Source organism: Marmota flaviventris, chromosome 14, assembly GCF_047511675.1.
Source record: "Marmota flaviventris isolate mMarFla1 chromosome 14, mMarFla1.hap1, whole genome shotgun sequence".
NCBI classification, from domain to species: domain Eukaryota; kingdom Metazoa; phylum Chordata; class Mammalia; order Rodentia; family Sciuridae; genus Marmota; species Marmota flaviventris.
In genome coordinates this window covers 6,661,614-6,802,875 of record NC_092511.1, presented here as the reverse complement: position 1 = coordinate 6,802,875, position 141,262 = coordinate 6,661,614, and the positions used below count along the sequence as shown (strand labels likewise).

The following is a 141,262-nucleotide window of genomic DNA, read 5'->3' as shown; positions in this document are numbered from 1 at the left end:
AGCACAAAGCTTGCACGTCGCTCAGTCAAAGGCATAGAATGCCGGGCTGCTGGGGGAGACGGGGTGGGGAACCCTGGCAGGTGTCCTCACCCCTGCTCAGGTCCTCCTTGGGCTGGGGGCTCCCTCAGCTCAGGGCTGGGCACCACCCAGCTGCCTGAGCCCGTGGAAGGAGCTGAAAGGCCCCAGTGGCAGGTGAAAGGTTTCTCCCAAGAATCGCCCAGCCCTCGGCAGCCTGCCCCAGACATCTCCTGAAGAAGGCCTGGAAGCAAGAGTGCCCGAGGCCTTGGCCTGGCCCCTCCAGGACACTGCTGCCACTACTCCCCTCCACTGTGGTCCCTCCCTGTGACTTCACACCTCCCGTGTAGCCCCAGCCTGAATTCCCACTCCTACCATTACTTGCGCCTTTTCACAAGCTGGTTTTCCAGATGAGAAGCCAGGCTCAGAGAGGCCTCCAAAATCAGATTTAAGGGAAATGCAAAAAGGAAACTGACCTTCCACGGAGCAAGTGTGTTCCCTCCTTTGGGGCAATCTTGGGAAAGCCCCCCTCTCTGAGTCTCAGGGTTTCTCCTCTGGAGGACTTGACCTTCTCTAAAGCCTCGTCTAGTGCTAAGACTCAGCTTTTGCAACTCCTCACCTTCCAAGAATCGAGAAGCCTAGATTTCCTTCCTCTCCCAAGTCTGTGTCAGTTCCTCCTTGGGACCCGTCCCTGCAGAGGATGTGGGCATGGGGCATGGGGCCTATCCTGAGTGCCCACATTTGGTCCTGAGTGCCCACACAAGCCTGGTCTCCAGGCTTCTCCTTGGGTTGGTCACCTGCCCTGGCACTCGTGGGCCATAACAGAGCCTCTTGGGTTCTTCCTATCACCAGGTTTCTTTCTTTCTTTTTTTTTTTTTTTTTTTTTGGTAGAGATGGGGATTGAACCCAGGGCCTTGTGCATGTGAAGCAAGTACTCTGCCAACTGAGCTGTATCCCCAGCCCTCACCAGGTTTCTTGAAACTTGAGCTTTTTGCTAAGATCCCTGCCAGACGGTTGCATGGTGCACTTTCAATACTAAGGGAACAATTCCATCTATGTGTTCGACTCTTACAGATTTCTCCTCTCTTTCATAAAAAGGAACTTTGTCAGGAAGTTATTTCCTAAAAGTTGAAGGTAAAAATTAAGCTCCTGACATTTTACCTTACAGCTATCTCATGGGAATCAATAATAAAGCATATGACAAAGTACCAGCCCTGGGTGGGGATTGCAGTCCCTGGCAGGGACTTCTACATCTGGGCAGCTGACCATATCTTGACTTAAGGTTCTCAGGACACTCTGTGGCGCGTCCCTTTTTTCTAGGTAAGAAAACACCCAGAGCAATTCAGACACTACGGAAATCACAGAGAACAAGTGGCAAAGGTGAGGCTTGAAGAGTGGGCTTCTACGTGGAGAAAATGACCAGAAATTTCTGGCTCTCCCCATTTTTGAGGCTGCATGAGGCAGCTGCAGTAGGCTGTGACCCCAGCGTCCACATCAGTGGCCAACTCTCAGAGGACCCTGCCTTCAGGTTTGCCCTTATATGTCCCCTGTCCCCGTATCTGTCAGTCACACCCAGAGCAGGTCCTCTCCAGAATCACAGGACCGGGGAGTGAGCAAGACAAACAGAGCTTTTCTTTCCTGTTGCTGCCCATTCACGTTGTGCTATAGTTTTCGAGTGTAAGTGTGTTTTAGAATCTTTATTAGTTAAGTGGTGAAATCACATGACTGTTCTGCTGTTCTGCCCGCGGCGCATGCCCCTTTTCTGGGTGCGTTTAATAGACCAAAGGACAGTGAGAACCACGCCCCTCTCCCGGGTCAGGCACTTCTCCTGCATTACTCAAGAGCTCGGCTAGAGTGTTCGCCAAATCTCCCAGCAAACGGGGAGGCGCTGGAGCTCATCAGGCCTCTTTCAAGGCCAAGGCCATGGTCACCTCACTCTGTCACTCTGCCCCCATGAGAGAACCATCCTAGATACAGGCCTCGCTGTGACTACTCCCCTGCCAGGGCTCCCTTGCCTGGGACTTAATTAAACACAGGCTGCAGCTTCCAGGGGAGATGAAAAGGACCAGCAATCCCAAGCTTTTCTATATACAGGGCTCTTCCCCTTGAAGGTGCTATCTATCTATTTATCACCTATTAATTGTTTTTTTAAAGAAAGTAATTGATGCTCTCAGCACAGTTCAGAGCCAGGTGCAGACCATCTCTCCTTTCCCTTAGGAAGAAAGAAGCCTAGGGATGTAGGGTGGGAGGGCTTCTTGGAGAGATGGGTGTTTGAACCTGAACTAGAATGCAGAGACCAGCGATTCATTTTCCTTTCAAACCGCGTTATCTGTGCCTTTCCCTCAGGTATTCCTTCTAGTGACAACTGAAATCTGCCTAAGGACAACCGTCCAGGAGAATTCGAATGTCACAGAGCCCTCCTCAGAATGCAAGGAATCCTGGGCTCAGGGCTGGCCTCTGTCCTCTCCCTGCAGCTGGGGTGACCATATGTATCTCAGCATGTGAGTCCAGGAGGTAACTCATGAGAGTCCCTAACCAGGGCCCGACACACAGAGCCACTTCTTTGCTGGCCGATGACTGCAATCTGTAATTACTGTGCTGCATTGATTATTGGTAGGGAGAAGACATGTTATAATTTTTAAAAATTATATAAATTATCTTCTAGACTTTTTTTAAACTTTCTATGACTATATCTGCCTTTGTTTCTGCTTGTATAGAAATTAAATTTTTGCCTTTTCCTGCAAAATTATCTTTTATAGCCTGCTGGATTATGATAATAATACTTTGTACTTTTGCAGGGCCTTTTATCCGGGAATCTCAAAGCACTTCATAAACTTTAATTAATTCTTGCAACAAGCCCCGTGAGGTAGGTAAGTATTATTATCCCCATTTTACAGATAAGGAGAGCGAGACATTGAGAAGTTAAGTAATTTGCCGAAGGCCCCAAAGCAGTTAGTAGCTAAGTCTGAACAAGACCGCAAAACGCCTGTCTCAGGCCTCCCCCAGCCCCCGGGCAGGATTGATGAGGAGCCCTCGATCAATTGCAGCGCCCGTGTTAAGTACCTGTGGTAGGGCTTACAGGCGTTATGGGGTGTTACTTACGCTGACTGCTGGCGCTCGCCCCTGGGTGCTGGACTGTCTTCAGGCAAGCCGAGCAAGGCCTGCAAGCCCACTTCTCAGATCCAAGCTCCTGCAACACAGAGATCTCCTTTTCTCCTCACATTTGGATACAACCATGCCTGTGCTGTGGCCGAGCACGGTGCCAATGGCTTTTGGGCCTGTGCCAACTCCTGGAAATGAATTCATATTGCAACCCCCAAGAGACTATCGTTACCTGCATTTGACGGATGGGGAGAGCTGAGGCTCAGGAGGTGAAGTGGCACATCCAAGGTCACTCAGCAGAGCCAGGATGCCAAACAAGTTCTGGCTCAAAGATGAGGACTCCTGCCACCCAACCAGCTGATACCTGGGCCCCACTGGGTGGCAGGAAGGGTTACTGATCCCATGTTGGCATTCCCAAAGGGCATTGCTAGGAGAGAAAAGAGCTTTCCTGTTCCTGTGAGCCCGGCTGGGCCAGCAGCCTCTGTGGCTGGATGCATTACTCCTGAGTCCTCTCCAAGGAGGTCTGTGGTGTGCAAGTTTCCGAGAGGGCCTCATTTCTCCAGAGACCCAAGCCACCCAGCACACAGCTCTCCTGTCCGCCACAGCACCTGTCCCTGCTCAGTGGCTCTCGCTGGAACCCACTTTCCCTTGGGCCTGAGGCGCTGGCATGGCCCCATTGCTGCACCTTCTCCTCCCGGCGTAGCTGTGAAGTCAGAGAGCCCAGGTCTGAAATCTGGTCTGGGCTTGTGGTTAATCCTGGGCAAGCCCCAGCCTCTCCCTGCCTCAGTTTCCTCATGAGGAGAAGGAACAGTCATAGGATCAAATGACCCCACAGCGCAGAGCAGCCCTTCAAGGCCCGCATCTGTCAGAGGCTGCTCTCCCTCCCCAGGCAGCCGCCAGCCCCTCGGCCCAGCACCGGCCATCTTCCCTTGGTTGCCTCTGCCAGAATCCTGGCTCAGACCCTCTGAGACACCGCCGAACCTCGTTCAGGTCATTACAACACCCAAGTGGGCCATGACAGCTATTCACCATCCCATGTGGCAGCTCTTGGGACTGGGTCACCCTCTGTGGTATGTCACACTGTCTCTTTCAAATCCAGTGACTCAGATCTCTCCTCGTTAAAGCAGAGGGTTGGACTTAACGTGTGAAAGGCCTCGGAGCCGCAGAGCCCAGGGCTCCCAGGATTCTACCCTGCACCTGACAATGTGGCTCTACTAGCCCAGCCTTGGGGACAGAAGCGTTTCCTCCCCTGTCCTGCTGGGTGAGGGACAGGTACTTGCAGCCAGTCGCATGGCCTGAATGATTGGCTTCTCTCAGGCATGACAAATTTGAGAGATTTGGGGTTGGATTCTCTCCTTAAAGAGAAATAATGGTTACACAACATGGAAGTGTCCCCCAAGTTCCATAGCCCAGCCTGTCACCCCGGGCTTCTCCTCCCTCCTCCATCCAGACTCGAGTTTTCATTCATGGTGATAACGCCTCCCCAGGACACTTGAGGTCCAGGCCACTTGGCACTGAAGTTCCCCTCAAGGGAGAAGGCACGAGTGACCGGTCACCACTTCTGTCCCTGGTGTGGCTGTGGGTTCCTCAGCCCTAGGAACCATGAGCTGGGGGCAAGCCAGGCACACCTCTGGTCTTCTGCTCCTCACAGTCTCACCTGGCATGCCCCAGCTGCTTGCTTAGGCCTTGGCCACCTCCACCCAAGTCTGGCCCTGGGTGTCTGTCCTCCCTGTTCCCTGGGCTGGCTGCCTTGCCTTGCACCTTTCTTATTCGTGCGGTGGCAGAATCACATATATTTTTGCTACATACATGTGCCTAGACGGCCATGAGGACCTCCATATTTGGGTCAGGTAATCCTTCCACTGGAGGGAATTAGACTTCTTCACTGCCATGACTATCAGAAACTGCCACTGCATAAAGACAAGGGCTCTGGGTGTGTGGCCTGGTGTCCAGCATGGAATCCAAGTCCCATCATAAAACTGCGCTAATCACCAGTGCTGTCTGACGACCTGTCGGCCTCTCTCCTCTGGGGCCTGGTGGCTCCTCCTCCACCTGGCTTAGGGGCTCAGGGCCCAGGGCAGGGAGTGCAGATTGGTGATCATGTGTGAGGCCCTGGATTCCGTCCCAAGCACTGGGGGAAAGAAAAATAGGTAGAAGTGCAGACCCCAAAGAAGCAAAGCGTCCTCCTCTCATTTTTAAAAGTCACATTTATTATTCATGATCTTAAGAGTTGGAACTTGCTTATTACAGAAAATTTGGAAAATATAGAGAAATATGCTGTGAAAAATTTAGATCATCTGAAATGCCACCATCTGGGGCAATCTTAGGGATAAGTAGCATTTGCTGAGCTCTTGGGGGTGACAGGGAACACCCTCTCTGCAGCCTGGGGCCATGCAGGAGGTCAGGGCCAGTGCTTCTAACCTAAACTCCACCCCAGGAGGGAGGGCAGCAGCAGTCCCCCCAAAGCTGTTCACGTTCATGCCTTCCCTTCCAATATCCCATTCTCTATCCCCGACTTCTTTTTTCAGCAAACTTGGCCCAAACTGCACTATGTAGTGCTCTGCTTTCCTCCTTAGTCCTGACGTGTTCTTTGAAGACCATGTACAGTTCCAGGCTGTGGTGGTCCCGTGATTCACAGAATCATCCTCTCACAGTTGGATTCCTGAGGAGGCCATGGAGGGCTCTGTCTCTTCTGAAAAGCTGACCCCGTGCAGGCCACGCATACCGAGGGTTTCTGCCAGGGCTCAGTTTGTCAGGCAGGGTGGTGGGTGTGTCTGCCCGTAGTAAGGTGTTTAGCCCCAGGGGTCAGGATGCCCATGTTTCTTTTTGTCAAAGAGATCCCCATTATTAAAAATGCCAGGCGGCTCAATGGTTATGAGTTTGCTTTCTACGATGGAAGTAGAAAGTGGTGCTGGTGGAGGGACTGAATGTGATCCACACCACTGAGCTGCACACTTTAAACAGGTAGGTTTACGCTATGTGTGCGCATGCACTGTCAAACTGGGATGTCACGGCAGCAGGCCCAGGTCTTCTCTCCCTGATTCAGATGCACCTGCTGACCACACCTGCACACACTGTCCACTCTGCCATTCATCACATGCAGAGGGGATGCAACGAGGGGGAAGGGCTGCTCCTCCTTGCGGAGAGGGCTCCTTCTGGTGGGACGTGTGGGGTTTTCCCAGGTCCCATGGTCATTCCAGCAATGCAGTAAATGGGGAGGGTACCTCCATGAACCCCAGGGCTGATACTGATTGAAGGGAGATGTGTCCATCTCACCACCCTCAGAGGACAGACAGAGCTGGGTGTGGTCCCAGTAGTCTGACTACTGACTCACTGTCCTGTGGAGCATCCGAACACCCCACTTCTGGAACTAGGAAGGGTGGACTGTATTCCCAGGTTTGGTTTGGGAGCCAGTCATCTGAAAGCGGGTGTATTTTACTATGAAAACACTGCTACCAAAGGGAACTAGTTGCCCCATAGCCCACAAACCCACTCATGGATTTGAAAGAGGACACTGTGAAATAAACAAACACAACGGTCCTAGAACACCGATGACACCTGGTTTTTCCTACCCTCTGGGTACCCATGAGTCCATAACAGCAGGGGCATCCAGACGTCCCCAGATCTCATCCCACTTGCTCCTACCGGTGCTCCCACCCCTGAGAACAGCTGTGCCATCTCTGTCCAGGGGGCTCTGTCCACTGAGGTCATTCCTGCTGAAGTCGTCCCAAGGACTGTCTAGGACTCAGGGCCTACGGAGCTGGACAGCCACCTCTCCTTACCCTTTAGTGTAGATTTTTATTGTGACCCCCCAGGTGCTTGCTCTGCAGACTGAGGTCGAGGGAAGTATGTCTGTTCTACCACCTAGAATCAGGCCTGGATTCCCAGCGGGCCGTTCCACTGGGACTGTAAGATGTCCCTGAGCTTCAGGCCTGTCATCTTGACTGTGCCAAAGGAGAAAGAAGACCAGCCGTGAACACATTTCACAGGCTGGAAGGCTCTGGGTGGACGTGAACGGCAGGGAGCGTGGGAAGCGGAGCCTTGCGGCTTTGGGCACAACTTCTTCCAGGACCTTATTGTTGTTCTCTGTGACAAAAGTAATACTAGGTTGAGGAACGCCTAAACCCACTGCCACCTCAGAATAACCCCCTCCCCATCCAGACCTAGTGGTGAACTCCAGGAAATGTCAGATAAATGAGGATAACACACGCTTCTCCTGAAAAATGTTAAGTGCAGAAATATGGAGAGTGAAAGTAAACATTCATCTCTCTTCTATGAACTTATGATACAGAAATGGTATTGAGTTCACACATATTTATGATTATTATTAAATTATAGAAAGTAGGATACAGAAGTGATATTAGAACACTTTTTTTTTTCATGAAAATGACGGACAGTTTTTTAAAATATCAAAACATACAGCTCTAGAGTGAGGGCTTCACCATCATGTGGGGGCTACTAGAGATGGGAAAGCTCTAAAACCAGAGTCATGTGACATTGCTCGTCACCTTCTCCCAGAAGCCCCTGGTATCCCAAACACCAGGAATGCTGCTCTGGGACAGTCCTTCTGCAGCAACCCCCTGCACTCACCTCTCTGGGACCTGACACTATGTTTCTACACCACCGCTGTGACACCGCTGGACCCAGCACCTGAATTTGAACAGAAGTAGTTCTTCTTTAAAACAGAAGTTAGGCTCACCTTAGGGACTTTGAGAACAGTGCCTGGACACCATCTCCAAATAAGTTTCTGTTGGGATGGTCTGTGTTGGGGCCTGGGCACCAGCATATTTTAAAAAGTGCCTCAAGTGATTCTAATGTTTAACTAGGACTGTCCATTTTGGGGCAGCAAACTTGCCTGGGCTGTTCAAACAAACGACATTTTCATATTATCTCTTTTATTAAAATAAAACACGGGAATTAAATGAGAAATTGTGGGACACAAGAGCAACAGCATATGTCTGGGTCAGAGCCTCTGTGTTGGCTTCCCTTTGCTGTGACACTGTGACAAAATACCTCAGATAAGTCAACTTAAAAGAAGGAAAGATTTATTTTGTCCCATGGTTTCAGAAGTCTCAGCCCATGGTTGTTAGTAGATCCTATGGTTTTGGGTCTGTGATAAGGCAGAACATCATAGTAGAAGCACATGGTGGAACAAAGCTATCATCTCATGACAGCCAAGCAATAGAGACAGGAAGGTCCCAACATCCCTCAGGACACACCCACAATGACCTAACTTCCTCCCGCTAGGCCCCACCCCCTAAAGTCTCCTCCTCTTACCAACAGTGTCAAGTCTGTGACTCTGAGAATATGAGGGACACCCAGATCCAAACCACAGCACCAACTCAATGAGTGTTAGCCCTTATTGATGCCAAGAGTGATATTTAAAATAGTTAATAAATGTGTAACACAAAAGTGAATGCTAATATAAATCATGAACGTTAGTTAATAAGAACGCACAGCATTGGTATTTCAATTCAGGTTTGTCAATCGTAACAGAGGTACTACCCTGATGCAGGGTGGAAATAGTAGGGGAAACCAGGGTGGGGATGGTGTACGTGAACTTCTCTGATCAATTTTCCTGAAAACCTAAAACTTCTCCAAAAAATAAAGTCTATCATCAGTTAAAAAAATAATAATAACCAGTGATATTACACAGACACCAGCCAATGGGGTGGATGCTGGTCCCACAGGTGCCCTGAGAAGCAGGGGGAAGATTTTTAGTCACTGAGTCGGGGAGGGAGGGAAGGAGGGAGGAAGGGTCCCCTGGGGCAGAGCATGTCACTGTCACAGGGCTCAGGAATGCGGGATTCTTTCAATATTTAAGTAACCAGCAGGGGCTTCACACTTAAGTTTATCAGCTCTGCCGGCTTCGGCTATTATTTTAAAATGTCTTTGTGTGTGTTGAAGGCAAAAACTAAGGAAGCAAAGGAGCAAAGCCCCTTTAAGACGGGAATTGTCATCCCATTTTACACCTAAAGAAACAGGCTCTGTCCGAGCTGAGATTTGTCCAAGGTTACACACTATTTCAATGGAGAAGCTGGGGTTCAAACCCAAGCCCATCTGCCCCCAAACCAAAGCCCTTTCCATAGAAGAGCCCCCTGGCCAGCATCGCTGGAGCTGGAACCTGTCCTGGCTTCCTGGTGAAGGTGGGTCCTGAGGTGGCATCTGCAAAGCGCCGAAAGCACAGCTCTGCTTGGGAGCTAGGAGCCGAGCTCCTGCTCACCTCCGCCGCGCCCCTCCCTGGGCACCTCCCTTTATCTCCCTTTGCTTCATCTTTGGATCTGGAGAAAGTCAGGCTGTCGGATCCCAGGAGCTCAGTCAATCATTTGACCCACCTTCCAATCGGATGGATGGGGCTCGCTGAGTATGCAGGGCCAGGGCTGGGTCCCAGCGTCCCACTCCCAACACACCGCCCTGCCGGCCCCACTGGACGGTGGAGTGCACACGTGCAGGCGGCTGTGGCCAGGGTGGGGTCAGGACATGGCAACCTCCACTTCCTGGGGGCACGTGTGCATTCAGCCGCACGGAGCCGTCTGCACCTGCGGGTCAGTGGGCCACAAGGCGGCTCTGTGTGAGCGGTGCTCAGTGATGTCAATGGGAGGTGTCCTGGGTGACTTCACAGAGGCATGATAGTGTCACACGTACCTCCCATTTGCCTCAAATCTGTGGCTCAGCAACTTCCCAGACACATGGTGCAGGTCAGTGTGCGCTTCACAAAAGCTAATGGGCAGGTGAAGAGTTGATTTAGTATAATGAGGGGTTTGGTTTTTATGAGCAAAAAGAATTGCCTTTGTCCAGCCGCATGAAAAAGTGGTTTTAAAGTTGAAATTATGTCATTGGGTGGCTCTCAGACACTGGCAATGAATGGCACCTCACTGGGGAGTCACAGGGGCGCTTTCTTCCAACCGGAGGGCGAAGCCGAGGAGGCTCAGCCTGTGGCCTGGGGAGACGTTCCCACTTGCTCCTGAAGTGCTGAGTTAACAGGCTTTCCAAGGAATTTCCGGTCCCAGAATCTTGCCCTGAGAACACAGTTCTTGAAAGGCCAGGTTGAAAGGGGACTATAATCCTGGTGAGCTCGGGTCGTCCTCCAAATGCAAGTGCTGTTGGGTGTGTTGCTCTTTGTACATCTGATGTCACCGTGTGCAGTTATGGCCAAAGCTGCAGTCTCCAATATGGGGTCAAGCAGCCAGGCACGGTTATGTAGGTTTAAACTGGCTAAAATGAAATACAATTAAAAGTTCTATTTCTAAGTCATTCTAGACACATTCTGAATGCTCAAGAGCTACATGAGTTTGTTGGCTGCCATCTTGGACAATGATGCATAATCTGGGTGCTAGCCTAGAGTGGGTGCTGCAGGCAGGAGTAGGTGAAAGATTATGAAATATAAACCCAAGGAGCCAACCAGACTGCTTGACCTTTGTGAGCATGTAACTAAGGCTCTAAGTGATGGTGGATTGAATGGAATTGTGCAGTTGGTGGGCACCTTCATCTCTCTCCAAGGACCACGAGAACTTGAGGAATAGACAGAAGCCACAGGCGCTAACACTTTCTCTAGATGAAGTCAGGACCAGCAGGAGAGGAATTCATTGACCTTACCTCCACATCAAGGTGGTTCTCCCAGCACAAGTTCTGATGTAGACCTCAGTGGTGAGAAGATGGAGACACAAAGGAATTACAGGTACTCACTTATTTTACACTTTGCATGTGTTTGGTTCTGGGATTCCAACAACTAGACCATAAATCAAATCACATTCTCCCAGAAAAATGTTCCTATTGTTTATTTATTTTTTAAAGAGACAGAATCTCATCATGTTGCCCAGGCTGGTTCTGAACTCCTGGGCTCCAGCAATCTGCCCGTCTCAGCCTCCTGAGTAGCGGGAGTCCCATGTGCCATTACACCTGGCTCCTGTTCATTCTTGAAGAGTTGAACTGACCTGATTAGGTAAAGGGAGATCTATTCCCAGGAGCTGGGGATCTGCAGGAAACCTAAGGGAGGCAGTTCTGCCCTGACAGGGCTGAGGGGTCCCGTGAGCCAGAGGTGGCCTCCTGCCCTTCCAGTGCTCCGTTTTCTCTGCTTTGGCCCGTGCTGCTGTCATTCTTTTTGTGCACACAGGTTGTGTTTTCCTTAGTAGTGACATCAGTGCCTGGCTTTGACCCCAGTCTCCTGACCTCACTGCTCCAAGCCCAGAGCACCTCGGTGAGGGCATCTGACCGGGCAGGTTCTGGTCAAGGATCTACCCCTCAGCCAATCACCTGAGTCAAAGGGCAGATACATCCCAAGGTTGTGGAAGGCACAGGTGCTCAGAAGAGTAGGAGGAGGAGGAGAAAATAGCTGTTGGCCCCCTCCTCAGCAGTACTGGCCGGAAAAGAGAAAATAGAGAAGCTGCAGAGCTCTGTGATCATTGACAACAATCAGTTGTGATTGCAGCTGGGCGTGGTGGCCTTTCCTGTAAACCCAGCTACTCAGGAGCTAAGGAGGGAGGATCACAAGTTCAAGGCCAGCCTCAGCAAGTTAGCTGGACCCTAAGCAACTTAGCAAGAGCTAGTCTCAAAAAAAAAAAAAAAAGAAAGAAAGAAAGAAAAAGAAAAAGAAGATATAGTAGCTCAGTGGTTAGCTCCCCTGGGTTCAATTTCCAGTACCCAAAATGTGACTGGAAAGTCAAGATGTGAACCTAAACTTACAGTGTCCCTAGGGTCAAGCACAGGGCCTGCTACACTAAGTGTTTGATGAGTATTTGTACAATGAAGAAATGAGTGAAGAGACCCACTGAGACTCACAGAGTACAGAAATTGTATATCAGACATTTGATCAAAAGGAAAAAGCCACTCTTTGTACCTAAAATAGACATCAAGTTTCCATTGTCATCTTCTATTTTCTGGCAATAGCGGGGATTCAACTTGGGGGTGCTCTACTTCTAAGCTACACCTCTAGCCCTTTTTATTTTGAGACAGCGTCTTCCTAAGTGGCTCAGACTGCCTCGGCCCCTGAGTAGCTGGGAGTACAGGCCTGAACCACCACACCCAGCTCCAATATCACTCTTCAACAGACTTTTACTAAAAGCCTCCCCTGGGCCCACATGGCGATGAAGGAGATAGACACCCAGGCTGCTTCCTGAAGCTGATATTGGGGAAAGCAAAGATGAAAGTTAAACAAGTAACCGCATTAAGTGTGTGCAAACATCCGAAAGTTGATGACAGAAATCGGAACTACCTTCCTCACTCTTGACAAGCTTCACTGCAGCAATACCAGCACCCCAAGTCTCCACGAAGTAGCAGAGGAGGTTGAAATGTAACAACTCTGCCCCTGTGCACGACTCAAAGCACCAAAACAAAATGTGGAGAGAAGAAAAGACAGTATTGCAGGAGGTGCGAAACAGCATTGCTTAAGATGTGGCTGAAGATACAGATGCGGTTCCTCCCTTCCAACAGCATTTTAAACGCTTTAAATGAGAAGATTCTAGAGCAGAGGTGCTCTTCTGCTCTCCCAGCTGCTTGGGAGGCTCAGGCAGCCTAGGCAACAAAGTAAGAGCCTTTTTAAAAAACAAGGCTTAAGTTAATTTGCTTGTTGATTAATAGATAATATAGAACAGCATAAAAGGGGTAAAAATTTCATCTATTCATGTATGAAGTTGTAGTGTTCTGTTAGAGTTAATGAAAAAATTCTGGAAATAGTATTGATGGTTACAGTATACTGTAAGATACTTAATGCCACTGAATTCTACACTTAAAAATAATTAAAATTGGGGCTGGGGTGTGGCTCAGTGGTAGATTGCTCACCTATCACGTGTGAGGCCCTGGGTTCAATCCTCAGCACCACATAAAAAAATAAGTAAATAAAATAAAGGTATTGTATCCAACTACAACTAAAAAACAGAATATATTTTTAAAAATTATTAAAATGGTAAATTTTATATTTTTATATGTATATTTTTATCAAAATTAAAGAGTCAAAAAACTCATACTGGATATGTAGCTTCGTATCTTTTTTTCATTTTATAATATATCACAATTCTTTATATCCTTAGAAACATTCATAGGTACCTGGGTTTTTGAGACAAGATCTTTATGTTGCCTCCGTTGTCCGGGATGGCCTCCAACTCACAATTTCTGTGTTCCAAATAGCTGGAGTTATAGGTATGTGCTGCTGTGCCCCATAAATATAATCTTAAAGGCTAAATAATATTTCTCCTTATGCCTATAACTTAATTTTATTCTCATCTCATACATGTTGGGTATTTGGAGCATGTTCTAACTGTTGATGATTAAATAACGTTTTGCGAATACCTTGGTATCTAAGACGTATGCCTTCTAGAGTGTATCTTTAGAACTGAGTCCTAAAAGAAGTAGTCTCACTAGATTGTCAGCTTTTTCATTGCTATGACTGAAGGACTTGATATGAACAATTTTAGGGGGAAAAGTTTATTTGGGGCTCACAGTCTCAGAGGTCTCAGTCCATAGACAGCAGCCTCCATTCTTTGGAGCCTGAAATGAGGCAGGATATCATGGCGGAAGAGTGTGGTGAGGGAAGCAGCTTCAGATATGGCTACCACGAAGCAGAGAGAGCCTCCACTCACCAAATATGAAATATAAACCCCAAAGCCAGGCCCCCAGTGCCCACCTCCTCCAGCCACACCTTACCACCTTGAGTTAGCACCCAGTTAATCCCCACCAGGGGATTCATGCACTGATTGGGTTAAAGGTTCCCACAACCCAATCACTTCACCTCTAAAGCCTTCTTGTACTGTATCACCTGAGCTTCTGGGGTGAAGAAGCTCCAAGCATCCAAACCTTAACAGAGGGCTTAACATTCTTAGATCTTTCAGTAAGTGAGAATCAGTGTCTACCTTTCCTGACATGTATGTGACAGAGCCATTGTCACAGCCCCATGGCCTTGGCAAGAACATTTCTCCCTTCCCAGAGCTCAGTGTCTGGCCAACGGGCTCCACACAGCTCTGAGAGTGCCACTGTTTTTATTGGAAGCACAGTAAAGGGATCAGAGCCATCCACTCACAGTCACCTCAAAGCACATTGTCAGCAGGTCTCCCAGTCCTGCAGAGGTGGGTGTGCAGCACAGGTCTATGGGTTAGGCAGGTATGTTCTAGAAGGAGACATAAGAGGTCAGGTGCAGATGAAATAGTGAGGACCTATAGATGAAAGAGGCAAGTGTCACCTGGAGGGAGGGGACCAGGAGACTTGTCTGCTGCACCAGGACACCAGGACACTCTGGGAGTGACAGAGTAATAGCATCAATCATTATACCAAGAATGACTGTAACAGGCAAGTCTGTATCTGTGCCTTCTCAGTGTCACCTGGGACCCCTCTTCTACCCTAAGTCATCCCCAAGAGTGTAAAGAATGGGTTGTGAACTACCTGAAGCAAAGAACTCACCTCACCAGAGACTGTGGGTACATGGCCTCTGTGTATCTACCCAGAGTTTGAGGTCTATGTGGGTATAGGGAAGAGAAAACATAATCATGCAAGAACTGTGTGACCTCACGGTGACAAGGTGACAAGGCAGCATGCTCACCCAAACACTAATTTTCCACCCTGTCAAAGAAGCAGAGATCAGACAAGACTAGATATGGCCAAGAGCAGCAGAGCCCAGGGAGGCCAGGGGCAGAGAGGGCTGTAGGAACGTGGTGTTGGGCTCCATTCATTTGAGATGAGATGAATTGCATTTGGCGAAGATCTAAGCATAAGGTGTTCCAGGAGAGAGCATTGGCACCTTGTGGATGCAGAAACAGGCAGGGAAGGAAGGCCAGAGCAGACAGTCACTGAGTCCCTCCCACTTCAAGGGCTGACCTAGGAACTTTATGGTCTAGCTAATAGTCCATAACCCACAACCCCACAAAGTCCTACATCCAGCAACGCTGCAAAATAGCAGATCTCACCCCAGAGAGGTGAAAAGACTTACCCAGGGCACCACGGCCAGCTGCAGTGAGAACTAAGTTTGAGAGCTTCCCGGGAGCCAGCACCGGCCAGTGTGGTGGCTTAGACAGGGCGGAACAGAGCTGCCTGTCCACGCTCCAGGCTACAGGGACACACACTGCCTGTGGATCATCTAAAACTGATACTAAAACTGAGTCAAACTTGCTCTGCTTGTTATTATCTCCAAGATCACCAATCCTAAACATGTCACTTTCCCCTGAAAACATGCCTTTGTCCTAATCAACTGCTGTGGTCATGATGGAGTTTTAGTAACCTGCATCTGGACTTCACACTTTTATTACTTCTCTGTCATAAAAATACTCTGCACCTTAATTAATTCGGAGGACTCTCAGTTCCACAGTTGGCCCTGATTCACAGACTTGGCTCCATCACATCCCAAGAGGACGGTGCTTCCGGTTTCCAATCCTTTACAGGCTGCCCGGCTTGTCCCAGGTCACTGGGACTGTTCTGGTTTTAGTGTTGGCAACTCTCAAACCTTTGAGCCCAGCTTAGGAACAACCCATGACTTCAGCTGTCATGACGTTTGAAATGAACACGGAGATTACAGGAGCTATGAAAACAAACAGTTTGAGTAATTTCAATTCTGTCATTACTTGAGGAGTTTGGGTGCTGAAAATCTAAACATGGGAAAGTGTTAATTGCAAGTTAATTTGCTACATGCCAGCAAAATGTATACATTTTTAGTTTATACATGAAAGTTTAACTTAATTTTAATTATATCTTTGAAATTAGTTTCTTCTTTTAAATTATTTTTGTTTTAAAAATAAACAACAAATCAAGAAAATAATGATTAAGGCTGCTTTTCTCATAAGTTATCACAGAAAACAAGTCTGGTGTATCAAGGAGTAGGCATTAAAAATCAACTGTTTAGGGGCTGGGGATATAGCTCAGTTGGTAGAGTGTTTGCCTCTCATGTACAAAGCCCTGGGTTCAATCCCCAGCACCCCATAAATAAATAAATAAATAAAACCCACTGTTTAGGTGTCAATCTGTGGGTATAACACTGGCACTGTGCATAAACTATCTCATGTGATCCCTAAGGCCATCCTGGTCACATCCATTATTTTCCCCATTTAGAGATGAAGGAAACTGAGCTTTGGGGAATTCATTGACTTCCCAGCAAGGGACTGGGACACACCAGGTCCCACCCTCCTGATTACTCTGTGGGTACATATTTAAACCCAGATTTACCCAGCCCCCAAGCCTGGCTCTTCCAGAGAGGACTTCTTACTGGGTCTGACAGTCCAGGTTAAGGATTTGTTTTATAAGAACAGTGTAGCTGCTTCTTTCGGTTGCTTGGCTGAACAATGAGTTACCAGCAAACTTAGTGGGGTAAACTGCATGTGTTCTAGGCATGGATCCTGAGCGTTAGGAACAGTGGGGCAGGTCTGTCTGTCTTTGCTCCAGGATGTCTGGGGCCTCAGCTGAGAAGATTCGGTGCCCAGCAGCAGGTGACTCCGTAGTTTGGGCAGGAGTTACCTGGGGGTGTCCTCACTCACCTGTCAGGTAGCTGGTGCTGGTTCTCAGATGGGACCTCAGCTCTGCTGTGAGCAGGACACCGCACGTAGCTCTGCAGGAAGACTGACATCTTACGAGGTGTCCTGGCTTTCCAAGTCCAGGGTCCCAGCTAGCAAGGGAGAAGCTGCTTCGCTTTTGGTGACATGGCCTCAGATGACCTTTGCCACATGCTATAAGTTTCCAGAGAATCATGAGCCTGTGCAGACCGGAGGGACACTTCACTTCCTGACAGGCTGACCAGGTGAGCTGCTGCGCCATCTTTGTCAGACCCAGTCTGTTCGTCATGTCTGTCTCCTTATCCAGCTGGTCCTGCCTCTCAGTCTCAGCTGTCCCCTGGGCCCTTCCTGGATCTTGCAGCCTGCTTCAGGGCCTGGCCTAGCAGGGCCTGTCAGGCAGTTCCAACCCCAGCAGATTTCAGGGTGCGGTCCCTGGAGAGGCAACAGATAAGAGGAGACCTTTGATATGCAGGCTGTAGCTGAATTTTGAAGAGATTACAGATAACTGTAAGGTCCTTGCTTAGCATCTGGATGGCCATCTTAAGTGACAGGCACCATTTTAAAGAAAAAGTCTCACTTTCCCAACCTAAGGGCAGTTCTGAGAAAGGCTCACCACTCCCTCATACCACCCCAACCCCTAACCACCTACATTAGGACCCTCGGGGCTCTGATTCCAGAGAGCCTGCCCCATAAAAGTCCCAGAATCCAAGCCTGTGTTGCCTCTCTCCGCTATAGACAGATGGCCTCTCTTTGTCAGCTTTGACCAATAAAGTCTCGTGTGTATCTCTGCCTGGTCTCCGTCTGTCACTTCTCAATTACCCAGCTCTGTCCTCTCGCTTTCCCTCTGGTAACTGCAGTAGCCACCACCTGGACTGTCAGGGGAAGCACTTATTTCAGGCCCTCACATTTTCAAAGTACAGCCATCTCCCTGACGCACTTCAGAGACAGAGCCACAATCCCGTGTCACCCCCAGACAGCCTTTCCCTCCTTCAGGAAAGCCTGGGCTCTTCTGCTCCCACCTCCAGAGCCCTGTGCTCCGGCCCAGGGAAAGCAGCCAGGATGGAGAGGCCACCGGCCCCACCGGAGAGAGCAGGAGGGACCTACAGGACGCATTTACTGCAGAAATGCTGGCCCAGTGGGGGAGGCCATGCAGAGGAGTCGGGTCGTTGCTGTGGAAGGGAGAGAAGATCTGAGGTGGGAGTGAGCAGTCACCCTGACTAGAGGCCCAGGAGAGGGTCTTCCGTGACACACTGAGGACCCTTCTTCAATGTCTGAGCTGAGAAGAGAGTGAGGGAAGGTCCAAGTTCCTTTCTCCCTTTCCTTTTCTTTGATATTAGGGATTGAACCCAGGGGCACTCTACCACATTGGTTTTTTTGTTTGTTTGTTTTTTGGTTTTTGTTTGTTTTGAGACAGGGTCTAAGTTGCTTAGGGACTTGCTAAATTGCTGAGGCTGGCCTCATACTTGCAATCCTCCTTCCTCAGCCTCCTGAGTTGCTGGGATCACAGGTGTGCAGCAGCACCACGTGGTGGCACCTGCTCCCAGCTTTGCTCTTTAACACAATGCCCTCCAGGACCGAGCTCTTTGGCTCTCGGCTTCATAAACTCCACGAATGGCATGGAACTTCTATAGAGGGCCCTGCAGCAACATGACCCTGCCCTTCAGACCATCCTGGGAATGCTGAGGAGGCTCAGGTCAGCCAAGGCAGCCTCCTGCATCATTCCCTTCTTTCTTCTAGACGCCAGCCCTTTAATTTTGTTCAGACGGGGCACGAGTTTCCTCAGGCTACTGGAACAAAGAACCACCAATGGCAGCCAAACAACAGAAGTTTGTTCTCTCCCAGTTCTGGAGGCCCCAGGTCCAAAAGTCAGATGTCAGCAGAGTGGCTTCCTTCTGGGTGAGAGGGAGACTCAGGTCTTCTGGCTTCTGCTGGGCTGCTGGCCATGTGGAGCCTGGAGACTTGTCGCCTGTCACACCTCCTCTTCTCACAGCGCCTGTGTCTCCCTGTTTATGAGGACACCACTCACAGGGGGTTTGGACCCACCCTGACAATCTCATTTTGATTTGATGATCTCTGCAAGAATCCTATCTCCAATGAAGGTCACATTCTGAGGTGCTGGGTAAGGACGTCAATGCAGGGGGGCAGTATGTAACTTGGTCATAAAAGAGAGTGTCTTCACGGGAGGCCTGGGCCCATGTCCAGTGCTGGGCTGGGGGATCCCCATCAGTTTGAATCGACCTCCTAGGGACAGGGAAGGTAAGGGGATTGGTCCATTTCTTCTCATGAGCAGGAAGGGAAGTGTCCTGGCACACATGGCTTGCTAGGTAAAAGGACAGGTAGAAAGAAATGCCCTTTCTTCTCTTCCGTAAGCCTTCGTTTTACCTACAGACGATGCCTGGAGGTGGGACAGCCACCTTGGAGCCATGAGCGGAGCTGGGCCCACACCAGGCATGGCTGTGCAGGAAGATGAGAGGAAAGCAGGTCTTCGGTATTGTTCTCAGCCCCTGAATGCCGGGAACTGGAGCCTCCCTTTCCAAGACTTCTAGTTCTAAGAGAGGATGGATTTTCCTTGTGGCTTAAGCCGACATGAACTATCCCGCAGTGCTGATTGGAACTGTAATCAGGCACGTCCTGGAGGTGGGTAGAAAGAAGGCTTGACAGGCCTCTCCTGCAGGTTCTCAGACCCTTCCCCACCCGCTGCAGCCCTGCTGTTTCTTGGGTACAGGAGATGGGGACTGAGTCTGGGAACCCACTCGAGTAGGCTTCTGCCAAGGGGCTCAGGCTGGGAAGCCGGGCAGGAGCTTGGAGGATGGGAGGAGGGGCCTGTGGCCACTTCCTCCCACGCCCCCCACCCTCTCAGGTGCTTCCCCTGGGTGGTCTCAGCTGCCTCCCGTCAGTAGCTCTCCCTGTGGGCCCAGTTCTCACTGGACAGCCTACAAGTGGCCGCAGCGCCCCAGGGGCCTTGCTCTGTGTGTCCTCCCTCCCGGGGCAGGAGCGGCCTCTGCAGTCTCCTGGTTCATCCTCTCTGCTGAGCTGGCTGCTCGGGCCCGGAGTGAACCGGGCTTGAGATGCCAAGGGAGACCGGTTTTGTACCTGTACGTGCTGGCTAATCTGCCTTCTAAAATCGCCCTGGCCCCTCTGTGGGCACCGATTTGGCCAGGTTGGCGCCATCATGGAGGAGGCCCCCAGGGTGGGACTCCGCTGGAGGACACCACCTCTGCTGTGCTCACAGCCTCAGTCCTCTCCCTGAGGAAACCTGGGCACATGGGTGGGCACCCCTCCGGGTGCGCACAGGTCTCCTTCTTACCCTGGGTGGATGGGGCCACCCTCAATTCACCCCAGCCAACAAGCCTGTCCAAGGCAGGGGCCTTCTGAGCGGCTCCTAAAGCCTTTGCCCTTGGCCCCACGGTGGTGGACTGTGTGACCGTGTCCTGGTGGGTGAATGTATCAGAGGGCAGGCCTGAGGGTGGGCCTCCCCCAGACCATGGCTCCTCAAGGATGGGGACTTCTCGAGTTCATCTCCTTTTCTTAGGCGTTAGCCGTGCCCTGCCACAGAATAAGCTTCACACACAGGAATGGAGGTGGTGGTCAGAGCACCCCTCAGGGCCCGCATGATTCAGTTCCTTAGCAGCCCCTGCCAAAGGCCCCACCAATAGTCTTGAATCAGGCGTGGCAGGGAGGTGGCGCTCATCCTGTCCCTGGGCAGAGCACACACCTCCCAAAGGCCTGGGTTGTGCCACAGAAGGAAGAACTCCGCCAGCTCTGGGACTTCCCAGAGGTGGGGCCCCATGAGGGTGGGGCTCTGGCAGAAATGGGGCAAAGGTGCTGTGACTTGTTGGATCAGAGGGAGTCACCAGGTGCTTGGGAGAAAACAAAAGCAAAGAGGCAGGGTTGTTTATTTATTTTTGTTTTTTTAGCACGGGGCAGAAGGTTAGCCACCTCTTGGCTCTTGCCAGATCCCTGCTGGTCCCCTGGAACGCGGCCCCGGTAGCAGCCATGGAGGACATCCCTTGCACACAGGAGCCCCCTCAACACACACACTAAATGCATAAAGCGACACCTGAGCAAAGGCTGAATGTTCGGAACTTTCTGTCCCTCCGACTGCGCAGCAAGTCCTGTGAGCCCGCGGCTCCTGCTCAGCAATCCGACTTTCAGGGCAGTTCCTGTCCCAGCCCAGCACGATCAGGTGACTTTTGTGTGCCAGGTACTGGGCTAGAAACCAGACATATGAAAAAATAAACCATGCTCCTGATTCCAAGTGGGAGAGGAGAGGGGAGGGAGGAGGGAGGAGGACGAGGACACCCATCCCTGGTGACCATGCTGGGATGGCAGGAGTAGGGCCTTCACAACAGTGTAGGAGACAAGGCTAGGGGGCGAGACGGTGGATCCTGAAGGGTACTGCTGGCAGGTGGGACATTCAGATGATTCTGTGGACGGAGGGCCAGTGGGGAGTTTTAAATTAACAGCACAGTGGTCAGCTCTGGAGCCTGCTGCCTCTCTGTTGGCTGGGCATTAGGTGGCTTTTCTGAATGCTGACATGGCCTACACACATCACCACAGTGACTTCCAACAACTGACAAGGCAAGGCTGTGGGAAGCACCATGCGCTGGCAAAATGATCCTCAGGGCAGAGAGCTGCCCCAGGGCCCTGCCAGGCTCCAAGAGACCCTGGCCCAATTCCTGCCATTTGCTGCTGGCCCAGCCCCTTCCGAGTGAGCCATACAAGGGAGGGGGCAAGGTGGGGCCATGATGCAATGACACTCTGTATAAAGCAAACATCCACGACTTCCCTGCACGCACGGGATCTGCTTCCAACAGATACCTCTGGAGGAGTGCCACTTCTCCAGTGATGATGCCACCGTTGCTCAGAGTGAGGAGGGCCTCCCTGGAAGCTGCCTTCCTGTCTTGGGCACATCATTTGGATTATTGGCAAAGTGTCCTGGGTTATGGCACCCTAGCCAGGCCAGATATCATGAACATTACTTCATAGTCAATGCTTCCATGCTTCTCGGAGAAATCTGGTGAGGCAATGTGATCACGGATGTGTAAGCAGGACACAAACTCACCTTCCAGAAAGCTCCCTGTGTCAAATATTTCAATACTGCGTAAATGGATACATATACACATGCTGAGTATTCTCTTATGTTATTTCCAGTAAGGGTGACTCCCTAAAATTGTATTCACTATCTACCTTTATGAGTCCTTTCATGTAAATAACAACTAAGAAACAAATAGCACCTCCACCAGACAAGGCCTCATTTTTGGTGGTTAATGGATTTATACAGAGCTCGATTTGTAGAAGTGAGAGATTCTTAGAACAGCAGAATCTTCTGAGAGCCTATGTTTTTATTTAGCTCAACTACCCCCATTCACAGAAAGGGAGCCTGCAATCCCAGGAGGGTGGTGAGGTCTTGGGCTCTGTCATCAGCCAGGTGCTGAGTGTCCTTAAGAAATCCAGAAACAGTCCCCGGAGAGTGTTTATTGTAAATACTTTAAAATTTACATATATCCAATGTGGTTCTTGATGCTTTCATTCATTTCCTTTTCTGCTTCCCTTGCACCAAGTACAAAGATTTCACGTCCGTATAAGGGGAGATCTAGGCATTTGGCTTCACCCATTTTACAAGGACCTGTTGCTTCCCCCCCACACCCCCAGTGCTGGGGATGAAACTCAAAGCCTCACACATTAGATAAATGTTCTTCCTCTGTGCTATAGCCCCAGCCCTTGTTTTTCTTTTGAGAATAGGAAGGAAGAGGGTGAAACCCACTGGATGTACATTGAAAGACAAGAAAGTCGTGCATTTTGACTAAGGCCAGGTTTAGTTACCGCTGATTGATCTACTCAAATCCATGACTCAGTGCTGCTGCCTCTGGATCTGCAGGGCCTCTCCAAGCCACAGCCTGCTTGCAGCTGGTGGGGCCTGCACCCAGGAAGCCCTTGGGCTCCTTCCCTTGCTTTTGTTCCCCACTTGGGTCAGACCGGAAATCAGCAAAGCCTTGCCTCCCCAGGGGACACTGCAGCATGCCAGCAGGAGTTCCAAGGTCTGAGTGGCTTGGCACCAGAGGCCAGGGGTGTGGGTAATAAGCCGGGGTGGCTGATGTGTGTAGTGGACAGACAGGCCACCTGGTTCCCTGACTGAGAGCCTCTATGGTCCAATCAGTGCTTCCAAATCTAAAGTAGACTCTCCATCTTGCCATCCAGCCCTTCCTTCCATGCCAGGCTGCCGAAGGGATTCCACATTAGAGATGCCCAGTGCCCTCCTCTGGGAGGAGTCCACATACAGAGTTGGAATGATTGGCTAAAGGGAGTGCAGACAGGAATCCCTGCACTGCAGGAGACCTTCCCAGTGCCAAGAAAACTGTGTCCCTAGAACAAATGTTTCTTCACAGAGAGGGAGACACGCACTTCCTCATCAAGAACCAATCATGTCCCCTGCAGACTATGATTTGCAGGGCTCTCGGATGAGTTCTGGTGGTTAATCCCATCACTCAGGGAAGAATTCAGCTTGCCAAGGGCATAGACAATTCCTCTCTCACACCCTCAGATCCACGGGACTTGGGACCCGGTGTTTGCTTAAGGACTATGTAAAATTAAGTTTGATGAGGGTGCCCAAGAGAAAAGAGTGTAGTGCCCATCTTATCTTTTACAAAGCCTCCTGCTTCCTGCTGTTTTCCCTGTTCTTATTTCCAGGGGAGCTGTCTGCTCCCGGGAAGGAGTGGATCATTCATTCCTTCATTCATTAAACAAGTATTGACTGACTATGCCCCAGGCTGGTCCCTGGGTACCAAGGAGGCTTTTAAAAACCTTATAAAATTTTTCTTCTGTAAAGACCCTTGGGCTATCTGAGGCCCAGAGAAGGGAGATGACTTGTTGAAGACCACACAGCAAGTTGGATGCAGAGCTGGGCTGGAGCCCTGAGCTCCTCCAGGGTCCTCCTGCAGAAAAATCCTGAAAAAACTGACCTGGCCACATTTTCACTTCTATATCTCCTTACCCACGCCCTAGGGAGGGACTTATCCTGTTGGCTGGATTTTTGTCTTCAAGGGAATGAATGGTAAAAAAGAGAGAAAATAATTGCTCCAAATGCCATCAAGATCAGTCTCTGCCTGGGGAGACAGATGAGAGTGGTTAGGGATGTGAGGCAGCTTCCAGGCATGTTTTGGGACTCTCAATTTGCTGCGTGGCAGAAGTGGCTTCTGCCTATGCGTAAGACTGCTTAGACATTTTCGATATTGGGACTTTTTCAAAGCAGGCCCGCTGGAGGTGCCCCTAAAAGATTCTAGTTATTTATGAGGTCCATTGAATAGGGTGAGGCATTGGACCACTTGGTGGCTCAGGACCCCCCAAACCTCCTGCTTTACCCCTAACTTCCTTCTTTTGCTTAAGAAGTAGAGCATGCACCTTTGCATGCCACTGCTGCATGCCATCTGGTAGGACATCTCCATGTTCTATCGGCAGGGTGACCCGCCAGCACCTGGGTACCGCTAACAATCTGGTACCCTCGGCACGCCCCTCATGGCTCCTCACCGGTGAGAAGGGGAACTGCACCAGAATCACCGCTAGGTCCCTGCCACAGGCGTGTAAGTGCCGCGCAGCTGAGGCCGGCAACCCCAGGGCTGGGTCTACGAGGCCCGTGAGCCGGCCGGCGCACTCGATCTTAGATCGAGCCCGAAATTCCCTTTCTGCCTTAGCGCACGAGACATTAAACGAAAGTGGAAAAACTGTTTTGCATGCGCAGATGCTGAAATTCAGGGACGATCAACCTCTCAATTCAGCGGCGCCTAGGCGCCCAGGCGGCCGCAGGGCACAAGCCTGCGCGTGGTGCGCGTGCGCGTGCCGGCTCCGTGCCCAGGCCGGAAGGGCCTGCGGCGTGGCGCGCGTGCGCGAGCCTGCCGCAGGGCCAGGCGGGGCGCGAGGCCGGGCGGGGCGCGGGCGGGCGGAGCGCGAGGCTGCGGGCGCGGGAGGGCGAGCACGCGCGGGGCGGGCGGCACTCGGAGTCGCTGACGTTTAGCCCTCCGCGCCCCCCGCCCCCGGCGCCCGGGCCCGGGTTGGCGGTCGCCTAGCCCCCGCCCCTCCCCCGAGGCCTCCCGGCCGGAACCGATCGCGGCTGGTTTGAGCTGGTGCGTCTCCATGACGACGCGCGCAGTATAAGTAACGGCGCGGCGCGCAGTCGGCTTTGTCAGTCCCTGCAGCCGCCGCGGCCGGCCGCCCTCAGCCAGCAGCTCGGCGCCACCTCGGGCCGGCGTCTCGGGCGGGCGGGAGCGAGGCGGCTGACGGGCGCGGCGGGGGCGGCCGAGCGCTCCTCCGGCTCCGGCTCCGGCTCCGGCTCCGGCGCGGCACAGCTCGGGCGGCGGCATCTCCATGGGACCGGCCCGCGGCGCCCGGGCGCTCTGAGGTGAGCAGGCGGCGGGAGGGAGGCGCGGCCACGTGTCCGGCGGCCCGCGCCGTCTGCCGGGGACACGTGGTGGCGGAGCCGGCTGCGGGCCGTGACCTTGGCTAGACCCGTCCCGGCCCCAAGTGTCCGCGCGCTGCCGGCCCGAGGGGTCCCTGCGGCCCCCACGGGCCCCGAGCCGCGCCGGCCGGAAGCTCCGGGGGGCCCTGGGCCCCCGGCGCTGTGGGCCGCCCGCGGCAGGTGCAGGGCTCGCGGGCCCGGCTGCCCTGCGGGTTCCTCCTCTTCCTCCTCCTCTCTTCAGAGCTTTTATTTCTGCTGAGTGTACAGAGCAGGTGACACTGTCGTGGACCGCGGGAGCTGCCCGGGCGTAACCGATAACTACCCGGCCGGCCATGACTGCGGATGGCTAATTTAAGGACTCTTTGAATGACTTGGTATTTAAGGAGCCTGGCTCGGGCGGATCGGTTTCCAGAAAAGGCTGATTGTGTCGTTAGATTCCTAAATAATTTAAAGTGGGGAGCAGAGCCTTGCAGGACTGTCTGGGGAAGACGTAAGAATGTGTTGGCCTCCTTTATTCAAATCTAAAAAAGTTTGTCTGCTATTAGTACGTCTCTTCCAGCATTACTCCAATGCCAGTCGGGTCATCATTTAAAATGACTTAGCTATGCAGATGCCAAAAGGTGTTATTAAGTAAAAATTTTCGGATAAATTATTCAAGTAAATCTTTAAAAGATACAAGAAAGCAGAATACTACTGTTGTACTTCAAAGAAATAAGGCTTTCCAAGTTTAAGCTTGAGCCTTGCTTCAGAAGTTATTGCTTGAGCCCATTTAGTCAATTGAAAACGTTATATATACAGGCAAAATGAGTTTGCTGGCATTAGTCTCTTGCTTTCCCCCTAGGGGTTATTTAGGCAACTTAGGAGGCTGACAGTGCCAAGAAGTTCCTGTTAAATTGAGGTTTTAAAACAAGTTCCACCATGCATGGGTTTGGATTTATGGCAGGCCCGTCCCCCTGGGTCTCTCATAGTGTTCCATGCTAGAGCAAACTGTGGCCCCGAACCATTGCCTGGCCTCTGCCTATAGGCTGCTGGCACTGAAGAGGGTTGCACAGTGGAGAAAAGAAAGCCCTACCTGGCAGAAAATTTTAAAGATTCAGTAATTTAAAGAAAACTCATTTGCTAACATCACATTCTGTGATGCCCAAGGACAGTGGCTTTTATTACTAACCTGATGTTATTGCTTTTTTGTAAATTAATAGTTAGCCAGAAACTACTCCCAAATGGTTATCATTCATAGCTAAGCGAACATTAGAGGGTCTATGAAGACAGTTGGAGTTTCTAGAATTGCTATTTTGGTAGCCGTCACTGGTTCAAGACTATTGTTTGGGTTTTGTTTTGTTTTGTTTTGTCTTTTTACATAATTGCAACTATATCTTATACTGATTTGAAATATTAAAAAAGATTTTTTTCAGCAATGTGGCATGAAAATTCATTCATGAAATTCTTGTAAAATTTATGAGTACTTTTAAGTTGAGCACTCTGGATATTCCTGGTTACTGAAATTATTGTACATCGACTTGGTTAAGCTGGGTGAGGTGGCACATTCTTTAATCCCAGTGACTCATGATGGCTAGGTCAGGAGGGTCTCCAAGTTTGAGCCCAGTGTGATAGTTTAGCCAGACCCTGTCTCAAAATGAAAATAACTCTGCTGGAGATGCAGATCAGTGGTAAAGCACCACCGGGTTCAATGCCTAGTACCAATACCAAAGAAAAACTTTGTGGAGGTAGGAAATGGCAGGATTTTTTGGACTGCATATAGTTGCTATAATGTTCTTTTAAGTTTCTAAAGAGTTTAAACAGCTCTGAAATAAGAAAACTGACATAAAGCTTGTATCTGTATCAGTAATCTAAGTACAGACAAGCCTCTGAAACCTGCGTTCTACAATTGTTTTTTGGCACAAATGTTTGAAATGCTTCTTCTGAGATGTGCCATTATTATATGTGGAATTTTAGTGTGCTGCTTTAAAAAACTTAGTTTTGAATCTGGTGGTTTTCAGATACTGCAGAGGTTTATGGGATCGTGTCACACCTAGGAAAAAGAGAGGTTCACACATCATTGAGTGGTCTACTTAGACTGGGTGCTTGATTCTGTGTCTCATATGCTGTCATAATGCCTGGTCCATCAACTTGATGAGATTCTAAGGTAGACAGAAATTCTCATGTGTTTCTGTTTCAGAATATTTCCACTGCTGGACCGAGGACACGGGGTTTGGAATTCCTGGAGAATTACCTTTGAGAGAAGCTGGAAATAATTTCTTTAAATTTCATCTCTTAGTTTCCATGTAAGTATTCAACTTGTAATTTTGTTACAGATTCATCTTAAGATTGTATTGCTGTGGCTTCTGAGTTAATTTTTTCACCCTGTTTGCAGCTTGTTGCATTTCTGAGGCATATCCAGGAGCCATGAACAACTTTAGTAATGAAGAGTTTGACTGCCACTTCCTCGATGAAGGCTTTACTGCCAAGGACATTTTGGACCAAAAAATTAATGAAGTGTCTTCTTCTGTAAGTATGGAAGCCCCCCCCCCCCCCCCCCAATGGCAGCAGCTGAGAGTGCTGGGCCAGCGGGGAACTTGGGTCTTGGAAAGGAAATGAGGTGCCGTATACGTGACTTGTTGGGGATTCAGAATTTTAATTAACTATAGATTGTGACTCAGATTTTTAATTAACTATAGATTGTGACAATGGTGGTAGCCTGTCAGTGACTATACGAGTAGAATTCATCCAACGTATGGAAAGAAGGGAGGCTGCATGTTAATTAGAATATTGCAAGGCGGCTAATGAGTTCCTGTATCCACTTCATTTCAGGACGATAAGGATGCCTTTTATGTCGCAGACCTTGGAGACATTCTAAAGAAACATCTAAGGTGGTTAAAAGCTCTTCCTCGTGTTACCCCCTTTTATGCAGTCAAATGCAATGATAGCAGAGCCATAGTGAAGACCTTAGCTGCCATTGGGACAGGATTTGACTGTGCTAGCAAGGTAAGCAAAGGTAGCAGGGTTCCCAGATATTTCTATAAAATGATCCTGCAGGCCAGAGTTTTTCTTGGGCATTAAATGCTAACGAAGGGTGCTCACAGGACACCTTTGCATGCTTTTGTTTATTGTACTTATTAGCTGTGTATGTATAGCATGACACCAGTCTTCTGTTTCAGACTGAAATACAGTTGGTGCAGAGTCTCGGAGTGCCTCCGGAGAGGATTATCTATGCAAATCCTTGTAAACAGGTGTCTCAAATTAAATATGCTGCCAGTATTGGAGTCCAAATGATGACTTTTGACAGTGAAGTTGAGTTGATGAAGGTTGCCAGAGCACATCCAAAGGCAAAGTGAGTTACCCTCCATTGAGGCATTTGAGAAGGGTAGGCATTATAGGTTCTTGTCATGCAAACTTAAATTTCCAATTATTCTGTTTTTATGCTGGAGTAAAAAATAGGTTGAATTCTTAGGTGATGAGTATAACTATGTTAGATACAACCAACCACGAAGTAACAGCTGATATTTAGGGCGGGTTTTGTGTAATTTGACCATAGCTCTTAGTGATCTGTCATGAGATTTGATATGCTTTCCTTGTTCTAGGTTGGTTTTGCGGATTGCTACTGATGATTCCAAAGCAGTCTGTCGTCTCAGTGTTAAATTCGGTGCCACACTCAAAACCAGCAGACTTCTTTTGGAAAGAGCTAAAGAATTAAATATTGATGTCATTGGTGTCAGGTAAGATCTTGGTGTCAGCAGCTGAAATGTTTAAGTAGTGTCAGTTTTACAGGCTTTTACCTACTGTTTGGAGAAATAGAAAGAGCGTCTCGTGTCCTTTTATTCACAGCTTTCACGTGGGGAGTGGCTGCACTGATCCTGAGACCTTCGTGCAGGCCATCTCTGACGCCCGCTGTGTCTTTGACATGGGAGTGAGTACAGAGTCTTAGTGAAGTTGGGCAGGTGTGTCAGCAGATCTGGTTGTGTGACCTCTTGAATCTTCTTGGCTCTAGGCTGAGGCTGGTTTCAGCATGTGTCTGCTGGATATTGGTGGTGGCTTCCCTGGATCTGAGGATGTGAAGCTTAAGTTTGAGGAGGTAATTTCTGACAGATTACACAGTAGTTGTTTTTTAGCAAGTGCCTTCTTAAAATTATTCAAAGCCTAAATTAAAAAAAAAATTTTTTAGTTGTAGATGGACACAATATCTTTATTTTTATGTGGTGCTGAGGATTGAACCCAGCACCTCACACATGGGAGGTGGGCACTCTGCCACTGAGCCGCAACCCCAGCCCTCAAAGCCTAAATATTTTAACTAGTACCAAAGGGGCTAAACAAGCATGAAAATCAATATCTTTAGTGTTAATATTTTGAGTGACTTGTGTTATTTAAAATTGTACTAAATACCATTTTCTAAACTAAGCTTTCCCAGAATTTTTGGGTTGTTATTGATTACTACATTAACAAATGCTGTGGTGGCGTATGCCTGGAAGCTCAGTGATTTAGGAGGCTGGGGCAGGAAGATTACAAGTTTGAGGCCAGTCTCTGCAATTTAGCAAGACCCTGTCTCAAAAAACTGAGGATGTAGCTCAGTGGTAATGTCCCTGGGTTCATTCCCCAATACTGGGGCCGGGGTTGGGGGGATGCTACTGTGGCTGGTCAGAATGGCACATGTCTGTAGTCTAAATGACTTAGGAATCTGCAGGAGAATTACAAATTCAAGGCCAGCTTGGAAAACTTAAAAACTTAAGTTTTTTTCAAGTAAAAGAAGACGGGAGGTAGACCTCAGGAGTAGAGTGCCCTGGGTCCAGTCGCCATTATGGCAGAAGAGGAGCAGAAGTGCAGCTGTGCAGATAGTGGCAGAGAAGGCGAGCAAGCAACCTAGGTGTGCCTTGCTAGACTTGGCACAATCTAAATATTTATAGTCCTTTAGGAAGCCAAGCTGTAATGTGACGCTTGAGTTGCTAAAGTAAATATGCATTGTTATTTGTAGAGGTGAGTGAAGGCAGAATGGAAAGGTTTTGACCTTGTGGCATGCATACTATTTGATAAAGTCATATCCATAACTTTTTGGTGGGGCCATCTAACTCAGGTTGTGCCTACTCAGCTAGTGTCATACCACTGAGCTATATCTGTAGTCTTTTTGTTTTTGTTTTTAAATATTTGTTTTTTAGTTGTAGTTGGATACAATACATACCTTTATTTTATTTATTTATATATGGTGCTGAGGATCGAACCCAGGGCCTCGCACCTGCTAGGCGAGCACTTTACCACTGAGCCACAACCCACATCCCCCATCCCTAGTCTTTTTGAGACTGGGCCTTACTGTGTTGCCAGGCTGTCCTTGAACTTGGTGATCTTCCTGCTTTAGCCTCCCAGGTTACTGGAGTTACAGGTATGCGTCACTGCTTGGCCCCTAACATCTTAAAAGGGCAGAGATGGTACTCAGAGGGGAATCACCCAAGTGAAATAACAGGGATACACAGACTGGTTTCCAGGGAGATTTTTTTTTTTTTAATTTTTTGCTTCTGCTGGTGCCTGCTCTTGTCATGTCCTGTTACTGTTACTCACAAGGCGCTGTGATCTTTCTCCTCCATGTGAACTCTTCATAATAAATGGCTGCTCTGTGTCACTCTTTTAGATCACCAGTGTGATCAATCCAGCACTGGACAAATACTTTCCATCAGACTCTGGAGTGAGAATCATAGCTGAACCAGGAAGATATTATGTTGCTTCAGCTTTCACGCTTGCAGTTAATATCATTGCCAAAAAACTTGTATTAAAGGAACAGACAGGCTCTGATGGTATGTATGATGGTCAGGGTGAATTGTTGCACATAAAACTGAAAATTGGAAGAAAAAGTAGTAATTAAGGCTAATCTGTTTTTCTAGATGAAGATGAGGCAAGTGAACAGACCTTTATGTATTATGTGAATGACGGAGTATACGGATCATTTAATTGCATCCTTTATGATCATGCACATGTAAAGCCCCTGCTGCAGAAGGTAATTTGTGAACATGCTGTCTAAAGCAATGAGGATATTTGATAAACGAGTATAATTAAGCAATAATTTTTTTATCACATAGAGACCTAAACCAGATGAGAAGTATTATTCATCCAGCATATGGGGACCGACCTGTGATGGCCTTGATCGGATTGTCGAGCGCTGTGACCTTCCCGAAATGCATGTGGGTGATTGGATGCTTTTTGAAAACATGGGTGCATACACTGTTGCTGCTGCTTCTACTTTCAATGGATTCCAGAGGCCAACTATCTATTATGTGATGTCCGGACCAACATGGTGAGTAGAAATCATGCATGTTTATGGTTTTAACAAGAGTAGGTACCTGGGCTGAGCATGTGTCTTGGTGGTAAGAGTTTTGCCTAGCATGCACAAGGCATCTTGGTGCAGTGCTTAGCAGAAGCCCCCCCAAAAGAAAATCTCTTCAGTATCACTGTGTATTCAGGTTTTCAGATAATTTTGAAGAAATGCTTTTTTTTTTTTGTGGTGCTGGGGATTGAACCCACCAGGGCCTTGTGCATATGAGGTAAGCACTCTACTGGCTGAGCTATAACCCTAGCCCAGAAATGCTTGTTTTAAAAATACACTGCCCTGGCACAGTGGCTCATGCCCCTCAGGGGGTAAGGCAGGAGGATCACAAATTTGAGGCCAGCCTTTCGCAACTTAGTGAGACCCTGTCTCAAAATTCAAAGAGCTGATAATGTAACTCAGTGGTAGTGTGTCCCTGAGTTCAATTTCCAGTACAGGAGGTGGGGGTAGAGGGGAGGCCTGTGGATGTAGTTCAGCGGTAGAGTGCTTCCCTGGCATGTGCAGCGCCCTGGGTTTAATTCCCAGTACTTCAACAAATAACCAAGAATAAACATTGAATTACTTCCTGAGAGTGTAAGAGACCAAGGACGTGCTGTCATGGATGAGTTACTCTCATGGTGCCTGCCCAGGTAGAAGTGACTGGGGTTTTGAATGTGCTCCTTCTTTGTCTCTCAGGCAGTGCATGCAGCAAATCCAGAACCATGGCTTCCCACCCGAAGTGGAGGAGCAGGACGTTGGCACTCTGCCCGTGTCTTGTGCTCAGGAAAGCAGCATGAAACGTCACCCGGCAGCGTGCGCCTCCACTAGTATCAACGTGTAGATGCCGCTCTGTAGCTGTTCACTACAGATTTAGCTTAAGTTAAGGGATCTGGGGGGACCATTTAACTTAATTACTGCTAGTTTTGAAATGTCTTTGTAAGAGTAGGGTTGGCACAGATGCAGCAATACGGACGACTAGAAGATGGGGTCACACTTATCTGTGTTCCTATGGAAACTATTTGAATATTTGTTTTATATGGATTTTTATTCACTTTTCAAACAAGCTACTAAAGAGTGCCCCCTCAGCTGCCCAGCAAGCATTTGTAGCTTGTACAGTGGCAGAATATGGGCCAAAAGCTTAATGTTGTGACCTGTTTTGAAAATAAAGTATCTTGAAATAATTAGGTCTTGGGATTTGTGCACTGTGTCCATTCCAGGTGGTTAGAGGATCCTGTATTGCAGATTCTCATGATGGATCTAATCTGTACTAGGTAGAGGGAAATGGATGGATGGTCCAAGACCACACCCTTTGGACCCTGCACATCTGTCCACCCTGAGTGTTTGTAGCTGGCTGTGGATGGACTTGGGTGCCCAGAGCCTTTTGAGGGATACAATATGCCTGCCTGCCCTATCGTAGCCAATGCCCAAGGGAGGGACATGAGGCCCTTCGAACCTTGCCTACAGAAACTACAGGTGTTCCCCTTTCCACCTTGATTTCACACTTATACATGTGACAGGGCCTAGCACTTGGCAGTCAACTTACCATATTAAATTCAACAACAGTAATTATTTCACATGTAGATCTTTACCTTCTTGTCTGACCTTGACCACTGGCCATTCATGTTGTTTGTGTTCCCAACACCCCTGCTCCTGCAGAAAGGATGGCAGGCTCATATTTAACCCCCACCGTGGAAGTTAAGTGTTGCCCTTGTAAGGACCATTGTTGAGGGACAGGATAACTGCAGCTTCTGTTCTAGGGTATGACTTGTTAACTACCCTGTGGAAGCCCTCCAGCTGGTGCAGTGTTCACCCAGGTAAGGGGAGGGAGAGGACTTACTCCTTTTCAAGAGCTACCTTCCCCAAAGTCCTGCTCAGCTTGGTTTGTCACCAGCTCTCGTCTCCCTTCCTGGACCCAGGGTATAATGGTTTTAGTCCACCAAGATGGAAAGTTTCTTGGCCAGTGGAGAAGATAGATTGTGACTGGAGTTGGGGATGGCAGAAGAAATATCTTAGTCTAAAGTTGGGAGTTCCATTTTAAAAAATTTAGACCTATAGATCACTGTGGCAGTACTGAGCTTGTGTTTAAGAAAAGGGAGAGATGATTATTTAAAAAAAAAAAGTAATAGCATACTAAATTCCACACAGCCAGATAAAATGTCCACCACTGGCAGGGACAGTGAGGGCATAGGAGCCCCAGATGAACCTGCCCCTCATACTACAGCCTCTTCCGCTGGCCCCGTGTGTCTCAGACCCCTGTTCCTTGAACATGGGAATAGGCAAGTGAGCTTGGCAAGCGGGAATAGAGGCTGTGAGCAGCCATCCCATGGCCTAGCTGTGTAAACACCACGCACTGTTTCCACCAGGCCCTAAATTTGTTATCTAACCTAAATGTTAACCGTTGAAGATGGTATTGTCTGCTCTTGTACAGATATTGGGCATCGTAGACCTGAGGTTTGAAGCAAGTGTAGCTCCACCAAGGCCACTAGTGACCATTTCTTCCTGGGGGTGCTGGAGTCAGCCCCCATGGGAGGAGAGCTAGGGAAATGGAGCCCCTGTATCCAAACCATAAACTGCCGTAGGATCACTTGGAGCTTCTTAAAAAGGGGGGTTGATGTTGAGTGTGTTGGTGCACACCTATAATCCCAGCAATTTTAGGAGGCTGAGGCAGAAAGATTGCAAATTCAAGACTTGCCTCAGCCATTTGTAAGACCCTGTGTTAAGATAAAAGGACTGGGGATGTAGCTCAGTGGGAAAGTGTTCCCTGGGTTCAATCCCCAGTAGCAGAAAGAAAGTGGCATTATCAGGCCTCAGACTCTTTGGGGGAACTGGGTAATCATTTGGGAAAAATATCCCCAACTCATGCCAAAATTATTTTCATCTTTTTTTTTTTGTACTGGGGGTTGAATCCAGAGGTGCTCTACCACGAGCTATATCCCCCGCCATTTATGTGTGTTTGTGAGAGACAAGGGTCTTAGGATCCTTCTGTCGCCGCCTCCCAGTTTTCTGGGATTATAGGTGTTTCATGGCCTTGCCCATAATAAATTATTGATAGAGGAAAGTTTCAAATGTAACAAACTAGAACTGCTGGGAACATTTGAAGTCAAAAGGTAAGAGAAGGGGAAAATGACAACATGATGGAAAGGGCTGATTTTTATAATAAAAACTCCCAATAAATGCATAAAGGAAGAGTCCAATGGAAAGTGGACAGGGCAGGAGCATGGTGCTCCAAAAAAGACAACTTTCTGAACATGAAAAACATGCTCATATATGAACATTTAATATATGAGTATGAAGTGCATGTTTTTTTCACCTGTCAGACTGGCAAAACTCGAGTTCTCAGCACACAGTGTGGACAGGCACGCTGACACGCTGCATCTAGAAAATTCTGAGGGAATGTTTCAGTACTAGTAATTCACGTTATCCTTGGCTTGGCACTCTAAGAATTTCTATGGCTCTTACAAGACACCTCATCGTGGCGTTGTAACTGTGTTTGAAAACCCCAGCGACACAAGAGGGTGCCGAAATTACCAGTGGACTGGGACACAGTGCTGCTGAGGAGCTGGACAGGTCTGCAGGTGCTGACTTGGAGCAGCCACCAAGCTAGACTAATTGTGACAGCAGAGTGAGGAACATTCACATACTACTGTCCCATGTAAAAAGCAAAACCAAAGATCAAAACCCACTAAACTGTGTGTATTGCTTCTTGGCAGAATTGAAAGCCTAGGGAGGAGAGAGGGTCTAACTCCAAACTGTCCTTTTGACAGGATGATATACTACTGATGTCACAGAGGCTGCAAATTGGCTTCATAGGTGAAGGAGGGGCTCGACACTAGCTCAGTCACACAGACCGCAAGGTGACATTCAAACCGTGTCCATGACTCCAGCTTCCCGCCAGCCTTTTCCCCACCCCCATGTGCTGCTAAACAGCTGGAGGTGGTGTTAGGGTGGCAGCCTGGCTCTGGACTGGGTGGGGCTGACCACTCAGTAGTTAGGTGCTCCTCTTACCCCACGTGGTAACCTCCACAATGGTGACCACCTCCTCAGAGATTCCACCCTTACCAGGTCCCCTGAAGTTATTCTTGATGGCTGACTGGCCGCCCCTCCACTGGGGTTTTTCTGACCCTCGCGGTATACCTTTAATTGGCAAGGGCCTCCTCCCAGGCTGGGTCTGGGGGTTTCTTGCATCATCTCTGGGCCCAGCTGGAGAACAGCCCCCTAAAGTGAGTCAGTCCTTTCCAAACCCAGCTCTGCCGACCACCAGGTAGCCTCAGTGCCGGGGAGAGGGGTGGAGGACGAGTGAGGAGCTCTGTCCTCTCGGCCTCATCCAGCTTTGTACATTTGGCTTCAAGAGAGGGTGCCCTCTCTTACAGATGGATGGTACCCAGAGGGGCCAAGGGACCCTTGTGGGTAAGCTAGTGAGTTAAGGGAAGGACCTGAGAACAAGCAGGTCCCTGTGTCCCTGAAGAACCGTCCTCATGACCAGATTGCTCTTTGTGGAGGCATCCCCCCGCTGGGGGCAGCGAGCAGGGCAGCCAGAGCGCCTGTAGCCCTGCAGCTCCACTGAGGTTGACCCTCGGAGCCATTTCTGTTCTGGACTGAGCCAGGCACTGGGCAGATCTAGTGGAACCTGGTCCCCCCCACCACTAGCTAGCCACAGGGCCTGTCCCTCCCCTGTCTCCTCCTTCCCTACCTCGTGCCAGAGCCCACTCTTATAAGGAAGGAGCGGTACAGTCCAGAATTTAGTGCACTGAATAAAACATCTGAGGAATTCTGTTAGAGTAGGAATATTTTATCTGCCCTCACCGTTGGCCTTAGGCAGGGGAGGGCTGATGACCAGATGTGCTTGGCCTCTGGCCAAAGGGGTACTGAAGGCCAGGCCCTGCCAAGTTGCTTCTTTTCTGCCTGAGAGAAGGCATAGGGAGCCAGGACCAAGCCGAGGGTAGGAGAGTGACTACACCAGGAGGCTGGTACGCCTTGCCCTGGGGTGGCCTGTGGCATGGTCAGACCCCACCAGCTTCTGACCTGCACAGGTCTGTGAAGCTCAGCTCTGTGCCTTGACAAGTTGGGTGGCTAGTTTTAGCAAATCAACATATAATATGTTGTATGGGACACACATAAATTGAAAAAAATTATTTGCTGTTTTGTCTAAAATTCACGTCTGACTGGGTACTTGTATTCCAGTCAACAAGGACTCTGAGTCCGCGGCACCAAGAGCTAGCTCTAGCTTGTTTCCAGTACCAAAAAAAAAAAAAAAAAAAGGGAGCCCAGCTGTGTGGCCCACTGCAAGTCAGGTGCTCCTGTGGTCCTCAGGACCCTCATCTGTCAAATGGGACAGGGGACAGAAAGGTTCTAACTGTGGTGAGCCTAGTGGCTCGGAGATCTGGGGAGACCTTTAGGAAGTGGCTCCCCTGAGCCCATCCCAATCATGGCCACCAGAGGGCAGCAGCTCCTCGTGTTTAAGGTGTGTTCAAGTCAGCCACCAGCATACATTGAGGAGGCCCTACTGTGTGCAGAGTCCTACCATGACAGGAGGTCTCGTGTGGCCTGAGGGCTGTGGAACTGCAGTATGGTTCTGACTTAGAGCTCCAAACTCAGCCCTGCCACATACCAAGGACTTTGAGAAAGGGGCTCTAAGCCACCTTGTCCCCTGACCAAGCCCCTTTCCCTACCCATCCCCACCCCCACCAAATGCTGTAAGACTAGCTGGCAGGTCCTCTCTAGCCTGTGTGATTTTGTTCCTCTGTTTGTCCCTGCAGAGGGTAATGTCCTTAGCCATGCTTCCTGGGATGTCCCCAGACCCTCCCCTGTGTGCATGTAGCACCCGATGGCCTGGCCTGGCCTCCCCTACTACCCTGGGTGCATGTTCATGGTCTGCACCCACAGATGTGATTTGCCTGCCTCCACACCACCCAGCAGCTTTGAGGATGGGGTCCCAGACCATGTGTCTTGGAGCATCTGTCCCTGGTACCTGTCATTGAGAGAGGCTGCCCATTAAGGCTGCCCGTGTTGTCCCCTCCCCGTTTTGTGTGGTCTCCAATTGGCTCTTCCCACTCCATGCCTGCTGCTGGCCCGGGGCCCCATGCCTGCCTCACAGGGCCTGGTGGAGCCAGGCCAATCACCCACTTGCTAGCCCTCAGTCCTGAGCCCCAGAGCCCCGGGACTGGGTCCTGCCCCTGGGGTCCTCACCTCCCCCAGGTGCTCAAGCCCCTCCCTCTGATAGCCAGTATATAAGGTCATGCTCAGCGTCCCAGCTGTCAAGACACAGCTCACAGGCAAGGACAGAGGCCTTGTCCATGCTCATTCACTGCCAAGTGAGGACTTGCACCTGGGTCTCCGCGCGGGGTGGGGTGGGGGTGTCTGGCCAAGGCAGCTGTCAACAGGATGGTGCATGAGCCAGGGTGGGGGAAGACAGGTATGTCGCACCCTTGAGCAGCCTCCTGGGTCACAAGCAGATCTCGTTTCCAGGGAAGGGCCACAGGGGTCTGGGGCAGATGTGTGGTGAGTGCGCTAGAGCCGCGCCTGAGGCTCTGTCACGTCCACTCTCATGAAGCCTCACTCAGGCATGTGCAAGGCTTCCGCCTGCGGAGAGGGGCTCACAGCCCTCCCAAGGGAATGGGACCAACTCGAGGTGCCTGCACAGAAGGGGGTCCCAGGGACAAGGAGGAGAGAGGCCTGAGGAGGACGAGGTGCCAGCCCCTCACCAGGAAGGGATGGTAGGAGGTTGTCTGTGGAAAGCCACCTGGCAGAGCCTCCACCCTGACAAGAGCCCATGGAGGGTTCCTGCCGGGGAGTCACTATGGATGACAGTTTGGGGTTCATTGTGGGTTATTTCCCCCTCTAAATGAGCTGGGCTCCCCCCCTTTTTTTTTTGGTACTGGAAACTTTACCACTTTTTGTTCATTGTAGATGGACACAATACCTTTTATTTATTTGTAGGTGGTGCTGAGGATTGAACCCAAGGCCTCACACATGCTAGGCAAGTGCTCTACCACTGAGCCACAGCCCCCAGCCCCCAAACTACCACTTTTGATCATGGGCACTTTACCACTGAGCTACGTCTCCAGCCCCTTTTTTTATTTGAGACAGGGTCTCTCTAAGTTGCTTAAGGCCTCACTAAGTTACTGAGACTGGCCCCAAACTTGGGATCCTCCTGCCTCAGCCTCCTGAGTCACTGGGTTTATAGGCATGCACCACCAGGCCTGCTGAATTGGGCTTCTTGGTTTATGGCCACCATGTGGCAATTTCCCCTTTCCCAGGCTGCAGTAGACTCCCTGAGAAGCCATGTTGACTTCAATGAGCTCCTGCTGGGGTAGGGTCCACTGAGACCCCCAGATCCATGTCTTCCACATTTGGACAGAAGAAGCTTTGATGGTCAATTTCATTTGCTGACTTGACTGTTACAGGTGCCAGACCTCTGGTCTAGCTTTATACTGGGTGTGTCAGTGAGGGCGTTTCTGGGTAAGATTAACATGGAAATCTGTAACTGAACAAAGCAGAGTGCCCTCCCTGATGGGGGTGGGCCTCATCCAATCCATTGAAGCCCTGGAGAGAACAAGAAGCTGAGCAAGAGAACTTGACCTTGGTCCAATAATCTTGAGCTTGGACACTGATCTCCTGTCTTCAGACTTGCACCTGGAACTACACCATCAACTCCCCTGGGCTCCAGCCTGCTGACTGCAGATCTTGGGACCCTTCAGCTTCCATAATTGTATCACTCTATCCGATACCTTATGATCCCTCCATCCATCCATCCAACCACCTCTCCCGGTCCACACAGCGTTCTTTCCTGTTTACATCCACCAGACTGTTCCCATGGTAACTAGTCCTCCCCACAACAAGCACTTCTGATTTGACCTTTGCCAGTCCTAGTAATGTTTTGTAAAATTTTAGCCCCTCACTCAACAGGCCTGGCAGAGTGGCCAAAGGCATCATCCTGCTCTTTGTAGCAAGCCAAATCTACACCAGGTCCCCTGCCTGTGCCCTCTGCACCCTACCTGGTTACCAATAAGGCTCAGCACCTTGAGCAAAGGGGAAATTGTACCAAGAAATAGTCTCACAGACCAGGGACTCAGAAGGCAGCTGGCAGATGGCCCTGCCCTTCCTGTTAAGAGGTGTTAAAATGACTGAAGTCAACAGGCTGCTCACTGGAGGCTGCTGAGAGGAAGCTCCACGCAGGCGCTCGCACACATGACCTTGAGCTGTCCTGTACAAAGGGAGCCACTGAGGCACAGGGGAATGGTGGCCAGTGGGCACATGTGACACTGCAGATGTCCTTCTTTGCAACAGAACCTCAATTCTGTCTCTCTAACGAGCTCCTGCCTTTTGGCGGAGCTGGGTGGCCCCTCAGCCAAGGGCTCATCCTGACTGGCCTCAGCCAGCTGTGGCCATGTCACAGCTGTCTGGCCTGGCACTGGTCTGGGTGTGGACAGGGACAATGGTCTCAGCCAGTGAGATGTGCAGCTGCAGGGAGATTCTGGAATGTCTCCTCCCTCTCAGAGGAAGGACAGGGGGCCTCTGGATGCTCCAGGCCACAGCAGTCGTGGGGACCTCGAAGAGTCAAAAAGCTGGCTCTGAGGCTGGAGGTCGGGGAGGGGAGCCACCAGGACCTTCTTGAATCTGCTAAGCCTGTGATGTGGCCTTGGACTTCTGGGCACAAGAGACAATCGTGGCATGGCTGAGGCACCTTCATGAAGGTGGATTTTCTGCGGCAGGGACCTAACAGAGGAGGTGGGAGGAGAAACCAGGTCTGCCCACTTGGTGACCATGCCGATGCCCCTGGGCCATGCGTCACCTCTGGACTCAGCTTTCCTGCCACCTTACCGATTAAGCCGGGGGTTGGGGCGTGCAGAAGCTCGTCGGCCAGACCTGCCAAGAACGATCACCTTTCATTTCCACGAATCTCGCTTGGCATTAGGCGGATGTTGGAGAACAGGCTGCACAAAGTTTACAGACGTGGTGACGGCCAGAGGGCTAGGAGGGGGCCAAGTTCACCACCAACAGCAGGACTCCTGGGACCCGCCTTTCCTGCAGAGTGGGGATGGCACCCAGGGAGTGCTCCCCCAGCAAACACGAAACTCGGAGAACTCCACTGATTTGATCATTTTAATACCGGAAATGCCAGACCAATCAACAGGGAGGACAGATCACACAGATGCCTGCATTCACATGAGTGGCAGGTCCCCATAGCCCTGGGCGCGTGCATTTCCTTTTGGAGAGGGCAGATGGAGATGCATAAATACCACGAAACAACCAGGCGTGGAGGGGTCACAGGCCACGAGGGGACCATGCTTCAAAGGCAATCGGAGGCATTAAATACGGGGCCTACACGGTACATGTCACTTCACCATACACATAATTTATATATTAAAGAAAGGAGACCACAATATATATACGTGCAAGCGGCTTTGGTCAGAGAAAATGAACAAGGGACGTGGAGCCATGCACGGGAAGGGCTTGCCTGTCTGCTCTCCATTGGTCTTTGTCCCCACCTATCCCACAAAGTCACCTGGGATCATGATAAGTCAGCTGGCCTCAGCACGGTCCTGGGAAGTCCTGCCTATCCGGGGTGTCAGCCTCTGGGCTCTCTGCAGGAAGGCATGAGGCGCCCAGAGCTGAGAACACTTGAACCCTCCGTGGAATCACATCCCTGGGAGTTGCCTGGGAAGGGCCCGGCTGGGCGGGAGGGGAGGGATGTCGCACTGGTCAGGCAGAGGAGGGAGGTGCAGCCGGCTGGCCGGGCAGGTGTGGCGCGTTGCCTGGCTCCGGTCGGGACGTCAGGACTGGCTGTGGAGGCATCCACTTTTGCAAGCAAAGCTGAAAACGGCAAGACAAGCCTGTGTTTCTCTGCAACTGTCCAGTGACCGTCCCTAGAACTGACTAGCACTGCTGGGGTCACACTGCAGCAACCGCACGATGGAAGGGTCGCTCTTGGCACCTTTGATGAATTCTTCCAGGGACAGTTTGCCTGTGGGACAGAGACAGGAGAAACTGGATCAGCCTCGTCCCTGCACTTCCAAAGGGGCTGGAGTAACACTTGGGTCAGGGAGACCTCCCATGACCAAAGTCTTGAGACTTCTGGAGACTGGACAAGGCCCCGTCTCCACTCACTGCTAGGGCATTTCTGGGAAAAAATGAAAAGCCAAAACCTTTTGCTCTCACTGCTCCTTGCAAAGCATCTGGTGACCACAAGTTCACACCCGGAGGGCAGCGAGCCTGGTAGATGGGGGTGGCTCACTGATTCCAAATCACCCCACGCTTCACTTATTAAAAAATACGGGCCTTGGCCAGGCAGGACATGACCTTTGTCCCCAACCCATAGATAATCAAGGGCCATGAAGGCCATGTTGGCTGGGTGCTCCTGAGGCAGCCCTGAGAATCCACTGCTGGGGGTGGGCTCCGCCTGTCAGCCACGCTGCCCACCGGCAGCCCCACGGTCCCATGACCATCCCCAATGAGCCTGCCTGCACCATGCCCTCTCCTGTTCTGCTACTCCACCAGCAAGGTCTGTCCATTCAGATTTGGCCACTGGGGGAAGGAGATAGGGCTCTGGAGGACAGCGGAAGGACCCCAGCTTGCATGGTCTCTGTGCTTAGGGGTCTGTGGTTGTGCAGAGGGACCATGAACACACTCCGTCAGGCAGCGGCACAGGTGACAGCTGTTAGCAGCCCAGGCCAAGCACATGGTGGAAGTGCCCTGGGGCTCTTGGCTCTGTGCCAGTGGCCTGCCCAGACCGTTTCATGTTTCAGGGTCTCCTCTTCAATTTGGGATGATGGCAAACCATCCCAAGGACTCACAAGAGGGTGCATTTGAGAGGCCAGCCCAGCACTGGGCCTGGGGGACTCAGGGGCCACTGTTATGCAGCCAGTGACAGGGACCTTCCTCCTACCCATTGCTGAGCAGACACTCTGGCTTCTCCCAGGCATGATTTTCATGACCGGTGGCATGCGGCAGGTGCATCTCCTCAGCCACATGTGAAAACCTCGGGCGGTGGGGACAACCAGCCTCTCCCTGTACCCAGGCCTCCCAGCCAGGGGGTGAGGAATGACTGGGTCAGCCCAGCTTGGCCTCAGAGGGAGGGCCCTGAGCCTACCCAGAAGCCTCGGAGGGCCTGCAGAGATGCTGGGGTATCCCTGAAGGTTCCAGTCCTCCTCCTGCAGAGAGCAGGGTGGGTTAGGGTTGGGGGTGGGGTCGTGAGCACAATTTGTCCCCCAAGTGCAGCCCAAACAAGTCAGCAGGAGACAGTGATGACCCCAGCCCGGGGGTAAGCCATCAGCCCAGGCCGGAGGTCCTGAGAGCTATCAGCTTCTGGGTGGCTGGGGAAGTGGGGCAAATTGTGGGTACCGCCTGTTCCTGAGCAGACGGCTATGAAGCCCAAGGGATGGGGGCAGTGTCCTGAGGGCCCTTGCTGCAACCCAGCCTCTCTGGTATCCCCTCCGTCCTCAAACTCCAGGGACCAAGGGGCTGGCTGCTGGGCTCACGGGGGTGGGGGGGGGGAGGCACTCTGTCAGCGGGGTGGCGGGTGGTACCCACCTTCCAAGTTCACAGACAAGCTGGGAGGGACACTCGCTGTGACTCAGGAACCACGGCCATGATTTGTGAAGTGGCCAACCCCACACTCAGAGCTTTCTACATTATTCCACAGAAGCCTGGCAACCACGTGAGACTGGGTCATCATCCCCATTTTACAGAGGAGTAAACCAAGTCTCAGGAAAGCCAAGCCTCAGCACAGGTCTGTAGGAATGTGAACTCTGCCTCTTGTGCCATGGAGTGGAGAACACAGTTCAGATCAGCCCAGAGGCAATGCTAGCGTCTTATTTTATGTGTAAATGTGTTTTGAAAGCTGTTCCCTTGCTGTCTGGAATCTGTTTGCTGCCCATAGTTACACAGAAGCTTCTTCTCCCCGCTGGGCTCAGTGCCTAACTCACCTGCTCAGCGCACTTAAGACTCTACAAAGCACTTTCTGGTGCATTAACTTATTTTTAATCTCAGCACAACCCAGGGTGCATTTTCTTTTCTTAATGTAGCTTCTTTGTGTTCCAAGAGCAAATCAGACCTGGCTCTGGGGCCCTGCTTGGCAAAGCCGGCACACGGGCAGAACAGACCTGTCTCACGGCTGGCTCATCCTTGCTGCAGTCCTTCTAGAACCTCAGAGCTGATGCAGAGGAGAAAATGGGTGCACCCTTGCGGTCAGTGTGGCCACTCTCCCTCCTCCTGAGACTGGCCTTCCTGCAGCAGTAGGACCCCTGAGTCCCAAGTGCAGTGGCGTAGGTAGACAAGGCCACCATGTGCACCCTGACAGAGCTCCCCGAGGGCCCCCAGGGTGACGGCAAGCCAGGCTGGCCAGCTTCCAGGATGCCTGCCGTCCTTTCCCAAGCACACCCGTGGGAACAAGTAAGACTGTGGCTCAGAGGGGCCAGAAACGGGCCCAGAGTCATAAAATCAAAGGAGGGAGCCAGCACAAGATGGGCATCCTGACCGAGTCCTGTGTCCCTCAGCACAGCTGTGCCAGGTGGGCAGGAGGCTGGGATGGGCTGCAGGAGGCTGAGAGGCACAGAGGGGAGGGAAGTGTCAACACCCTGTGACCCCATAACGTCACGTGAACACAGGTCCCCGCCTGCCTACCGTCATTGTTGGTGTCCATCTGCCGGAAGATCTTGTCCGTCCGCTTCTCCGGAGTGGACTCATCTTCCGGCATCTTCATCACAGAGGACACCATCTTATAGATGGCCTGGAGGAAGCACACAGGGGATGCTCAGGGGACATTTCTGGGCATTTGGGGCAAGATGACAGCTTCCCACAGCCCCCAGCCAGCCAGGGGCAGAGAGAGTGGGTGCTCCCCGGCAGCTAGACCTTCTCTAATGAGAAGGTCCCTGCTGCTCGGTTCACCTTGGACAGATCTCACGGACAGGATGTGGAGAAATGAGCCAGGCCCGTTTCAGCGAAGTTCAAGAGCACACAGAATACCTCACTGTGACGGGGGAAGGAGGGGAGGCATCTCGGGTGGAGGGTCAGGGTTGGGACAGTGCCAGGAAGGTGCTTGTGGGACCTACTGGGGGCTGGGAATGCTGAGTGGGGTGGCGGTCACATGTCTGCAGGATCTGAATCTGTGACTCAACCAAGTGCAGACAGAAAATATTGATAAGAAAATTGCACCCGTGCAGATCTGCTGTCCTTGTTCCCTGAGCAATCCAGTGTGACTTACACTGTATTAGGAATGGTAAGTCACCTAGGCACGGAGGAACCGTGTAGGTCACACGCAGATTCTACACCATTTTATCTACTATTGTGCCATTTTGGTATCTGTGGGTGTCCTGGAACTAACCCCCCACAGACACCAAGGGATGAATGTAATTCTGAGCTCTGTTACCTCTTTAAGAAATCACCTCTCTGAATCTTAGAACTTGTGAAATGTCAAAAATGACCTACTCCATAGGGTTCTGAAGGTGAAAACTGATCCCAGTGTGCGCTGGGGCCCGGTGCTTACAGCAGGAGATTAATAAACTGGGCTTTTCCCACTGCTCTTTGTAAGGACCTGTCCAGTCCGTGACAGCTGATCACTTTCAATGGGCCCCAGATAGTGACCTGCCAGAATGACGGGTCGTGTGGCGAACACAGAGCAGGCGGTCCCCAGCCCTGGGCGCCCCGCGGCCGGTACCTGCACGATCTCCAGCATCTCGCTGCGGCTGATGTAGCCGTTGCCGTCCAGGTCGTACATGCTGAAGGCCCACTTGAGCTTCTGCTCCAGCTTGCCCCGCGAGGTGACGCTCAGCGCGATGATGAACTCCCGGAAGTCGATGGTGCCGTCGCCGTTGGTGTCGAAGGTGCGGAAGACGTGCTCCGCAAACTTGGAGGCATCGCCGTAGGGGAAGAAGTTGGCGTAGATCTTCTTGAACTCGTCCACGGTCAGGTGGCCGGTGGGGCAGTCCTTGAGGAAGCCCTTGTACCACTCCTGCAGCTCGTGGTCCGTGAACTCCGTGTTCTCGCGCAGGTCCTGCAGCACCTCGGGCCGCAGCTTGCTGTTCTGCTTGCCCATGGCGGCCGGCGGCGACGACACCTGCAGGACACAGGGGGGCTACGGTCACCGGGGCCCCAGACTGGCTCCCCGCATCCCACCCAGCTGGCTGAGAACGTCCCCTCTGCATCCATGCCATGGGCCGGAGGGACCCAAGCAGGACCTTCATTCTGCAAGCACCAGGTCCCAGCACACCCCAGATCACAAGGTGCTCTACGGTCCTGAGCCCCGTGGAGAATGCAGAGCACTCCAGTGAGGTCCGGGATGGACCCCACTCACAGGCCGAGACAGAGGGCAGCCTTGGGAATGTGGAAAGGTGAGGGAAAACCAATGGAATGGAGCATGTCCAACGCCCCAGGGTGCTGTACACGTCATGAGATTAAAATAATTCCTCACTCTTGTCATCCGCCATCAGTTCAGGGCAAAGTGGCCACGTTGGCCCATGCCTGACCCTTTGAGCTTCGGCTCCAGCTTGGGTTTCTCTTTGGGGTACTATGATTATGTTTTTATCCTTAGAACAGGTATCTGGAAACCTTGAGGAGCTCCCCCCTTCTTCTCTTGCCTTTGAGAAACGGCCCTGGTGGGAGAGGTTCTAGAATTGACATTAAGCAGGAAATGCTGTTCTGAGTGGTAATAGCAAAAAACGAGGCAATCATGGGACGTGGGACCGCACTGCACTTAAAAGCACAGCCCGTGGGCAGCTCTGCACGAGGCCTGGGTGATGTTTCCACGAGACGCTGATGTAGCTTCCGCTTCACCACCCCATTTTATTTTCTGACTTCACATTAACACGTGTACACGGCTCAACAATTTTTGAAGCACACAGAAGAATGGGAGGGGAGAAAACGACTTCCCCCCGAGTCTCCGAGGAAGCCACTCTGAACTACTTGTCCATTTACGAACTCTAAGCAGGAGGCACTGTGTCCCCGTATGGAAGATAAGAAACTCACTTCGCCCACATGGCCACCACTTCCTCCTCCTTCCGTGCCTCCTCCCCAGGTTTTATTAGTTTTACGTCGACCTGTTTTTGCTTTCGTCTTTATGACTTTAAGTGCTAAGCTTGACGTTCCTTTACTAGCCTCTCGTAGGACAGTTTGACGTTATCTTTCAAAACCACACGCACGCACTGTGACCCAGCTCCTGAAACCTCTCTACACACACTCCCACCTGGGCAGGCAACAGTGGCCGAGCTGCTGCCTACACCGCTGTGTGTAATGACCAGCAGCCCAGATGCCCCGTCACATCCTGACAAGAAACACTCTCCAAGACGGATCTTTAAGTGTGAAGTGTCGGTGCACCATGACATGAGAGCTTGCTGCCATTTGTGAATAAGAAATACTTGTGCTTGTGTATTCATGTCTCTGGAAGGACGGACTGGGAATGATGACCTTGGCCAGGGAATGAAAGTGGGCTTGATGGACAGGGGCCTCGTGAGTCTTTTGCTGTAAGCCTTCTTGCAATTTTAAAATGTTGAACTCTGTGCCCATATTTTTTATTCAAAGAACAGAGATACAAAAACAAGAGCCAAGCGGCTGGACACAGAGCTCTTGGCTCTCCCTTGGGAGGATGAGCTGCCGATTCCTTCCTCCTCCTTCCCCATCTAGCTTTTGTCCCTCTTCTTCATCAAGGTTTGCAAACTCTCCATTCTGCTTCTCCTTCGGGTTGATCCTAAACTGTGAAGTCAGCCTCTCTGCATAACCTGATTCTCAGTTTCCTGGTGATGCTGAGTGTAGTTTGGTGGGGCAGCCTGGGCCCTGGGAAGTGGTGGCCAGCCAGGTCCAGCTCTGAACACGCAGCCCAGGAGCCAACCTCCCCAGCTGCAGTGAGTCTGCCCTAAAACCAGGATACATGTGGCGCCTAATCCACAGAGTTGAGGAGTCACATTAAGCCTATGATGAATGTATAGATGGGGACGCTTTCCCCACTGGCCCCACTGCCCAGTTCTCTGACCTACCCTGGTCCTGGGTAATACCACCGGTTACCCTGTTACTTTGTGCTCTGAAGGCTCAAAAGCGATTGGTGTTTAGCATGGATAATTCACCCCGGGAGCTTAGTTTATTGACAAGATAAGCAACATGGCTAAAGCCACACTGGGAGCATGAGAGACCGGTCTGGGCCTGGGACAGGCTGGTCCATAAACCCCAAAGCTGGCAGAGCAGGACGAGCTGTCTCAAGAGTACTGTCCAGGGAGCTCCAATAATGAGGACGGGCAAGTGGCTGTCCATGGGGACAGGACTGGAGGAGTGCTGGGGCGTGCTGAGCTGAGCAAGGGCGACCCTCACAGGGGATGCCCAGGAGGCCGTGCTCTGGACCCAGGATGTGTGTGAGCGGCGGGTGGGGGCTGGGCTGCTGCCAAGTCAAGGTGCAGGAGAGAGAGGGTCCGGGCCCCAGGCCTTCACTCCTGACCTCCCGTTGCTGCGGTTTCTGCGTAAGGTTTCCCCTAAGGCTTGTGGGTGAGGCAACCGGAACACTCAGAGGCAAAATGATCGGCTTATGGAGCCACAGCCCGATCAGTGGGTTCACCACTCGGCTGGACGAGCAGTCTGAAAGGACTGCTGCTGTACCGGGCGGTTGGGTCGGCGGTGGGATGCGGCTGGAGAAAGCAGGTCACTGGGCAGGCACCTGGAGGTCGTATTTTGTCCCTGGCACCTTGTTCTCTCTCTCCCTCTTTCTCTCCCCCTCTCCCCGCCACGCCCTTCCTCATGATGCTCTGCCCACCTCAGGCCCAGAGCAACGGAGTCTGCTGGCCATGAACCGAATCTCTGAAACCATGAGCCCCAAGTAAACTTTTCCTTCTCAGAACTGTTTGGGTTAGGCACCTTGGCGACAGCGATGAAACGCAGACTGACACATCCACCCTGAGAGGCGACCATCGGAAGCATCATCCCCGGACAGGGGGCCTACCTGCCGGAAACTTCACTTACTAGTCCCCCGTACCAACAAGCAAACAGATCCCAGGAGAGCCCTGAAGGTTCTCAGAGGAGAGGCCAGGACCTGGGCCCTGCTCTGCCTGGCTGAGGGCTGCAGCGGGGAGGATGGCCCAGGGGAGAGAAATGCAGTAATGGCCACGTGGCCATCACCACGTCTCAGTCCCCTGCTGGGCACCCCTGCACTTCCCGTTTCAGAACAGGCCCTTGTGTGACGCCCTTGGAGTCCAGGGTCCACTCGCCTAACTGAAAACCAAATCTCTGCTTGGACTAAGGCCTGATTTGCCTCAGAACCTGTCTGTGATTTATGTTCCTACAGATGCCACTGAAGTGACAAATTCGTAGCTCCCCCTGTGCCTGAAGTCAGGAAGGCTCCAGGGCTGGCCCGGCCCTAAGCTAAAGGCAACTGGTAGGGCGCTTCGTCTGCTGGGGAAACCGCCTGCATGCCCAGGTCCTTCCATGTGTGTCCCGGAGGCTGACTGTGACTCCAGGACTCTGCCTCCTGCCCCCACCTTCTTTCTCTTGGCGTCCAGCTGGCCTAGCGCTGAGCAGGTGTGGTTGGGGGCATCCCTGCAGTTTCCGAACACAAACACCTGCCTTCAGGTTTCATTCCCTTGGGGCTAGGGAGCTCTCGACAAAGTCGGCACTCCAGTAGAGCCTGGGTGACCCTCCTTGGGATGCAGAGAGGGCTCAAGTGCCAGAGAGGACAGCGAGAGGGAGACTGCCTGGGGACCTTCAAACTGGGCCCCAGGAGCCCCGGAGGCCTTCCCAAGGCTCGGGGTGGGGGCTATGGGGTCCATGGAATAGGGAGAGGGGAGAAGGCCTCTGGGCCTGTGGACCCATCTCTGACCAGAGCAGGGTGCTTAGGTCTGCTTCTGCCTCTGATCTCATGCACAGACAGGGTTCTGCTGGCGACAAGACATCTGAGACACAGACCCCCATCGCAAGGCCTGGAGCAGCGCTGGACAGTGGAAGACTGCAGGTCTCTGGATGATGGACTGTTTTTACCCCATTTTTTGAAACTCCCCCCAACAACAAGGAGGAAAAGAAACAAAACGAAGGCCATGCTGATGACCTTGACCATGTCCACGAGGAGACGCCTAGAACCCCAAGCACCAACAGGCACCAGTGGAGAGTGGGCAGGGAGAGGGCAAAGGCCAAGCAGAGCCAAGGGCGCCGACCCTGGGTGCCTGCAGGGAGGGGTAAGAGTGGGTAAAGGAGGAGCCCCGGCCAGTTAGGGGCTGCTTCCAGAAGGCCCAGACTGGAGGGCCTCAGTGCCTCAGGGAACACGGGGTTGTAGCTGGAAAGCACAGTTGGACTTAATCACATCCGAAAATACCACAGGTTGAAAACGCATCGAAGACTCCTAACCCACCGACATCATGGCTTGGCACAGGCACTGGGAGGTCTCAGTGGTTCCCCTCGCTGTCACAGGGTACCTGGGAGCTGTGGCTACCGCCACTGCCCTGCACCCTGGAAGAGGATCGCACTGCAATACTAACCCCGGAAAAGATCAAAGTTTAACATTTGAAGTCTGGTGGTTTCTGCTGAATGAAATATATATGAACAAAAAAAATCTGTGTTAAGTCAGGACCACGTGCACGTGTGAAACAGCCTGAGCCCAGACGGCCTGCTCCTCTTACTCCTTTTCCTCCTGCCCAGCTGCTAGACTACATTTCCCAGCCTCCCTTGCAGTCAGGTGCTCATGTGACCGTGGCTGGCCAATGGAATGTGTGCAGTGATTGATGCCCACCACTTCTGTCTGACCCTTGACTTCCAGTGCAGCCCTTCTTTCCACACTTTCCTGCTGTGGGTGGGATGCAAGGTTCCACGGAAGGACTTGAAGGCTCCACAGGGTGCAGACCCCACAGCCTTTCTCAGCCAGGCCACCTCCTCTGAGGTACAGCTCCCCAAAACGACTGGAGTACCATCTCCTCAGTCCTCCTTCGGAGGATGCATGACTACCATGTCTTGGTGCATGAGTGCGGAGTCGCCCTCTGCTAATCACAGGTGTCTCAGGGACGAGGGAGGGCACAGAGCGGCACCCTCCCCCTCCTGGTCACGCCTACTGTCATCAGGAACCACGCCTCTGCAGTGTTCCGTGCTGTCACAGCCCTGACCAGTATGGAGTCCCCACACTCAGCTTAGCAGAGGGACTTTTCCTCCAGCTCCAAAAGGAGGAATAGTTTTTGGAGAGACTCAGGACAGGGGAACAGACTGAAGAGCCAACAGAAAAGGGGTGAGTCAAGGCAAAGCTCCAACAGAGAGCCCAGCAAGCAGAGGAGGGCCAGCCGGGACCAGCCCCCAACAAGGGCCGGGAGGGAGCCCCCACAGAAACTCACTATGTGGTCAGGGGCTGGTGCTCAGCACTCTCCAGTTAGCTGGGCTCTGGGAGTGCCGAGTCTGGGGCTGAGGCCAGTGCAGGGCCTGCTCTCTGGATCCCCAGGCTGCTATGGCACAAGTGCAGACAGGATGGACCCTAGAAAGTGACATGAAGTGGGCTTCCTGGGAGGCCCTGTTCAGTTCTGGGCAGGGCAGGGGGACTAGGTGGTTTGCCTAGGAAGATGGCAACGGGAATCAAAACTGAGGGACAAAGGCTCAGTGCCCACAGACCACATCCGGGAAAGACACCGCAGAGACTCCAGGACGGAGAAGCGGGGTCTGCTTTGCTCAGCTGGGGGCGGCCACATGGTCTCCACTGCAGGGTGAAGGGTCAAGGTTCTGTGAGGTCTTGCTTGTCTGCAGCCGGCCGCTGTGGGCCCAGGGGCATCTGAGGTGGGAGCGGGCCTCCTCGTATCCTGTGTTCCCAGGGTTCTTTCTCTGCCAAGATCCTGAGCAGCGAGGGAGACCCCAGCTGCTCTCAGCTGGTGTCCACCGCTGCTCCCTCCCTGGTAAACTTGCTGTCGGGACAGCTTCACAAGATGGCCTTGCCACTATAACTTTTATGAAGCCATTAAACGGAGCCTGTGAATGTCAAATAAAGCTGACGGCTACCCATGCCCTCAGTCCCTCACCGGGATAGCTCGTGTGTGCTCAACAAAGGCCCACATGAAATATTTAACACAAAGGACCTCATTTTAGCTCTCCCAGAGGCTCTCGGGCAAGGAACAGGGGATGCAGAGCACACTCCAAGCAGTGGTGACCCCTCCGTTATTGAAACTCCCCCCAACAACAAGGAGGAAAAGAAACAAAACGAAGGCCATGCTGATGACCTTGACCATGTCCACGAGGAGACGCCTAGAACCCCAAGCACCAATAGGCACCAGTGGAGAGTGGGCAGGGAGAGGGCAAAGGCCAAGCAGAGCCAAGAGCTAGGCTCCTTGACGCTTGGCTGTCTGGGAAATGGCGGACAAAAAGCAGACAGAGAGCTACTGCTCACACTTCCCAGCAGAAATGCCACCTGGCTCTGGTCATTAGGCAGACCCAGGCGTGGCTCATCAGAATCTCTTGCTTTCACGTCCAAGGAGGATGGCGTGGTAAGAAATGGCGGTACCAGGGGAGAGCAGCCTATGTGAGGGCACAGCCTTCTCCTGCTTGGCTTAAAACCCTTTATGTTCAAACAGGACTCGAATCAGACAGGCCACAGCCTTCTAAGAGCACCAGAGACGGCGTCTGATTTCTGGTAATGGAACTTGGAGGAGGGAGTTAATGTAGCACTTACACCCATCTCTCTAGGTCTCAGTTACTCTGTTATTGTTCTTAATGTGCTAAATTGTAAAGAAAAAAAAAAAGAGTCAACATGTAGCTGGGGAGCCCTATGAAAATATGTAACCTGAAGCCGGTACTGCTGACAAATGAAAGCCTCTTTAAATGGCGTGGTTCTACCAGCGCCACAGTGAGGCCCCTGGGACCCGAGGCTCCAAAGGCCCATTAGCCACAGCTCAGCAGCGGCCCAAGGCGCCGGTGGCATTTCATCCCATTGCTCAAAAGTACTCCCATCACTCAGGGCTCCAAAGCTTGCTGCCAGACGGAGACACTTGGAGGGAAGATGAGGGAGGAGGTGGGGACCCCAGGTCCTGGTGAAGGGCCAAGGCTCAGGAAGAGGCTGGAGCAGTTTTGCAGTGAATCTGAACTTGAAGGGATTCTGAGGGCTGGTTTGAGAGGGGAGCCTGTTCTGTCTGGGTGGAAACGAAGGCGGGAGGCAGAAAACAGCTGCAGCTCCAGCTCCTTTGCCCCATGACCCCTGGACAAAAATTCCTCTTGGGGCTGAGCCACGGTCCTGGGGCTGACTGCAGTTTTCAAAACAACTCCGCTCTCTGTCCTTTCTTCAAATAAGCAGGTGAGAATCAAACCACCTGCAGTGTTGGCTTCCTACACAGTTCCCCAGGAGGGGACAGTCCTGTTCTGGGGGGTGTGCCTTTGCTAGGGATGAGGTGCAGGTGCAGGCGCAGGTGCAGCAGGCAGACACTAGAGGGCGGAGTTGGGCAGGCTCCCCAGGACTCTGGCCCCTCCACTCATCAGCATGGGTACCTCATCTCTCCATCTACACTCTAGGGCTGCTTTGTCCAGTACAGTAACCACCAGTCACAGGCGGCTATGGAGCACTTAAACTGTGGCCAACCCAAACTGCCCTCAACCTGAAATACATACTGGGTCAAGCCTTTAATATGTTAAAAAATGCATTTAAAAAAAATTTAATTTCTAGGGTGTCGGACTGGAGGTCTGTTCTCCTAGCTGTGTCCATCTCCACCTCCCAGGGGTGGGGAGTCTTCCTGCCACTCTCCAGCGATCATTGAGCCTCATCACAGAGCCTTCTGTGAGGGGCTCTGAGCTGGCCCAGCAGGGAGGGGGGCAGGTTAGTGGAGACCACGCTCAAACTCTGGGAAGAATCAGGAGAGGGACAGGAAGTGCCCACAAGGGCAATGCTTCCCTTGCGGAGCCTGCTAACCTGTCAGGAAAGGAGACTCAGTGGTAAAGGCCCACGAGTATCCACCACACACAAGTCCTCTGCTCCTACAGACCAGGCCAGAAGTGGGCTGCGATGCCCTGGGCAGGGCCAGGCCAGAGGGAGCCGGGTGGGAAGCCAAGTGCAGAGTCCCAGGCAGAGCCTTGCTTTGAAGGTGAGTAGGGGCTTCTGGTGGCAGAGCCCAGGAACCCCAGCCTGGAGGGCGATGGAGCCTCTGATCTGCCCTCGCTCCATCTCAGTTACCTCCTGGTGCCTGGTCGGAGCTCTTCCTGTGCCTGTTTTGCCCCCTCACCCTGGCACGCCCACCAGACAGGTGATATTCCTAAAGAGACGTCCTCGGGCCCAGGGTTTGGGTGCCATGTGGAGCCAGTCTGTGCCTCTGTGTGTAGTCCATCGTGATGTGACGGGGTGAGGTCTGCACTGGAGTTCTCCAGGGGGTCAGACACAGGGAAGGGAGGCAGGAAGAGCTGGGGGTCCTGCAGCCCATGACTGTGTGGTCACAAGGATAGGGGCCAGCCCCACGCACACGGGCCTGACGGAGAAGAATGCCCAGCATGAAGAATGCCCAGCCTGATCGGGGGGAGATGGGCCCCGGGAGAGCAAGGGAGACACTGGAAGGCAGAGCTTGTCCTGTCTCGCCTGCCCCCACCTCGTGGCCACACTGCTGGTCCCTGCCTGAGGCCCCCGCCCTGGCTCAGCTGGGCTCCCTGTGTGTGATTAGGCATGCGGACCTGGGACACGCTGGAGCGACCCCTGGGGGCTGGGAATGACTCACATGCCCAACCATGGCTGGGTGGGAAGATCAGCACGTCAGAGTTAAATCTTGATTCCACTGCCATGCTCCGGGCCAGGATTGAGCAATGAATGGCCCTTCCCCAGAGGACAAAGAGCGCAACTGCCCCTCCAGGGCTGGTTCTGCTTGTCCAATGACTCAGCCCATCTGGCCAGTGGCCACCACCCAACACACCCAGAGGACACATGTGGCCCTGCAGGGGTGTTGAGCTGGGCTCTGGCGTCAGGCAGGGCTGTGCCTGGGTCTCAATGCTCCAGACCACAACTCAGTGTGCACCTCTGCAAAATGGGCTTGCAGTCAGGGCTGGCTGTGTAGGAGGGGTGCCGGCCGGCAGGTCCACAGGGGATGTCCCATCCACACTCCACGGCCAGCCAGGGTCTCCTTTCCTTGTCTGGTTGGTTGTATGCTCCCAGCTCTCTCTCAACTTCTCTGGGCTCCATTTTCTTGACTGCAAAAGGGGAACGAGGGTCCCTACCTGTTGATTGACAGTGCAGCTTAAGGACACAGGGACCGGAGCTGTAAAAGGCTCTGACAGGCTGAAAGCACCAGACACATGGAGGCAGCATCACAGCTTTGATGAAGAAAGAATCGCCAGGCGCAGGCGATGAGCTTAATCACAGCACCGCGACGCAGAGCCAGGCGGAGCTGCGGCCGCGGGCTGGGCTCGCTGGAGCTCGTGGCGCTTCCTGGCAGACTGGTGGCTTTGCTTGGCACCACACAGCGGCATCCAAAACCAGGTCCTCAAGGCCTGGGCGGGAGAGAGCTGGGGTCACAGCAGTCCAGCTGGGGCGGGTCAGTGGAATTCCAACTCCTGGGCCTCAGAGAGAGCAGAGGACAAAGCCCAGAAGAAACAGTCGTGGGCCGCGGGCTGCGCCTGGCAAAGTGGCCCCAGCAGGATGAGGTCTCCTCTTCCCTGGCAGGATGTGTCCTGGGGGACCCGGGGCTGCCGCCTGGTTTGGAGCCCTTTTTAACGGGAACCTGGAGGGCGGGGGCCATTCCACACTTGCCCAGAGAACCCCCAGGATCCTGAGGACGGAGGGGAAGTCAGACCTGTTGGTGGACAGGCTGCGGGTGGGCCGGGATGTGCGCACACCTCACCTCCCTGCCACAGACACCTTCACACCACCCGTCACATACACGCCCACATCCCTGTGCCATACGTGCAGCCCACACACCTGAGTGGCGTGTGGTCCCGCCATTCCCTGTCCAAAGGCCTCAGCCCTGACTCTGCGGGAGAGAGGCCCAGCCAGGGGAGGGCTGCTGAGGAGCGAGGGGGGGTCCTCACACAGCAGGGCGGCTGCAGGACTCCACTCCTACGGGCTCCTCCGTAGAGTAACAGGGGCCAGGCTGCCCGTCCGTCCCCCACTGCCCTTTAGGCACTAGGTTGGCACAGCTGAGGACCAAGCACGGGGCCTGGTGGAAGAAGGGCATGCGCCAGCCGGGGCGGGGGAGGGCGGTACCCGAGCTCAGGTGGGCTGCAGTGAGGAAGGGTGGCCAGGCGCTCCAGGAGGAATCCTAGTGTCTTAGAGGCCAGAGCGTGAAAAGGAGAGGGCGGGACAGCATGCAGTGGCTGAGAGGGACAGGCCGGGGCAGGCCACAGCTGCAGAGGGGCAAGGCCGGCTGCAGGACAGGGTCCCGGGGCAGGAGCTGCCCCAGCATCCAGGCTTCAGGCACAGGCCCTTGGGGACACCCCCACCAGCAAGTCCCTTGTTCCTGCGACACAGGTCTGGCCTGTTACTATGGGCAGCTTCGTGGGCAATGAACAGACTCAGAATGAGACTAACATTAAGGAGGATGGAACAATATAGAACAATGTAGAATAGTCTAGATCCACCAGTGTCAAGGGAGGAGGAGCAGCCGGGCAAACGGAGGAAGACACCTTTCAACTCCAGGAATTCAGGCTAGCTACTTGAAGAGCAGCTCCGATTTATACAGATCAAGTTAAAACCCAAATTAATAAAAGCAAGGGCTGGGTGACGGGCGTTGACGAGGAACAGACAGAACTCCGCTGTCCTGCTCAGCTTCAGAATGGGCTCGGGGCCTGGCTGGCGGGATCGATCACATGCCCTGACACTTTCTTTCCTCCTCTGTCAAATGTGGGTTTGAAGCGCAATGTCCCTGAAGTACAGCCCAGCTCCAAAACACGGCTTTGAGTCTGTCCCCAGCGGAGCCTTCTAGAGGACCTGAGGCCTGTGCCAACATCACTGTGTCCTTGCTCCAGGGTCTTGGTTGGCAGCCACTGCCCAGCTCTTTTCCCAGGCGATGGCAGAAAGCTGAATGTCTGCCTGGTCCCTGGTTGAGTGATGACTAAATTCTCAAATGATGGGCCCCAGAGGAACTCATTCCAAATTTCAAATTCACGTGCCCCTGATGAATGAGGCTTGGTGGCAGCCTCCCACGTCTGTGAGAAACAATGTCACTAAGTTGAGGCCTAAGTGGAGTCTTTAAGACACGCGTGGCCCCTGGAGGGTTTGGGTGCTCTGACAGATGGCTCTGTCCTCAGGACAGAGTGTCCCCTGTGATGTGCTGCCCACTGCTGAGCTCGTGAAGTGGGGGCGTCTCCTTGGTGTCTGCTTACGGCTCTCACCCACCGGGCCAAAAACTTTTCTTTTTTTTTTTTTTTTTTAATTTGGAAGAAAGCCTCCAGGGGATCATCTCATGTGCATTTGACTCATGTCTATCGTCTTTGGGAAGAAATAAAAACAGTAAGTTATTTCACTAAAATGGCATCAGCCCAGGGAAACATTAGGCGCAAGAATGGGGACATGCCAGCTGCCCCTTGGTGGCCCCAGTGGCCACGGTCTTAAGTTTCATTAGAGAATGTGTTTACAGTCAGGAGTGGGGACAGTTCAGAAAAGCTGCCCTTTGCCACTTTTATTCTTTAAATCACACCACCAGAAGCCACAGAGTCTTCAGAGGTGTTGGGCGACATAGATCTACGTACAGAAAGTGTCAATGAACGTGCTTTAACTGAACACCCACACTGTGAAACGCAGAGCTGTTTGGGGATATACACAGACATACAAGGTGCCTTTAAAGTGTTGACTCTCTGGAGGGGAAAGTGAGGCCCAAGTCTCCTCTCTCCTCATGCCCCAATTCATCGCCTCCTTTGCCGGGCACTGTCTGGGTACCGGGTGGCGGGAGGGGGACGGGGAGGCAGCCATTCCAAGATGAACCCACAGACTCACGAGCCCCGGTCTCTCCCTGACTATTTTTCCCCAAGGACAAGGAGCCAGGTTCCATTTACCCAGGGCGCAGCCAGAAATAGTCCCACAACCACTTAGCACAAGTTCTGAAACAAAGGAAGTGCACAGTGATTGTTTGATGGGAGGAAGGAAGGAAGTCAGGGAGGGAGAGAGGGAGAAAGCCCCCGGCTGCCGGGGCACTCCTTCCAGAAACCTCCAACCCGAAGATCTGCCCCCCCCCACATGTGGTTCTGTGGCCCAAAGGCTCTCCAGCCCCTGAGCACCGTCCAGTCCCTCTGAGAGACCACCTTCCTCGCCCCGCCCACACCTCCGACTTCTCCAGCTGACTCTTGTCAAAGGGCCAGTTTCTTGGAGCCCCTCTGAGGCCCCAGAGATGAACAGGGCAAATATCTGTTAAGTATCTCTTGTGTTCTCTGGTCATCTCCAGGTTAAAAATTTGCACATGAGGTCCGATGAGTCCAAGACTATTCATGGGGTCAAGTAGAGAGGAAAATGTGGCACCTGGGCTGTCCCAGGAACCCTGGGCCGTGTGCCCAGGGCAGGCTGGATTCCTCTAGAAGGGAAGGAAGGACTGGTGTGGACCCCACCTGGAGAGGCGGGGAAGAGGGAGGGGAAGCGCACGGTGGGCTCCCGCCAGCTTGCAGGCCTGATCCAGGCGCCCACGTGTCTGGAGAGCATGGTGGCCTATGGTTTGTTCCTCTGAGCCTCCTGCTCGGCACCCCCACCCCAGCACTGACGCAGCCTGCCTGTGTCACCCACCCTTCCTTCTCTCTGCCCTTCTCCTCCTACCCAGGCTCATGGGGGATCTGCTGTGGCACCTCACACAGAAGCTGACATGGAGCAGGTGCCTGGGAGCAGCGGACGGGCAGTAATCCCCATGCCAGTGCCTGGGGTCCTGCAGAGGAGCCAGGATGCCAGCTCCCACCTCCACTGACCACAGGAGTAAAAACGCCTGCAGCAGGGTGTGCGTGCCCATTGCCCACAGCGCCTGTCTGGCGGGGCTGGTCGCTGGACGAGGGTGGAGGATGCCCACAGGAAGTGATACTGCACAGTCACCCTAAAAATAAGACTCCACTTTCAACAGAGGAAGGATTTTCCCCACCCTGGTGCCCTGCCCCGTGACCACAGTGTCCAGGCAGGAGGCTGTTTGAGAGCCAGGGTGGGCGGCTGTCCAGGATGCTGCCTGGGACCTGTGGCCTGGTCAGCACTGTGAGGGCCACAGCCTGGCGCTAGAGGAGGTGAGCCTGGGTCAAGCTCTCCTGCAGACCCGAGCCTGCAGCCCCTGCCAGCCTAACCTGAAGAAGAGCCGCTGCCCGACCACCTCTCTAGACGCCACAGCAATCTTCTGAGGCTCTGAGCAGAGCTGCCTGCTTGGAGGACCAGGTGCGTCCACCGTGGGGTGCTGGCAGCACCGAGAGGCCACCTGGGCTGTTTTCCACACTGTGCCGAGAGCTGTGCTCCCACCCGCCTGACCCCTCTTCTTGCCCCCTCCTTCCTGATCCTCTTGCCGCTCCTCCACTCCCCAGGCAGTGCTTTGCCAGGGGCCCTGGGCGCAGCTGCGGCTCAAGGAGAAACGTGCTGCTCCGAGCCTCCCCAGGTCCTTGTTGGGTCATTTCCCTGTGAGGCCTCCCCTAAGAACTCTACCCAAAATGGGAGTCCCAGCAGCACCCTTGATGCCTGTTTCCAACTCTACTGTGCATTGAGTCAGGTGTCACCGTCCCCTGCTTGACACAAAGTCCCTAGGGCAGGCTTCATTGTGGTTTCTCTACCAGTGGAAGCCCAGAGCCTGCGGGCTTGCCTGGCACACAGTATGTGCTCAATAAACACATCCCGAGTGAATGCTGTGTGGCTGTGGGGAGACGGGGCCCCAGGCCTGGGCACACAGGTGCAGACAGAGAAAACCCTACCTCCCACTGAGCATCACCTGACCGCTGACTCCACAGCGAGGGATGTTTGGCTAGGGATGTTCGTGTCAGGAAGCACATCAGACCCCCGGCACTTCTCTCTTGTGGGTGGGGGTTACCGAGCACTGACTGTGTGTGGCACTGAGGTGCCCTCAGGATGGGCAGGGACCCCACAGGCCTTTGCTCTCTGCACCTGCTCCAGCTTCCTGATGCCAGTCTCCATTCTCAGCAGAACCCCACTAGGCCCCTGTGCACTATGCTGACGCTTGGGGGGCATGTATACAGGTGGCATCCAGTACTGCACACGCAGGCATGGTCCCTCCCATTGCTCAGCTCTGATGGAAGGACTCAAAGGAGGAAAACAGCATCTTCCACATGCAGGTGGGGGTGGGGGTGAGGACCAGTGACCCGCCCACTGCCCTGACTCCAAGGCAAAGTCCCCGGCAGGGTGTCTCCTCCTGACCAGTGACAGCGTCCACAGGGTGTGCAGGAGACTCGGGGAGAACGGAAGGTGGAGACATCCCTTCCTAGGAAGACCAAGCAGAAGCACTCCACCCACAGGAAGGCGGGCATGGCGCTCCCTGTGCCCTGGAAACCCGGACCCAGCAGCATGGGTACCTGGCAGGAAAGCAACCCCACCCAGGGCTGCAGGGGCCTGATGGGACTGGCCACCTGGGGACGGCGCCTGCCTCGGAGATGCCAGCCCGGGCTGGGTGGGACTCCTGGACACCTCTGCGGTGGAGGCTGCAACTGTGACAGGTTTCAGGTCCACATTTTAGCCCCCAGCTGAGTGCCGTGCAGGGTGCCCTGTGGGTCGGGAAGGCGGGAATCACTAAGTCACCAGCCCCCTGGGTGCTCCAGACTGCGGTGGGCTGAGAGGAAAACGGAGGACCAAAGAAATACTGAAAGACAGATGCCCCTTTCCCCTCGGGCAAATCCCTAACTCTCCCTGGACGGAAGCACCGGGATCAAGTGATCTGCCCAGAAAGACCAGCCCCGAGATGGATCTTCCCGGCCTCATCCCTGGGCCTGTTCCTGGCCTGCGCCTGGGGTGCTGGGCAGCCTGGCCCCCACTGCTCGTCTTTCTTGGTCTTCATGCTGAGCTGGGTGAAGTCCCTGCATGTGGGCAGGACCCACAGATGGCAGGAGTCCCCCTGCCACCCTTGGCCCTACCCAGCCCCAGGGCAGTGAGGCTACAGGAGTCACTTACCTGAGGCCAAGTGGAGGCTGAGAGGAGCAGGGGTCAGAACCTCGAGGGGCAGGATGCGTGGGCTTGCCCGGGCTGCTAGACCATGCCCCTGGAAGAGAGAAGCCAGGGTCAGGCGGGAGGCAGGCGCACCCGGCCCCCAGCCCACCACCTCTCCCTCCAGTTGGTTCTGCACACCTGCGACAGGGACCATGGCTCTGTGAGCCCCACACGGACAGAAGCCAGTGGGGAGACGCTGGCCGCCCCTCAGCTGGCGCGGGCGCTCGGCCTCCGTTCCGACCCGCTGCCCCAGCTGGGTCTGTGTATCTCGTGCACATGGTACGCATTTTTAACAGACTTCATTTTTAGGGCAGTTGTAGGTTCATGGCAAACTGAGGAAGGTGCAGAGATACCCCACGTACCCTGTCCCCTCACACACACAGCCTCTGCGGCTCTCGACATCTCACACCAGAGTGGGACATTTGTTATAGCAGAGGGACATCATTGTCACCCAAGTCTGTGGCCTACAGCAGGGTTCACTCTGGGTGCTGCACATTCTGTGGGTTTTCAGGGTAAACACTGACTTGTATCCACCACAAGTGTCACCCAGGCCAGTGACCCGGCCCTGAATGTCCCCGGTGCCCTGCCTCGTCCTGTGTAAGCTCACGGTGCCTTCAAGCCATGGGCTCCCTGAACCCTGCTTTGACACTTGGGGAATCGAGGCCCAAGTGGGCCGGGGACTGGGAGCCCCCTGAAGACACAGCAGTGGGGCAGAGGCAGAGTGCACCAGGTGCTGTGCCTGTCACCACTTTGTCGCCTACCTCCCACCACACAGGCAGGGTTGTCCTCACCCTTCCCAGTGAGGAGGAAGCGACTCTGGGGCAGCCCTGTCACACTGCGCTAAGTGGAGGGGGGAATGCCTCAACACAAGTCTCCCACCCCAAGCCCCACTCTCAGCTGCTCTTGTGAATTAAACTCCATCTAAGAGGCGCAGCTATCACCACTCCCAGGGCGGGGTGGGGCTCTCCAATTCCCAGGCTGGCGCAGGCGAACACAGTCCCCAGGCTCTCAGTGGACACTCTGCCTGCCGCATCACACCATTAATGCCAAGTGGCCTTGCTGGGCTGCATTCCCTCAGCTGTCCAGGTACAAAGATTCCACGTCACCCACTTTTAGGGACAGCCCTGGGTGACAATAAGCTCAGTGCTGGCTGACCTCAGGCAGCCACTTCTAATCCTCAGAGTTGCTTTCTATCCAGCCTCCCTGTCCCTCAGAAGGGACCGTTGGCTTCAGGGGAAGCTCTGGGGTGGGAGGTGCAAGGGGAAATTCTAGTTCCACATGGGCCTCTGCTGCCGAGTGACCTTGGGCGTGCCCGTGACCTCTGCCATGGTCAGTATCCCCATCTAGGACCAGGCAGGTGGGCTGGACCTTAGAGGGGGGGCCAGGGCCAGCTCCAACCCCAGGCTTGCTAGCAGGAGGGTCTTGTTTCCAGAGGCCTTCGGGGCAGGGCTCCCAGGCTGCCTGGGAACACTCCATTAACTTGAACTGCAAATTTCCTCCTGGCTCTATCGCTGAGCCACAGGGGCTCCCTAGCCACCAGCTTTCCAGTGACAGATAAAGATTACAGTCCTTGCTTGAGACGGCATCAAGGAGCAGAAGTCATTATGCAGAAATAATTATGTCGAGTTATGTCTGGTTGCTCCTGATATCTGTCAAGTGATTGTCTTACACATCGTCAGGCCTCTTCCTTTCTAGAAGAGCGAAATGCAGAGGCTGTGACTCATGCGGCACAACAGAGCACGGCTGTGCGGCTGCAAACTCCTCCTGCATGCTGGGCGCCGGCCTCGCAGGAGCAGGTGCTCTCTTCTGGTGCCCTCTGGCTGAGCACTGGGAGACAGAAGGTGTCAAAGACACAGCCTCTGGGAGCCGCGCCATCAAACTCATCCCAGGGACCTGCGCTGGGCCTCCTTCAAGGCCCTTTCCACACTTCACTTCCTCTGCGGGTGCTTCCTGACACCCAGAGCCCCAGCCCTAGTTCCTGTAGGCCTAAGGCTCCTCCCCTCCTTAGGTTTGGGTTCTCCAGGAAACAATGTAGCCTGTGACCAGGCCCCGCCCACAGGGCACTCCCAGCTCTTGACAGGGGCTAGCCTGGAGCTGAGCTGCAGGAGAGCTGGAGGGAGAGGGGGCAGGGCTCCAGTCCCTGGTTCCTTCTGTGTGATCTTGACCTGTACTTCACTCCCCCACTGCCCTCCCCACATCAGTAATACGCTACCTAGCTCATCAAGTTTTGGTGAAGATTGAGTTAATACACACACACACACACACAAAATGCTTGGCACCTAGGAAACTCAATGACATCAACTATGAAGGGGCTGGGAGAAGTTCAACTATAAAGACACCAACAAGACCTGCAACAAGTGAATAAGCAATCAGAAAACTACCCACAAACAAAGCCCAGGCCCAGAGGGTTTCACTGCTGAATTCTCTATAAACATTTAGTAGCATACCCAGGGCATCAATATGTAAAAAGGATCATACATCATGATCAAGCAGGATTTATCACAGGAATGCAAGGTTGGTTTGCCATCCAAATATATACACTAAGCCAATAAATATAAAAAACAAATGTCACAAACTCATCTCGATAGACGGAGAAAAAGTGTTGACAATATCCAACACCCTTGTATGGTAAAAACACTGAGAAAACTAGCACAGAAGGGAACTTCCTCAATCTGACAACGGGTATAGTTAACATCATGTTTAATGTTGAAATACTGGCTACGTTCTTCCTAAGATTAAGAATTAGACAAGGATGCTTACTTTTGCCACTTCTATTCAAAATTGCACCAAATTTCTAGCCAGAGCAATTAGGAAGAAAAAAAAAAAAGATAATCAGACTGGAAAGGAAGAAATAGAATTATCTCCATGTTCTGATGACATGGTTTTATATATAGCAAATGTTCAGGAATCCACTAAGAAAATTAGAATAATAAACAAGTTCAGCAAAGTTGCTGGATATAAGATAATTATACAAAAAAAAAAATCAATTGAGTTGGGCATGGTGACATGTACCTGTGTTCCCAGCTACTCAAAAGGCTAAGGCTTGAGCACAGGAGTTTGAGGCTAGCCTGGGCAATGTAGCAAGACCCTATATTGTCTTTAAAAAACTGTACTCCCATATCCTTGCATTAAAAAGTGAAATTAAGAAAATTATTCCAAAAGGATTCCATAAAAAAAAAAACACAACTAAATACTTGGGAATAAATTTAACAAAATAAGTGCAAAACTCCTACTCTGGAAACTATAAAACATTGTTAAAAGGAATTAAGGAAGATCTAAATAATAGAAAAACATTCTATGTTTATAAATAGGAAGACTTAATATTGTTAAGTTGTCAATACTTCCCAAACTGATCTATAGATTCAATGCCATTCCCACCATAATCCTAGTTTTACTTTTTTGCAGAAATTGAAAAGTTGATTTTAAAATTCATGGTGGGGGGCAGTGCTGGGGAGTGATATTGGCCAAATTATATTATTACATTGTGTGCATGTACAAATATGTAATAACAAATCCCATCATTATGCACAACTATAATGCACTGATTAAAAAAAAAAGTGGAAAAAAAAAGTCATGTGGAATTGGAAAGAACTGATAATTGCCAAAGCAACTCAGAAAAAGAAGAACCTAGTAGGAGGACTCCTCCTGCGTTCAAAACTTACTATGAGGCAGTAATAATCCAGACAGTGCGGTACAGGCACAAGGACAGGCAAAAAGGAAAATGAAAGAGAACCGGGAGGCCAGAAGTAAACCCACCCATCCAGGGTTAACTGATTTTCAGCAAGGGTCGCAAGACCATCCCGTGGAAAGGAATATTTTTCAACAAATGGTACTGGGACAACTGAACAGTCACCAAGAGTGAAGCCAGACCTTGCCCCACACCATACACAGAAGTTAACTCAAAATGAGTCCTCAGAGATCTAAACGTAAGAGCTAAACTTACAGGACGTGGAAAAGAAAACAGGGTAAGTCTTCATGGTCTTGGGTTTGACAAAGGACTCTTAGGCCGAACACCAGAGCCCAACCACCAAAGAAAGATAGATTAAATTCTCCATCAAAATTAAAAACCTGTGCTTCAAAGGACACCACCAAATTACTGAAAAGAAAATGTATAGAATGGGAGAACATATATAGGTATGTTCCAGGGATTGAATCTAGGGATGCTTAACCATTTAGCCACATCCCCAGCCCTTTTTTATTTTATTTATTTTTAAAATTTTGAGACAGGGTCTAAGTTGCTTAGGGCCTCATTAAAGTTGCTGAGGATGGCCCCCAAACTTACAGTCCTCCTGCCTCAGCCTCTTGAGCTGCTGGGATTACAGGTGTGCCCACCATGGCTGGCACTGGTAGAAAACGTTTGCAGATCACTTACCTATAAAGGACTTTTACCTGGATGACGTGAAGAGCTCTTCCATAAGGCCAGGGATGTAGCTCAGCGATGGTGCCCTGCCTAGCTTGCCCGAAGGCCATGGGTTCAATTCCCGGTACGTGGGTCGGGGTAACTCTTACAACTCAATAAAGAAAGACTAATGCCCAATTAGAAAAGGCAAAAGATTTGATAGAAACTTCTCAAAAGATGTGCAAGGGGACAGTAAGCACATGGAAAGATGCTCAACACCATTAGTGACTAGGAAAACACTGACCAAGAGCACAGTCAGTACCACCTCATGCCCACTAAAACTCCTTGAATTGAAAAGTCTGATCAATGCATGTGTTGGCAAGGATCTGGGAAAACCAGAGCCCTCATACACTACTGGTGGGAATGAGAAATTGTTCATCCATTTGGAAAACAGCTTGGCTAAATATACAGTTATTATATAATCCAGAAATTTTCCACATAGGTGTACTCCCAAGAGAAATGAAACCTCACGTCCACCCAAAAACTCATAAATAGCCAAAAAAGGTGAAAACAGCCCAAATGTCCATCAGTGGATAAATGGCTAAACAAAATTTGGTATAGCCATATAATGGAATATTACTAAGCCACAGAAAGTAGAAAAACACTGATAAATGCTACAACAGAGATGAGCCTTGAATACATCAGGCTAAGTTACGTAACCAGACACAAAAGGGCCAATTCATGATTCCACGTATATAAAATGTCCAGGACAGGAAACTTATAGTGACAGAAAGTAAACTGGTAGGTTTTTAGGGCTGGGGGAAGAGGGGTACAGTTAAAGAGTGTGAGGTTTCTTTTGGGGGTGATGAAAATACTCCAAAATTGATTGTGGTGATGGTTGCAAGTACTTCGAATACATCAAGTCACGACACGACGCTGACTTTACGTCGTGAACATTAGATGGGTAAATTGTAGGTGTGTGATTCACATTTCCATAAAGCTGCTCAAAAGAAGGGATCTATGTCATTGTCCTACCTCTCTCCACCAGAGGAGGAGTGAAGAGCAGAATCACAGGAGCTGGGTTTTCCAGCCCTGTACCCAGGCACATATGGGTCTTGGCAGATGGGAAGGGCAGGTGCCAGCTTAGCTGACCACATCCTGGCCTGGCCCCAAGGAATGAGCCCGCAGCAGACCTACAGAGCTGCCGGAGCACCCCCAGCCCTCGCTCCACCACATGGAGGGGTCCCCGTGGGACAGGTGCAGAGACAAAACCCCCTTTGAGAAGAACAGGGCCGGGTGAGGTTCACTCAGATGCTGGGCCAGCTGTCTGGTAGGGTGCCAGATGCAAGCTTGGCCTCTGGGGTGGTGCAAGAGCCCAGATCTCAGGATACACACCACCTGGAGGAGGCTCCATTGAAGGGACTCCCAGCTCGGTCCCAGAAACAGCCAGGCTGCCACCCCAGGTGCTGCAGGCTGTGGCTCTACGACATTATGGTCCTGGGCTGTCTCTGGGCCAGTTCCTCCTTAGAGGCCAGGCCTAGAGCGCTGCGGTGCCCATCTTCCTGACTGGCCAGCCCTCGGGGAAGGCAGCTAGCAAACTTCCTCTTTCCAGAACCTGACACCACCTTGCACCCGACCCTGAGCTTCCTGTGCCTCCTCGGAGACCTGCGGGAAGCCAGAAATGGCCTCTCCTGCCCGCTCACACTGCAGATGTGTGCTCTAGAGATGACAAATAATTTTAATATCTTCTGAAATCCAACTTAATTAGGGAGCAAAGACCCTAAGGGAGAAAAATATATATATATATATAATGGAGTCTGAAGCCAAAGATGGATGGTTTTTAGATTATGGCTATTTCTGAGGGGACTGTGGTTTTAAAATGACTAATTCTACCATGGCCCCTAGGCAAGAAGCACGGTCGCTCACAGAATACTGTCACACAGACGTTCCGCGTGACCATCTCTCTTTGTAGAGGCATTTTCTTTCATAGCTCAATTCAAGAAATTGAGTTACAGAGGAGGCAAAGTGTCATGTCCCACAGATGCCACTGCGGCTGGTCCCTCTGAGCATGCGGTGAAATCAAGATACCCAGATGAGGCCCCCCGGGCTGCCTGCTTCACAAAAGGGGGAAGCTGGAAAGATGGCCGGTGCAACAGAGATTGAGCCCTGAGCCAGACCTGGCCATGACCAGCATCCTGCACCAGGCCTCCGGCCGGGCACTAACCCACCAAGGGTCCACGTTCCAGAGAGTGTGCGATGCGTCCTTGTAGCTCCTGTTCCCACTGCCCCGCCAGCGCAGGTGAGCTCTTGTCACATGCTAAACAGAACCTACTATGTAGGGCCACTTTGAAAACCGTTGGGCATATACACTCACAGGGACCCCACCCGCCCGAAGACCAGGGACTCAGCTCCTTGATGTGTGCTCAACAGAAAGGTGGCACAGCCCACCCAAAGGCACAGCTGCACAGCCTGAACCGCGCTGACCTGGAAACAGTCCAAATGTCAGGGACCTGACTAGGCCAGGGCACAAGCTCCCTTTGAGGCTGAGGGGACCTAGTCCCTCACCTCTCACAAGGACAGAGAAGAGAAGCACCCAGGCCTCTTGCCCTCTACCTGGTTGGAAAGACCCTCCACGCTTGTTAAATGAATGAATCAACGGGTGGGCAGCTCAGATCAAGCAGCCATGTGAGACAGGCTGGGGAGGAGGGACAACGCCATCCAACCAGGGCTTTCAGTACGGTGTTCAGATTGCCTTCTGCAATAGGGAGCCATGGTGGACTTGGAGGAGGACCGGCTTGGTGGCCTGGGCGAGAAAGATGGCAGGGCCCATGTCAGGGGAACCACTGAGGAGGGGGGTGAGCAGCCCAAGAGGGTGTCAGGCTGGAACGGAGATAACCAGATTTTCAAGCACCACAAGTTGCTTTCGGCATGTCACACACAGAATTCAGAAACAAGGGTGTCCTGTGAGACAGGCCTCTGCTGTATTATTGGTATCCATGTTCTAATATCCGGCTCCCTCCTGCCCGGGGCCGCTGGTGCCTTGGGGCCATGCTTCCTGAAACGTGAAGTGGGAGGAAAGAACAGTTCCCCACAAAGGAAGGAAAACACCCACAGCCGAGAAACTCAGGCCCCCCGAAACACAGCCTGCAAACCAGCAGCCTGGAGGGCACCCTGGACGGTGGGGCGTTAAGCCAAGTCATCTGCCGAAGTCACTTAATCAGGAGCTGCAGAACGGCAGGAGCTCGGCACAGCGTCTGCCGGGAAGGACGAAGCCAGGCGAAAACAGAAATAAATTATTCATCCCCCACAAATGAGCAGCCTCTGGGCTCCCACAACAGCCGCCGCACCACACACGCCTGAAAGGCACCGGCAATCCTATTAGTGACACGGCTCCGCGAGCAGACACCAGATTCCGCCATCGCGCGTGCAGGCAGCTGGCCAGGGAACTGGCTCCTGGCTTCCACCCACATCTGGGAGACCAGCCCAGCACCCCCAGCAGAGCTGGCCTCCCAGACGCTGAGCTGGGGCCACCAGCTGGAAGTCTCCAGGGACGCAGCCCTGCTGGCCCGCCTGGCACTGCTGGCCAGCCCCAGGGCTTCTCCTGACCAGGGGCTCCAATGGCGCAGGGAAGATGAAAGGAGAACATTTGCAAAGCGACGTCCACTCATCTCGGGGCCTCCCGTCACCTCTGTTTCCCCGTCCTGGATTCCTGTCTGCTCAGCTCATTTTCCCCCAGTCCCCAGGTGACCACTCTCCCTGCCCAGGGAGGCCCAGGGGGCCCAGCCCGGCTCCCCTCCATGTTCCCCACCACGATGTCACTCCATAGCTTTTCTGGACTTGCTGGTTAGCATCTGTAGCCCACAGGGAGCCAGTGCTGGAGGGGACGGGACTTGCCTGGCGCCCAGGAAGCCAACACGGGAGTTCGTGGGCTGAAGTGGTTGAGTGCAAGGACCCCCTGAGGGAACTCAGGTACTTCACTTCGCCCAGGGCTGGGAGCTTAGGCCCTTCTCCCCCCAACCCTGGTCCCATGTGGTTGTCCCTTTGTCCCCATGCTTCCACAGGGGTTCTTTGGCAGGGCACACTTGCAGTGACTAGCCTCCTGCCCAGCAAAGTGGCTCATCTGAGGAGCCCGGAGAAGGGACCTTCTAGTCCTCCCCACCCACCCCCCGGCCCTGATAGACAGCAGAGCTCTGTGAGTGACAGGAACGTAGTTTAAAGAGTGCAGCAAACTTCAGGACAGGTTCTGGCCTTAGGGTAAGCCAGAGCCACCACATACAGAAACCTGGCAGTATGTGGGCACACACGTGCACATGCACACACGCACAGGAATGCACAAACGTAGAAAACACACACAAACTTTAGTGGCTCTCAACAGGAATGATTTTCCCCCCGGGGAGACCTTTGGTATTGTCTGGAGACATTTCCGTCATGACAACTGGTGTGGGGGTGTCCACCAGCATCTAGCGGGGAGAGGGCAAGGGTGCTGTGAACCATGCTACAGGACACAGGCCAGTCACCACAGCTGCCACAGAGGATGACACAGGCCAACGCACCAGCGTGCCGAGGCTGAGAGGCCCACAGAGCCCACAGCTGGCTGCCCCTTAAACCATTTGCGGACTTTAGTGGCCAGGGGTGTGTGTTAGCTTTCCACGCTGTGATGGAATACCAGAGGTAAACAACTTGTAAGCAAGAAGGTTTGCTTTGGCTCATGGGTTCGGTCCACGGTCACTTGGCCCTGTGGGAGAACAGTGCATCATGGCAGAAACATGTGGCAGGACAGGTCTGTTCCCCTTGTGTTCCCAGGAAGCAAAGAGAAGAAGAGGCCAGGGTCCCCAAATCCCCTCCAAGAGCATGTCCTCAGAGACATAACTTCCTTCCCCTAGGCCCCACTCCAAAGGTTCCACCTCCTCTCAACAGTGCCTTCAGCACACGACCTCTGGAGGATGTTCAAGATCCAGACGACGGCAGGGTACAAGCTCATTCCCCAAGGAAGGAGCGAAACTCCTACGGGGTGCAGCGCCCTTGCACGGACCGTTGCTCCCCAAAGCCTTGCACAGGAAAGCCTGCCGCTCCCTAGACTTCTGCTAAATGGGAAATGGCTCCTGGAGACTGGGCTTTGTGTATTCAGGAAAAATGCTAAGGGCCCCGTGGTGTGGCCTGGCAGAAAGAGGAAGATGTGCAGCCCCTGTGGCTGGTTTGCTGTGAAGCTAGGCACACAGGGTCTACGCCCAGCCCTCGCGGACACAGGGAGGGGCACTGTGTGTGGCTTCTCCTCCAGAACCACACAGAGCAGTTTGACCCCGGTCTCTACTCTAGACGGCATGCTAGGAGGCCTGGCCCTCAGCGCACCATTTTGCATATGACTATTTCATTTTTCTAATTAAACAATTTTTTATTTTTTAGAGCAGTTTAGGTTCATAGCAAAACTGAACAGAAAGTGCAGAGTTCCCATCTGCCACCCTCCCCAACCATCAACACTCAGCACCAGAGAGGCATGTGACAACTGAAGAGACCACACCATCACATGGTCACTGAAGGCCACCTGCACCTTAGGGCTTACTCTCCGTGTTGAATATTGTATGGGTTTGGTCAAATGTCCAACAACACGTTCCACCAGCACAGCAGCTCACAGAGTCATCTCAGGGCCCAAGGCCCGCTGCACTGCCCCTGTTCATGCACCCTCCCCAAACCCCTGGCACCACCAGTCACAGCTGTGCCTTTTCCAGGTGTTGTGTGGTTGGACTCATGCAGCTGGGGCACGGAGGGCCCTGTTCTGCTCACTGGCTCCCATGAGGACGGCACCCAGGGCACCCAGGCCAGCACACACAGTGCTCCCACATTTGGACTTCCACCAGGGTGGTGGCTTGTGTCTGGGCTGGAGCTCAGTCTCGTGCCAGCCTTCCTCCATGCATTCAAGACGTATTCGATGGAGCTCCTACTACGCACCCTGAACCACCCAATTCTAGGGACACAACAGTGAACAAGAGTAATTCCAGACCCCGAGCACCTCCCTGTGGAGACTGTGGGGCTAGGTAGCACGTGCCACAGGATATGAGGGAGCCCATGCAGGGGCTAGCTCACCCCGGGATCAGGACTTCCTGGAAGAGGTGACATTTAAACAAAGAGCTGAAGGGTGAATAATAGGCATGCAGAGAGAAATGGTGGGGGACAGGGAGGAGTAGGGTTTAGGGAGCCCCGCCAGAGACTTTCTAAACAGCTCCTCCACTTGACAGGTGGCGGCTCGCCCTGGGAGGTGGGCACTTTGCCAACACCCAGGAGGTCAATGGACAGCCGTGGGCAGTACCCCAGCTCCATGGCCTGAAGGCCTTTGGCCTGGTGCCCACAGGCTGCTTCTGGGAGCGCTGGGCTGGCTGCAAAGAGTGACAGCGAGGGCCACTCACTCCACCCCTGGCTCTCCAGCCCCAGCCAGTCCTGGGTAGGTTTTCTCTGGATCGCACAGGCCAGGTGAGCCCATGGGACACACACGTGGCTTCCTCCTGGCCCCCGCCCACAGCCCCTCTGACCACCTGAGAGCGGGGGGCTGGTGTTTCCAGATCAGCTGAGGGAGAGCTGGGGTTAAGACTGCAGTTACCCAGCAAAGGGCACGATACTGACGGCTGCCTGACCTCCGACCACGGCCCTTCAGGCCTGCGGGCACCTGTGCAGTTACAGCGCACAGAGCTCTGCTGAGCTCATTATCATTTCTTTCTGGACCTCGGGGTGGACTCGGGTCAGGGAGTCCACCTCCCTCGGGGAAGCTTGGTCCAGAACACCCATGGTCAGCTCACTGCTGGGTCCAGCTGAGGGCCGTGGCAGGCCCATGTGGGTGAGCTGGGGAGAAGTGTGCACACGAGCCGCCCAGGTCAGACTTTCTGTCAAGCCCATGTGAGTGAACAAGTCCAGGCCGACGCCGAGAGCAGAGCCTGCCTTCAGCCCATGGCTCGTCTTCCCAAGCCCCAGAGCTTCTGGGGTCTCGACAGCTCTTCAGTGCTGCATCCTCAGCCCCTGGCGCCCAGGTCACATCTTACTAAGTGGCAAGTGAAACTGCTGACGTGGTCAAGGCAGAGCCACGTGGCACCAATGGAGAGATGTCCAGTGGTGATGGTCATCCTACTCCTCAAGGCCTCTGGAGGGCCACCGGGTATCTGGGGAGCCATCTAACTGCACCACTGCTCAGCTACTCCCTGGTTTTGGACTTGGTCATGATTGGAAGTGCTTGGTCCATGGCTCAAGGGAGGGAGCCAGCTCTGTACCATGAGTTTGGTGGCCCTTATAACCCACTCCCTGGCACCGTGGGCAGTGCATGGCAAACACCTTCCCTTCCAAGCAACCTCCCTAAGCCATGCTTGGGTCACCTGATGCCAACCCGTAACAAGGGAGGTAGAGAGGGGAAGTACGAAGGTCATCTCCACAAGAATCTGTGAAGGACATTTTACTATGAAAGAGGGAGGCCTGGGCTGAACTTCCAATCTCATCTTCAGAATCACACACGGGGACCACAGTTGTGGACCTGCCTGCTGCAGACTCCGTGACACTGCTGGCTGAGGGAGGCAGGGTGGCCTCGCAGGGAGGACAGGATGGGATAGAGTCCCAACTCCCCACTCTGCCCCAATGTCTATGGGGAGGGTGCAGGGGGCGTAAGGGGTGGCGTTTCATGGAATGCAAAGGGTGAGCTGGATCATGACCCAGTCCAAAACCTTCTGTGACTTGCCAAGTCCAATCATTTCTGTGACAAGTTAACAAATAATTTTTAATGACATAGAAACTAGAATGATATGGCACTAAGTGAAATCAGGACCTGAACTGAATTCGTAACATGCCACCAATTACAACAGGCCTGTCTCCACTTTGCTTACATGGATATTGTCAACAAGAAAGAACAGACATCCACTGTGATTATCTGGGTGGCAGGATTACAGATTGTATTTGGTGTTTTCTGTATTTTCCATATTTTCTGCGATGAGGAGTATTTAACCATCTCTAACCACCACAGGTACTCAGGGGACAGCAACCTCCCCCTGCCCTGGCCTAGCCCAGACTGAGTGGCTGTGTCCCCTTCCCAAGTTTATATGATGAAGCCCTAAACCCTAACACAGTGGTATTGGGAGGGGGGCTTTAGATGAGGTTATGGGGGTAGAGCCCCCTTGATGGAACCAGTATCCTAAGACAAGGAGGCCAGTAGGAATCTCTCCCTTCCGGGTGGCCGGAAGAAAGTCATCGACAAACCAGAGAGTGCCCTCACCAGAACCCGACCATGCTGAAGCCCGACCTTGGACTTCCAGCCTCCAGAACTATGAGAAAGAAATGCCTGCTGTTCCAGCGTCCAGTCTGTGGTGTTCCACTCAGGCAGCCCGGCAGGCTAAGACGAGCACCCTCCTTTGGGGACACAGGAGGAGAAACTAAGGCTGCAACCAAGTCTCTCTGCCCCACAGGCCTTGAAAATGTTGACTGTTCATGCACAGAAGTCCCACACCTCTCCTCATTGCAGCCTCGCGGAAGGTAGGAAGGGAAGGCTTCCTCCTCTTGGCCTTGGGCGAGGTGGCTGCAGGTGTCATCCTGCCTTCCAACACCTGGGCTGTCACAAGGTCACATGCCTGGCAATTACCACCCTGCAGAAGTAAGGCATTCGGCTAGGAGCTGAGGGCCCCTGGCCCAGCATCTCTGGGCCACCCTTCCTCACCATGCGCCTGTGCCCTCCCTTGGCCACCTTCGGCAGCAAGCTGAGACGTTTGCACATGTTCCTGAGTTTATTTTTCACCCAGGCTGACAGATCCTCAGACTGGAACACCCCAATGACCCCTTTTATATCCTTCACGTAACCCAGTGCTTGGCCCTGGGGGTACTGGGCCAAGACCTGGGGATGGGAGAGGAGAGAGGCAGGCTGGTTGGGGAGGGGTCACAGGGAATCGGCCAGGCCCTGGATTGTCCCCAAGCTGATGCTCTGCCAGGGAAACACTAGAAGTGCGACAAGCAGGTCAGGTGGGTGGCAGCAACACAGCCGGACCCAGGGAAGGAGGAGGAGGCTTCCAGGAGAGGAGGGATGGAGGTGGTCCTCCGGGGGAGACGGGTCCCCCCAACAGAGGACAGAGGAGCACACCAGTGGTTGAACAGCACATAAAACAACAGGTGCCTGAAGCAGGCAGAGAGGCCCACGGCTGTGACACTCAGAAGCCAGAGCTGACCTGCTCACTGTGCTGGGCATCACAAGGTTGGAAGCCAACGCTGGGCTAGGTACACTGTCCAACGCCGTCCAGACGCCTTACATGTGGAGCACCTCCACACGCGCAGCTGTGGGAAGCACAGAGTGTGGGGGGGTCTGGCCACACCAGGAGCCATCTGCAGAGGCTTGCTGGCCACCTTCCATCCTCCCACATAGGGTGCCCCAGCATGGCCCTGTGGCTGGTGCTTCTCGCACCCCTGGTGGTTTCCAGAAGGGGGGGTGTTAAACAACAGGGCACACCCAGGAACAGACGTGGCCAAAGCCTTCAAAATGGGCTACTCAGGACGATTTTAGTAAAACGGACTCAGACTTGGTAACTTGCTACGTTAAGCTGGTTACCAGGTGGTGCTGAGAAACGGCCTGAGAACGGTGCACGTGAATAACAGCAGCGCGTGGCACTCAAGACACAGACCGTGGGGCCTGGGACCGTCCTCCTGGCTGAGAGGCTCATTCCTCATCATCAAGTTGGGTGATCGCTGCCCCTCGAGCCCACAGGCCCCCCCCACCTTGGCCACTGCCTTGGGGAGGGGTCCCCATGTTTGGCTCTCATATGGCCTTCTAAGTGAGGTCCGCAGGACCCACTCATCTCAAACTGCAAGTGCCTCCTCTGACACCTCAGGTCCCCACCGGGCTGCCCTCTGCTTCCCCTGGCATTTATCACCCAACCTGTAACCTGTGGTGACACGTTCTGGTCTGCTATTCTAGTAGTGGCCTTCCCCTCCAAAGGTGAGCTCCGTGAGGGCAGGGGGCTATTCTTTTATTTTCAGGTGTACCCCCAGAGCCTAAAACAAGGCCTGGCACACAGCAGACAATAAATACCTATAGAAGGGATGAATTAATGTGGTAACTTTTACAATAAGGAAAAAAATTAACAAAATATCTAAATGTCGTCTTGTTCCACATCTGGGTCAGGCATTTTTCTCCCTGATGTTAGATCTATTTATTTCCATGTGTTTTATTTGCATTAAGAAGGGGGTTTTTTTTTTTGGAAAGTCATGTTTACTGAGGCAAAATGTACACACAATAAAATTCACTCCTTCTAGGCGTGCAGTTGAGGGAGTCTTGACAAATACAAGACTTTTGTAATCACCAAAACAACAATTTCAGCACAAGAATGAAATGCTTAAAATTACACGTTGGTAAAGCGGTCACGGCTAATGGGAACACTTGTCTCTCCCACTACTCTCCTGAATTATTTTATTAATTGCTGGTTTTCCAGTTGATTCCTTCGTGTCTTTACAGATACACAAGAAGGGCAGGCAGACCCCAGAGCCCCTGCGTGTGTGAGGGGCTTCGTGTGGGTTGTATCTGGTTCATTTTCTCCTCAGACTCTTTGAGGTGGTGTTGCCCCGTCCCATAGTGAGGACACCGGGAAGTGTGGAACGTGTCCCAGGTCACACAGCTGCCAAGGGGGGATGTGGGGCTTCCATCCAGGTCAATGCCGACTCTGAAGTTTGGGTTCGTCCCAACAGCCCAACAAGTGACATCTTTGTTACAATTGGTGTCCTCGGCCAGCCGCTGCGCCCTGCACTTCCTAAAAGGAGTGATGGTCGTACCCAGGCCCTCTGCCCGCCTCGATGCTCTGACCCACACAGTCTGAGAAAAGCCCCTGAGCCTCCCACGCGCCCAGCCCCCGAGGGGACCACGGGTGTCCAGGCAGGGGAGGACCCTGGCCAACTCACCCCGCCTGTGAAGTCTGGGGAAGAGCGGTGACGAAAGCAGGTTTTAAAGAGAAGACAAGGACCCATCTCCATCCGTGGACCGTCTTCCCCCCTCCCCACCTCTCTTCTCTAGAAGGATTTTCTAGTGTTTCTTCCCCAGGCGCAGCTGTCTGGAAGGGAGGTCTTAGGCCAGCCAGGCCAGCACCCCCACAATGACTGCCCTTCTGTGGCCAGCTGGGGCCATGGGTCCCCGCCATGGCCATGTGCTGTCTCTCCTCCTCCCGGTCCCCTCGGCACCAGGCTGCTCTGCCTGGAGGAGGCCCCGCGGTCCCTGTGGCGGAGCTGCAAGTCTGGCGGAGGAGGAGGAGCTCCAACCAACAACGGGGAACAGAAGAGATGATCACGATGGGCACCCGACCAGGAAGGAAGCCCCGGGGCCCTGCCCCTCAGCCAGGGGCCCAAGTGTGGGCCCCTCCTCTCTAAACCCTTCCCGCCCTGACAGCCTGCTCAGGCCCCTTCCAAGAACCACCTCAGTCACTCTTTCCCCCTTCCCACCCAACACCCTGCTCCCCCAGTTTAACTCTTGCCGTGTTTTGTATTTGAATGTCTCCCTGCGGCATTCAGAGGGCGTGGCCAGATCAGGCCACCTCCACCCGCACATCTCCTGCTGTCAGGACGCTGCTCCCTTCCTGCACTCCCCGCACTCCCCGAGGGTGGGCTCTGGCTGCCTCCTGGAGAGAAGCCACCATCCACAGACACAACAGCACACGGTGCCAACGCCCAGCCCTGCACGGTGCCCAGCCCTGCATGGTGCATGCCCACGCTGCAGCGAAAAAGACCAGAAGGGCCCAGAGGCCCCCAGGCCAACTGCACAGCTGGGTCGGGAAGTGGATTCAGTGAGCTTCTTCTGCCCTACATTTTGCCAACTTTCTGATGTGTCGTTACGTAACTCTTATAATTAAAATAAGTGCTTTATGTAGCCTGTTGTCCCTGGCGCTCTGGCACTGTGCCCACTGACCTCGAGGACTCAGTCAGGGCTCGGGGAGGATCTAGAACACTCTAAAGGAAGGAAGAGGCCAGCAGGTGAGCAGAGGACAGTGGCTGAGAAAACAAGCACCTAGCCAGGCTGCTCTGAGCTCCCGGGACTTGGGGACTGAGGTCTTGGCCAGACAGGGTTTCCCTGAGCCCAAAGGGGACACAGACCTGGGATCAGAAGGCACCCCAGGTCTAGCTCGCGGCAGCCCTGGTGAGGGGGGTTCTAGAGCAGACGTTCCCAAGGCTCCTGAGGCCAACAACTGGACATAGGTAAGACCCTTGGAGACAAACAGCAAGGACCCAAGTGTGGGGCCTGGACTCCCTGCATGAGGGTGGCATAAATCCCTGGGGCCCCGCTGGGAGGCCACCTGGTTCTAGAGGCTGGGGGCAGCTGAGCGGAGGCTGCCTCTCGGGCCTGTGGGTGAGGCTGAGTGCCCCAGCAGCCCCAGAAACAAAGGGCCCTTCTGTGGCCAGCTCAGAGCTCCGAAACCCTGAGGAGCCCCCTCCCGGGGATTCTGTGTCTGATCTCTACACCGAGAGCCGCTCAGCACCCAATCTCCGGTTCCCAGGAACATTTCTGTCACTCATCACTTTAGATCACTTTAAATTTTAATTTTCCCATTATCAAGTCAGACGATAATGATGACACCGTGAGGCCCTCTGTCCCCCTCATGCCTTATTCATGGAGCAGTGGCGCACAGCATCATGAGAGTCCTGTTCTGCACTTCCTCTCCTCCAGGCCTCGGGTTCCGCATCAACCTCTCATCCCAGGCAGGGGTCCCGACCCTCCCACCTGCCCGTCTAGGCTGCGTGGCCTCTGCTAACAGCAGAGGGAGGGACAGCAGAGGGGAGGAAGATGGCTGGGCATGGGGCCCAAGACCTGCATGTGCCCTGCATGGTGACAGCACTTATCCCACTGTGTCCTAACCTTATGCTCACTGACTGCTCCCTGCCCAGGGGTTCCGGGAGACATCAAGCCCTACCCTACACTGTACCCATGGCCCTGGACACAGCAGCCAGGACACAGCAGGTGCCTGGTAACTGACAGGGCCCCAGTGATGAGTTTCCCCCCAAGACCCCCCCCCCCCAAACTCGCCCAAGTGCTGCACAGCCTCCCTGCCGAGCTTGAGCCCAGGGAAATGTGATTTTTCTGATCTTTAGTCTCAGATGGAGAGTGACCAGACACAGAGATAAAGCTAAGGAAGAGGATCAGACTGATGTCTCCCCACTGTACATCCGACCCCGAGCGACGCAGCGCCCAGACTTCCAAGCAAGCCAAGGCGGCTCTGTGTGTATCCCTTCACATTCAAGACCACCAGGGCAGAGAACCAAGGATTGAGCTGCCTTCTGAGAAGCGGTGAAATGTGCAAGTGGCCCAGAGACACGGCCACAGAACCAAACTGGCCAGAGCCAGCACAGAGCAGGGAAAGCCAGACATCCAGGGGCCTGCCCTGCCCTGGGCTCCAAGGACGTGCTGCTGCCTGAGGGCCAGCCTCTGTGCGGCCAGCTTCTGCATCTGGTTGGGTGGTGCCCTCCAGGGGAAGAGGAGGCCTTCGAGGGAACAGACCAAAGGCCCCGGGAAAGCGGCACTGAAAAGGGCGGCAGCGCTGGGGAGAGGTGAACTCTCCAAGTCGCGCTCTCCCTAACTGGCTCCTCACTCTGACAAGCCACCAGCCTGCAGGAGCCCTGGCTGGCAGGGGGACCCGTACCCTGCAATGTCCGCCCACCCAGGGCTACCCAGCCCGGAGACACCCTTTTGCCTGCACCAGAACTGAATGAGCTTCCCGGGGCCTCAGAGCCCAGGTGGAACTGCTCTCAGAAGACGCCAAGAACCTCAACGTGATCAAGGTGAAGACAGCAAGAAAAGCTCTTCTCAGGAGAAACATAGGTCAAGGACATGGGGCAGGTGTGGACACAGCTGGCCTGTCCAGTTGGCTCCAAGGCTGGTCACTTTCAAGAAGCCAAGGCATATTCAGACTGGCTTCCCCTCTGATCCCAGGACAGGCCAGACTTTCAAACCTCCTAAGCACAAACAGTAAGCCCACAGCAAACACTGGTCACTCCCTAAGACCCCTCCCCATTCCGGCAGCTTTGCCTCTGCACTCCAGGGCCCTTGGGAACACCCCTGTTCAGCCAGTGGCCTTCCCTGGGTCCTGTGTGCCAGCTCCAGCTTGGCCCTGCAGCCTGCGGTGCGGCTCTGCCTTGGATCCCCTGAGCAAAGGCACAGTCCCACGACATGCCCAACTTTGTGATGACCTAAGATGGGCCCCTTTCCCTTACAGATGAGGAGACTGAGGCCAAAGACGAAGGCCAGCCAGAAGCTAGTTCACTCGACCAATGAACACAGCCTTGGGGTGCTTCAAAGTGGAGGGGTTCAGCGCACCTCAGGGTGCCCCTGAATCAGTCACTGGGCATGCTCCTGTGTCCCGAAAGAGGCCATGCTAGGGGTCACCTGTGCTAAGTGTCCAGGCATCATGGGGCAGACTTGCTGAGGGCCAGCTCACAGGTGACAGTCCCCATGTGCGGGTGTACAATGGCACCAGTGAATGCAGCCAGCCCTGCACCAGCACCTTCTCTTGCTCAGTTCCTTTTCCCGCCAGCATCCAACAAGGAATTGCTCAGAGGCGGTCAGTTCTGGACAAGGATTTAGGGCCCTTACAGATGGGAACAAATTCACCAGACAGGCCTGGGTCAAGTCAGGCTGGATACCTAAGCCCCAAGTCCCTCTCTGCCCTGTTATGTGCATGCCCCTTTAGGCACCTGTAGGCACAGGTAGGTGCTTCTCTGTCCTCATCCCCCACCAAATGACATCCACCCAACTCCAGGACCGAGAGGAACCAGATCAGAAGACAAGAACACCAGAGGGGCTTGGGGAGCGGAAGGCAGCCTCGTGCTACTGAAGGGAAGGCGGAATTCAGGAACCGGAGCAGAAGAGGGGCTCCTGGACTAGGGAATCCCCAGTGGATGCCTCAAAAGAACACGAGGCCTCCACACGCTAAACACGCTAAGCACAGCGTCAGGCCCCCGCCCCGGGGCCTAACCCCACGCAGACCTGGAAGGCGAGTGGGCCAGGTAGGCGCCTGCATGCTGAGATAAGGCTCCACATAGAAAGGAAGGTTGTGTTTTCCAGGGTGTCAAGAGGCACATTTCAAGGAGGGAGGAGGTTTCAAGGACACACTGGCCTAATGAGGCCAGAGCCTTTTTCTTTTGCAAAATTATCAGCTGAACTTCTTGAAGGATGAGTAGTTCTGGTCTGGTCCCTGCCTCCCTTTAGCTCACTTGCAGCTTCCCCTAGAGAATCCAAATGGCATAGTCATTATGGTTTGATTAATACAGAATTGGTGGCAGTTTCCAAAGGATGAAGGTGGCCAGCTTAAGAAGGCCTCGGGGACCCCTCCCAGGCCTCCTGTTGTACCTGGGCCACCACTGAGCCCTTCAGAACCAGTCTGGGTGTGGAGAGCCCGCGGGAGGCAGTGGTGTGTTGCTGCTTGTGAACTTGCTCTTGGCAGGTGCGTGTGATGGCCACCCAGTGGGCCTGAGCTGAGAAGCGGCCAGGAAGCCAGGGCTCCTGCTCCGCGGCACACCTTGCCCACTCCCATCCCAACGACTGCCGTGGGCTAGAGAGGCTGAGGCCCCCGCAGGACCTGGAGGAGCACCCTGAGGCCCTGCAGAAACCATCAGGCCAGTGAAGATGCGGAGAGGCTTTCCCGAGGGCACTGCCACAGGGCTGCCAGGCTCTGCTGGATGTGTGAGTCCCAAGGTTGACAACCTCTCGAAAGCAAGACGGGCACAGAAACTGGGCCACAGGCGTGTGTGACTTCCTGGCAGAACCGACTGGCTTTCTGCTCCCTGGCTCCCGGGTGGAGGGAGGCGCCTCCGACTGCGGCCACACTGTTGGCAAATGGCGTTTCCAGTCTGAGGGAGCGCACGTGCGACGGGCGCAGGCAGAGCCACGCTCGCCGGGCAGGAGGCAGTGCCAGCAGGCCCGGCCAGGAGCCTCGGTGAGCCCGGGGGCTTCCCCCGTCCAGGGAAAAGCACTGTCTGCCACCAGCCTGGGAGATGTGCTGGGAAGAAGCCATCACGGCCTTCCCCTGCTGTCTCCCCACTCGGCTTAGCTGTGGGCTAAGGAAACCTAGCCAGTTGTGGCGGTGACTTCCAACGATATAATCAAATAATCTATTCCTGGATTCCGCAAGTTCTGAAATGTCGGTAATTCAATTCCCGAAATGTCATATCCGAGCTGCCGGTGCAGGCGGTGGAGACAGCTCAGTAAACACATTCACCCGTCTGGGCTGACACGCAAGCGCTGACCTTGAGCCTGGGCCGGCTGCCCATGGACAGCCAGGGCAGCAGGGCCCCCAGGAACCCGGGGCCAGGAAGAGACAGAGAGGAGGGATCCCAGGAGGTGTGCTGCTGGGGGCAGACTGAGCTATGAAGTGGCCAGGAATCCAGGGCTCCTGCTCAGCAGGACCGAGGGTCTGCACACCTTGCCCTGGGTGCTGGGGACACGAGGGAAGTGCCTGTCCTCAGGGAGCCTAGTCTGGTGAACACGAATCACGCCTATGAGAGCACACACCCTCATACACGAGCATGCACAAACAGGCACAAGTGTTATGCACCCAGGCTCCAGGCCCAGGGCAGGTAAGCTAAAGATCACAAGGAACGGGGACCCCAGGCTGCTCTGACCAGGGGGGGCTGCTCCTAGCCGGGCGGGCGGCAGCAGCAGTCCACAACTCTTTCCTGAGGCTTCGTGGGCCCCTCCCCTTCAGCACAGGGCTTGCTGTGACATCAGTTCCAAGGGTTTCCTGGGAGCATGAGTCAGGGCACTGTGGTATGGGAGAAGGGCATTTCCAGCTCTTGTGATCCATGTTTGCCAGGGAGCCTAAAATCCACATCTAAACCAACACACGGGGCTATGGCAGTTTTTATTAGGATGTTGCTTTACAGGTGACTTTCTGATAGTCATAAACTATCCATGATAAGAAGATTTTAGTTTTAAAATGTCAATAAAGCTGGATGCTGTGGTACGCACTATAATCCGAGCTGCTTGGGAGGCTGAGGCAGGAGGATCACAAGTTTGAGGCCAGGCTCAGCAACTCATCGAGAACTTATCTCAAAATAAAAAGGGCTGGGGGTGTAGCTCCGTGGTAGGGCACCTGCCTAGCATGCACAAAGCCCTGGGCAGACACACACACGTCAACAGCCCCCACCCTTAAACGTCACCACCGTCTGCTCACCATCCGCATAATAAACATCTGTCAGAAATAGTAGCATGCTCAGAGACAGTTATCTTCAGATGACCATACGCTGGAAAAATAATTGGAAACGTCCTGTGAAAAGATCTCCTCTGGCCTTCTCAGAGGGCCTCAGGGCCACGTCCAGGGTCTGCACTTGGGTCCTTTCTATCACGTCACCCTATGGTGTCAGAGTCACCGCACAGTTCTCAGGCGCCCTCCTAACCCCACAGGACATCCTCGTCCTCACACTCTGAGGGAGCTGCCCACTACCCTGTGGCTGGCTGCCCCCACCCCAGGAAAGCCCCAGGCCACGCAGCACCCCAAGCAGGGATTGGAATGAGGCAACCTCAGGGCTGCTCATCCCCTCAAGGGAGAACAGGTAAGAAAGGAGGCAGAAGCCGGGAGGGAGGGCAGGAGTCGGGGGGCACCCCACACCCCAGCCTCTGTCCCCTGGCCCTCACAGCAGCTCCTCCTTTTCCCAGCACCTGACGCTGCACCCAGAGAGAAGGGCGTCACCCTTGTCCCCACGTTCAGGCCCTAGGCCACCCTCTTCTCCTCAGAAAGGTTGCTGCAGGCCCCTGTGGGGAGCCCTGTGGGCTCCAGGCCCAGCGCCCACACCAGCACCTCAGGCAGGACGCCCACTCTGGGGCCATCTCACCTCCTCTGACAGGAGCCTGTGGACCCTGCAGGGCAGAAGACCATCTGGGGTCACCAAAGCTCTTCCCAAATGGAGGCCTTGAGGCCCTAATGCAGCCTCGCCCCCACTGCAAGGCCAACCCCTCCCCTAGGAAGCCTGCCCCGTGGTCCTAGCCAGGCTCCCAAGCAGGGCTGTCCTGCACCCTGGGCACCCTGAGTAGCCTCAGCCTGCCAGTCACTTGACAAGTCCAGTAAAGACGGCACTGAGGAGGCTGTGAGCCAGACTTAAGCCACGAGACACACCAGCACTCCGGGTGACCCCGATGGCCGGCACATCAGAAGGGGCAGCAGCTCTGCCTACGGACCACCATGCAGGGACAGGAAACAGCTTGTCCTCGTCACAGCCCAAGGGGCAGACTCAAGATCCCAAGGAGGCTGGCTCCACAGCCTTTCCCTTCCTGCCCGCCAGAGGAGCCCAAACTGTGGCTGACCCAGAGCTGACCGCGGAGCCGGTTTCTAATGCGGACCCCCAGTCCCTCCCTGGAGGCTTCAGGCAGTGGGTGTGGGAAGACCGGGAATCGGCACTGAGCCCACCAGCCCCCAGGAGGAGGCCGTGGCCCCATCTGTCAGAGGAGCCAGTCCATCGCCTACACAGTACCCCACGGGTAGGGGCAGCAGGTGGGAGTGTGTTGGACACATCCAAGCGGTTCATTCTAGAAGCTCCACCAACAGCCAATAAAAGGCATCGGGGCAACCGAAGCAGGTGCTGGGGGGTAAGCTCCATCCTCCTCCCCCAGGACTCCTGCCCAGCCTCTCTCAGAGCTCTCTGGACCCAGAAATACTTTCCTTGCCACGGTGTCACAGTGACCTCAGAAGAAGGGCTCCGGGACCCTCTCCACTGCTCTGCCCTTTGCTGCATTTATAAAAATAAAAGTGCTTCCCTCTCAAAGCACATTTCAGAAACAACACAAAACACAAACTCAGACGCAGTATGGATTAGAGTGAGGGTACCTGTGAGACTCGGGGAAACCACTTTCCCTCTCTGGGACTCAGATTCCCAAGCACACGGTTATGACGTCCTTCTCTGACCTCACTGACTAGTAACACAGGCCACAGTGGGCTGAAGCCCCATTCAAACCCTGTCATCACCCAGCGCCTCTGTGACCCAGGACCAGGTCCTGCCTCGGAGTCCAGGCTGGGGACGGGGCCAGGTGTGTCCCTCCATAAGCAAACTGGCCTTTCCCACAGGCTCACCTCCTGCCCTCCCTCCCCTCACGGCTCTCCCGAGGCAGCAGAAATGGGATCCCTGTCTGCAGACAGGCTTGGGACTGACAGGTCCCCAGGGGGGCTGCCAACTGGCAGAAGCTGACATCAGGACAGGCAAGGCCTCCACGGCTCACCTTTCCTGAGGTTCGAAAGGGGACGAGGCGTCTCAGTACAGAAGACTCCCCTGTCCCCTCCTCCCTTGCAAAGCCTGGCCCCTCAGCCTCCCTGGGGCGTGTGTATCCACAGAAGTGGACCCTGAGGAACTCAGGCCTGGCCTCTCAGCCAGGACTCAGACGCACTGGAGGCTCTGCTTGCGGCCACTCCCCATCCTCCTCTGTGGAAGCACCTGCCACCCTCCCTCCCTGGCCAGCTCCAGGAAGCCACCACCTCAAGTCCCCAAACACAACTGGCTCCGCCCCAGAGAGCCCGGGGCCCTCCCGACCCTTCACTGGGATTTCCTCCTCCCGATGATGTGAAGGCAATTAGGACCACTGATGGAAATGACAGGGACAGAGCGAATCATGGCTGACTCCCACACTGTCCTCATTCGATGATCCCCTGAAAACCAGGTGAACTGGGTCTTGGGTCGTCCCTCCTCCAGTGGCCCCTGAACAACCTCCCACAGAGCCGCCCCACGGCCCAGGTACCAGCAGGAACACCTGGGTCATGCCACGTGCAACACCCCAGGCGGCCACACAGGCCGGGTTTCCCAGCACCCCACCAGTCCTGACTGGATGGACAGAAGTCAAGTCACCCAGGTGAGGGCTGCATGAACTCTGTGACCGCAGGGCCCAGGTCTGCCCATGTCCTTCCCACGTATCCCAGCACCCACCAGTGGATCTACTGGCTGGACGCCACGGGGGGGCAAGCAAAAGGGCAGTTATTAAGTCCAAGGTGCAGAGAGGGAGGGAGGGAGGAGGCCAAGAGGTGGGGCCTCAGGCACTTCCCCTGGGAACCGCGTATCTTGTTTCAGCTTCTGGAACTCTGCTTTGGAACCACTGGCATGCGGGGACTACAGAGGGACAGGGGAAAGGCACCAGGTGACCAGGTATCCAAAGAGCCTTGAGGTTGGCTCCGCCTCTCCTGGCCCCCACCTGCCCTCTATCATGGTCACCAGGAATTTCTGATTTCAAGGAAGTGCTTCTCTGCCTGTTTCCTGTTTCCTTCCGAGTGCTCTGTTAAATAACAGGGTTGGTCCAGGGTCTCAGCAACCAGATATTACCGTGCACCTGTCCTCTGTGTATTAACATGCGACCACACTCCTGCAGTAACCAGGTCGCGTTTTAGCCGTAAACCAGAGCTCTACATTCCCCTTCTCCAGCCATTCCTCAGGGTACAGGAGGGAGGCCTCCCCCCTTCTGCTATTGGGAGGACACACCAAGTGACTTTGAGGTGGGCCTTCTGCACCCTTCACCTGAGCGAGGACAGGCGCCAGGCTCAGGTGGCAGAAGGGCCTCGGGGGCGGCCCTGGGGGAGGGCGGACCCACCTGCTGCTCCCTAACACTTTTCCCTGTTGCGACACAACCTTTTCTGCCTGAAGAAGCTGCTGCTGTTTCATAACAGGAAGACAGTTGTGCTGCTGTGACTGTCGGGGTGACAGGAGGGAAAACACGATCTCTTGAATTTCCCGTCTCTGCCTTGTGCAGGTCTCAATTTAGGGCGATCTGATGAAGGTAGGAAGCGCCCTGCTCTAAGACTCCTCAGAGGAGGGGGTGGTCCTCAGCCACGGTCCAACCCCCAGCAGGGTGGGATTCATCCAGTGCCCGGGGCTGGGGCCCACCCCCTCGGCCTCCATCTGGCAGGGTTTATCAGCACCTGCACGGCTTCCCCCGGCCAGGTGCACGCCACGCGTCACAGCTCACACTGCTGACGGAGAAGCAGACGCTGCAAGCTATGAGGAAACACGTGTGTGGGGAAAAAGAACCCTGAAACAGCTGATCCCCTGGTGGGCTGGGGTATGTAGGCTTGGCCATGTGGCTGTCACCTGCATCTGCTGGCCTGGCCTTGCGTGTCCTGCACAGGGCTCCATCTCAGTGCTCTTGACCTTCAGCCATTCACTAAACACACGGCGCAGGCCCTTGGTAGGGGCAGGGGCGTACATGCAGCCAGGTTTGGGGGACAGACAGCCCGTGAAGGCACCAGCCCACAGGGTCCAACGGAAAGGAGTCTGCCAGGGGTGCCCAGGAGCCCAGGGTGGAGCAGCTGGAGGCAGGTGGGCAGCAGAGGCTGGAACACCAGGGCAGGGCCTCTCAGGACTCTGGCCCCATGGCAGGCGGTGTGCTGTGGTGTGTGGGGCCCAGGGCTTGGCTATGCAGTCAGCCAGACCTGGTCCCCCTCCTCCCTGACACCTGGGCCAATTACTAGACGTTCCTGAGCTGGTCCCTAGCTGCAATTCAGGGAAACAGCACCTCACAGAGGCTGGGAGACACAAGGGGCCACTGTGTAGGACACCCAGCTGGCACCCAGCTCAGAGCAGCCCTCCCAGGGGCACCGGGACCCATGGCGTCCCCCCCTCAAGCTGTCCCTCTTGCTATTTGCTCAGCCTGGCCTTCAAGGTCCAGTTCAAAGTCACTTCCCTGTCCCTCAAGCACACAGGGCCTCCTCCAAGGACACCCTGGCAAGGAGGGGCTAGCCTCCATGGGGCCTGAGTCACCCCAGACTGGTCCTGTCTCCCCTTCCAGGTGAGCGTAAGGCTTAGGAGCTGTGTGTCCTTAATGAAGCTGCCTGATCTTGCTGGGTAAAAGTTTATGTATAAAACAGAAATACCTGTTTCCGGGTTGGGGCTGGAATCAGAGCTAATGAATGATATGTGAATACGTGAATGATGGATGAATAAACGGGCCTGGCACAGGTGAGCAGGTGAGCGTTTTATAGGTGTTGGTCATTGTTACCGCTGAACCTACTGCCAGTTGGTTGGCACACGCATGGCCAGGTGCAGGGAGTGGGAGCACAAGGTGCCTTTTCTCCCACGGAGGAAGGAGGGCAGGAAGCAGGGAGGGAACTAGTCTCTTCTCTGCCAGAGTCAAAGGAGCCTTAATGAGGTCATCCTTTACCTGTGAAGGAGACCGGTGTGCATCTGTGGAGGCCGATCTTCAAATGCCTGTGAGAGGCAGCTGTTCAAGCCCTGAGCAGGAAGCAGAAAACAAGGGACACTGGACAATTGTTGACCATCCCGGCCACTCCTGAGTGCCACTGCAGTCCAGTCTCCAGGACAGTTGCTCCTGAACCCCAGTTCCCTACTTTCTTTTTAATGATCAGTTCATTCTGTGGCTGACCTGGCAAACTCTCACACTCCCTTCCAAGCCCAGCTCCAACGTCCCCTCTCCTGCCCTGGCAAGAGCCCACCGTTGTCCCTGGAGCTTTGAGGTATGGTGCACATGCTCACTTTCCTTCCTGTCCTTCGCAGGTCCGCACACTCCCTGGACGTAGGGGCCCTGTCTTCCTCTCTGCAGCATCTAACGTTGGGTGGGCTTGTGGAACTGAAGGGTCAATGAGGTGACCGTCGTTTGCAAAGCAGAAGATGCACCATGAGGTCCAACACGGGGTCGACCCACGGGCTGCACACTTAGGATGCGGTGCTCTTGAAAACACTGCAGCCCCCTGAACTCCAAGCCGCCACCCATATTCCCCAGCCTTGAAGCTTAGGCAAGAACCCAGAAGAAAGCTAACGTCCCGGCCCTGGAGTGCGGGACACTGGAAAGAATTTGAAACTTGTAGAGAAGAGACCTGGCTTTGAGTCCTCGGCTGTGCCGAGAGTGGGAACCCCGTTTGCTGCTGTATAAGAGAACAATAGTCCCTCCAGGTCTCTCTGAGGTGAACTTGGAAGATGGTTGACCCTGACCCTGGCTCTGGCCTCAAGTTGGCCAGGGTGGCCTCAGTTTCAGCTCAGAATTTCCCAGAAGAGACTGGAAAGGCAACGGTGGGTGAAGTGTCTTCTTATTGTGAGGGGAAGAATCCCAGGAGGCTTCTTAAACTGCCTGTCACAGAGGAGGCCTCAGATAGTATCTGTGGAACAGAGAGGGATGTTGGCCCGGGGCCCAAGGGCAGAGCTGGAGAGGGTGGGGAAGGAAGGTCTGTGAGCCGCAGCCTGAGGGAGGGCAAGCTTGGGAAGTTATGACTAGGACCTCCCCAGTCGGAATGCAGTGCGGCTGGTGGGGAGAGCCACCGGGAAGGAATGCAGGCCCAGGGCAGGACAGATGTCACTTCAAACCACAGCAAAGGGACTCAAGTGAGGGCACTTAGCAGAAAGCCAGTCCCCAGGGATTCAGCCTTCCACCTTCTAGATCAGGAGTCCGCAGGCTTTCCAGAAAGGGCAGGGAGTAAGGGTCTTGGCTTGCAGCTGTGGGGTCTCTGTCTCAACTACGACTCTGCCTACGCAAAGAGTGGCCAGAGACAAGGGTCTAAATGGTGGACGTGCCAAGAAGACTTTATTTGCAGGAGCAGGCGGGGTGGGGGCAGTGGGTGCACAGATTTGGCCGGGGCGCCCATAGTTGAGATCTGTGGTCTGACCAGAGGGAAGCGGTGGGCCACTTGCTGGTCCATCCTGGTTTGTAGCAGCTCCTTCCCCTTCAGGCCCATTTCAACCACCCCAGGCAAACCCTCGGTTTCTTTCACTTCTGCCAGCGTTCATTTTACTGTTCCTGCTACATCTGTGAACATTTGAAACTTTTCTACAATAAACAGTTGAGAAAAGAAACCTTCTCTGAATCCGACCTGCTTGGAAAGGTGATGATTTCAGCCCTGGCTTCTCTAACAGGGCCTGAGCCTCCCAGGGTCCCCACCCCAGGCTGCAGATGGTGCACGGGCCCTGGACCACAGCTCAGAGTGCCGATGAAGGACAGGGTCGGCCCTGGACCACAGCTCAAAGTGCCGATGAAGGACAGTGTCAGGGCCTTTTCACCGTGGTAGGACGTCTTCAGAGGAACACCCCTCTCGAGATCACACTCTTCTTGTGGCTGTTGGTGTTAAGATGTCCTAGGTGTCGGGAATGCTGGTAGGAGGCCCCACACAACCCACTCGCACAGACTCCTGTGGGTTCTCTTTGAGGCCAGGGGCAGAAATACAGACTACTTGACAGATGAGGAAACCCAGGTGCAGAGGCAAGGCGGCCTTTCCAAGGTCCTCCCACAAACGACTGGAGACTGAGCTCGGCCCCCTCACTGTTCATCCACCGGCCGGGGCCCTGGGGGCCTCACTCTCTCTCAGCTTCACCTGGCCAACAAAAGCTCCATTTCCTGAAAAAATGTCAGCACAGAAGGGTCACAAAGTTCCTGGACGTGGTGGCACCTGCCTGTGATTCCAGCCACTCGGGAGTTCGAGGCAAGAGCATCATAAATTTGAGGTCAACCTGGGAGACCTAGCAGTACTCTGTCTCATAATAAAAATGCTAAACGGGTGGCTGGGATGTCGCTCAGTGGTAGAGCACTTGCCTAGCATGTCCAAGGTCCTGGGGTTCAATCATCAGAACTCTGGGGCAGAACTGAGAGAGACCCCAAAGGTGGCCCTGCTGGGGGAGTAAGGCTCTGATCTCCCTCCCTGCACAACCTGGAGGGCCTGAGACAGGGGCTGGGCTCTCCTGACCCCTAGAGTTCAGGCTCCACAGGGGGAGAGGTAAGTGCAGCCAACCAACACGCAGATTCTAGCCTCACACTTCTTTTATTAGACCTATTCCTAAGCATCTTGTGCTTTCTGATGTGTACATAAATGGAATTGTTTTAACGTCCTTTCAGATTATTCATGGCAATTTGTTTTTCCACATGGGTTATATTCCACTACCTCCCTGAACATGTATTTTATGCTTATTATTATAGTCATTACATATACGTATTATATATATTCTATATTGGTCTGCTACTAGATGTCTGTACTCCCACCACCCAGTCCTGAAGCGCGTCCTTTCTTTTTCTCCGGCTGAACCTCCAGGGCAACGTGCGACAGGAGTGGCAAGAGCAGACAACACCCCTCCTTCTGACCCCAGGGAGAATGCGTTCAGCCTTAACCACTAAGTACGTACGGTGCTGGCTCTTGTGTGTTTAAAAGCTTCAGCCTGGAATAGGCAACATGACGCGACTTCTTCACGACGTCGTCAGAGGCGACCACACGGAATGCTCCGCCCGCATTTAGAAATGGGTGGAGAGAGGAAAGAGAAGGAGCACCCCTGAACTGCCTCCCAGTCTGCCCCAAGACTCCGGGGCATCCTCGCCCTTCTGAGAGGTACAGAGAAGGCTGGACCCTCAGGCTGGGGGCTCTCGGAGACTCAGCTGTTTCGTTTTGTTTTCATGAAACAGAATGGGAAGTTTGGGAAAGATGGCTGTTCAATTAGGTATGATAATATCAGAAGCTTATGAAAATCTTCAAGTATCTGATGTTACTTCCTACTTCACTTGACAGAAACAGACCCTGGTGATCTCAGAAAATGCACTGAAGATCAAACCACAACACCAGCACAGCCGTCAGTCAGTAGGCTGGGACCAAGAGAGGTCTGACCCTAACTGAAGAGATGGGGGAACAATGCATATTTTACATTAAAATGTTTTATGTTAAAAATGCTAATTATGGGGCTGGGTTGTGGCTCAGCAGTAGCACACTCGACTAGCATGCGTGAGGCACTGGGTTTGATCCTCAGCACCGAATATAAATAAATAAATAAAGGTATTGTGTCCATCTACAACTAAAAAAATTTTTTAAATGCTAACTGTGCCTACATGACTTTAGTGACCCCTCTTTAATACTATGAATCCATCACCAACTTTACGCCAGGGCTCATGATACCAGGAAAGTGGTATTTCCATGAACACGCAAATGTAACAGAGGTCACTTAGGCAAATGTGACAAAATATCTTTGTTTTTCTGTCTCCTCTTTATCATCTAGTATTTTCGAGACATTCTAATGAGCATGGATTATTTTTATAGTGGAGAAAATATGATATAATGTTTTAAGAATTCACATTCCATTCCTGCCTAGTAATAATGGGAAGAAATTCAGAAACACTCCACTGCAGTGGCCAGCAGTGCACAGCAGCCAGCAGCCAAGACGGTGATCCAAAGTGATGAAGCTGAGTAAGAAGGAAATGTGTGAGGGGACAGCAGAAAACAGAAAGTGACCAGGAGTCCAGTGTGTGTCGGCCAGCGTTGATCAACACGGAAGCCGAGGCCTCTGAGTGGTTGGAATTCTCACGGGCACCCCCAGGGATCTTTGTGGGCCAGCAGCGGGGGCCTGGAGCCAGGCTTGGGAAAGGACGCTGGCTGCCAGGCCAAAGGGGTACCAGCAACATCACGCCACACACATGCTGACACGTGCCAGGAGAAGGCCACAGTCCACGGGCTTCCAAGAAACTCGGCGTTACTGCCCTGAATGTTCAAACTCTGGGGGTTCAGACCTGCCCTGTACATCCCCAGCACAGGCCAGGCTCACGGGGGCATCTACCAACGGAACAAAAGCATGACTAAGAGCAAGCTTGCAACTGACGGATCAGGACACTGTTCCTTCTTTAATTGGGGTGCTGAAATGGTCCCACTGCCACACCCCTCCCCGCTCTTCTCAGACCACTTCCTCTCAAGTCTGAAACACCGTTGGCTAATCCTGACTTCATCTGAATCTACAGGATACAAAGATGAAGGGTTTGGAAGCTGAACTGCTAAAGCAATTCGGCCCATGCTCTGCGCCAGGTACCACTGGGAGTGACATAAAAGAGGCCTCGGGAAATCCCCAGCCTCCCCAGGGAAAAAGTCAGAAAAGTGTCAAGGAAAGGGATGACAGTCGAGGTGTCGGAGGGGGTCCCAGCAGGGTGGTGAGCACCTGTGATCCTAGCAACTGAGAGGCTGAGGCAAGACCATTGCAAGTTCAAGAACAGCCTCAGCAAGACATCTAAAAAAGGGCTGGAGATATGGCTCAGTGGTGGGGCACCCCTGGATTCAATCCCCCCGTACCACAAAGATAAATAAATAAACATGGAGGGGGACAGGGGCTTGTGTAAGGACCCAGAGATTGTTAAAGGGGTCTTAAGGAAGAACAGCAGGCAATTGCTGGAGATTGACACCCCCGATCAGATCCTGGACCCCCAGGGTGGCAAGAGGCGCTTTCAACACGGGTAAGTAGGCGTAGCCATTTCAAACCTGCTTGCCTTCCTGCCCGTGGACCACACCTGGAGCACCATCTTGAGGCTGATGACCGCCATTGTGCTTTGGAAGGCACATTTTGCACCCTAGTGAAATCCCTGTGACCCGCGTCAGCCACTAGCTGTGGGGCAAGCTTCCCCACCCACCTGACCCCATGGTTCCTGCAGCAGGCTCTGCCGGGCCTTCAGAGGTGCTCAGAGGAACAAGGGGTGGCAGAATGGCCAAGTCAATAGACAGACGAGCAAGATGTTCTGAATAGGGCCCCAGGGACCGTGGAGCTGGACACATCGCCTGAGGCTGACCCCACATCTGGCTGAACTCAAATGAACAGCATCAACCAGGGCCAGCCCCTGAGTGTGGCGAGTTCTGGAGACGTCTGGATTCCAGTAATGCAATCCCTGGGCGTATCTGGGAGCACTCTGTCCCTCTGGGGGTGAAAACTGTGCAAAGAAGAGCCCTTCAGAAACCAGCCTGGGCAGAGGGAGGGACAGAGGCCTAAACTCTGTCTCAAGGAGGGTCTGAGCCTTCCAGAAGGGAATAGGGGAGGGAGAAGGGGAAGGAGTGAGAAGCATCCTGCCTGCACTTCACCCTCTCAGGGGAGAGAGTATGTGCAGCCTGGGGCGCTAACAGAACACCCCCCCACCCACAGAAATCAACAGCAGCCCAGGTCTGTGGGCCTCGGCCTGGTTGACCAGTTACCCCAGCTGGGCACCGGTCATCACACCCTCCCTGGTTCTTGGTACTGTGCCCTCCAGGAGCTTCCGTTTACCCAAAGGACTGTTTTAGTTAAATGCCTCCACAAAGTGGGTGAGCTGAGGCAAGCCTCCAAGCCCAGCCCTGGTCAGGCAGGTGGGCTCTGGGGACCAGCGCAGGTTGGGTCTGTCTCCTTCCACTCCTCCCAGTTCTGGGACAGGGATTTCTCCCACATCCCCAGAGCCTCCTGCCTGATGTCTGCAGTGGCCACTTTGTCTAGAGCACTCTGAGAAAGTCACTCGGGAAGGTGCCGTTGCCCCCAATGACCCCAGCACCAGGCACTGCTCCACGGTGTCCTCCCACTTGCCCACACCTCCCAAAGAAGGGTACAAACACAGCCAGGCCAGCGCCTACCTGGGAAGCCGCTGGCCCTGCTCTGAACCAGGGAGGTCTGGGGACCTCAAGACATCACACAGACAAGCACAGACGTGAGGCCTGACCCTTCACACACACCCACACACACATTCAGCCGTGCCCCACAGACTCTAACTTCCATCTATTGCCATGATTCTTCCTTGTAGTTTGGATACGCAGACCATCTGTGTGCTCGGGCTACTTAGGAAACCTTCCAAATTATGGCAAATGTTCTCAGTGGTTGCCCCTCCGGTGGAGGTGGGGGAATGTTATGAATTATTCATTGGTTTTTCCAGTGTCTTTGTAGTTTCTAAATACTCTGCGGCAAACATACGTATATTACATTTACATCCAGAAAAGCAAAAGTGCACAATTTTTAAGTCTTTCTAAGACAGATAATAAATAGTATCCCAGAGGACACGACTGGATATCAGCCTCATTTGCACCCCCACACAGCGGCACAGCGGGGCAGCACCCACCTCACAAGGAACTAACCAAGCACCGGGGGACTCCAGAGAGCTGCCCAGGTCACCGAGAGGCTGGTGTCTTGGCCCCTGGGGAAGAGGCTTCCCTGGTGCCTCAGAGAGAGGGAGGGAGGGGAGTGCGTGTGTGGAGTGCGAGAAGCTGTCTTACTCATTTGATTATAAAATATTTCTGAGCCACCAGATGGTACAATAGCAGCTGCGCAGCCCTGATCGCTTTTCTCCATTTCTTTGCACGGGCTCCATTTCAGGACCCGAAGAGTGACATCCAAGAAGCCACCCTGCCACTCCACGAAGACAATGCACAGCTTCCAAAACACTGCCCGGTGCATCGCTCAACAGATGTGGCCCTTCTCACTTCCCGGAGAAACAGGCCTCGCGCTAATCCCAAAGCACCTGGCGCACAGTGGGCTCCCCTTGCACCCGGCCCACCCCACGAGGCCTGGCGTCTGGCTCCGTTGCATAATGGATCCTCGGCTGGGAGCCAGCACGCACCCTTACAGAGGGCCCTCCCTGCCCCATGATGGCGAAGTGAGAGTGCACATCAAAGCCGTGTCCCCTCGTCCTCTGAGCGGGAGATCAAAGCAGCAAGGTTGATGAGTGTGCTGTGGCGCTGCCCCTCGGGGTCCAGCCCTTGAGCATTCCTGACGATTGGCACGGCTGCAGAGGAAGCCCCCTTCTGGAAGCCCTTATCGGGAAGAGTGGCCATCCTGTGACCTGCCCTGCAGATGGATCCCTCTTCTCTGCTCCAGTCTCTTGCCCACGCCCACCCCAGGCGCCCCACCAACGAGAACAGCAGAGGAACTACAGAAGCCATAAGCCTCTAAGCCCGCCGTAAGCCTCTCTGCCACTGACAGCTTCGTGTCTCTGGTCTGAAGTTCAGTTCCGTCTGGTCCCAGCGCATACCTCTGACCTGGTACTGGCCCGCGCAGCCCGGCAGGCCAAGACAGGGACAGCTCAAAAAGCCACTCACCGGAGGTCCCACCTGAAGCCACGTCCACCTGAAATTGCTTCAGACTTTGAGAAACCTTCAAGTTCCAAAGCCGGAAAAACAAAGACCCTGGGGACAGCAGCAGTGTCCTATGTGGAAGTTGGCCAACAGATGCCTAGGCTGGCTCCGGGGCACTGCTGTCCCACCAGGTGAACACCCAGCTTCCACACAGGAGTCTGTGCACACACCCTCACACCCTGGCATGAAGCACCACCAGGCTGTGCACCATGAGGTGCCCCTGAACAGGGGCCACTATAAGGAGGGGACTTCTAAGCAGAGGGCAGGAAACGCGGGGTGCGAAATTTGGATGTGGGGTGTTTGGGGGGATGGGGCAGCCCTCTGTGGGTATCTTAGGGAGAAACAAAGTCTTTGGCAGGATGGGCCATGAGAGGGAGGGGGTACAAAGAAGAAAAGAAGGGACAAATGTTTTCCTTCTCTTAAAACTCTGCCACCCAGCTGGGACCTTATTTAAGAGAAAGAAAATCCCTCCCCTCTCCTCCCTCCTCCCTCTGTCCAGCGCAGCCTGCTCTGATGGAAGACCAGGCCCCCCACACACAGTCATGCAGGGAGGCAGCGCTGTGTGGTCCAGCGCCCTGGAGATGCATCCTAGGACGTCAGTCAGCTCGCCAGCCACCCGACTTTAGCCCAAGTCCCTGTTGCGGACTGCGGGGACCTGTTTATAAATCGGGCTCCCAACACGACCACATGAAACCTGAGCCCCTGTCCACTCACAGACAGGCAAGACCTCTTAACTACAGAGACAAAGCAGGAGTCCTCTGTGCCTGCCCCGTGGCGCAGGGCGGTGCAGGCGGGTGGCTGCAGGTGGGAGATTTAACAGGAGGGCCACCACAGGCTGCTTCCTGAATTACCTCAGTTCACAGAGGCCTGGGGTCCCCGGGAAGGGAGTAGGGCAACACGGCAGTTTACCAGCAACGTGGCAGTTATGTGGGTACCGTGACAATGTAGCCACCCAGCCACACCAGGTGGACATCAGTGCTGCTGGCCCTCCTTGGACATGTGGTCACAGCAGCCTCTACATGGAGAGGTGGGCCAGCGGCCTGGAGCACAGGGAGGGAGCAGACGCTGACACACAGGTCCACGCCCGTCAGGAGCCGTCCTGGTGACAGCGGGCCAGGCTGCAAACTCAGAGGACAGGCCATCTCTGAAGCCTGTGCTTCCATGGCGTGGCCTATCCACAAGAGGGCAGGGGACACTGGGGAGACGGGCACCTAGCCACGTGGATTCCATCCACTGGACGGACAGACAGAGAATCCTCCACAGGGAGAAGGAATGTCTGGGCCAGCTTCTGGAGGGTGGCCGGCCCTGCCAGGAACAGACTGTCCTCCTTGCCCAGGAGACAGGCTGATGGTCAAACTCGACCAGAGAGAGGAGGCGCACTGCGCGGAGGAGCTCAGCACGAGGCCCAGACGCCTTAGCACACGCTGCTCCTTACGCCTGGAATGCACCCTGCCCTCCCGAGCCAGAGGTCCGGCCTCCTGAACAGCCCAGCGCCAGCTCCCCTCCCGGAAGCTTCCCCCAGCCCCCAGGCAGCACCCCTCAGTCCTAGAGCTGCTATTACCCACGTCCTCCCCCCTCGGGCTGCGCTGCAGGCCAAGAGCTGCACATTGTCCCGGCTGTGTCCCAGGAACCAGGCTGCTGGCCCCGACTGAGGCAGAGCAGGGACTCCAAGGCCCCCCACAGAGCAAGCAGCGTGCCCCTGGAGGTGTGCGACGTGGGGCACCCGCCCCGCCTGGCACTCCTTCAACACCACGTTAACAGTCGGTCTTCGGTGATCTCACAAACCCCTACCCAATCGAGACAGGAGGTGGCAATTCAAAGTTAGGGCCCCTTCAATTCCAAACACGTGGATCTTGTCCAACCACCAGAATTGGCCCAGGTGATCTGGAAGCTCTGCCCCTGTGACAGTCACATTCTTCAGGAAGCACTGGGCCAGCCACAGGGCCCCTCTGCCCTCTCCCCACACCCTCCAGCACGACGGAGCAGAGACGGCTGGCCCCGCTGTCTCAGAGCTGCTCCCTTCCACGCGTCAGGAGAGTTTCTGCCCAGAGACCCCATACGGCCAGGCCTGACCACAGGGCAGTCCCCACGGTGCCTGCTGGTTGTTGGGACCTTCGGGGGTGGGCCTCAGCTGTGAGAGACTCTGCTGGGATGGCCGAGTTAAAGCACGGCTCACTGGAAGCCCACACCTGCTGGGGACACGGAGCAGGGCTTGGTGGCCATCTCTCGCCACGTATTCCACATCTGCTGCACATCCACTGCCAAACGGAGAATTTATAACGATGTTCTGTGAGGGAGAAAAAGTGGGATGATTTAACCCAGAAAAGAGAAGTCTGGGAACTCACTTAATGCCATCGGCACGATCGGGAGAGCTCTCTGTCCCCCAGAGGGCCGGGGCTCAGGACGGGGCAAAGACCCCGTGCCCTGGAGAGTCCCCGCTCAGTGTTCAGAGATGAAGCTGAACTTGAGAGACGCGTCTCAGCGTCTGAAGGCAGAGAGCACTCGCAGGCTTCCTGGCCCCACTGGGGCCTGGGCCCTGGCTTTGCCCCTCAGAGTGTGCCCCCAGCCTAGACCCCCTGACCCTCACTCCCTGGTGCCAGTGGGGATGCTACACTCCTCCCGGGACCCCCTGTGCCCTGCGGCAGGTGACCTCAAGGCTGCCTCTGCCACTGTGGCGAGGAGACTCTGAGTCACCCTTAATAACTAGAACATTCCTTTGCCAATCCCTGGAAAACATGCGGTACCAAGATTGTGGTGCAGTTTTTAGCAACAGACTCTACAATATCATGGCCACGCCTTACAAGGGCAGAGCTGCTGAGAGTCCCCTCAAGGAGTGGCTTCAGTGAAGGAAGCGCTAATCCTTCCTCTTCAAGAGACAAGCCTTGGCTCAGAGATGGTAAGCCAGTTCTCCAAAGCCACACAGCTGGTAAGGGACTCAATTGTACCCTCAGTTCTGTCTTATTTCTATTCCACTGGGGGAGCAGATGAAGAGGAGGGGAAGACGGCGGTACAGGCACCACCTGCCCATTGATCCCCAAGTTCTTGAAGGGTCTCAGTAATGAGAAATGGTTTACCAGATCAACATGATCCATGAAATAACATTATCCCAATGTCACAAAGCCCAGACTAACCAAGAATGCCCCCGTCTAGGGACAGAGGAAAACACCTCCCCCATTAACCCCGCAGCCATCGGGCACATGGCCGGGAAGCCCAAACTCCTGGGATGGGGAGAGGAGGGCATCAGATGTGGGGTGCAGGGGAGCCCCAGCCTCTGTGGTTCTCACAGTAGAAAGAACCAGCACACAAGTGACCCCAAGAGGCCCCCAAGCCCGGGACCTGCTCCGCAGCCCTGCTGCTCAGCCCCGCTGTGCGGGAGGCGCTGGATCGGAGCCTCCCCGGGTCACCCCGCTGGCTGCGCCTCGGTCTCCCTTTCGTGAGCCGCTGGTAACAGCACCCAGCGGGTTGGCGGTTTGTAGACTTTTTATTGTAAACAAATCTCAAATACAATGATGTCCCAGACACCACCTCACCCCTCCCTGGCTCTTCCAGCTCCCTCGTGGCTGCTCAGAGGGGCACAGGAGGGAAGAGAAAGAAAGCCCTGCGACCCCGGGAGGCATGCAGGAGGCACTCAGCCGGCGCTGGCTGGGCTCCCTGGGTCACCAAGCAGGCACCATCCCTGTCCCAGTCTCTGTGCCTCTGGCCGCCCTGCTTCCTCTCTGTGGAGTGGCGACGTCACGCCCGGCTCGGTGGCTGCATGCGTGAGGCTCCACGGGGCTCGTGGGGAGCGCTCCGACCAGACCCTCCTGCACACCGTGGCAAGGGTCCCGGCCAACCACCCTGGTGCCGATGGGGCCTGCTGCACAGGTCTGCACCAGGCCTGGCCTCTTCACACACACGCGGTGCCCAGCCCAGCGCTGGCACAGAAGGTGGCTGACCATCATCTGAACTAGCCAGCTCAGGCTCTGTGCCCAAGAACAGCGCACGGCTAACCCCGAGTTCACGGGCCACTCCCTCCTGTGGCCTCTGGGAAAGCTGTCGGGTGGTGTCCGTTTACATTTGCTTTGTGTTTTGAGGTGCACAGTCCTGCGGGGGGGGGGGGTTGGTCGATTCACGAGGTTCCATGTCACCCACCAGCGTGTTGTCCCAGGACATTTCATCACCCCCGAAAGAAACCCCACCTCCCACCCTCTCCCCTCCCTGGCAGTCTCTCTAGATGTGCCTATTCTAGAAACTGCCTGGATGAGACAGTATGTGGCTCCCGTGTGGCTTCTTTGCTTTGGCAGGTCCCGTCCGGCCGAAGCTCGTGCCAGGGCCCGCTCCTTCCTGCGTTGAGTCAAATCATCGAATGGCCACACTGTGTCACCCACTCACGCATCACTTGGGATGTTCCTAGTATGAACATTCATGTCCACATCTCGCTTGAATTCAGGGGCCATGGTTTGGATCTAGAACGTCCCCCACAGACTCACCTGCTGCAGGCTTGGTCCCCAGCTGGAGGTGGAAACCGCAGGAGGCCGGCCCAGCTGGAAGCGCAGGTCCCTAGGGGTGTGCCCTTGAAGACCATGCTTTGTCCCTAGACCCTTCCCCACGCCAGTCCTCCCACTCCTGCCTGGCTGCCGGGAGGTGCGCGGGCCCCCTCCAGTGTCCTTCGGCCATGACACTCTGCCTGCTCGGCCCAGAAACCACGGCGCCAGCCGACCGTGGACTAAAACCTCTGAAACCTCGATCCAAAAATAACCCTTTCCTCCTCTAAGCTGATTTCCTCAGGTGTGTGGTCACAAAGACGGAAAGCTGACTACAGTAGGTCTCTGTTCTTTGGGGCGCATCCCTGGCAGCGCTGCTGGGGCGCTTGGCAACACCGGAGTCACCTGAGGACCTGCCACCTGCTCCCGAGACAGCCGCACCGCTCCTCAGTCCCACCAGCGACGCCCGAGGCCCTCCTCTGCCCACGTCTTCACCCCCACTTGCTTGTGTCTTCTGTCCTAGCCAAGCTGGGGTGTGCCCACTGCCACCTAAGAAGTCAGTTCACACTTGTCCCCAAGTCCCCATGGCAACCGCAGGAGGAAGAATGTCAGCTTCAGGGACGAGACAGAAAACAAATGGCCTCCTTGGGAAAGAAAAGCCCGAGGTCCGACACTCCTGCCTCGGTTTCCCCTCCGCTCCAGAGACAGACACTCAAGCCCTACGGGGTGGCGGAGGAGTCACCTCCTTTCATTTGCCCTGGATGTTAGGTTTACATGGATTTCAGCCCCGGGACAAATGTCACTCAAACCTGTGGACTTCTGCCTACTAGAAGTGGGGTGATCTGATATGGGGTCTTCTAAATGTGCCACTCTCCTTCATAAACAACCCTGTCACTTCAGTACTGTCGACTAACAGGATTTATGACGCTCCTCTGACTTTTGCTAAAAATAGTAAATCCCCACCCTCCAGTGATGGTCAGCGATACCGTGATGCAGATTAAGCCGACCAGCCACGAGCGACTCATCGAAGGGCAGGTTCTGAGGTGCTGCAGGATGGGGGCCTTGGTAAGGCCAGCCTGTCTCAGGCTTCTCAGATCACAGACCCAGTCACTGAGCACATTTAAAGGAAGGGGCTGGGAAAGAGTCTATTCACCACCTCCAAAGGCCCAGGAAAGAGCCCAGGGCAAAGCAGGGGTCAGGGCTTCTCATCATTAGCTGTGCAGCCCTGAGACAAGGGCTCACCCTCTCTGAGCCTCAGGAATCTTGTCTGTAGAATAGCAATGGAAACACCTGCGACTGCAAATCTCAGAGGGTGGCTGTGAGTCATAAATGGAATGTGAGAGTACTTTTAACCAAGCTAGGTGAACCACTATGGTGAGGCAGAATTTCCACAGAATCGTATTTTTTCTTCTTTAAAAATGGTCATCGGGACTGATAATTATTTAAATTCACAGCAAACACGAGGTAACAGTTCAAACCCAGCTGATGAAATCAACACCACATCTCTAGCCTGGCAAGTCCATTTGTAAGAATTTATGGGGCACAGTCCCAAGAAGGGGGACCTAGGGGACCAGTTCATCACGCCATGAGGTAAGTTGTATTGGCTCAAAACACTCCCTGTCCCTCCCCGTGGAAGGACTATGCTGCCTGCCCAAGGACTCGGGGCTGGGCCACACGGAACCGACAAGTGGCACATGTCAGTTTCCATTTCCGAGTTGACCGTGAGAACCGTCGTGTTCCACTGTGCGCAGCGATGTCTCAGGTGTGGCTGCTCCATCAGCCCGGCTCCCAGAGGGACAGTGGCGTAGCTCACCCGTCAACAGGTGAAGGCCATGTCACTTGAGAGAGAAAGAAACCACTGTTGAGCCCTTGAGATCGGCAGGGCCATTTGCTGCCAGGTCACAACTTAGCTGAAGGACACATGGCCACGTCCCACCAGTACGGAGCTACAGGCCAGCCAGACGTCCAGCGGAAGGACTAATACCCACCCAAAACCCCACTAAAATAACGTCTACGTTGGCGTAGAAAAACATCCTTCATATGTTCATTGAACAAAGCAGAGTGTAAAATAGTATTGAGTGACAAAGGACGAGTCTCTAGAATAAAAAACAACGTACAAATCAATAAAAAAGATAATTCAGAGAAAACGGGCAAAGCAAATGAATAAGCAATTAATTCACAGCAGGAGACCAGAGGGGACAACAGACACACACGTTTAGGGGACATGGACCTCCCGGAACTCAGGAGGACACACAGTCAACCACAGTGAGGGACGTTGGACACCGTCGGTGCTCGGTGTCCAAGGCCGCCCCCGCAGGTGCTGGGGAGGAGGAGGGAACCCGTTGACCCTGGTAGGGAGAGTGGAATGCCACCAGTGCCTGAGGGTCCAGGGGAGAAGGGTGCTGTTGAGAGGGGCTCAGGGGCGGCGCCTGGTGCTCGAGGGGTTCTGAAGCGGGCTTGTCCAGCCGTCTGCGCTGCGCGGCCAAGCACCCACAGGCAGTGCGACACCACTCGTCACTGCTCCTGTGGGTCCGAAATCGAGGTGCAGGGTGTCTCTGGCTCGGGTCTCCCAGGGTCCCCGCTGGGCTGTGCCAGGGAGTGGCGTCATCTGCGGGCTTGGCTGGGGTGCAGGGCAGGAAGCGGGGAGGCACTTCCATGCCCACCCACGCGGCTGTTGGCGACCTCAGCCCCTCGCAGTGCCCCTTCCCGGGGCTGCCTCAGGGCCTGGCTTCTGGCTTCCTCCAGGGCCAGCGATCCCGAGAGGGAACGGGGAGGGACGCGGTGGGAGGGCGCCTGCCTGGCCTGTGGGGCCCTGGGTTCCATCCCCAGCGCCACAAAACAGCCGAGGGCAACAGAACACTAGAGAGCACCCAGCCTGCGAGCCGCGGTGTCCAGCGCGTTAGCCGGGCCGGTCCCCCTGCTGCGCTGACCTCCAGGAATCAAGCCAGCAGGCCCCGGCCACCTCGGGAGGGGAGTCACACCCACTGCAGACACGCTGCAGAGGTGGCTTTGGTGCGGAAGGACAGTTGCCGGGCAGCAGAACTCTGGACAGACGTCCCCAGGAGGAAAAGCACTGGACCACCATTGGCAGCACTTCCTAAGCGCTGACCGTGTCCTGAGCGAAGTTACAGGGCGACACGTGTGGTCAGCCCCCTTAGGAGCACGGCCAGACACCAGCACCACTCGCAGCTATGCCGGGAGGTGACCCCACCTCCCGCCAGGGACTCGTGGGAGCAGGGAGCCGGGAGGGCAGGTGGGCTCTGGTGGCTGCGATGGCCCAGGGGTCTCTTTAGTGATTCGTCACAAGAGAGCAAAACTCAGAGGACTTCATTCCCTCACAGACGGAGGCGTGTGTGGTGACACGGGTGTTGCTGATTCCAGACTTTATAGGGACAGAAGTGGAGCTGGGAGGAGATGAGGTTTGTTTTTTTTTTTTTCCTTTCTTTCCCCATTTTTCAGTCTCACCAACGAGGCCCAGAATTTTTTGTGTAAAAAATAAAAATTTCTTCAAAAATCAAGTGAAGCTCAAAACCAAAATGGCCATGACAGCCCATCAGCTCTGACAGCATGAGGGATTCCAGCGAGGAGCAGAACTGCCTCGCTGAGCAGTGGAGGTGCCGCGGTCCTGCCCTCCACCTGGCGGAAGCCATCAGGACCACAGGGGGCCCCCCAGAGTGATGCTCCCCTTGAGCTGAAGGGAGGAGGCTCCCAGGCCAGGGGCTGCCTCCCTGACCCCCAGCAAGCCCAGCTTCCCCAGAGGGCGCCCAGAGCAGGGGTCAGAAGACCCCCAGCCGCGTCCCCAGCCCAGGCACCTGCATCTACTGTTAGTTACACCACGTTCGTAATGTATGGTCTGAGGTCTGGGTGAAGACATGTCAACGCTGTCCCCGGGGAATCAATCAATTTTAAAATGAGAAACCTCCTTGTCTACAGTGCACCGTGCCAAGGGGCCGACAGAAGACCAAGCTCAGAGACCATGAGCAGGACGGGCCTCGTGGGCAGGACGGGCAGCAGGGCCGAGGTGTGGCCCACCCAGGTGGTCGGTGCCCCCACAGCTGGACTTCCTGCAGAGCCCCGACAGCGCCCTCCTCAGCCACCTCAGGCAGGCTGTTCTGAGCCTCCAGCGGGCCAGGCTGCAGCCCAGCCTTCTGGTCCTGGACCCACCTACCTGGGTCCTAGCAAGAATCCCAGGTCAGCTTAGCAAATCTCCCCTCCCTCCAAATCTGACCACCCATCATATCTGATCATGTCCTGAGGTCAAAGACTTGACCTGCCTTTACCCAGAATCCCCATCGTGAGGTCTCCTCCTAGGCACTTTCCCTGGCCCCACCCCACACCCCCTGGGCTCCTGGCTTAGTGCTCCCTGGGCTCCTGGCTTAGTCCTCCCTCGCCTCCTTGTTCTCGGAGCTGAACTGTCTCCCCTCTGCTCTGGGAGCTCCCACCACGACGGCAAGAGTCTTGAATAAAGTCTTCCTTGCTGTTTTAACAAGCACCGAACTATTTCTTCCCTTTGACGTCCAAAGCCTGGCTAGGACACAGGGCCAGCTTCGCCCCTTGACTGCATGGCTACTTCCCCCCGTCTCCCACCCTGGACAGAAACTGACCTAAGGAAGGGCTGGGGACAAGGAACTTGCTGGGAACCACTGGGGCTGGCAGAGTGGAAGGAGAGTTTCAGAGGAAACGAACCTTTGGGCAGACGGACCTTAGCAAAGAAGGCAACCACATGATCCCACTCCAAGGAAGTGCACCTGGAAGGAACGTCAGTGTCCCGGGAGCAGGAGGAGGGCAGCCGATGCGATGGGGGACACAGACGAGGCTGCAGTGCCAGCTCTGCCCCTACCTCCATGCCCTTGGCCAAATCACTTCCTCCTCAGAAGCACTGTCTTGTCATCTTCCCCAGAGGTAGGAAGCATGGGGAGGGGAGATAGCACAGAGTGCTGCGCAACCGCGGCCCGACAGGCCACAGGTCAGTTCTGCAGCAACCCGGGTCCCAGGGCCCTGCCCCTGCCCGGGAGCCGGGGCGCATTCCTGCCTGATGCTAACTGCAGGACAAGGCCAACCCACAAGCCAGGGGCTGTCTCCAAAGGCCCACGGACGACTCCCCTTTCAGAGCTAAACTTGGGCCTTTTCAAGACTCTCGGGGTAGCCAAATCACAGGGAGGGCTGGTGACCTGGAGCAGGGGTGCAGCTCCTGCCAGCCCCTCCCTCCATGGAGAAACCTGTGGGAGGCGCTTGGGTAGCTAATGTCAGGGACAGACTCGAGCCGGCCTGCCAGCCCTGGGTGCCTCCCTCTCCATCAGCCCACACAACCTCTTTGGCTCCCACGACAGCTCTTAGGGACACCCAGGACCTGCCTGGCCTGACCCCATGACCTCCTGAACCCCCTACAGTTGTGAAAGGATTTGTTTCAGGCACAAGAGAAGGTTGGCGCTGGAAGGGCTTCACACGTCCCGTTTTGTGTTTCAAACACTTGGCTAAGGATCTTTAAATTAAGCCTTACCCCAAACAGTGATAAAATGCAGGCTTAGGAGATGGCAGAGGGACAGGGCCACCCACTCAATTACTCCAGTTCCCTGCACCTGAGGTGACTCCCCTGCAGAGCAGTTTAAAATCAGCAGCTCAGCCCAAGTCCCCGACTAGCCTGGTGCAAGCCGAGACTGGGGGCGCTGCAGCCCAAATGTGCAGAGCCAGAGGGTATGAAAGGGCAGCAGGTGACACGGGTTCCCTCCCCCAGCCCCACCCAGGGCACTCCACCAGCAGGGCAGCAAGTCAGCCAGGGGCCAGACAGGTACCATGATGTGACGAAGCAGCCAACGGTGGCTTCTTCATTTCTGCGTCCACTGAGGGCTAGAAACAGGTCCTCAGAGCGGGGAGGGCGCTTCAAGACACAGCAGAGCCCGGGTAGGGAGGTGGCGGTAGAACTTCGGAGTCTGAGGCAAAGTGCCACCCTGCTCCCCGTGCCAGGGCACCCAGTCTGATCACACAGGGGAGTGCCGACTTTCACCTCAGCTGTGTAGGGGACAGCTCCTGAGGGTGCGTGCCCCGCCCCAGAAAACCCCACCCACTTCACACACCAGCAGGGATTTCCCAGCATCTCCAGTTCAGAAGTGGTGTCCAAGCAACAAGGACCCGGGAAGGAACCCAGCCCTGTGCTTGGAGGATGCAGGTTCCCTTGGGAGACGGAGACAACGCAGGAGGAGGCGTGACACCTGGGGACAGATGAGGAGGGAGAGTACTTGGGCTGGGCCATGATAGGGCATGTGCAAGGCTCCGGGGCAGAGGGACTGTGTGTGCACAGATGGCAGGTGGCCAAGGACACCTAGGAGTGCGGCAGGAGTATGGCCAGAAGCACCACAGGGACACCAGGCAGTCCCTGGCCGGGCCGTGCTCTGCAGCCTTCTGGCAAGTCCCTGAAGGAGGCGGAGGCTGGTGTAGGTGCACACAGGACTAGAGAAATGGCTTTGGAGCAACGAGAAAGGGGACAACCTGCCCACAGGAGAAGGGAAGAGGAATGAGCCAAGATGGCAAGGAGGCAGAGGGGCAGCAGCCGGAGGTGCTGGGCAGCAGAGCCTCAGGCTCCGGAGGGGCTCACACCAGTGTGCTCAGAATACTCCTGGGGCACCCCGAGGCCACCACTCACCAGGCCTGGGGCAGGGCTGGGAACCTGCATCCTCACGCAGATGGACAGGGTCCACACGGGAGGAACACTGGCTCAGAGGGGACATGGCAAGAACCTCAGGGAACGTCACTTGTCCGTCAGCACGCCGGCTGCTGCCTCTTAGATGTGCTAAGCACACCGCCATGAGCAGTGATCCTCTTAGCAACCTGCTCAGGTGGATGCCATCATTCCCACATGTTATGGGCTGAACTGTGGCCCCCAAATCCATACGCTCGCTAAGCCTTAGCCTGAGTATCACAGAGTATCACTGTTTTTGGACTCGGTTTCCTTAAAGAGGTAGTGATGACCAAATTGGGTCATCAGGTGGGTCCTAATCTGGTGTCCTTACGCAAAGAAGAGATTAGAACAGAGGGATGACCACGTGAGGACACGGAGGAAGACCGCTCCTACCAGATGCAGTGAGTGGCCTCGGGGGACACCAGCCCTGCCGACCTACACCCAGATCTCAGACTGAGTCAACTGCAACTGCGATGGCAAAGTGGCCTGGGGGGACCAGGAAGAGTTCACACAGACACGCTGCTAAGAGGAGGAGCTGAGGCCACTCTGAAGCTTTAGGTCTGACGCACTCACCTGGCTCCGCCCCTCAGCAAGCCCCACGCTGGGGCAGGGAGAGGGGATACTAGGTTAAGATTATGTCACCTATCTAGTTGGAGGGCACTTTGGGGAGCTGGCCTTATTTCTCTTGCCTTGTCCTACTAGGAGAAGCATTAAATAGATAGAAACTGACCTGGATTGCTCCTATCTGAACTCAGAGCACGTGGGACCTTAATCGTTGAACAAACGAGCCATTAATAGCGGTTACACCATTAGGAAGTCTAGCTCCATGGCAGGGTCGCAAACCCTAGTGTTGATATGGACTCTAAAATAGGACTGGTGCTCCCAGCAGCCTGTCCCAATAATTAATTGTTGAGTCAATTAATGATTTGTCGACCTTGACTTGCATTGCCTAGGTAAACATCATTCAGAGGTTGTAGAAAAACTTAATCCAGGGCTGGGGTTGTGGCTCAGCGGTAGAGCACTCGCCTAGCACGTGCGAGGCCCTGGGTTCAATCCTCAGCACCACATAAAAATAAAATAAAGATATTGTGTCCAACTACAACTAAAAAATAAAAATAAATCAATATTTTTAAAAAAAGAAAAATTTAACCCCCAGGTAGGCTTCTGTCTCTAGTAGAAGTTTAATCCATTGTTTACATGAACTAATTAAATCAAGCTTCACAGTGTGGCCTCGTCTTATTATTTTATTCCTACCTGGTCGTGGGAAGGTCAGTTTCACTAACTAAGGTAAGAGACAGTCAGACCCTCATTTAGCTATTCACACAAGTCCCTATCTAAGGAGCAAATGACTATGCTGTCTCCACACGGTCCGGACACTGGCCATGAACATGTCACCAGGCAGGCGATGCCTCAGACACCAGGAGGCCAGCCGTGGGGTTCCCGGTAAGCAGGTGGGGTTTTGTCCAGAGTTCCTCTTTCCTTAGGGGCATCCCTGCATTGAGCTAACAATGTTATTAATGAGGCTTTCATTAACGAGGCTGTTTCATTAAATTGTTACTATCAGTGATCATTTGGTCTGAAAGAAACGGATGCAAGGAAAGGACCATGCTTTGTCACTTGTATTCACAGTGCCACTCCTATTCATGAACAGGCGTCCAGCAGGGTGGCGGAGGGTATGTAGTTGAGATGAGGGTTTGTGAGCGCTGAGCTTGAACGCTTTCTCAGCTGATGGTGGCTTTTCAGCCAACTATGTACATTTCACTTTTTACTTTAGAAAGGGTTATTTCCTTTTCCTAAAGAGCTGTTCTTTAGGTCAACATTGAAATTGTGGGTTTAGTTTTTTTTTTTTTTTTTTTGGGGGGGGGGTTGTTGTTGTTTGCTGTGTTTTGTTTTTGGATCATGGTTTCCTTAGGTAAATTTGAAGTTGAGCTAGGGTTCTAATCTGGACAACCAATTTCTCACCTCTACTTACAGGTCTTCACACTGGGGATACATTTCTGTCATCTAAGGCCCCCACTTTGTTATGGCAGCCTGAGCAAGGGCTGCCCCCACCCTGGGGTTGGGTACTATCTATCCCTGGCAGGAGCTCAGGGGCAGTGGGAGGGGCAGTGCTTGCCTGCATCCCTCCCACCTCCGCCTCGGGATCCAGTGTTGCTCACCAAGGTCTCCTAACCAAGGTCCTTAAGGTACCCAGCAGGAATAAGCACTCAGTAAATCGTGAACATCACCCAAAAGTTCAGAATCATCACCATCCCTCTTAATCAGAGGATCCTGGCTGGCACCTTCCAGGCAGAGCACGCAGCCCCACGCCCTGTGGTGCCCACACAAGACCCCTGAGCAGGCTCAGAGATCACCGGGGCCACAATGAGAAAGAAGCCCCTCTAACTTGCCACTCACATTGAAATCTCTAAAAGGGGGGCGGAGATCAAAACAACCAACAAGCATATAATCCCAGTGGCTTGGGAGGCTGAGGCAGGAAGATCGCAAGTTCAAAGCCAGCCTCAGCAAAAGCAAGGCGCTAAGCAACTCAGTGAGACCCTGTCTCTAAATAAAATACAAAATAGGGCTGGAGATGGGGCTCAGTGGCCGAGTGCCCCAGGGTTCAATCCCCAGTAGACCTCCACCAAAAAAGGGACCAAGATTTAACAGTTTCCAAGGCCGGCGCCCATTTGCGCAGGTGACTGACAGCATGGCTCTCTGTTCAGCTCAGGGGACGTAAACAGAGACTCTCGACCCTGGAGCAGCTCTTCAGGGCCACAGCCCATGCCCTCAAGGCCATCAGTTAGCAGGGGCCAGCTGCCACCACTCCACTGGGGGTGGGAACCATGCACCCACCTAGAGCCCAGAATCTGGGCCTCAGCAGGACTGAGATTCCCGGACTGGAGCCGGGAAGCCGGGGAAGTGCACGGCTCTGAGGAAGACGCTGGGGCCAAGCCTGCTGCTCAGTGTTGAACGACTTCATTTTAATACAGTTCTGCTCCTCAGAGGGGCTCTGCCAGTCTCCCTGGGAGGGAAGGGTCAGCAGGGCTGTGTGTTCATTCTGGAAGCATAAGGCAGAATCTGTTTCCTGGCCTTTTCCAGCTTCTATAGGCCACCTGCATTCCTTGGCTGGTGGCCCCTTCCTCTGTCCACAGAGCCAGCAGGACTGTGCCTCTGTGCACACCTCCACAGTCACATCTCCTTCAGGGTGCTGACAGCTGAGACAGGTTCTCTATGTGTGGGCATGTGTGTGCATACACGCCTATGTGTCGCACTGGGGACTGAACCCAGGACCTGCATGTGCCAGACAAGTACTTTAACACTGAACTATTTCCCCAGCCCTTTAATTTTATTTTGAGACAGGGTGTCACCAAGTCTCCCAGGCTGGCCTTGAACTTGTGATCCTCCTGCCTCAGCCTCCCAAGTCACTGGGTTTACAGGCTGCACTCTGTGCCCAGCTAGGTTTCCTACTATGATAACAGCAGGTCCTCCTTGTGATCAAGGACACTCTCCCCATTTCAAGATCCTTGATCTGCATCACATCACAAAGCCTTGACCATGTAAGCCACATACCCTGGGGTCTGGGGTTAGGACGGGACCTCATAGGAGAGATGTGGGGATCCTGCTGAGGATACAAGACTGCTGGAAGACAGGTTCACAAAGTGGAGCAGTAGGTGCATAAGACCCCCAGGGCGGTTTAAGGGCATTCTGAGAGGGCCCTCTGGGGGCTTTGATGCCCAGAGGTGCAGGAAGGGTAGGAATCTGAATAATAATTAACTTCCCCCAACAACTCCCCACATACCCAAGTATCTGGAGCAGAGAATGTTCAGATGGGGGAGTAACTCAGATCTTGTTTGTGTTAGTCTGGTTCTCCAGAGAAACAGAGCCAGCAAGACATACAGAGAAACAGAGCCAGCAAGACGTACAGAGATAAACAGAGACCTATCGTAAGGCACTGGCTCACAGAATCATGCAGGCCGAGGAGAAACCCCACCACCTGACTCTGCAAGCTGGGGACGCGGGACAGCCCGTGCTGTGGATTCTAATCCAAGGCAAAGACCTGAGAGCCAGGAGCTCAGCGCCCCAGGCAGGAGAGAAGGGAGAGCAAGTTCACCCCCCTCCCTCTTTGTGCCTATCCAGACCCTCAAGGGATCCGATGCCAATTGCTGATTCAAGTGCTCAGTCCGCTGATCCCAAGCCCAGCTTCTTCCAGAAACACCCTCCCAGGACGGTGCCTCATCAGCTGCCTGGGCACCCCTTAGCACAGCACAGCTGGCACACACGGGGCACCACCAACCGCACTGGTCAATAAGGGGCACAGACCTGCTCTGCTCTGGCACTGCCAGCCGAGGGGCAGACACACCAAGTTCCAAAGCAGATCTGTCACCTAGGAACTGCCATTAACCTCTCTGGGTCTCAGTGTTGTCTGTGAACCGGGATCCTGGCCATCGCCTGCCTGAGGGGTGCTGTCCCCGAGGCTGCCCCTCCACATCCCACAGGGCCAGGCTCTATCCGCAGCTCAAGGATGGAAGCAGCATCGACTTAAGTCCTTCACACTTACTAAGTCTAACAGGCCATTACAAATGGAGTTCTGGAAACGAAAAGCTGTGGTCTGGCGTGAGCCATAAATCACCCACTTATGGATACACATATAGTAAGTCATTAGCGCTAACACCATCTGCAGAAAACGCTTCCCAGAGAATTAGGCCCCCTACAGTTTGGCTCTAAATAACTCCATTCTCTACTGGAATAAGCCAAGGCTCTTGGCCAACATTAAGTGCTCGCTGAAGGTAAGAGTGCTCACACCCACAGATGACAATGGTAAGTGGCCCTGTCCTAGTCTTAAAATAAAAACCAAGTCAGAAAAAAAAAACCCACTGCTCCCCAATATTGATAAGACAAAGGAACTAACATGAACATAGCACTCTGACATATGATAGCTCATATGATCCTCATGCAGACTTTCAGGTCAGTGGGACTTACATGTTAAGAACCTCAGACTCAGTTAAGTGACTTGCTTGAAGTTCACAGAGCCACGGAGCAAAGAACCCCTAAGCCCACCAGGCTCACCCCAGTGCAGAGCTGGAGAGAAGTAACTGCATGTCCTTCCTGTAGGTAGCTCCCGAGAGTGACCTAGGACTTCCTACACTTTCTGGGTAACAGACCCGTCTCTGGGAAGCACATGTTTTGAAATTCTGTTTAACATGGAATACAAAACACTCTCCACTCAGCCGTGGCTGCACACCCAGGAGGGTGGGGAGGACTCCAGATGGACCCAGGTGACAGAGCCCTTCCACAGGCAGCAGAGGCCGGCTGGTCAGGGGACCTGGGGCCTGGGGCCTGGGGCTGAGCTAAACAGTCAGCAAAGACCAAGAGCCAGGGGACAGAAGGAAAGGGCAGCGTGTCTGGGGAATGGCAGCGGCCCAGCTCACTGGGATGCAGCGTGGAGATGGGATGGGAGGCTGCGATGGCCAGCTGCCCAGGCTGGGAGCCTTGAGCACCTGCTCGCGAGCGCTGGCCAATTGCAAATGCACAGGGAGGTGAGAGGGGGACACTGCCCTGTCTTCCCAAGGGAGAACCCACACATGTATCACTTACTTACTAATGTGCCCAGAAGGAGAGCAAGCACCGGAGAGGCCGCACAAATCCTCCCCGTGCCCGGGACGAGCGGGCCTCAGGCCAGCTGCAGGGCTTCAATTCTCAGCCTAACTGGGTGCACAGGCCAGGGTGGGGCGGCCTTGCCTACCTTACAGGTGATAAGGCACAGCTCAGCGCACAGGTGGAAGGCCAGCCAGCTGCACACACCCAGGTGGAGAGTACCCCACCAACTGCCTGTCCCACCCTAACCTCCAAAAGGGGTTGGTCAAGGTTTTGAAAACAGGACCAACCACAGGGCTCCCACCATCTGCTGTTAACCACCCGAGGATGGCGGCCAACTCCTTCCACACACTCCAAACCACCCCCACCTTCCCAGGGAGCCCGCCCTGCACTCATTTGGAGAAGCAACTCCAAGGAAAGGTGGATTAACTTCTATCTACCAGAACATAATTCACTCCACACCCCCAGAAGAGACTGGAAGGCAGGCCGTTCTCCCGTGGAACCTCTGCCCGCTGGGTGTGTTCCCTCTGGGACCTGGTCACCCTCAAGGCACTGACACCTGAGATGGAGTCTTGGCACCTCAAGAGAGGACAAAGGACAGGCCCATGGGGACACCATCCTTTCGTCTCCTGACCCTCTGCTTCCTCCGCAGCCACACTTCCAGGCAAACGCTCAGGGATGATCTGCAGCAGGTCAGATGACAGTAAAATAACGTGTTTCCTGAGCAGCATGTCCCCAACTGCTTTTTCACTTCCCTGCTGCTCCCCAGAGTGGCGCAAGGCCAGTCAGACTCCACGCCATAAGGAAACAGACCAGCAGCCAGCTCCCAGTGGCACTGAGTGGCCCCAAGTGAGCCTGGAGAAGCAGAGCCCTGGGGACGCGAGGAAGCCAGGCGGCACCTGCGGCAGACGCTTGATATGCACTTGCAGCTGCGCTTGTGGCATCTTAGAACCACAGGCTGTGTGAGGAGGCCACTCTGCAGGGAACATCAAGGCGGCCCAGGGCCCGCGGCCTTCCCCGTGAGGCCAGGTCAGCTGGGTGCTGGGAAGGGAGGCCACCGAGACCAGCTCTGAGCAAAGCTCTGCAGAAGCAGGATCCGGGAAAGGCCAAGTCACAGGAGAGCACAACCCCACCCAAATCACGGCCCTACCCCCCGGCACTGCCACCTCGACCCAGAGTCAGGGACAAGTCATCCTCGATATAACAGTCCTGTCTAAGGACTTAAGGCCTCGGGCTGGGAATGAAACAGGTCAGTCTAAGGGATGATGGGAAAGAACGTGTCTGGATTGAAAACCCCGAGGGTGGAGAGGGATCCTGACGCTAAAGGTGAGAGGCACCCAGAGTTCACAACCCAGCGACCCCAGCAGAACAGCTCCACCCGCCAGGTACCAGCTGCCTCCAGGCAAGAGGACGGAAGGACTGCCACTGTCACCAAAGATCAGTGGACAGGCAGGGCAGGCCCAGGGCAGGGTCTGCACCTGCTGTCACTCCCCCAAAATGGGGCTGACACAGCAGGCGCCCAACGCCCCGCTACTCAGGCTGTTGAGTGCTGTCCCCAAAGCAGGAAACTGAGGCAGAAGGGAAATTACTTTCTCCCCCAAGGTCACCAACAGGTAGTTGTGGGTGAGTCTGGTCTTGAGTTCACCAGGTCTCCGGAACCCAGACTGACCGCAGAGCGCTGGGCCCCTGCAGAGCATTACTACAGAGCTGGCCCAGGAGATTTCTGCACAACAGGCCACTTACAGTGTAGGGCGGCTGCCATGGTAACCAGAGTCTTAACAACTTTGGCATTTCCACAACCTCTGATTGATCCGGAGCTCAAAATTAACATTACAATGAACCAGTTATTTGCATTTAATTTATTTTAATTGGCTTTTACATAACAGCACAGTCTGGGTTTCACCCTTAATAACCACAGGGCCAACCAACAGGGAGACCCTGAAAACAGCTGGCTGCGGCTCATGCCCTTAACTGTCCGTGAGTGCAAAGGTTCCCACCTGAATCTCTTTCTTCTTTTTTTTTTTTTTAATATTTTTTTAGTTGTCAATGGACCCTGATTTTTATTTATTTATTTATTTTTATGTGGTGCTGAGAATCGAACCCAGTGCCTCACACATGCGAGGCAAGCTCTCTGCCACTGAGCCACAGCCCCAGCCCCCATCTGAATTTTTGCCTAATGCTCCTCTTCCCTGAGAAGACAAACCCTGGGCTGTCAAATTCATCCTTCAGAGTGTGCTCCTGGCTCACATTTAAAAATGGAAGACGAGGAGGCTCAGTCTCTGTGAAGTAGCTGCAGCCGTTGATGTCCCCGGGGCCTGTGAGAACCCTGGGCGTGGACACCCCAAAGGCCACCTGTGGAATGAATGGCCGTGGGATGATCCACAGCCCTCGTTAATGTGCCTGTTTCTGCTGTTCTCGTCATAAATGAGGAGTGGTTCTGGCGGCCAAGGTGGAGTGCGGCCAGGCCTGTGGAAGACGGGCCGGCTCCAGGGACGGGGTAGGAGGGTGCCTCACGTGGCGCCAACACCTGGAACCCCCAGCAGGCAACAGCCTGGACTCCTCTTAGTTCCATCCACCCTGCGCCAGGCAGAGGCCCAAGGCCAGACCCAAAGTGGAATCGAGGGACAGACTGGACCCTCTCCACTGGGAAGATGGATGATGTCAAGTACAAAGCTCACAGGGGACACCTGGGAATAGGAGCTGTCACTGGAGATGCCCAGTGTGCTTCTTGAAAACTGAGTGGGTGCTGGCCAGGGAGGGGTGGGGAGGGGGAGCCAGAGATCCCCAGCAGCAGAGGCAGCAGGTGAGGAAGCCCAGAGAGGGGCAGGGTGCTCGGAGCTGCCAATAAACAGGGTCTAAGTCGTCGGCCGGGGGAGACCTGAACCCTGGCCATCTTAGAGGCCTGAGCCCTGGGATGGGAGGAGTAAGGCAGAGCGGGAGGGGCTGGGATGTCTCCCAGGCCTGTGGGCAGTGTCTAAGCTGAGGGACCTGGAATGACATATTCTGTGTTAAACACCGCATCCATGAGGATGCTTTTGGCTGCAAACAATATAAAACCTGACAAGTAGTGGTTTAGGCAAGAAACAGTTCTCTTTGTGTCACAAAACGAAACAACGGGGCAAGGGCCCAGGGTTCAGGCAGGGTTCAAGAGGCCATCAAGCACCCAGTTTTCTTCTGCTTCGTTGTCCTGAGCACATGGATTTAGCCTCATGGTCACAAGAGAGCTGCCCTACTTCCAGAAATTATATCAGCTTTCCAAGCAGGAAAAAGATAGAGAGGCCAAAAGCCGTCTGTCTTGGGGTTTGGGGTCTTTATTCAGAAACGGAAGCCCTTTCAATCGGCCTTGAACTTAACCTCTCATCACCAAAACTCTCTGGGTGCCCCTGGCTAGGAGGTTGAGGCTTTTGTCCACAGGCTCTTGGGAGAGAGGCCCTTGCACTTTCTCTTCCTGTGTCTGCCAGTCCCTCCTCGGCCGCGCCCTTGTGTCTTTCAAGACTTTGCTCAAAGGTCACCTTCCCTTCGCATTCTGACCACGCTATGTAACTGTCTCTCTGTATACCTAAAAGAAATGAAAACGTGCGTCTACACAGAAACTGTGCACGAAGGTCCCGGCGGCGGCGTCATCTGTAACAACCTGGAGTGAAAACGACCCAAATGTTCATTCACAGAGAAGTGAACCCACACGTGGCCCAGCCGGGCGGTGGGGTATTTTTCGTCGTATAAAGGCCTGAGGTATTAATAATGCTGCCACACGGAAAAGCCACAGAGACATTATGCGCAACGAAGGAGCCAGACACAGAGGCCACGTATTTTATGACCATTTATCTGCAATGCCCAGAACAGGCAAATCCATAGAAGATAAGACATAAATTACTGGCTTCCAGGGCCTGGGGCGGGAGAGATTGAGGAGTGCAGGCTGACGGCCAGAGGATTTCTCTGGGGAATGATGAAAAGATTCTTGAATCAGTAGCAGTGGACGCTCACCCTCGTGATACTAGAAAACAAGTGAATTGTACGTTCATCTTTAAGCTGCGGTTTTTGTGATATGTGAGCTATATCTTAATTTTAAAAGTTTTTTTTCTTTTGTTCATTTATAAAACAACAGAATCGAACCCAGTGCCTCACGCATGCTAGGCAAGCACGCTACCACTGAGCCACAGCCCAGCCCTTAATTTTTAAAGTTTTTCATTCAAAAAAACAGAGCAAACCCTTCCCTCTCTTACCCCCACCACAGAGAACTCCTCCTGCAGTCACTGCTCTTTGTCACCGTCCCCTCCCTGCGGAGGGCCGCTACCCTACACTATGTGATCGGCACACTACTGCCCTGTCCATTGCTCTCAAGTAGAAATGCAGGGAGGGCAGGGTTCCTGCTGGACCATCCTTGTCACGCAGTCTGGCAGAGACCTGTGAGTGAGTCACTCAGTGAGTGACAGCTTGAGTGACAGCACTCGCTGCTGACAGGGTGTCTCTCCTCACCCGGGGGTTCTCGCTCCAGGTCCAGTTTTTGCAGAGACTGCTGAACACGGTCCCTGCCTTTGGGAGGTCCCCAGCCACATGAAAAGATGATGGCCCTGGTTTGGAAGTGAACGGTCAGGCCGGAGTCTTGCAGATGGCCAGGCCACGGGAGCCTGAGCACCAGGGCCTCGAGAAAGGCCCAGGAGGCTTCTGGCAGGAGGGGGCGGCCTAAAGCAAAGCCATGAGCTGGGAGGGGACAGGAGGCTGCGAGAGCAGGCGGGTAGCCATGAAGCGAGAGCAGGCGGGTAGCCATGAAGCGAGCTCTTCTCTCGCTGCTGAGAACCAACATGTGCTTCCCCTCCCCCACAATCCAAGACCCAAGACCTGCCGCCCGCCGGTGTCCCCTGTGCCCAGGGCCAGCTACACTTCCTGAGGCCTTAGTCAGCTGTGAAACAAATCTCCGAGGAGTTAAGGTGCAGGTGCCCACATGCCCAGCTTGTTACTGACACCAGGGATCCAGAGGTGGCCGCCCTCGGGAACAGGTTCAAGGGGAGCTGCCCGAGTCAGGCCTTTGAGTCAGGCCCGGCTGGCTGGGTTTGAAGGCGTGTTTGAGTCTGGGTGCTCAGTTCCCAGGCTGCCCGGGCCTGGCGCACGTCGGACAGTCCTGGAGGTGGGCGAGCAGAGGCACGTGTCTTCCCGCTTCCTCGGTGAGGCTCGGGCCTCACATCCTGCAGGAGGAAAATGAAAGGCACAGGCTGGCCAGAGGGGGGAAGGAAAAGGGCTGAGGCTCAGAACTCAACTTCCACAGGGAGCCCTAATGACCCCGCAAGGCAACGGGTGACGTCTGACAGTCACGTGCCAGGGCGCAGGCTGAGTCCAGAGCCCTGGGCGCCTGCATGGGTATGGCACTCTACAGTTTGTAAGAGGTTTAAGGATAATTATTAATGCCCTGTGAGGCAAGGGGCATTATTCCCATTTCACAGATGAGAAAAACAGATGCTGTCAGGCAGGGCCCATCAAAAGGAAGGCCCGGGGATGGGGCGTGGCTCAGCGGTGGAGGGCTTGCCTTGCATGTGTGAGGCCCTGCGTTCCACCCCCAGCACTGCAAAAAAACGTGGGTCTGAAGGACCCCAGGGTGGGCAGCAGGCACAGGGTGGGTGCTGTGTGGGCCTCAGGGAGCGTGAGGACAGAGCCACAGGAAGAGTTCTTCCCTTCACAAAGAATGGCCCGGTCACTCCCCTAGACCATAAGGGAGTCAGTCAGCCTCAAGAAAGAAACCTGGTCTCCCCAACGGGAACTCCAAAGCTGGGGTGTCTGCACCCAGGGCACACCAGGCTGAGGCCCGTTTTCACCCTCTGAGCAAGGGACCCAGGTCATGCCGGGCAGAGGCGGGGGGCTTCCCCATCGCCCACGCCCAGCTCTGCCACAGCTTCCTTTTGCACCACATGCACCTTCTCAGGTGGGTACGAGGCCCCTGTGGCCCCCATGAGTTACCAAGCATGTGCCAAGCAGGCATCTGCGGGCGGCTCCCAGATAGGACTCTGACTGCTGCTGTGCAGGGGCTGGAGGGGGCCGAAGCCCAGCCAGATGGCAGGAGGAAGGGCACTGCGAGCATTCAGCAGACCAAGCAGTGCCAGGAGCTCCCCACCAACCGCCCAAGACCCCTCTAGGCACCTCGGAACAGGGAGCTCCCGAGAGGAGGCGTGGCAGGCCTGTCTTAGGGTACAAAGTTACCAGGGCTGACTGGAAACGCCTGAGTAACAACAAATCAAACAAGCAGATGTCACCCGCGGGCATCCCCTTCCCCACCTCCTGCCAAGATCCCACCCGGGCTCTCCCGGGGGCTGGCGCTGAGTCAGGAGCAGGTCAGCCCGGGTCCTCCTCACTTTCCCAGAGCCTGTGATTGTTACGGTTCAGATCTTAAATGTCTCCCAAATGCCATAAGCTTGGTCATCAGCCTGGGGCACCATCAGGAGGTAGTAGAACATTCAGGAAATGGGTCCCAGTGGAAGGAAGTTAGGTTGTGGGGCGTGCCCCCTTGGAGGGGATATTGGCACCTTGGTCCCAGATTCTTTCTCTTTGTTTCCTGGTCATCGTGAGATGAACAGGCCCCTCTGACATGCCACAGAGTACATCACGGTAGGAGCGACAGGGCCAACCACCATGGATTGACACCTCTGAAACCATGAGCTAAAATAAACTCTTCCTCCTTTTGAATTGTATATCTCAGGTATTTTGACACAGCAGCGAAAAGCTGACTAACACAGGGATCATGCCATAACACAGCCACAGGGATCATGTCACAACACAGCCACAGGGATCATGTCACAACACAGCCCACAGGGCAGGGTCCGGCAGTCTAGCTTCAGCGGTGCCACAGGGCCCATATCAAGGTTGACATATAACATATAACTGTTGAACTATGTTATGGTTTAGATAATAAAATGCTCCCCCAAAAGCTCATGTGTGAGACAATGCAAGAAAGTCTGGGGATGAGGTGATTGGGTTATGAGAGCCTTAAACCCCTGAGGGGGATTAACTAGGTGGTAACTGTAGGCAGGCAGCGTGTGGCTGGAGGAGGCATGGGGGCATGTCTTTGGGTACCTATTTGCCCTCGGTGAGTGGAACTCTCTCTGCTTCCTGGTGGGATGTCCTGGGCTGCTTTCCTCTGCTACTCCTTCCACCAGGGTGTCCTTCATCACCTTGGACCTAGAGCAGTGGAGCTGGCCGTCTATGGACTGAGACCTCTGTGAGTGCCAAAGACACTTTTCCTCCTTTAAAACTGTTCTTGTCAGGTCTTTTAGTCACAGAAGTGAAAAAGCTCAACCTGTTGAGTTCTAAAGGATAATCATCAACCACACTAAAGAAGCATCCCTAGCTTTATTAAGACTTTGTTGTTGTTTTGGATCAACGGTCTTGATGCATTTAAGCATATCTGGCAGGAAAAGGGAGGGTGCAGCATTAATAATTAAGCGAAACAGAACTGAAGGCAAAATTATGCCAGATGCCTCAATTAGAATGCCTGACCTTTGTTTTAGAAAAACTTAATTCACACTCACTCCTTCAGAAATCTCCCCCACAGTGAGGCTTATTCCTCTTTCGGGACAACTGGTATACCCAGGAAACCACCGTGACATACCTGGTCTCCATAGCAACCTACCTGTCTCCAGTGATGGGAGAGCATGCTTCCTGCCTTGGTGTTGGATCCTGGAAAAACCTAAGAACCCAGCATTTAAAGGAACAATTTCTGAACACAGCATCCATATATATATATATATATATTTTAATTTGGCTTCCTTGTGGTGAAGATCCTGAAATTATGTACCAGATATGACGGAATTTTGCTGATAATTGCAATCTTCTTTTTCCAGATCATAAATACAGATAGCGGACTATAAAGAGGTGATTTATTAAATCTCTAATCCAAGAAACTATAGGAAGACGCTGAGCTCACAGCAAATGCAACCTCGGGATCCCCCATTTTATGCCTGATATTTGCCTGGAGGTGGCCCATTCTCAGCCTCTCTCCCCCTCCCTGACCCTGGAATTAATCTTTCATATTAGGCAGTTTCTCTGATGGCTGGCCTCTTTTCATAACTTTCCATTGCTGACTCAATATCCTGGACTCAGATTAAACCTCTAAAAAATGATGGGGATGAACATCTTTTGGAGGGACGCCGCAGAAGTCAGGCATGGCCCTAATGAAGGCTGAGATGGCTTCCCGGCCAGCACATAAATACAGTCAAGCCAACGTCAACTGAGGTCTGAGTCACAGGGAGAGGAGGAAGGATCCCCACCAGGAGTCTCCGATTCACAGGGCTGGAGACCAGCAGGTCCATTCCCTGGGGGTCGTGCAGGAGGGGCAGGGTAGGTACAGAAAAGGTTATTTTCAGAAAGGGAGCTGGAACACATTAGCCAGCTAGGGAGACAGGAAGGAGATGCTTCCCAGGGAAGCAGGGACTGTGGTACTAGGACATCAAATACCAAGGTGAAAACAGCATGAGCCACAAAGCCTCCCCCAGGTCAAGTGGACACCCACATTCAAGAAAGACGCTGCATCATGAACATCTACACCCTGCCACACTCCAACGGTGAATTTCTCAGAAGACTCAGAACGTCTTTCTTTATATCCAGTTAATGCACTTGCTCAGTATTGAATTTAGATTCAGTTAACAAATTCTAATGGTGCATTATGACAAATTTCCATTAATTCAAATAATCACAAGTATGGAAGTTATGGGTTCCAGCCAGTCTGAGGACAGAGAGGAAGTCTGCCAGGCAAATTAAGAGGGTAAGCCAGATACACGTGCAAACAAGGAATGGCACTGGTGTTCCTTTTAAGACCATTTTTCTTTCTAATTGCCAAAGTAACACATGCCCAGTGGAAAACTCAGAATATATAGAAATATGAAAAAGCAGGAGAGAAGCCACCGTGATCCCATCCGTCACCCACTATGAACCACTGAGTGTCCTCCCTTCCCATCTGCTTTCTCTGAGTTTTTTCTCTTGCAAACATAAGTGAAGTAAAGCTCCGTGCATAATTCTATATCATGCCTCTCAATCCCATGCTTAGGAGAAACGCTTTGGTGCTGATTTTCAACCCCTTTAACTAATTCCTATTATCCTACCACCACTAATATGCTAATATCAAAGGATTCAGAAGAATTCACTAGAAACTTCAAATAGAGGCAAAATCCGGATAGGAGTCTGCAGTACTAAATATACTTTTTGTCTGAAATGATATGATTACTCTTCCTGTACAATACTTCCTAATGTGGACTTTTCTTTAATTTGCAATTAGTCAAAATAAGGAGTTCAGTTTACCAGTCTCTCAGGTGACCAGTGGTGTAACTTTCCAGGAAGAACATAAAAGCACTAAACGGTGTCTAAATAAGGCACTGGGTCTAGAGCCTAAGGACCAGCTCATCCGCCGACCTCCACCTTGCTCTCCCCAGAACTCACACACTGCAATCATCCCGCCAGTTCTCTCCTTTAACCATGAGCCCCTGTCTTCTGAATCCCAGCTCCCTTAGTACAGGAAGCTAAAAGAAAAGGTTGACTGGTGACAGGCAGATGACACCAATACACAGTCCCTTCCAACCCCCATGTCTCCTTCTACCTATGCTCCCCAAATTTCCCCTTCTGAACTGCAACACCACCTCTTAATGTGCAGTTGCCAAGGTGTCTATGTTTTCTAGTTCATTTTTTCGGAGTCAGTTTAGCAATGCAGACTCTCTCTGTGCTCTGCATTGGGTGTACCTACCATGCAAGTTTACATTTTTAAACACTTTTCCTGAATTGTTGAGCTGATGGTGGATTTAGGGGTTACCTAGCCGGAAGCCCCATTTGCCAAATGAGGAAGCTCAAATCTGGAGAGGAAGCATTTCTTATGCCAAGTCAAAACCAGACATTAATAATGGAATGGGGGCCACTCCGCCAACCCATAAAGACTTGATGGCTTCCAGACCACTGCACTGCAAGTTTAACAAATGCATAGAACAAACATGCACCAATCAACGACGCGCACAGAAAACACACTAGTGCACTGACCACTCAGGCCTGCAAAGCAAGCCCTTCAGGCAACTGTGAAGATTTTAAATAATTCAAGGTACTCGCCCTCCTACAGCTGAAAGCGTGGGGGGCGGTTACACCAGACCTCTGGGCATTCACGTGTTCCAGGCCCGTGGTACCAGGAATGGAGGGTCATCAAGGAGAATCCATAGGGTCCTAACTGAAGAGGCCCACTGCCCTGGGAGAGGTGGACAAATATGATGCCCAGGAATAAGGCCAGGCTCCATCCAGAATAATCTGTCCTCTCTAGAGGGCAAAGGAGAGCAGCACAGAGCAGGTAACACTGGCTTGCTGCTGGGCCCACAAGAGCAGGTGAGACTTCCCGGCCCAGGATCTTCCACAGCAGTAATTCTCACGGAGCCACTTTCAGAATCACATTGCACCACCCATCCATTGGGTTCTCTGTATCTACAATCCTCCCTTCCACTCCCCTCAAACGGCAGGAAGACTGTAAAGAAGAGCTGGGATGGCAATGTGACACAACGGCCCAAAGACTGAGAATCCAGATTGCGACTGTGTGATGATAGTGGTGACGGCGATCGTGGTAGTGAGGGCGATGTTAGTGATGGTGATGTGGCGATAGTGATGGTAATGATGGTGATCACGGTGGTGTTGGTGATCATGGTGGTGATGGTGATTGTGGTCATGATGACGGTGAAGGCGGTCATGATGGTGATGATGACGTGATCGTGGTGATGGTGATAGTAGTGATGCTGAAGATAAAAATGATAGTGACTGTGGTGGTGATGATAGTGATCATGGTGATATAGTGACTGTGATGACATGTTTGTCTTGGGGAGCCAGCATCTGGCCCAAAACAAGCCATGGGGGAAGGAATTATGAGTCATAATGAGCCCTTTGCGTTACTTGGAGGATCCTGTGTGAGAAAACTTGGAATCCCTTTCCTGTGCTACATTCTCTCTCCCCACTCTCACTAACACTGGTGGAAGCAATTCCAAAATCCATAAGCACCCACCTGACAGCAAACTCCAAGGACCGTTGGCCATGCCATTCTGTTTTTATGTCCAGTAACAGTTTATCTCCAAAAACATATATTAACAAAAGTGGCCATTCATCATCCGCATTTCAGAAAAAAAGGGGGAAAGCAGCCACCAGACAAGCCAAAGACCTTCATCCCTGACTCCACCAAAGGCCTATGTCCACCTGAGCTGACTGGGAAGACCTGCAAAGTCACCTGGGTTTTATGTCCACTGCTAGAGGTCAAAGCCCCACCACACTGTCTAGGTCATGCCAGAAACCAGGGATCCAATGGCACAGCTGAAGGGATTTTTTTTTTTGGAGGGGTACCAGCGATTGACCTCAGGGGTGCTTACCCACTGAGCCACATCCCCAGCCCTTTTTTGTATTTTATTTAAAGACAGGGTCTTGCTGAGTTGTTTAGGGTCTTCCGAAGTTGCTGAGGCTGGCTTCGAACTTGCAATCCTCCTGCCTCAGAATCCGAGCTGCTGGGATTACAGGTGTGTGCCACTGAGCCTGGCTGAAGGAATTTTAAAGAAGTTCATTCTTGCCACTGCAACCGACACTAGGGTGAGGGCTGGGAGGTTGGGGAGCCATCTGTCCTGCTGCCCATGGCCCTGCCTCAGGTCCTGGTCTGGGCTACTTTCGGGACATCCACATTCCCTTGGCCAGAAGTTCCCCCCGCCACATGCATTGAATAAGGAACACTGCACAATCCTGGGGAGGATTTTTTTTTTTTTTAATGCACAGGTGATTGATTTAAAGAGGTTCTCACTTCTCTCCAGAAATGGACTAGAGGGCAGCAAATGGAAAGGACAGAGTGACAGGGAAAGGTGGGGACTAGCGTCCATTCTGTTTTCAGGAAACATCCGTTAAATGCACAGACAGAAAGCAGAGTTGAACATCTTGCTGCCGGAGGGGAGGGCGTTGCCGTCCACACACACAGCCACTCAGAATGGCGCTGTGAGTGTTCCCAGCAGTCCTCAGTCTGCTCGCGCACACATCCAAACTCAGCAGATGCTTCCTACGCACTCCAGGGGAAGGATCAAGAGGGTGAGGCCTCGTTATGTCTGGGGAATAGCCTGCAGATCTCTGTGCAGTCCCCAAGTTCAGGGTTACCGTGAGTGAGTAGGGACCCTAAGAGATGCTTCTCAGAAGATATGAAGCTGGAAAGATCCAAAATGGCAGCTCCCCAAACTCCAAACTGACCGTCAGTGGCTTCCTTTTGAAGCCTTCATGCACATCTGCATACAAAGACTCTGACATTAAATGTCTTCAACCGGAATTTGAAATGGAATATTTAGTGGCAGAGGAGGTACTTATAGCCATGAAGACTTGAACTCTTAAACCGTGACAAAGTCCACCACCATTAATACACACAAATAGCCAGCCAAAGACTCACTGGTGCCCATAGCTGTGTTTCCTTTGATGCTCTAAATGGGCCTAGAAGCCCCTTCTGTACGTGAGGAAGTGGGCTCAGATACATAGCAGAGACTAAGATTCAAATCCAGGACTCCCTGATCCTAACACCCAGATAGCTCCCTGAGATATTTTGAAATGAGAATGTAACCCTGATCCAAACTGAAAGAAACAAGATGTTCTTACGGTTCACGGTGGGAGTTTGCTACCTCAGTGAGAGCAAGAGACCACCTTTACATTTGTCAAACTGGGTGTCCTGTGCTGGTCACCTCAAAACCCAATACACAAGGTGAGGACCACTTCTGAAATACAAGGGTATAAAACCACACGGTCTACTGTGCTCAGCCAGCCACTCCCTCTCCAAGGCCCCCCACATATTTACTAGAACTTTATGTATTTATGGAGTTCAGCTGTGGACCAGATCCGAGGGCAAATGAAGACGCATCCGGTACCACTCATGCCCTGAAAGGCACTTCCACAGCTTTGGACGGGATGACAAGACTTGTACAGGAAAAATCGAACATCGGCCCAAGCCAAGCCATAGGAAGACATATAATTATAACCAAAATAGGACAGAAGAGAAAGTGACCTGATTCCATTCTTGGTTCTAGTATTTTCCGCTTATGGGTAGCCTTGGGCTATTCATTTTGTTCTGGGACTCTTTGGTTTTTTCATTTAAAAAATCAGTCCAGTGCCCTTTGCCTCACAGGTTCTTGGTGGAACACGATAATGAATGCAGCAGGGCCCCACACCATCTGGCACCTTGCAAACCCCATATCCCAACGTCAACACTCTTCTAGACACTCCGGACGTGGACAGAAGAAATGTGGGAAAAGCAGCTCCAGTTGGCCCAGTCAACATGCCTTGAGGACACTGCAGACAGCAGTGCTGGGCTAAGTGCGGCAGGGGAGGCAGGAGACGGCAGGGAGATGAACAAGCACTCAGCCCCCTTGGGTGGCACTGAGCCAGAGACCAAGCCTGACTGGAAGCCTTCAGGAAGGCGTCACAGAAGAGGCCCTTGAACCAAACCTGAGACGGGAGGAAGAAAAGGCAAGTGCAGAGAATCAAAAAGCTGATCCACCTGGGGCCGCCGGTGGCTGGGGCTTGGGGTCAGGGAGCAAGTGCAAATAGGGACTAGACATCTTTTCTGGATGATGAAAATGTCCTAAATGGGATTCTGGTGACAACTCTATACCTCTATAAATTTATCAGACACCAATGAATTGTACATTTAAAAATGGGGATATTTCATATGAATTACTGTATATTTCTTAATATTACTGTTCATTTAAAAAAAAAAAGGATGAGCAGAAATCTTGCAGATGAAGAAATATGGGTGGGAGAGAAAACAGAGGCACTGAATATCCAGCCCTAATTCCAGACGCTCCACAGCCTATCTCTCTTCCAGGCGTCAGGTCAAAAGATGCTTCTGCAGAAGTCCTTTTGGCCCTAGCTGGGGACACAAGTTTCCCTGCTGGCACCAGAGCATCAGGCTTGTTGATGATCTCCCCAGACCCCAGCCCTAACCCTTAACTCAGGGCTGGCAGCAGAGTCCAACGTTCACTGACGTTCACTGAGTAAGAGAACAACCTGGCGTGGGGAGGGGCGAGGGAGCAAGATGATGAAATCTGTGTTCTAAGAAGCAAACTGGCTGCAAGGGAGGAACCAGATGCCAGACTCCAGGGTTTGCTGCATGGGAAGAGAGGCTCGGGGCTGGGAAGGAGAGGCCAGGGCCACAGGGAGCACTGACCTGGTCAGGCAGGTGCATTGAGGGAGGGGAAAGAGTCCCTAAACTCTCCTGAGACATAGAGCTCTGACCGACGAGGAGGAGGCCCTGTGGTCGTATTGGGTACAAGATGCAGTTTCCACGGGAGAGTGGAGTCCTGCTCTGCCGCACTGGACACCATCCTGGCGGACAGGGCTGGGGCCGCAGCTCACACAGAGAGCACAGGCTGTGTTGCCTGCCGGTGCAGACGTGAGCTCGGTAGCTCAGCTGGGGGACCTGGGCTCGTGAAGGAGACTGCTCTAGAGACACGCTTGGTATAGTGCCTGCCCCAGGGATTCTTCACCAGCTGAAGGGGACAGGGAGCAGGAAAAGATATTGAGGACACAGGGCACTAATGTGAAATCAGAGAAGCCCTGTGAGGGGAACCACGTACCTCCCAAAGCCATCCTCCCTCCTTCAGGACTCTGCCCCCTTAACCACGGAATATTGAACAATCTTGAGTTTTCTTAGTCAAAGGCCAGAGGCCCATCACTGCTGCTAGAGAAGAGTGCTCTTCTCTGGAGGCAGGTGGGGCTGAGCGGGCACCTCTACCCCCAGGCTCCTGGCTTCCTGCCGACCTGGTTGTACTTCAAGCACCAAAAGAAACAAATACATCCCCAGAAAACACAGCCACCGGATTCGCAAGCATGGGGGTGTAGTAGGTAAAGGAAAAACAGTCCCAAGAAGACCCCCCCCACCATGCTGGAGGGGAGGGCAGCACCGCAGGTCTCCGGAAGGGTGTCTTGAGTTAGTCATGCCTCATAAATACAGAGATGCGAAGCTCTGCCTCTGAAATTCAATTTTACTTGAAACGACATGGCCAAGGTAGGGCTCTCTGAAGGATTTACTGTGCTTTTCAGATGATTAAAAAAAAAGATTCTTTAGACTTATACCTTGCTCATCAGCACGGAAGAAATGTTCCAGCTGTCAAACTATTGATTACCTGGAGTTATATTACAACCTGCACCTCTAGAGCTCCACCAATTGGGGAGGGGGTGGAAAGTGATTTGAAAGAAGAAACATTCCCCCCATAGGACAAGTGGCACTAAGAAAGCTCATAAGCCCATCTCAGTAAATCTCCATAAGCAATTACCCTCTGGCAACCCCAGATTAGAAACCCAACCCAAAGGGAACAGAACCAGAGCTACATGAGATTCTCAGCTGCGGCCTTACATGGCATGAAAACAACAAAGAAACCTAATGAGACTGTGAGAGAAGGGGAACCCCAAACTACAGCATGATTACAATCTACAAGCATCTGCTCATCTAACTCCAAATGTCCCTTCCCTCCCAGCGCACAATGACATCAGGCACTGACGAACTAGCAAAACACACCAAGTCCCCCATCAAGTCTGGCGGGAATTCATCAATTGAAAGTACCTTCCCACAGCACACAGGCAGTTTAGGTCCAAATCCTAATACAAACCTGATCCCACTGGAGATAAAGGTTGAGCTGCCAAGTAGCTTAATCATTGGTACCAAATAAACCCCGGGGCTGCCTGTTAGCAGCCTAGATTATCACTGGCTCATGATCGAGCCTGGTACGTCATCATTTATGAGTAGCAATATGAGGTCCTGGAGTAAGTTTGGGAGAAAGACACATTGAGTAATGGAGAGAAAACTGCATTTTGCAGGTGCTCAGCATGGTGCTAGAGACAGAACTGGCCCCAGGCAGTCAGTGGGGTACTGACTGTGAATGACAACCCCTGGAAATGTGCATGCAGAACTCTGAAGGCAGGTGTGGGACCACCTGGCCACAGGAAACTCCTAGCAGTTCCAGGTAGGGATGGAGCTAGGTGAGCCCACTCCTCCTATGACAGCTTAGATTTCTAATTCTGCACAGCCCTGTGGCCAGAAAAGAGGGCTGAGATAAATTCTGAAGCAATTTGCTTCAGTTATTCTATTTCTCTTCAAATCTCTCTCTAGGAGAGCTCTTTGGAAGTGAATGGGTCCTGGACTGGAGTTGGGGCAAATCTCTTTTCTTCTGGGGTTTTTCGCTTGATTTTGGTTCTCCACAGGCCCAATAGCCTTCCATAAATCTGATTCCCAAAACCATGACTCCCAAACTGCTATGGCACATTGACAGCTACATCTTTAAAATACATTAAAGTGGCACCCAAAGACAGCAGGAAACCAAAAGGTGACGCCAAGTCCTAAGACCAGGGAGAGATAGAGCCCCTGGGCCTTCCCTCTGGCACATTATCCAATGAAACCTCAAGAGCACAGCAATTACAGGCCCTTTCAAAAGTGAAACAGAAATAGATCTAGTGCCAAAACACCGGACTGCTTGAGACAAAGGGCTGGCTTTAACTAGAAAAACAAAACAAAACAAAACAGCCTTTTGGTCTGTCTTCCGAGCTGAGAAAGCCAGATTGATTTTTTAAAAAATCATTATTGAATCTGATTATGGGGAAAAGAGTAGGATACAGATCAAAAGCCCTTTTCTCTTCTAGGATTTTATAAAATCATTAGATGAAACAGAAAAAGGGTTGCATTCTAAGTGAACCCCTGACACCAAATCAGGATGAAAAATCAGCTTACAGCCATCAGGCCCAAGACCTCCCCATCATAGCCTTAGCTGGAGGCAAATCCAATAACCCAAACTAAGGTTTCTGCTCTGGTGTCACAGAAGCCTGCAAAGGATGCCAGGAGAGCACTAAGGGGGAGCACCTGGGGCTCAGAAAACACATCTCCACCAAAGGCAGCCTGGCCCAGTATCCCTGCCCCAACCCACTTCTCTCCAGTGCTCCGTTTTGAGAGCCTGGGGCACCAACAAGATCTGTTTGTTGCTCCCTTGCTTAAAGGTTGTTTTCACACTGGAGAGAGTCCTGAGAGCAAGAAACCAAGGCTGTGAATGAAGGAACCACTGGCTGGGGCAGAAGGTGGCAGGCACTGCAGCCCACAGATGCCTTGCTGGCTCTGAGCCAGTATTCAGGTGAGGTTAGCGGGGTGCCGCCCAGGACTGAATCCCAGGCAGAGCAGTGTGCATAGACAGTGCAGTTCAATGTCTATTTCAAAACTAAATATTTTTAAAATTAAGATGTGAGACTAGAAGGAAGGCTCTCATACCCACCTGGGCCTGAGGCAAGGGAGCTGGAACTGGAGGAGTTAGGGGTGGGACTGGAAGGTGTCCATTGTGAGGCCCACAGCAGGACCTTCCTGGCAAACATCTTCCCCAGGATGGAATTGATATTGGCCTTTAAAAAAAGGGGAGAGGGGTGGCCTTCGGTGTGACCAGGCCAGGCAGAATGCGAGAACCGCGTCAGTAGGGAGCGCCACTTGGCTCTCGGATTCCACGGGCTATATCCCCCAGGAACTAGGCACTTGTTGAACAAAACGGCTCCCGAGTCCGCAACCGCTGCCTTTCGGCCAGGAGAGGGACCCCAGCACCGGCGTGGGAGCCTCCGGGGCTGGAGAAGAGCCCGCGCCCGTCGCTGCGCGCTCCCGCGCACCCGGAGGCGGCGCCCCACCGCCCTGGAGGTGCGGCAAGAAGGCAGCGCACCCAGCAGCCTAAACTTTCTCGAATCTCCCTGCTACGTTGTTAAGTGAGGGCCGGGAGAGAGGCACAAACCACGGCAGGAGGAGAAATATAAGCAACCCCCCCATAATAAAGCAAAATCAAATATTTAAAAACGCAAGCTGCTAATCCCATCAACACAGCACCTACTAAGTGCCAGGCACTGAGACGAAAGCTATCTTTAGTGCGTTCCCATTCGAACTGTCACGACAGCCCCTGAGGGAGGAGCTGTTCCCATTTAAAAGAACAGCAAACGGAGACCCAAGAAGGTGGTGTGTCGGGCTGAGGTCGCAGTGCGGGTCACAAGGCCAGAGCTCGGCGGTCTCCCCCACGCCCCGCTCACCGTCCGGGAGGAGGGAGCTGATCGCAGCCGCTCGGGCCCCCACCCTCCGTCGAAGCTCACAGGCTACCCACGTGGGCCGCTCGGACCAGCCTCCGGGCGGGGCTAGCCCCCGCTGCCCAAGAGGCCAGAGCTCGCCCCGTCGGGTCCCAGCCTTCCCCCAGGCTTCTAAGCTCCGCACTGCGCCGACCGGCGGGGACCAGGGACTCGGCTCTCCCGGCCAGGCCGCCCACGCCCACCCCGCCACCCCCGCTCTGCGCACACACGACACCCGCCTGGCACCGGTCCCCACCAGCAACTGCGCCCCGACACACAATTCCACAAACGCAATTCAAAATGTTCATACCCAAGAACACACAGGGATCCCCACGAGGACACGCCGTTCCGGAGACACGCCACGATTCGCGGTCACCCACAACTCCACCACGCAGAGAAACACGGGCACCCCAACACACGCACACACACACAAGCACACCCACACACGCACACACACACACTCACGCACGCTGAGAGACCGATCGCAGCTCACGCCAGTGCACACGACTGCCCTCCCGCAGTCCCGCAGCCCGCCCCTGCCCTACCGGCTCCGGTGCAGGACGCGGTCCGCTGGCTTCTCGAGCCCAAGTTGCTCCGGTGGCGGTGGCGGCGGGCGCGGGCCCCTGCCCGGGACCAGCGCGGAGACCCGAGGGGTAGCTAAACGCGCGGGCTTCCGTGAGCCCGCAGCCGCCGCGCTGGCCCTGCGCGCATCGCCACCCAGAAAGACAAAAGGAAGCCGGCGGCCGAGGGAGGGAGCGAGGGGTTGGCGCCCGCAGGTCCGCCGGTCATCCGCCTGCCGCCGCCGCGGCCCGCCTGCCAGCCCGGGAAGGAAGGGACGCGAAGGCGGGACCCGGAGGCGGGGGCCGGGGCGGGGCGCGCGGCCGGGGGCGGGCACTCAAGTTTCCTGCGAACCCGCCCCCGCTTCGACCACGCCCCCGAACCAGCTCCGCCCACCGGACCGCGGCCCGGCCACGCCCCGTCCGTGGCCACGCCCCCCAGTGGACCTTGAGCTGCAGACCTTGGGCTGGGGGCCTGCACCCTGACCTCCCTTGCCACTCGCTACTCCTCAGTCCTCTCTCGGAGCAACCGAGGCGCTGCCAGGCCTTAGCCCTGCGTGGAATTTGGAGCAGAGACGGAGCTGAGCGCCAGTCCCGCCTCCCTAACCCTTGGCCTCTGGCCTGCGGCGGAGGGAGAAACCGAGAGGCGGCGCCCGGGAGGATCCGGCCCTGAGCCCGCGCCCCCCCACCGCCCCCGCAGTCCTCAGCAGGAAGTGCGGCCCGGGTGCCTGGGAAGGGGAAGAGGCCTGAGTCGCCCCAGGCACCCTAGCACTCGATTGGACCGCCGCGGGGCTCCTCTTCCCCTCCACCTCAGTCCCGTTCGCAGCTATCGCCCACCTTCCTGGGCCTTGTTCCGGGAGAGCCCAGCCAGGAGGCTGGAGACCTGGGTTGAGGTTCTGGTTACCTCTGCCAACTCATTTGGCCATGTTGACAAGTCCCTTAGACTCCCTTAGCCTCGGTTTCCCCACCTATAAGATGGGCGTCGGGGAGGGGTGAATTTCTTTGGGTCCTTCCTTCCCTGTCATTATGTGGGTCTTCGGTGTATTTGCTCAGAAAGGGGTTTGATTGACATCTCTTGCCAGGAAAGAGTGGACCCCTGGATCTCAGAGAGAGGCAGACTGCTCGTCCCCAACTTCCTACATACCCCTGCCGATTGCACCTGCCATGACCACCCACCCCAAACATCCCAGAAGACAGGTAACCACAGAAACAGCCATAAATGTGGAGCTGGGCGATCCTGTTATGCTGAGACAAAACCGTCTCTAGGGAAAAACTCAAATCCCTCCTTCAAATCCTCCTCCACAAAAAAAACACCGCGAGTGAACTCCTACTACACGGGGAGCTGACGATGAAAAGGGTGGCAGAGCTATTTGAGGTGGGGGTTGGCCCCGGGGGCTTCCAGACTCTTCTATCTCCCTTGTCTATATGGGCACAAAGGCAAAACCATACCCAGTGGCATTTAGTCTCCAAGCCAGATCTCCTGTGAGGAGTAAAAGAAATGTTGACTGTGGGGTTAGTAGTAGCCAGTAGCCAGCGGTAGTGGTGCTGTGGAGCAAGCTCTAGTCCCCTGGGGTGCCTTGCCTCCCTTCCAAGGTCATTCTGTACCTTCCTATAGCATGTCCATCCAGAGGGTAGGTAGGGTTCCAGGAGAGAGGCCTTCAGACACCCAGCCCCTCAGCCAAGTGACTGCAGCAGAAGGTATGTGGGGATTGTGTCAGCTGTGGTAGGTTATGTTGGGCTGCCGTCCCCAGTCCTCACCCAGGTTATAGTTCAACCCGAAAGGGGAAGGCTCCATGCAGACATTGGGGAACAGCATACTCCCTCAGGGCTTCAGAGGCCACCACTGTTCCTCTACTTCCAGTAAGAGAGGAAAGAGCACCAGGGTGTCCAAAGGGATTGATTAGGAGACAGGCCTGGAAGTAGCACCTGTCATTTGTGCCTGCATTCACTGACCATTCATGGTCCCACCTAGATGCAGGGAGCCCTGGGAGTTATGGTCTTCCTCAATGCCCAGCTGGAAAAAGACAGTTTGATGAGCATGCAGCAGTATCCTGCCAGAGAAATTGAGCACACTTCTCCCAGGCACAGGGCAACATGACTACATATGCACCATACACATTGTCCTTAATAATTGTCCTCAATGCTGCGACCACCAGCAAAATCCACATATTGGGGAGAGGGCCACATAGGCTCATAGAAGGATGAATTAAAGCCAGACTCTGTCTTTGTGCTGGGCCTCTGCAGGCACTAGAAGAAATACTGTGGGTTTTTTTGTTTTGTTTTGTTTTTTTAAATCAGTTGTGGTACTTGAATGAACTTGAGTGTGTATCCTACTAAGGAGACTCTTTCCGAGGAGTGTGGCTGCAGCTCATACATCCTGCCCCAGAATGTTTGAGGAAGTAGAAAGCCAGCTTGTTTCCAGGTCCTCTTTGGATTCCATCACGTAGTTTTATTTGTAATTAGAGTGAAGAAATGTGGCTGCCAAGATTAGAGTAGGCGCCACTCACTCCTACCAGAAGCACCAGTTCTGTTGCCCACCTTCTCCTGACCCCAGAAGCTCACAGGCAGAGGAAATGACCAGGAAATTCCCAGAAGTATCCTCAGTGAGAAACCAAGAGGTACCTGAAAAGGGGAAAGTTGGGGTTATCATGATCTGCCAGGCAGCGGAATCGCTAGATGCTACCTCGAATCATTAGCTGGATCAGGGAAATTGGATCATTAGGTCAATTTGTTTATCCCTGGGGCACGCCATGTGCGTGGCTGCGCCTGGTATAGATGCTGTGGCCGGTGGCTTATCCCGGCAGTGTGACTCAGAGGCAGGTTCTGAATGTACCCTCTGGTCCACTTTTTTCCCTCCACAGTACTAGGAACTGAACCTAGGGTTACTCTACTACTGAGCTACATCCCAAGCCCTTTTAATTTTTTTTTTTTTTTTTAAGATATGGCTGGTCTCAAATTTGTAATCCCTCTGCCTCAACCACCCAAGTAGCTGGACCACTGGTGCCCTTTATCCTTGCAAACTCCTGAGGGTCAAGAAAAACTAAAGCTATGACCTAAAATGTGCCCCTTCCCAATTTAATACGTAGGCATACTAACCCCTAGCACAACTGTATCTGGAGACGGGGCTTTAGGAGACTCATTGGTCAGCTTTGTGTTGCTAAAGCAAATGCCTGAGATAATCAACTTATAAAGGGAAAAGGTTTACTTTGGCTCACAGGTTTCCAGGTTCCAGTTTGTGACCATTTGGCCTGCCTGCTTGGGGACTAGGGCGAGGCAGCACGTCATGACAGGAGACCATGACAGAGCAGGACCTAGCTAGGAAGCAGAAAAGAGTGGGGAGGGAAAGGGTTCCGCAATCCCCTGCAGGGGCACACTCCCTGTTACCTACAGACCTCCCACTTGGCCCCCCATCTTTAAAGGATCCACCAACTTTCACCAGCACCACTTGTGATGGGATGAAGCCTTTAACACATGGGTCTCTGGGGGACAATCAAGATTCAAGACGCTGGGCACAGTGACTCACGCCTGTAATGCTAGTGACTCAGGAGGCTGAGGTAGGAGGATCCCCCAAATTTAAGGCCAGCCTCATCAATTTAACAAGGCCCTAAGGAACCTAGCAAGACTCTGTCTCAAAATAAAAATAAAAAGGGCTGGGGGTGTGGCTTCATGGTTAAGTGCCCCTGGGTTCAATCCCTGGTTAAAAAAAAAAAAAAAAAAATCTAAGAAAATGAGAACAAGAGGTAATTAAGGTTAAATGAGTAATAAGGGTAGGCTCCTAACCCCATGGGATTGGTGGTCTTTGAAGAGAAGAGAGAAATCTGCCCCTCTCTAGGCACATGCATGGGTACCAGGGACAGGTTGTATAGGGACGCAGCAAGAATGTGGCAGACCAGGATGTGAGCCCTTCCCAGAGACTAAACCAGACAGCACCTCCGTCTTGGACTTTCAGCTCCATAACTGTGAGAACTACACTCCTCTCAGTCTATGGTAATTTGTCATGGCAACCTGAGCATGTGACATAAGACACTTCTATTTCCCACGCTGTCTGTCTGACCACCCCTCCCTATCTCAAGGATGGGGGCCCAGGATCCTGCCCTCCAGGACCACAGCTTCCAGAAGCTGGTTCTGTTCCCTGGGCAGCTCTTTGCCTTCTCATCCCTGTGTTTCTGGCCCCTCGGGCCACCTTGGGTGACAGTGTGAGAGGAGCAGCGCTTGGCACCTGGAACCCTGTAGCTGGGCTCTTCTCTCATTGCCATTGGCAGAGACACAGTTCAAGAAGTGACATTGGAGGTGCTGGGGGAAATGAGCAGGATTTCAGGTTGGACAGACCTGAACTCCCAGACTCTTCTGTAAAGTGGAAACCCCACCAGCCTTGCAGGGTGGTCGAGAGGCTTAAATGAACCAGGACGCCCTTAAAACAAACAAACAAACAAATCCTTCCTCCTTCCTTCACTTCTCCCTCTCCCCTCTCTCCTCTTTAGAGAGCCTGAGTGTTCTCTTTAGTAACCCTGATTGAGTCATAATTCAGTGTTTCCAAAGTCCTAATGTGTAAGATGTGGATATGAATGGCTCTTTTGCATTAAAAGGGTCAGTACCTGTGGTCTTGATAAATGGCAGATTTATTCCTCTCGTCGGCCTCGTGTTCTCTTCCTCCTCCTCCCCATCACCATCAGAAGCTGACTGGCCCCTCCACACCTCTGCAGAAGGTCATCCCAGCAGGTCAGTCAGGAGGCCTGGGTGCTGGTCTCAGGTCCTCCGCGTTTTAGCAGTGTCACCTAAACAAGACACCTCGCCTCTCGGAGCTCATTCCTCGGGAATGCTCTGCCATCAGATGACTGAGGGAGGGAGGTCAGGTGCACCAAGGGAGGGGAAAATGGCTTTGTAAACTTTGTAAAGTGCACTTGAGTGATCTTGAAGCAGTCACTCCCCAGAGTTGCCAAGTCGGGATGAATGTCTGTCTCTTGCCTGTTCACACAGCTGGGTGGACGAGGGTGTACAGGCCCCAGCTGTTGGTTGCCCCGAGTCAGCAGCCCACCAGGCACCCCAAGCAGGAGGGGGAAAGAAGCCCCCCACCTGGAACTCTGCACAGCACCCTGACAGCTTGCCCACATGAGTGAAAAATAAGAGGTGCAGTCCAGGGTCTGCTTGGCCGCAAATCACTCAGGCTAAAGCCTAAAACCCCAAGCCAGACACCCGCAGCAGCCTTGACTGCTGTTTCAAACCAGTTTGAACCGGAAAAGGCTGCTTGCCTTTCCAGCTCTGCTGCAGATGGCTTCTCCTCTGGGAAAGAGAGCTTCAGGTGCCTGAGAAATCAGCACATGCCCCGCAGAGGATTCGGGAGTTCCTTCATGAAACCCAGGTCCACCACCAGTGTGGGGTGGACGTGACCACACTGCAGCCCTGCATGTCTCTTGGAACCTTCTAGCTCAATGTTGCCCAAATCCCAACAGAAGAAAATGCAACCCACGTATGTGATTCCAAATTTTCTTAAAGGCACACTTTTTTAAAGTTTGAAAAAAAAACATTAATTTTAATGATATATTTTATTTAATCCTGCATGTATTAGTATTCTTCAACAAGAAATCAATGTAAAAATTATGAATGAGATGTTTTTGTATTGTGTTTTCATTTAACTCTTTGAAATTCAATGTGTAGTTCATGCTTACAGCACATCTCAGTTTGGACAGAGTGCGATCCCAGTGCGCCAGGGATCCCATTCAACAGTGCAGATAAAGTAAAGTGAATCCCCAACTTTTGTGTCCGCCATAATCCCAGGAGGACTAATGTTTAAACATTGATTGCTGGCCCGGTGCCAGAGTCTCTGGTGCAGCAAGTCTGGCGTATTGCCTGAGAGTTTGCATGTCTGAAGCTTCGGGGTGATGTTAATGCTGCTGGTCCAGAGACGACTCGTTGGGAATGACTGGCCTAGATGGTCATCTAAGGCAAATAAGAAAAGTACTTTCTAATGTACGTTTGAGGAAACTATTCATTACTACAAAGCTGTGTGGTCAAGTCAGTGTCGTGTTGGCATAAAGATCAACATCTGAATGGATGCAATAAAATTGAAAATTCAGAAATAAGGCCTCACACATTATCCATTTATTTTTGACAAAGATGCAAAATATTCACTGGCATAAAGAAGAGTCTTTTCAACAAATCTGCTGGATGAGCAGATGATTGAGCAGATATAAAAGAATTCATCTGGGCCCCTGCCTCACACCATACACAAAGGCTAACCCAAAATGGATCAAAGACCTAAGACTTAGAACTATAAAGCTCCTAAAAGAAAATGTGACAGTAAATCTTCATGACCTTGTTTTAGGCAAGTTTCTTAGATATGGCACAAAAGTTACGTGCAACCAAAGGAAAAAATGGTGAGTTGGACTCCATCAAAGTGAAGAACTTGGGGGCTTCAAGAAGGTGAGAATAAAAAAGCCTATACAGGATGGGAAAAAGTATGTGCAGACCACAGATCTGATAAGGACTGTGTGTAGAATATATCACAGCCCCCAAACAAAAAGATAAATAATCCAATGAAAAAACAGGAAGGACTTAGGTAGACATTTCTCTAAGAAGATGATAAATGGTCAATAAGCACATATTAAGAAGTTCAGCATCATTAGTCGTCTGGGAAATAAGAATCTGAACCTCATAAGATACCCCCGGATGACTGGAATCAAAAAGATAGAGAGTTGGGTGCCGTGACACACACCTGTGATCCCAGCTACTCAGGAGGCTGAAGCACTGGGGTTGGGACTTCAAGGCCAGCCCAGGCAACTCAGCAAGAACCCCATTGCTCCCTCCCCCTGCCCCTGAAGAAGGAGGAGGAAGAGGAGGAGGAGAAAATGTGAGAATTGGAATCTGCATTCGTTGCTAGAGAGGACATAAAATGGTTTTGTGGCTGTGGAACATTTTATAAAAGGATTTTGCCCTTCATGATTTTTTCCCATGTTCTTGCAGCACTTAAGAAAATGTAGCATTACAGACGGAGCAAGGTGTGTGTGGGGGCGGGGAGAACTGAGGTCAGCACCTGTAGGCCAGGGTCTAGCGCCCACTTGACATTGATTATTTATGATTTGAGGTAACTGTCTTCCCTTCTGACTTTTCCAATTTATTCATTTATTTTTTTGTGCAATTCAGTAGGTTTTAGCATATGCACACAGCTGTACAACCATCACCTCTAATTCCAAAAGAGGAACCCTGTACCCACAAGCAGTCACTCTTCCCTCTCCTCTTGGCAAGCCCACCGTCTGTGTGGGGACCGGCCTGTTCAACATCCCACACAGATGGGGTCATACAATACAAACAGACGGTGCCTGATTTTCTGCATCTGGCTTTCTTGACTTGGCCTGATGTTTTCAAGGCTCAATATCTGGTGGTATGTGCTAGTATTTTTCTCTCTTTCTGGCTGAGCAATGTTCCATTTTATAATATGAAAACGAAATTTTACAGAAGAAAAAAATCCAGATGGCCAATAAAACTATGTAAGATGTTCAAAATGCCATGTGGGGCCAAGAAAGGCCAAGTGTAGCCACAGCGAGAGGGCACTTCCCACTCCTCAGAACAGGTGTGGGGAAGTCGTGGGGCAGGGACACACCTCACGTGCCCTGGGGAGGGGTGTGAACTGGGACAATCACTTTGGAGGATAATTTGGCAAGATCTAGGAAGTGGAGGGGTGACTGCGTAGTGATTTCCCCTTCTCATTATGCGCCCTAAGAAAAGTACAGAAGGGCGCGGGTGTGGCTCAGTGGTAGAGCGTTTGCCTTGCACGTGTGAGGAACTGGGTTCCAGCCTCAGCACCACATAAAAATAAATAAAGATATTGTGTCCACCTGCAACTAAAAATATATTTAAAAAGAAAAGTGCAGAAGCCCAGAGTCCTGAGCAACACTGGAGGGGTGAAAGTTAAGCCAGGCGGGATAGGTTCATATCATAGGCAACTGCAAACTGTAGTTAAAATCAGTTGGCTAGATACTCAGGAATCAAGGTGGCTAGATCTCAAAGACAGCATTGGATCAGGCAAAGGATGGAAATAAACCGTCTGTTTGTCATACAGCACAATACAATGTATACTTATATAGATACAATGTAGCAAAGGTATCAAAACAGACAGAGATTTCCCATTACAGAAAGCTTCCCAGACAGGGTGCGGTTGGAAAGAACCTGGAGCCATATAGAGAACACCCTCCCACCTGACATGTATTCTCTCTCTTTTTTAAATCACTGAAGCATTTTTTTTTCTATTTATAACTGACATATATTGTTTCTAAAAATGAGAAGCAAACATGTCCAAACATCAAGTCTTTTGTGGATGTCTCCATTTCTGATGTATTATTCTCTGTATTCCTCTGTATTTCCATTTGAAAAGTGACTGAATAATCTTCCTGTGCCTTCCTCTCTCCGTCAAGTCTGGATTCTGGCTTATGGAAATAGCCGGCTTACCTAGGAGTCAGAGTTCTGGGGACTGCATTTCTGCTGAAGACAACCCTCAAACCAAGCAGAAGGGAAAGTCTCACTGGAGGAGAGGCTCCTTGGAGGCCAGCATGCAGACTCCCACAGCCCAGGGCGGGGGGATGAGGCGGAGTCTGGAGCATGGATGTTCCCTGGGCAGAAGAATAGCAGTGACTTGGAAGTGAAATGCCCTGTCTTCAAGCAGGGCCAGTGATGCCACCATGAAGCTTAAAACAAGACAGGAGCAGGACAGAGGAGGCATGAACAGGAATGTCACACAGGGAGGGATGCAGAGCAGTAGCTGGAGGTGCCCAACGAGGGTGGGCTCAAGAGACACCGAGAGCTGCTGAAACGCCAGCTCCCAGGGGAGGGGGCACTGTCGGGAGGGGAGTGGGGGTGGGGGGTGGGGAGCAACAGAAGGCTCGGAGGAGACACAAGCAGCCTTAGAGGGCTGAAGCTGCTTTAGACAACTTGTGGCCCTGTCCCCAGGAAAGACCTCTGCTGCCCTCAGAGCTGCAGGACACACAGAGCCCGGCGTCTGCCTGTGAGACACTAGACACACAGAGCAGGGCTGTGAGGGGCGGGTCCCTGGAAACTGCAGTAGATGCCTGTTGCCAGGGCTGGGGTGAGGAGGGTGGGCGTGAGTGCTGGATGCAGGCAGCTCCCACACACCTGAGTGGCCCCTGGATGTGCCCCAGCACACGTGGTGTCATGGTGCTATGGGTTCCCAGCAGAGCCCAGACGCTCACCCATCAGATGCTGGTATGGTGGCTACTGATGGGCACAACTAAGTCCCTCCCTGGAATGGCCCTTGAGGGGAAAGAGCTGCCTTGCCTGTGAGTCCCTTGTCCCCAGGAATAGCCCACATCGGGTAACTGAGCCATCTGGGGGTACACAGGCCCAGGCCCCTGCCCAGGACCTCTCTGTAGGTCACTCTAGCCTCAGAGCCCCTTACAGGGTTGGCTGAGGTGCTGCCCAGCTGCCCCACGCTGGGCCCCTTACTTAACACGTAACCGTGGCCCTAATAAACCTCCTGACTGCAAATCTCATGCCCAAATCTGCTTCCCAGGGAACTGATCTAAAGCATGGGATCCCTAACAAAGGTCCGGAGTTTTCAAGAAAATATTACACTATGCTTAGGAGCTGAGCTGTGTGTAAGTCCATATTCAGGTCTACGTAAGAATTGGCTACTCATACAGAGGCCTGAAAAAATATAGACAGTTGGTTCTCTCTCATGTAAAAGTAGCTCAGGGAAAAATAAATCTACAGGCAGAAAGCAGGTGGGTAGTTACCTGGGCAGGAATATGTGTTGGGGGAGAGAGATGGGCAATGGGGATGGACAGCTAAGGGAACAGAGACGGAGTGATGGGAATGTTCTAGAACTTGATTGACATGCTGGTTGCATGGTCTATACGTTGGTCAAACCCAGATAAACCATACAGTTAAAACGGGTACATTCTATTTTTTAAATTTTAGCTAAAGAAAGTTGATTTAGTTGGGTGCACACAGTGGCACATACCTGTAACCTCAGCGGCTCAGGAGGCTGAGACAGGAGGATAGTGAGTTCGAAGCCAGCCTTAGCAAAAGCGAGGAGCTAATGAGAACTGATGTGTCAATGAGACCCTGTCTCTAAATGAAATACAAAATGGGGCTGGGGATGTGGCTCAGTGGCCAAGTGCCCCTGAGTTCCACCTCTAGTACCCCCTCTCCAAAAAAAAAGAAAGTTGATTTAAATGTTAACAATGACAAAGTGGCCCAGGGGCAGGAAATCTGGGATTAAAATGGCAGCTCCAGGTGACAGGGACCCAGTACCCTGGTCTCTTGTTTCTCCAGCTGGCATGATCTTTATTTGCAAAGTCACATCATGGCCCAGAATGGATGCAAAGGTGCCAGCATTTATACCCTTATTCCAGGTAGGAGGAAGGAGAAAGGGAAAGCACCATCCTCATCCCTTCCCAAGAGATGGTAAGTGCCACAGCACGTCTGTTTACATCTCAGGAATCAACCACCTCTGTCCACCTTCCTATGAGGAAGTCTGGAACATGTGTCCCACAGAGATCCAGGATTCTGTTATTAAGGAAAAGGAGCAAATGACTAGTGGGGCAATTTGCACAATATCTTAGAAAGATTTCCATGAAAAAGTGGTAGGAATAAGATATAAGGTGAGCCTTCCTGATCAAAAAACCCCAAAGCTCCAAAATCCCAAACTTACTGAGCTCTGACAGGATACAAGTGGGAGTTTCCAGGCCTGAGCTCAGGTGCCAAGTGAAGGTCACCAACAACAGTGTGCAAAGTTACCTCCAGGCTGTGTGCATCAGGTGCGTCTGAACACAAATGAACTTCCTGTTTGAACGCTGGTGCTGGTCTTGGATGTCCCATCTGTCTATGAGAATATCCCAAACCTGGAAAACAGAATCCCAAACCCAGGACACTCCAGGGTCAGGCATGTTGAGGAGGAGACTCAGCCCACGCAGTGTGTGCACTTTAAAGGGACAGAAGCAAGGAGAGACCTGGGGCCATCAGACTTCTCCAGGGGGGTACGGGTCAGGATGTGGGCACCGTCCTGTTGAGACAGGTCGCCAGGTCTGCTGAGAGCTAACATCCGAGGTAAAAGTTGTTTCATTTTCTAGGTGGATTTGTGGCTTCCTAGGGGTGGGCCGGGGAGGGGCCAGGCTAGATTTGAGGGAAATGCAGGAGTGAGAAACGTGCAGGGTTTCTGTGGGGAGACGAACTGTTCTGCAGTTTATTGGGGTGGCAGCCGCGTGGCTCTGGGAATATAGTGAGAGCTACTGAAATGTGCGTTTTTACGGGGTGGACGGTGGAGCGTGAATGACCTCAATCGAGCTGTTGCATCGTTTTCCTGGTGGTGGTTGGCGGTTCCCTGGTAGGAATCCTGCCAGGGCCTCACCCATGCTAGACCATCGGTACCACCGGCCGGCCCCAGCCTCTTGTGGAGTCCTCTCGGGAGGCAGCTGAACGGCCTTCCCCTGCAGGCCTCTGGCCCGGTGTCCTCTGCAGGCAGCCCCCTCCCCTACTCACGGG

The 141,262-nt window shown here is 53.4% G+C and overlaps 2 protein-coding genes and 1 non-coding gene across 5 annotated transcripts; 2 read left to right on the top strand and 1 right to left on the bottom strand.

The window, feature by feature from the left end:
- The first annotated feature begins 24,795 nt into the window (after positions 1 to 24,795).
- On the top strand, positions 24,796 to 32,493 carry Odc1 (ornithine decarboxylase 1). Its single transcript, XM_027937860.2, has 12 exons — positions 24,796 to 24,975; positions 27,209 to 27,314; positions 27,404 to 27,537; positions 27,841 to 28,014; positions 28,188 to 28,360; positions 28,611 to 28,745; positions 28,855 to 28,936; positions 29,018 to 29,101; positions 30,644 to 30,806; positions 30,894 to 31,006; positions 31,089 to 31,303; positions 32,009 to 32,493. Exons 3-12 carry the CDS (start codon positions 27,436 to 27,438, stop codon positions 32,151 to 32,153), a joined length of 1,386 nt encoding a protein of 461 aa, XP_027793661.2. The 5' UTR covers positions 24,796 to 24,975; positions 27,209 to 27,314; positions 27,404 to 27,435; the 3' UTR covers positions 32,154 to 32,493.
- LOC114094721 (small nucleolar RNA SNORA42/SNORA80 family) lies at positions 25,953 to 26,086 on the top strand. Its single transcript, XR_003583121.2, has one exon. It is a non-coding gene; the product is annotated as a small nucleolar RNA SNORA42/SNORA80 family (small nucleolar RNA).
- An 8,597-nt stretch (positions 32,494 to 41,090) lies between the features above and the next one.
- On the bottom strand, positions 41,091 to 129,990 carry Hpcal1 (hippocalcin like 1). 3 transcript variants are annotated; one of them, XM_027937750.2, is made up of 5 exons: positions 129,758 to 129,846; positions 60,270 to 60,357; positions 44,967 to 45,365; positions 43,934 to 44,039; positions 41,091 to 41,276 (listed from the first exon to the last, which is right to left on the bottom strand). In XM_027937750.2, exons 3-5 carry the CDS (start codon positions 45,342 to 45,344, stop codon positions 41,179 to 41,181), a joined length of 582 nt encoding a protein of 193 aa, XP_027793551.1. In that variant the 5' UTR covers positions 45,345 to 45,365; positions 60,270 to 60,357; positions 129,758 to 129,846; the 3' UTR covers positions 41,091 to 41,178. The 3 variants fall into 3 exon arrangements, with proteins under 3 accessions (XP_027793551.1, XP_071457433.1, XP_027793550.1); XM_071601332.1 differs by lacking the exon at positions 60,270 to 60,357 and having other exon boundaries at positions 129,758 to 129,990; XM_027937749.2 differs by lacking the exons at positions 60,270 to 60,357; positions 129,758 to 129,846 and adding an exon at positions 59,678 to 59,757.
- Positions 129,991 to 141,262: the final 11,272 nt, after the last annotated feature.

Excerpts from the sequence above, each read along its gene's own strand:
- Odc1 (XM_027937860.2), top strand. The coding sequence starts at position 27,436 with ATGAACAACTTTAGTAATGAAGAGTTTGACTGCCACTTCCTCGATGAA. Across the intron at positions 31,007-31,088 it reads TAAAGCCCCTGCTGCAGAAG|AGACCTAAACCAGATGAGAA; the intron begins GTAATTTGTGAA and ends TTTATCACATAG. Across the intron at positions 31,304-32,008 it reads GTGATGTCCGGACCAACATG|GCAGTGCATGCAGCAAATCC; the intron begins GTGAGTAGAAAT and ends TTTGTCTCTCAG.
- Hpcal1 (XM_071601332.1), bottom strand. The coding sequence starts at position 45,344 with ATGGGCAAGCAGAACAGCAAGCTGCGGCCCGAGGTGCTGCAGGACCTG. Across the intron at positions 44,040-44,966 it reads AGATGCTGGAGATCGTGCAG|GCCATCTATAAGATGGTGTC; the intron begins GTACCGGCCGCG and ends TGCTTCCTCCAG. Across the intron at positions 41,277-43,933 it reads GATGGACACCAACAATGACG|GCAAACTGTCCCTGGAAGAA; the intron begins GTAGGCAGGCGG and ends TCTGTCCCACAG.